We start from the raw sequence: 144179 nt of genomic DNA on the forward strand, positions 1-144179 counted from the left end.
AACTAAGGCCTTGTTTAGTTCACCCCAAAATCCAAAAAATTTTCAAGATTCTTCGTCACATCGAATCTTACGACACATGTATGAAACATTAAATATATACGAAAATAAAAACTAATTACACGGTTTGTTTGTAAATTGCGAGACAAAACTTTTGATCCTAGTTAGTTTATGATTAGATAATACTTTTCAAATAAAAACGAAAGTGCTACAGTATTGAAATCCGAAATTTTTTCACAACTAAACAAGGCCCTAAACAAGGTCGGCTCGGCCGCCGGTGAGGGTCGAGCTCGGCCGCCGGTGAGGGCGCACGTGGCCGCGCGGCCGACGGCGTCCTGCCCGCGCCACTGAGGGCGCAGAGGGCGCGTGCGAGAGAGAAAAAGAGAGAGTGGCGGCGGGGGCGCGGCGTACGATGGAGGGGGCGCTCGGAGCGGCGGCGGCAACGACAGCGTCGTGGACGAAGAGAAGAACGGCGGCGGTTAGGGCTCGGGCGCGGTGGGGAAGGAGAAGAAAGGGCTCTGCCCTTTATAGGGCAGAGCACCTTTAGTCCCGAGCGGTGGCACGGCCCGGGACTAAAGGTTTTTCACCAAATTATGGCGCCAGTTCAGGCGCCATAATTTGGTTTTCCCTTTTTTATTTTCCCTTTACATTGTTAAATGCATTATAAATTAAATAAATCTGATAAAATTTTTAAAAAATACACATTAATTTTATTCTGCTCTACTCTTGAGTATAAAAATTCTTAACACAATTGCTTTTTAAATATTTCATATTACTCAAAATAAATATTATTCATAATGAATATTTTGTTAATGCAAAAATATAATGACCAATTAAATTTTAAAAAATTGTTGGCTTTAGACAGATACTTTGTTTTTGGGTCATTTGGACGTTAAACTTTTGTTTCTTTAGTAATAATTATACAAATGCGCGACATTGATTGTATAAATTTGAAATTTAAATTTTCAAAAGTTGTAAGATGTATTTGGGAACCCTGCATGGCCTCAAATGGAAAACTCATGAATACAAAGTTTGTTCTGCTCATCAAGACCTACATTTTCTCTAGTGGTCACATTTTCATTTGAAAAAGTTTAGACCACTCAATTTTGAAATTTGAATGAATTCATAGCGAAACGCTAATTTTCAGAACCATGGATGGCCTCAAATGGAAAACTCATGAATACCAATATTGCTCCACTCATCAAGATCTACATTTCATATATAGACCATTTTTGCATTTGACAAAGTGTTGGCAAAGTGTAGTTCAAAATCCACACTTCCCACGTATAGTTTCATAAAGTTTGTGTGAGATTCAAGATTTGGTGAGTATTGTCTACATAAACTTTCCCAAATGGAAAAATGGTCTATATAAAAAGTTTGGATATTGATGAGCTCTAACAACTTGGTATTCAAAAGATTTCCATTCCAAGTCATTTTCTCCGTCGTTTGACCAAGTTTGACCAAAGCCCGTCTTCGAATTTGAAAACACGTGCCTCGGACTCGATCAAATTTATCCGGATGAAAATATGATCCATATATGAAATATAGGTCTTGATGAGACCTAACAACTTGGCATTCAAAAGTTTTCCATTTGAAGTACTCAGGTGGGTCATTTGACCAAGTTTGACCAAAGTCAAAATAGTGGGTTTCACAAACACACACTTTGACCGAGCCCTGGATGGCCTCAAATAGAAAACTCATGAATACAAAGTTTGTTCCACTCATCAAGACCTACATTTTCACTAGTGGTCACATTTTCATTTGAAAAAGTTTAGACCACTCAATTTTGAAATTTGAATGAATTCATAGCGAAACGCTAATTTTCAGAAAATGTAGGTCTACATTTCAAGATCCACTCATCAAGATTGCTCCACTCATCAAGATCTACATTTCATATATACATTTCATGAATACCAATATTGACCAAGTTTGACCAAACTCATGAATACCAATAGTTCAAAATCCACATCAAGATGTTACAATTATATTACCCATAATGTTACAATTATATTACACAAGATTTCAAGTACAAATCACTACCATTATCAAGCTAGCACAGTGGTAAACTTTTTCTTAACATAATGCCCTTGGTTATGATCATTCCGTAACCATGGAGTGTCCTCTGCAGCGAGCATGATGCTTGGGTCTTTGGCCACATAGAAGGGTGGGATCTGTTCATCCTTTTCATAATCCTCTGACACGTCTGACTTGTCTTCAATTCCCACGATATTTCTTTTCCCTGTAAGAACGATGTGTCGCTTTGGCTCGTTGGTGTTTTTCTCGTCTTGTTTCCCTCTCTTAGGTTTTGTAGACATGTATTTCACATAGAACACTTGATTCACCTTAGTACCGAGGACGAATGGATCGTCTGTATATCCAATATTGTTGAGGTCCACTGTTGTCATTCCGTACTCCTTATCGACTGATACCCCTCCTTTCATCTTCACCCATTGGCATCGGAATAAAGGGACTTTAAAATTATGTGCATAGTCTAGTTTCCAAATCTCCTCTATACGACCATAATATGTGTGCCTGTCCCCATTCGTGTCCGTGGCATCCACACGGACGACACTGTTTTGGTTGGTACTCTTTTTATCTTGTGATACGGTGTAAAATGTATTTCCATTTATCTCGTACCCTTTGTATGTGAGGACGTGCCACGCTGGTTGCCTAGCCAACAAATAAAGTTCATCTCCAATATCTTTATCACCCTGGCATTTTTTTCGCAACCAGTCACCGAATGTTTCCATGTGATGATGCGTAACCCAAGTCTCATTCTTTCCAGGATTCTCGGATCGTACAAAATCCATGTGTTCCTCAATATAGGGTTCCACCACAATGGAGTTTCGAAGGACTGTGTAGTGCGCTTTATTGAATAAATCATCACCCTGGCTGATATATGTTTTCTTTCCTAGTGTACCCTTTCCACCGAGTCTCCCCTCATACCTTGATTCAGGAAGACCAATCGGGTCAAGATCAGGAATAAAGTCCACACAGAACTCAATGACCTCCTCTGTCCCGTATCCCTTGATGATGCTTCCTTCTGGCCGACCCCGCTGGTGAACATATTTTTTCAGTACACCCATAAATCTCTCTAAAGGAAACATGTTGTGTAGGAAGACAGGACCCAGAATATGAATCTCTTTGACCAGATGAACTAGGAGATGTGTCATGATATCAAAGAAAGATGGAGGAAACACCAACTCAAAGCTGACAAGACATTGAACCACATCGTTCTGTAGAGTAGCTAGATCAAGAGGATTGATTGCCTTCTGAGAAATTGCATTGAGGAATGCACACAACTTCACGGTGGCCAGACGTACATGTGGAGGTAGAATTCCTCTTAAGGCAACCGGAAGCAGTTGTGTCATAATCACGTTGCAGTCGTGCGATTTTAAGTTGACAAATTTTTTCTCTGGCACATTTATTATACGCTTTATGTTGGAGGAGAACCCAGATGGGACCTTGATGCTGCTTAGGCACTCAAACATGATTTCCTTCTCCTCATTGCTAAGAGTGTAGCTAGCAGGTCTTAAATACTAGCGTCCATCATCTGTCTGCTCTGGATGCAGGTTGTCTCATTCTTTCATGCGCTTTAAGTCCTCTCGAGCCTCAAGGGTATCCTTAGGCTTTCCAAACACACCCATAAACCCTAGGAGATTGACACAAAGATTCTTGGTCAGGTGCATCACGTCGATGCAGTGGCGGACCTCAAGGTGTTTCCAATATGGTAGCTCCCAAAATATTGACTTTTTCTTCCACATTGGGGCACGCCCCGAAGCGTCTTTCGGAACAGGTTCGCTGCCTTCTCCCTTTCCAAACACTACTTTCAAATCTTTGACCATCTCGAATACCTCTGCCCCGTCTCGGTTGCCTGGCTTGGACCGGTGTTCTGTCGTACCTTTAAAATGTTTGCCTTTCTTTCTCAACTGGTGGTTCTTAGCAAGAAATCAACGATGGCCAAGGTACACGACCTTTCGGCATTTTTTCAAATAGATAGCTTGAAGGTCACCAAAGCAATGGGTGCAAGCATTATATCCCTTGTTTGTCTGTCCTGAAAGATTGCTTAGAGCTAGCCAATCATTGATTGTCACAAACAACAATGCTCGTAGGTCGAATGCTTCCTGTTTGTACTCATCCCACATACGCAAACCTGGTTTGCTCCATAGAAGCTGGAGTTCCTCAACCAATGGCCTCAGGTAAACATCGATGTCGTTGCCAGGTTGCTTCGGACCTTGGATGAGCACCGGCATCATAATGAACTTCTGCTTCATGCATAACCACGGAGGAAGGTTGTAGATACATAGAGTAACGGGCCAAGTGCTATGACTAGAGCTCTGGTCCCCAAAAGGATTAAATCCATCCGTACTCAATGCGAACCTTAGGTTTCTTGCGTCCTCTGCAAATTCCGGGAATTCTCTATCAATTTCTCTCCACTGAGAACCATCTGCAGGGTGTCTCAACATGTTGTCCACCTTACGGTCTTCTTTGTGCCATCGCAACAACTTTGCATGCTCCTTATTTCTGAACAAACGTTTTAGGCGTCAAATTATTGGAGCATACCACATAACCTTGGCAGGGATTCTCTTTCTCGGACGTTCTTCATCCTCAACATCGCCAGGGTCATCTCGCAAGATCTTGTACCGTGACGCATGGCAAACAGGGCATTCATCTAATTTCTCGTACTCGCCACGGTACAGGATGCAGTCATTAGGGCATGCATGTATCTTCTCGATTTGTAATCCCAAAGGGCAGACAATCTTTTTTGCTTCGTATGTAGTGGTGGGTAACTCATTAGGCTTTGGAAGCATCTTTTTTTGGATCTTCAGTAATTTTCCAAATGCCTTGTCAGAAATACCATTCTCTGCCTTCCACTTTAACAACTCCAGTGTCGTTCCTAGCTTTTTCTGTCCCTCTTTGGCCGACAGGTAGAGTAGCTTCTTGTGATCCTCTAGCATTTGGTCAAATTTAGCCTTCTCCTTTGCACTTTCGCAATCTCTCTGTACGTCGCGAATGACATCACCAAGAGCATCGTCATCATCAACGATACTGTTTCCTGCATCCCCGTCTTCATCACCTTCGTCCTCTACTGTGAAGTTGCAGTATTGAGCAAAAACATCGTCAGGGTACGCTTGCTCTTCTTCACCTTCTTCCATCATAACCCCAGACTCTCCGTGTTTGGTCCAACAAATATAGTTTGGCATGAAACCATTCGTGAACAAGTGCAAGTGAATTTCTCTTGAGTTTGAAAATTCCTTCAAATTCTTACAAACGGCACATGGGCAGCACATAAAACCATCCCGCTTATTTTGCTCCGCCACTCTGCGGAATTCTCGCACGCCCTCAATGAACTCGTTGGAGCGGTGATCAGCATTGTACATCCAATGGCGTGCCATTATCTGCATTATCATGGAATTATAATTTTTCTATTAAAAGCTATAATTTTATCAGTAAAGAAAATTAATTTCAATAATTTTTAAAGTGAAAAACAATTTATTTAACAATTACAACAAAAATTATATTATTAATATTTTAAAATAAGAACATGAACATATTAAAGTAGAAAATATCCTATAATATCTATAATAGAACTTAACATGATTCGTGTATACATAGTAGTAATGATTTGTGTATACTAGTTTTTAGCGGGCACACACTTAGCATCGTTCAAAAAAATTCAAACATGAGAAGACGATGATTGGAGAGATGGCAACATGAAATAATCAAAATAGACATATGTCCAATATGAAATTACATATGGCGGTGAGAAACATAGGAGGATGAAGCTAGCAACCTTTCAAACAAATCGACGACGGCGTAGAAGCGTTGAAATGGATCGATCGTGGAAGATGAGAGCACTAACAAGCAAGAACAATGGAAGAACAAGCAAGAACAAAGCACCTCGAGCTCGGGCAGGGAGAGGAAGAAGGGAGGAGGGAGATTCAATTTATAGCGGGGAGGGTTTAGTCCCGGTTGGTGTTACCACCGGGAGTAAATACCTACCTTTAGCCCTGGTTAGTGCCAACGACCGGGACAAAAGCTTTAGTCCCGGTTAGTGTCACAAACCGGGGCTAAAGGTTTGTATTTACTCCCGGTTGGTAACACCAACCGGGACTAAAGGTCCCTCTCCGACAGCGCCTGACACCAGAGGTTGGGGAGGGACCGTTAGTCCCGGTTGGCTTTACCAACCGGGACTAAAGATTTCTTTTGTCCCGGGTGCTAAAAATACCGGGACTAAAGCTCATTTGGCACATCGACGAAAGGTCTGTTCTCTAGTAGTGTACAATCGGTTCTAGTTTCAGGTCGAGGATGTCTTGTTAAATGGTCTCTTTTGTCTCGTGATCGACGACCCTCATTTGCACAAACAAATCTACATGATGTAATTTTGCCATCAGATGTATACCTTTTCCTCACCTCAAAGCCTTTTTGCCCACCATAGCTAAGCCAAAATGCCCAAGCCTCATCTGAATTTCTAAATTACATGCCAACATATGGTGCCAAACAAGGCATCAAGGTCTCACTGTACAAGAAGAAGAATACTACCAAGTATGAGACTAATGCATAAATATACTAACCCAAAAACTCATTTAATCTTTTACTAAAATTTGTGCCAAAGAGAACATGAGTAGCGATACTTGGGGACAACTAAAACTTACGATAAAACAAGATGGGGTTGTATTACTTACGCATTGGAACATCGGTGTACTGTGTTAGCATCTTCTTTCATCTTCAGTAGCATAGAAGTAAATTTGATTGCAGCCGTAAACTTGAGCTTCAGTCAATCACTTCTTCGCCTTTGTATCTCTCTCTATCTCTCCTTTTTTCCCTTTGGAAGTAAAAGGAAGGCTAAATAATTGGGGATATTTTTCTCGCGCGAAAATCTGCAGCCTTTGGTGCTATTTTCCCTCCCACCATCAGCAACAGGTATGTTGTGGATCTGGTTTCTTCATAACCTGGTCAAATCAATAACGTATAGTTATCATCACACGATGAAAATTACCTAGAGAAAACAAAGCAATCATCAAAGGTAGGGGAAAAAGACATAGTGCTTCACAAATCATGCCGCTGCAAGTTATTCACTGCGCGAGCATCCTCAGGCACCAATAAAATTATACTGATAAACAAAGAAAAAAAATGCAGCAGTTCATGAGTTCTTACGAGGATATCTGCCCATTCTTACCTAAAGGGACAGGTTGCCCTATTCCAAGATCTAATCAACAAACCTAGGGTTTTTAAAATGCCAAGCCACAAACATATAAAAGCAGACCAGCACATTTCAGCCCCAAATACAAATAAACGAATCCTACAAGGCTAACGCCGCCGCCATCAGTAATTTAGTCTAGCCTCATGAAGAAGTTGAACTAAAGAAAACCTAGGATCGAACATGTACCTCGTTCACCCAGTTCATGTTTCAGTCTTCAGCGCATCCCCTCCAGTGATTGCGGCTCGAGGCTACCAGTTCGAGCAGCAGGTCCGGGAGGTCCAGCGAGCGGCGGCCACCGGCTCGAGGCGCGTACAGGGGGAGCGGCGGGGGAGGCGCGACGAGCCCGATGGCGCTCCGTCACTCTGTGTCCACGCAGAAAGGAAGATGAGGCACGCCCAAACGAAGAAACAATAAAGGGAGAATGACATGTGGGATCGATTGATAACAGGTGAGACCTGTTGATAACGGTCGTTAGTAATGTTAAAACCTGTGTCATCCCTTCAGGTTTTGATTGACAATTTGCAATGATATGTGTGTATTTCATTACAACTCTTTTAATATAAAAATTCTTAGCAAGTCGCTATTTTATTTGGCAAGTCAAAAAATCTTTCTCCAACAATAAATCATCATAAGGGTGGTTTTTTTCCTGGAGCTATTTGCAAAGTGAACATAAAACTTTCTCGTAATTAATCGAACCCAAATCAAAAATTTTTTCTCTCTACGCAGTTTTACAAAGTGAACATGGTAAAAAGTTTCTATTTGCATAGATGCCCTTCTCTCCGTCTACGGCGACAGACGGAGCACAACGGCGGTCTCGCGGCTCTGGCACCGGCGTCAGGCGTCGCGCTCGTGGCCGACGGCGCGCCAGGCGGTGGGCGGTGGCCGAGCAGCGGCGGCGGGGTGAGCTGCGGCCGCGCTCGCGGCGGGAGGCGCGCCGGACGGCGGGTGGCGGGCGATGGTCGGGTAGCGCGGTGCGAGGACGGGACGGACAAGCGGACTGGTGCAGCTCCGGATTCATCAATTAGTGCAATATGTTGTAACCCCGAATGTCGTGCACAGTATTAAATTCATGCATCACGTATTTTAATGCAGATAATACTGAAGAGAAACCTGTCATGCCACTAGAGTGCATACTAGCTAGTCTCTAGCAACATCAAAACGTGAGATGGTCAAGTTCAAGACAAATTCTAAATTCACGATAAAAAGGCCAACCATAGCAATACACAACACAAACAGGATGCCCATAACCATTCTAGACACACACACACAAAAAAAAGGCCACAAAACTCGCCTCAGAAAAGGCACCTGAGAAAATCACCTTAGGTGAACCTCTACTGCTCTAGAGACTAGAGCCAGCAGCCGCGCACCCACATCACTAACAGAGACATCATTTGGCCGCACATCTCAGACGCAGCTCGTCACAGACAGCCCGCAGTCCCGCACGATCGCTCACCTCGACCGCAACCAAATTCCCAAGCGCACGCAGCAACACCGAGATCCAAGCCACGGCACCAACAAGACTAAACGGAAACAGGGTCCTGGGTCCCCAAAAAACGCTCGCCCAATTCTACACACGGAAGCGCCGCCCGCAATCCCCACTACAATTCCCCCCTGAATCGTGTGCTTGATATCCAGTGTTCACTTATAGTCTGGTCATCTTATCGTCGATGGAGAAAATGGGCCAACTAGGGCCCAAGCAGGGGGCGCCACCACCGCTGCAGCTGGGCTGCCCTAGGAGGGGCGCACACCCAAGAGGGGAGGGGCGCCATGCCTACCACTGTCGTCGTCTCCGTCTTTGCTATCTGTGGTTACCATATCTAGTCGCAGTTGGTTTTAGAAAGAGTTTATTCAGATAGAAAGTTGAGTTTTTGTTAGATGGAAAAGAGAATCTACGTTCGATAAGAATCTCCTAGTTTGCTTGCAAGTCAAGTCCCCTAGGGACTATAAATACTTAGGGATATGTAACGAGATCAATCAAGTAATAGACGAGTGAAAGCCCTTTCCCTATCTCTCTTCTCTCTCTCTCTCTCTCTCTCTCTCTCTCGCTTGCACACCACCCCCTCTCCCTTCCCTAGCCGCCGCCAACCTTGCCTACACCGTCAGTGACCGCCTCGGTCATGACTATTACACCTAGTATCCAGAGACCATATTGATCGCCATGCTGCTACTATGGCCAAATTAGCTGAGATCCAAAAGCTCAACGCTAATTTCTCCAAAGACATTATTGCCAAGATCGACACTGTCCACTCACAGATTACCGACGTCAACAGCCACCTCAACACCTTCGAGATGAGATGCTTGGACAAGGACATGGTTGACGAGCTTGAGCGTGGGAAGCAGCTACTCTCCATCAAGCTAGATGACACCAGAGATGCAATGGAGAAAGCTAGTTGTGACTTCATCAAGGTGTAGACCGGAACTCGCCGCCAAGCTAGAGGCTAAGCTCTTCTGCAAGGAGCCCAAACCAGAGATCCATCTAGGTAGAGTTGCACCAACCACGTTCTTAGCACTGGAGATCCATCCCCACATGTTGTCCTTCATGACATGCAATGGCAAGGAGGACCCCTGCCACGGATCAACAGTGAGAGCTATTCTTTGGTCAATGGAGCCTAGAGAGAAAAAACATGGCATGCTTCTTACCATCTAACTAGTGCCGCACAATAGTGGTACATGAGACTCTTACAGGATGATGATGTGACAAACTAGGCATAGTTTGCTCAGTGCGTCAATGAGCGCTTTGGACCTCCCATGAAGCGTAATCCTCTAGGTGATCTCACCTCCCTATGCAAGATGAGAACCATCAACGAATACATGGAGCGCTTCCTAGTGCACGTGGCTTAGGCTGGTAACCTTGACAAACGCTAGCAAGTCGACATCTACATCGCTGGCCTCCTAGAACCACTAAATACGGATGTCGAGCTGCTCAACCCGCAGGACATGAAGACGGCCATGTCTCTATCACAGCCATATAAGTGGCATTTAGCGGTCGTCAATGAAGCCAACAAGGCATTGGTTTTTAAGCTAGGGTGACTTCCTCCACCGAAGGTGACTACAACCATGATAACAACGACCACACCTACGACAACTATGATGGGTGCCACGTCACCAACACCCCACCCCTTCAAGCATCTTACCGATAAAGAGATGGCGGTACAATGTAGCGTTGGTCTCTGCTTTAGCTGTGATGAGTTATTGTCATGTGGCCACAAGTGCAAATTGTTGTTCGACAACACCATTGTTAACAACTATGACCTGGAGGAGGCTGATGATAGCCTCATGATGATGATCAGCAGGCTCCACATAGAAGTCCAAGGCGCCTCCCTCATGTACATCGAGTGGATGATGAATTACACAGGCGGTCTTAGTGGATTTGGGATTGACACATAACGTCATCAACATCAACATCGCCCGCTCCTTTGGTCTCTAGGATCAGTGCATCAACATAACCATACTCGTTGGCAACAACAATGAGGTGCCATGCCATGGAGCATCCTTCCAAGTACCACTATGCATCGGTAGCGACTCCTTTGACATCGACACCTTCCTCTTCGACATTAGCAACATCATCCATGTCATTCTCGGCATGCCTTGGCTAGCTAGCTTCGAGCGTATTACTCGGGACTTCATCAGCATGGAGATGCTCTACTTCTACAACAGGCATCCAAACACCTTCCATGGCTCCCTTTTTCATTAGGCGCAAATAATGGTGCTTGCACTCCTGGCACCCCCACTAAAGGTATGTGAAAGATCAGACTTCACCACTAGAACCTCCTTGTAATGTGATGAACAGGTCACAAAGAGCTTGACTCCCCAATGCCCTTGACCTCTTTGAAGACCCCAATGGCATCATGCTCACGCACCTACGCTAGGCCGTCAGAGAGCAGCATGAGCTCTATACAATCACTATGGCCATCATGGAGGGCCAGGTTGTGAATGCTTGGTCTTTAGACAAAGGTCTCATCTTCTTTGATGGGTGATTCTACCTACCTACAACCTTGGTGTCGCTACTGAGCCTTTTATAGGTTTGTTGACATGGTGGTTCCGCTAGCATGGAGCTGCTAGCATTGGGAGCGCATGAACCACCGACACAAAGAAGGATAGTTAACTGGGGTACCCTCCCATATTATCTTGGGTCATCCCTAGTTACTATGACATCCTATAGTGGCAATGATGGTGATCTTCTTCGACACATTGAACCTTGGACCATCCATGTCGACAACATCAACATCGGGCTTCTTCTAGGCTCCATCGACCACCGCATGTCACCAGGCAAATTCAACCGAGGGGCCTTCGTCTTTGGCTCCATGTTGGACCTCATGACATCACCACCAACATGCTCAACAATGACAATTTGGTGCCAAGTACAACTCTCCTCTAGCATCGACATCAACAACCACATCCATGGTTTCATCACCCCTCCACGAGTGATGCTTTTCTTCAGCTTCCAGGCCTCGGTACAATGTCCTCTTCTTGTTGTAGCAAGGGCAGGCACATAAATGGGATCTTCAGGCAACATCTTCTACTATCTCTTTGGCTACATCGGCAACCTCTAGTACTGCTTTGAGTTTGCACCAGTATGGGCATGCGAGAACATTATTCTCACTAATCCCCTTAGTGGCCACGTTATGTGCTACTTGGAGGAGGTCCAGCACGAGGAGATCTGCCACCAAAAGGAGTCAACGAATGGGTCACATGTCAGCACGAGGAGGCGTTGAGCGGAGGAGAGAGTACTGTCGAATGCCCAACATAGGCCATACTTGTTGGCGGAGAAAATGGGCCAACCAGGGCCCTAGCGGGGGGCACCATTGCTGCCACAGCTAGGCTGCCCTAGGAGGGGCGCACGCCCAAGAGCGGAAGAGGCACCATGCCCGCCACCACTATCGTCTCCATAATTGCTACCTATGGTTACCATAGATAGTTGTAGTTGGTTTTATAAAGAGTTTGTGAAGATAGAAAGTTGAGAGTTTATTAGATGTAAAGGAGAATCCATGTTCAATCAGGATCTTGTAGTTTTCTTGCAAATCAAGTCCTCTAGGGACTATAACTACTTAGGGATATGTAACGAGATCAATCAAGTAATGGATGAGCGAAAGCTCTTTCCCTATCTCTCTTCTCTCTCTCTTGTGCGCCGCCCCCCTAGCTACTGTCCTAGCTCTCCATGCCACCGCCCCTGCTTACACTGTTGTTGACCGCCCCGATCACAACTATTACATGTATAGTCTATTTGTATATATGAAAAAAATAATGAAGAACATTTTTGATCATTAAACTATGAGTTTTTATTCTAGTCATGAAACTCCTTTGGCCATCCAACTATCAGAACCGTGCATGCGACATCTCTCTCTCCATGCGCAATCTCTCTTAGCGCCAATCACTCACATTTTAAATTTTATTAGAGTGTATAGCCAATCTGACCCAGCTCGAGTAGGTGCCCCCTTAGGCCTAGGTCCACAAGAGCCCCCAACAAATCAATGCATCGGGCCTAACTCAACACAAAAAAACTAGTCAGATATGTGATGGTTTTCCCTCACTTATATGTTGTACTCTCCCAGCATCAATTTCCCTAGCAATGCCCCAGATCACACATCAGACTCAACTCTTCGAATCACACAATTCTTATGTAACCTCTAGAAGATGTTATCAAGGCCCCGAGTCCAACGCTCCATGTCACATACAACCCGAGTCCAAATCCTTCATGTCACACACAATCCATGTGATCTTCAAGATGTTAACGGGCTTCCTCACCACCACATGGCCCCTAAGATTTGTAGTTAGAGCACTTGGGCAACATCTAGCAAACCTACGTTCGACTCTATGTGGGAACGAATTTAAACAGGTCTAGAATAAAAAAACATAAAAAATAGGTTGGGGTTTTCCTGTAGACTTTGGTAAAGAAAAGATTTTTCAAGCCTTTCGACCATGGACTCTAACATCAATTCTTAGAGTGCATAACAGATCTATTCCAGTTCTCACCTATACCCACAAGTCAGTGCCCCTCTACGCCAGGTCCACTAATAAATCAAAGAAATAAAGCTAACTCAACCTAAACGACTAGTCTATAGATTGGGAGAACCATAAAAAATGGCTAACATAGATGGGTGCGTCCCATGCCTATGTTAATAAATTAAAAATAATAGAGATAGCCTGTCGACGGGGCCTGCTAAGTCAATCCACAAGGCTCGCCAAGCACATTGACTTGGTGCCCCTGCCCAAACACCTATCTCACCATTGCCTGATAGAGCCTGAGGCCTAGATCTTCCTCCTCTAGCTTGTTCCCATCTACATCGCCACTGAGAGCAGCCCCACGCACGCCAAGGGGAGAAGCGCGGCCTGCCCCTGTGCTGCTGGTCAGAGTTGCCCACAAAGTGCACATCACTGAGCGTGCATGTAATTAATGCCACCATGGCCGACCTCGCTCCCTCTCTGTGAGTGCACTCCATGTGCATTGAGTACCATCACGTGACCTTATCAGCATGTCTCTAGCACTATTTCTTCCCTCCATGATGAGCTCAAGTGCAAGGCCACGACCCTCCCAAACTACTCCACGATGAGCTCAAGTGCAAGGCCAGGCCCTCCCCAACTACTTATTTGAGCCAAGGCATTGCTGGAGCCGGGTTGCCCTCACAAGCTATTCACATCCCCAGTGGCGCACCACACTACCACTTGGGTTTTCCATGGGTGACAACTTTCACTACTTATCCATTGAATCTGAGCCTGTTGTGAGCTTACAAACACCTTGGATATCATCCTCCACCCCTCTTTTGAGCTTGGCCATGCCAAATTTGGCCTATATGCCCAATCATGGCAATCCTAGGATCAGCGTTTGGCCACCGTGTGGGAGGGAAGTGCAAGGGAGCACGAGTGCACACTAGCTGCAGTGGCCTCCGCAGCTGGAGCCAAGTTCATGGTGGGTGATGGTGATGGTGTGCACCATGTCCAAGCATGTAGCTAGCACTCTAGTGAGCATTGTGGCCGGGTTAAACCAGTGATGCAATGGAAATTATAGGAGAGAACAGTTGGGAGAGAGGGAGAGGACTGCAGTTTAAGAGGATGTTGTGGGGAAGAGAAAGAAGAGGGAACATGAAATATGACATGTGGGCCCAGCTAACATGTGTGGTTCACTAAGCGAAAATAGCTAGATCTCTAGTTGTTAACAATTTTGATAGTGGAACTGTAAAAAACTTCTGGGTTTGAAGTTTCATGGCACAAATCAATATCTTAATGATAAAAAAAAAGGATTTTCCCGAAATCAGTGCTATTTCAAACCAAGAAAACTGGAGGACATTTTTGTTACCTTTTCACTCAAGAGGCAAAGTGCATCATCTGGCTGAAGAACTTGAAGGTTGCACACAACTCCATGTTTTCCTGAGCAGTGGTAGGCAATATTCTCCTCCCTCGTAGTGATAATGATTCGGCTCGTATTTTCCAATAGAGGTAATAACTTTGGTTTTATCAAGTCCCATTCAGAGGTCTCAAAGAAATCATCTAGAACAATCAAAGAACTTTTCTTCTCTAATAGTCTTTTCAACTCCTTAGTCAAGTTGTCGACGTCCATCAATGCTAATGATTTCTTATTGTTGTTTCCATTTTCTAATAGTTCTTGATTCTTAGAAGATCCTTCATGTAGTTGTCTGGCCAAGCTCCTAAGGAACTCTTCAAGATTGAAAGGACGCATAATTGTGATGAAAACGTACTTCTCAAATATGTCACTCAACTTTGGGCTTTGATAAACACCACCAACTAGGGTGGTTTTCCCAAGGCCACCCATTCCCCACACAAAGATCACCTGAAATTGTTGGATATTATCACTATTTGAAACTAAGTCTATAATTTTAGATATTTCTCTGTTTCGCCCGATAAGTTGCAATTCCTCCAAACCACTCACACGCGTCCTAGTGCGACTAAGACTCTTTTTAGCCACCTTCTTCTCATCAGCATCCATAGATTGATCATCTGTAATCTCACCATGAGGTGCTATTTGATTGTCGGTACTTGTGGTTGCCACATCCAAGATAGACACTGGCTTCACCAAATCCTCTCCATTTTGGGAACCCTAAATAAAAGAGAGAAATATTAAGGAACAACTTTTAGGCTTAAATTTTCATGAACAATGTTTAGTTTGTTTTCAGTCATGAAAGCATATCATTAGTTTGTACCCTACTCCAAACCTTAGCTTGAGATCCAAATTTTCATGACTTATATTAGAATTCTCAATAAGACACATATTATATGAAATTTAAAGAAATAAATTTAATCCAAATGACGAGAGGATACATTTGCTATATCAAACCATCTTACTATAATCTCTATGAGATAGAGGAAAATATATCTAACTGGATATGAAATCAAATACTCCATATCAAAATTATGTGTAAAATAGGAGCTTCAAATTTAATTGTGCAATAGACCTGTGCTCGATTACTTACAGGTACTATCTTGCAGGTCAATATGTTAACCAGTCTACTACATCCTATACATTATTTTTAAGGCAAGACATCTAATATATTTACCTGGTATAATTAAGATCACTGAATATGAAGCATGCCATCATCAATTGTGGCGTCAAACAACGGGGTCAATATGTTTTTAGGTACTTGCCTTTTTTTTTGGATTGTTGTCTTATTTGATGTCTAGACCATCTCCTTTTCTAGCATGCGCTAGCTAAATTCTAAGATATAGATGTATTTGTTTTCAAAAATCCAAATACATATATTTGTGGCTGTAGTATTAACATGTTGAGTGCATGCATTCTCGAAAGGCAAATGAAATTCGTTGAGAAAAAAAAGGCACAAATAAAACAAAGGACTGGAAGGAGCATTCTTTTGTTGCATTAGATCATGTGTTTCTAGTGCAATGCTACTCCATCTCCGATCCAAGAGTATTTTTAAAGCTTACTCTTTAAATCATCATTCGGAGAGTTATTTGAATAAAACTCATTTTCTGTATCTTTTCACTGTCTAATGGTTTTTCTGTATTTTGTTTGCATTCTAAAGAGTCATTCTTATTTTATATCTTTGGCTAGTGAGAAATATTTCTAGACTAGAAAATGGCTATATTTAAATAACCAATTAAAGAAGTTATTGGAGGATAGTTTTTCACCAAAATTTCTATTCCTAACCATTAGGAAGAATATAGTCTCTTAGAGCATGTCCAAGAGTTCCCAATAATTTCGTCCCAAAACTATCTATGATGTTTTCCAACATGCCAAGAAGTATTAGCATAAGATCATTTCCAACCGTTTCTAATAGTTCACTCCTAAAATATAGAAATAAATTCTATCAGGAATCCTATACTATATCTAAATTATGCTAACCATCTTTATATATTATTTGTCTCTAGTGCATTTGCATCATTAAACCTTTTTTTACTCTTTATTCAGTCTCTTCATCTCTGAATAAATATGGTGTTTTTTAAGAAGCAATATGGTGTTCTATATGCTTGGTTTTTGATAAATAAATAAATAAACACCATATTGCTTCTGAAAAAAAACTACAGTTTGCTAAAAATGATTCTTTGGTGAATGTGCAACCATTGCAAGTGCTAAAGTTCCTTTACCCCACAGTAACCCTTATGCTCACTCTCTTAGGCTCAACTCGTCATCATTTCAAACTAAATGACACGTTCAAAATTATAAATAAATAAATAAATAAATAAACACCATATTGCTTCTTAAAAAACAGTTTGCTAAAAATGATTATTTGGTTTTGAAACTTGGTCCTTGCGCAAATTGTAGCTCAAACAGATGGGTGTATCATGCTATATATCTCCCTCATTCCTCCAAAAGTGTGATGTTACTCCTCTGTCTCAAAATATAAAGCATCACTACCGGAGAGCCGGTCTTTGCCGTGTGTCCCTCCGTTTGCCGTGAGCAACACCAGACACACGGTATATCTATCATTTGCCGTGTGTTGCACATGGCAAACACCAGGCACACGGCGAACTCAACTTTTGCCGTGAGCAACACACGGCAAAAACATGGCACACGGCAAAAGCTAACCCACGCTAACGTCCACCTCCAACGGTCAACGTTTGCCGTGTGCGGCCATTAGGCACACGGCAAAGCCTGGGTTTGCCGTGTGCCAGGGGTGCGACACACGGCAAATAATTTATCTTTTTTTCAGTTTTTGTCCTCAAAATTTTTCCTTCTCTACACATTCACCATTTGTAACTCCATACTCAAATTTCATAAAATTTAAAACATGTTTGCTATATTTTTGCAATTAACATTATTTATTTTCATTTTTCTGGTTGCGTTCAAATTTGAACTACGAGTCAATAAAATAGTTGTAAAAAATATCAAAAAAATAATATTCATGTTACCCAATCCTGTTTGAGAACACACATTCGAAATGAAAATGACTTTTGAATGCCGTGGTTAGGAGACACGACGCGGAACGTGCGTCAGTACATTTCAAAAATTCTAATAAATGCTATTTTATTCCGTAAATCCCGAAACTTGTAGATATGTCATGTTATCATACATAGAGGCCATAAAAAAAGTTTGGAAAGATTTCGAACAAGTTGTCATGTATGATGTATAGAAACCACACAGTCTTGTAAGAAGTTGCACAGAGATAAGAGTGAAGAAGAATGAGTTGGAGTAGATTTGACTTTTATATTTGAGTTTGATTTTAAAACTTTTTCTATAGGCACTACACCATATAGGTTGTGTCGTGTCCAAGTTTAGGAATTTTTCGGAATTGTTTACTATTTCTTAATTATTTTCAGCATTTTAATTGAAAATTTTAAAATTTCAATTTTTTAAATAACCTCGGATGGAAAAACTCTCTAAATAAACTTTATAGATCTCAAAAAGTTATGAAACTCTTTAGTTGACAACTTTTTATTTTGGAATCATCTTGTCATGCAAAAACTACGTTTGAATTTCTCAAATTTAAAATTCAAATTTTGTAAACGACCTCGGATGAAGAAACTCCCTAAATGAAAATTGTAGATCCCAAAAATTTATAAAACTTTGTAGTTTACAACTTTTTGATTTGAAATCATTTAGAACCTCAAATTATCAATTTACACATAATTTGATATAATATTTGAGCAACTGAAATGCAATATAATGACAAGTCATAGTGTGGTGCAGTGGCTAAGAGCTAAGTAACACGAGGGAGAGGTCATGGGTTCGAATCCCATGGGCCGCAAAAAAATTCAGGACTTTTGATATTTTTCGTTGGGGTTTGTCGTGTGCCCAACCCTGACACACGGCAAATATTGAGGCCGTCTTCCGCCGTTCGTTATATTTTCTTTATCGTGTGTCAAGATTGACTCACGGCAAAGTTTCGCCGTGTGCCCATAATTTGGTCGTGAGTAAAAATAGGGTTCACCGTGAAAAAGTTTGTCGTGTGTTCTTTGCCGTGAGCAACACACGGCAAAGCCTTCGCCGTGTGTAATTTGGACTTTGCCGTGTGCACCAGGCACACGGCAAACCCCTGCTGTCCGGTAGTGCATGCATGTATTTCAAAAATCAAATTTTGTTATCTTTAACCAACTAGTTGTTTAATCATACAAAAAGTTGATAGTACAAAAGCGGTATCATTAGGTTTGTGTTTATAAATACTTTCTAATAATAATGCTTTTGTTGTCATAATTACATACTATAAGAGAAATTAACCGATTTTTTCTTGAATATGTAAGAACATTGCGTATCATTGTACTAAGAAGATAGAAGTTTTAAAATCAAGAGAGATCATTCCCAGCTAGTAGTTTCCTAGCTGATTTGGGCCTCTAAATTTGTGACCACCTGAGCCGGGTTTAATGTTGTCATCATCCTCTCAAATTCATTGAATCTCTCCGCCAGCGGGGATGCCTCCTCCCCGTCGGCTCCTACCTAGCGCTCAACGACGCTTGTCATAAAAAAAATCCTTTGTTGGGTGAAACAATCACACAAACATTTGAATATAGGTGTAAAATTGTATTCATTTTACGGTTTTACTGTACATGTCAAAGAGGTATTTAAAGAGGTCATAGCCCTCATAAGTCGTATACAAATGACCATTTTACCCCTCTTTATAATCAATACAACCCCTTTAAATTACAGGGGTGTAGGTGTCCTTTCATCTTCCAGAGTTCATTCTTCATTATCTTTTGTCAATCTTAGAAGTCACTTTCTTCAAAGGTGTCTTCGCGCACCTGAACTTGAATGTTTTATCATGAATCTTCTAGACTTAAGTCGAGCGAACTCTTCGATCATTCTTCACATTACCTAGGCAAACGTGTTTGCTTCAAGCAAAGTCCATGGTCTTTTTACTTGTTCTGAGCGAAGTCATTTTTTCCTCATTTGCTTTAAGGTTCTGAAAGCAAACTTTTGTACAGAGGTTAGATGTTCAACTCCAAAGTTTTAGGGCTGCATTTTTTATCGAAGTCAAATCTCAACATCGTCTGCCCCTCCTCTCTCTTTACCAGACTTGAGAAATTAATATTTTAATAGATACAATGTCTTCTGGTAAATGACCATGATTTTGTAATGGTGCCTAGCACATATTAGTGTGTTATTGACTTATTGGTGTGAAATGGTCAATTTCATTGAAGTTGGATGTCCATAGCGATTTGCCAAACAAAAAATAATATTTGGTTTTGAATTGTTCTTGACTATCTCTTTCCTCATGTCTAATAGCTTTAGCTACGCATCTAGATATATATTATATCGATATATAATAAAATTTATGTATCTATAAAAGCCTAACAATTTTGAATTTGGAACGGAGTGAGTAATAGGTAGATAGAGAAAAGAAGAGATAGAAAGTATTAGAGATAGAGACTAGCATGTCTTGACGGCTTTGTGAGGAATCGACTGATTTTAGAACTCTGGTATGGCACTGATAGACAATCCGGCATATTTTCAGTTGATTTATGTTGTAGTATATGTTAATGCCGACAAGTACATTTAAGGCCAGTCTCAATACATGTTTCATGAAAGTGTCATGCATATTAAATAGGGTGCCACATAAGTATAATTGCTGACTTGGTAGGGCCATTAAATGAAGGAGTTTCGTCATCATATGAGAGAGGAGTTTCATCCCCATGAAACTCTTGTGGCTCGGTTACCTAGCTTATAGTCTTAGTAACTGTGTCATAAAACTATGCACTGAGACTAGTCTAAGAGGAAAACTAAGCCGCAGCTTTGTAAGCTTAAACGCATTTTTTATAAGTTTCATAAAACAAGGCATTATATGTACCTTATGCCTTCGATCGAAACATTATTTTAATTTCAATTTTAAAAATATCTTCCCCAATACAAAGTTGGAACTACAACAAGGTCTTGTTTAGTTCCTGCAAAAGGGTTTTTTAGTACTATAACATATTTCTAATTATAGCAATTAGTATTCAATCATTAATTATCACAATATATATAAATTATATAATAAATTATTTTTTATCTATATTTAATACTCCATAGATATATCCAAACATGGGTGAAAAACAAGGCCTTAGTTTTATTCTTTATATGAGCTCTTCCTAAGCCCAGGGAAAGGGACACACAAACAACAAACCGATCCGCTTTATCTGAGGCTGAGCCCAGGGACCGAAGTTCAACTCTACTCAGAGGCCAGGGACCAAGGTTTAATTATTTGAAATTGACAGGGGCCGCACGAGTGCAAAAACCAATCCGCCTTATCTGATCTCAGGGACAGTTCATCCAAAATAAAATACATCTGAGCCCAGGGACCAAACTTTAATTATATTTCTCAGAGCTAGGGATCAAAAGTTTAATTCTTTAAAATTGGCAGGGGCCGCGCGAACGCGTACCCCCTCTACCACAAATTATGACGTCCACTCTCCCTCTTGGGGAGATGGTAAGCTAGCGCACCCGCCAAGTGCAATGCGGGCCACTGACCTAGGCCACGGGCCTTCATGACCAACCGTCGACCCCGTCCAGGTAAGTATGGAGCAACGGTGCAGGGGGCGCTTGTCTTATAGCGGGAGCTCGCAGCGCATCCAGCTTCCGCTGCCGAGGTGGTGCTAAACGAAGCGTTCTGCCGTGTTCTGCCGCTGAGTTTTTAACTTATGGTGGGCTGCCCGAGACATAGAGACGTATATGGGCCTTTAGGATTTGGCCCACTAGGAACAGTAAGACTGCAGGCTGCAATGAATCTGCTAGGCTCCCTAGTTGTTCCTAAAAAAAAAGGGTATGGGAATAGTTTTCTAGGATTATTATAATTTATAAGCTCTGTTGTTTTTTCTAATCTGCAGCTACATGCTCTCGTGGTATAAATGAGAGAATTTTTTTGGAAAAAAAAGGCAAGAAAACTTACACATGCTGCTACTCTGCTTTGAGACTGGGCAAGAGAATGGCTTAAACCACAACCTGAACCTGAAGCGAACAAGTCCAAGATTATTTCTTAATAATAGGTTTATGACTATGCGTTGCAACATTAGAAAAAAAAAAGTAAAAAAAAATTTTTTGACCACAATGAGGAGGGGCACAAAAACACATGTAGTTGGGATAATTCCTGATTTGTTAGGGCACTCCCAATGCAGACTCTATCATAGTTTCTATAGTTATTTATTATCTCTCTATTTATTGACTTTTGCTGATGTGACATTGTATTTATTGAACAAAGAGAGGAGAAATACAAGAAACCGAGTCTCTTGGTGTCCGCGCGTGGCCCGTGTAGCCGCCGGGCATGTGTGACTGCGCCGAGCCGCACAGCATCAGCCTCGCGCAAGTCCACGATGCGCTCGCCGCCCCTGCAGTACACGGTTATTTACTGAGTTTTATTATTCCTCTGTCCGTGATGATCGCAATCGAATCCGGCTCGTGAACCGTACGTGTTTCAGTCAACGTGCCATCCGGATTTATACCCCTCCCTCCCTCCCTCCCGTCGCCGCTCCTTTCTTCTTTGTTTTCAAAATACCTCGCCACATCCGTCTCCATCGTGCAGAAATCTCACCAGCACCGTACCTCTCACCGTCGCCGCGACACCATCTAGCTAGCTAGCTCGCCCGCACCTCACCGACGCCGCGGCTCATCCAATCACCTCACCGCAGCATTCTGTACGTGCGGATGTGGCAGCTCCAATTAATCACCTAGCTTCTTAGCTCTGGAGTCTGGACGGTGGCGGCTGCGGCGTACCATCTGCAATGACCGCGACGTCCGTTTCTCACCAGCGACCTCGGCTACAACCTGCAACGGCGCCCGACGGCTGCGGCTCATCCCACCCCGTTGCCACCGGTGAGTGTGGCATGTGTGCTTGCAGCCCTGTTCACCGTCGCTGAGTGTGGCATCTGCTGCAGGCGGCGATCGACGACCTTCTGACGCTCCTCTTTGTGGTGGTTTCAGCAATGATGACGCGCCGGTGGTGTGGATATATATGGCGATGCCTCCCTTCTACACCCTCCGGCCAGCCATGGGTGAATCCCATGTTATTCTTTTTCGGTTTTCAACTTTCTTTATGGCCTTCGTTGCAGTTTGAAAGGATTCCTTGTGGCGTCAATAATGATCTGGACATCCCGTGCCTGGTGGCACGGATCCGATCGACGGCGGTTCAAGCAGATCGACGACGATTCTTTTTTTTTTTTTTGTGAATGATGATTAATTCATTCTAAATAGGTTTAAGGTTGCAGGAGTTGATTTTCTACACCATGTAATTCTTATAATACAGATACAAGTTTCCGCTATTTTTATTGGCCATTCCTGTTCTTGTACACGAGCAATACTGGTTAATTCATGTCATTGTGTTATAAAGGTTACCAATTCATAATTACTATTATTCACTATGAATAAAAAACTTATTCATGTTAGAAAAAAACTTATTCCTGTTAAAAAGTAGTCTAACCAGAAACCGGACACCTTTTACTTCTCATATCCAAATTTACCACTCACATATCAGTACGGAGAAACTCCAGCCCAAGTCTTTTATTTACAAGCTATGATAAAAAAAAGTAGGGGCTCAAATTAAGACCCAACTCCAATGAAAAAAACAGACCAAGTCCTTATCTCACATATTTTTGTTTTAATTTATGGGTGGGGAGAGAAAAGTGGGTAGGATCCATTGGATAGGAGGGTTCTAGATGGGAGGGGCTGAAACTATAATTTGGAAGGGCATGGAAAATGGGAGCCCAAGTAGAAGGTGGGTTGGAGTTAATTTTTTTGATCAAGTCCTTAGATTTAGAATAGAGACTTGTTTAGGAGGTGGGCTGGAGTTGCTCAACAATGATACAATTAGTAACAAAAGTCTATCCGGAGACTGGATGCCTCATTGATTAGTACAGACAAATTTACCGCACATAGCCAACCTTTTGTTACTAAAAATTGTCATTGTAAATTCTAAAATATATCTTATTCAACATGAAGTTGGCTGTAATATTTACGAATCCAGAGATAATTTTACTCCTAAGCGCCTGGACGAAATTATTTATAAGCTCAAAAGATAATATCAGTAATAAAAAATACTCTGACTGTAGAACGACTATGACAACCAATTTAATTGCCTACTGCTAAGGCTGAAAAAATTTATAGACCAAAATAAAAATCTTAGTAATAAAAACAGGCTGACCACGTTGGTGATTATTACAAGAAATTTTACTAGACACGCCCAAACAGAATTATTTACAAGCATAACTATTAATAATAAAAATTCTCCCATCCAGCCCGCTAGATTAGCGCAACTAAATTTACTGCTCACAAATCCCAACAAAATTATTAATGGGCCAAACGATAATATTAGTAATAAAATAATACTAGTAATAAAAAAATACTTCGCTGATTACCACATACAAATTTACTGCTCATAGGTTTGGATGGAATTCTATACTCAATGAAATAATATTATTAGTAATAAAATTTGTCTAATTGGAGACCAGAGATGTGGGTGATTAACATAGGTAAATTTATCGTTCAAAAACCAGAATACAATTATTTACTTAATAAAATAATACTATCAGTATTAAAAAAAAGTCTTGCTAGAGACCGAACACGCTGGTGCTTATAGCACTGAGAAATTTATTGCTCACATACCAGGATAGAATTATTTATGTAACAAAATAATACTATTATTAGTAGAAAAAGTCTCACCAGAGACTAAACACCCTGTTGATTAGCATAGAGAAATTTACTGCCCATAGGCCAGGATGGAAACATTTAATGTAAGCAATAATACTATAGTAACAAAAGTAGTCTAATTGAAGACTGAACACCGGTTGCTTATCGTACCCAAATTTACCACTCACATGTCAGTATGGAATTATTTTTTAACAAAATGATACAATTTATAATAAAAAGTCTATCCAAAGACCGGATGCGCTAATGCACTAATAGAAGTTGGTGATGTTCAATGGTAGGAGCGTATTATCCGCAACGATTCACCCAAAACGACTGCGAAGGTTTGAGGAAACTAAGCAAAAGGGTTGTATTGAGGGGGGCCTCGTCGGGTCCGGCCGTTCGGACGGAACGCGTCGTCCGGCAGACTCCCGCGCCCCAATTCCCGCCTGGCGCCCACGACGATTCCTCTTTTTCTTTTAGGAGATCAAATAGCACCGTGCACTATATATTTAATGAACCTTATTAACTGTTTGTTGGTCGAATTATTTTGACTGTTTTTCTGAACTGTTTTTTTAGAGCGAGCTATACATTTTCTAAATAACTGTTATTGAATAAATTAGTTGATAATGGTTTTAGTGCCGAAAATTACATTTACCTCTGCAGCGCAGGTCGTTTTCAGACTGTTTCCAAATTAGACCTTTAATAATGTACTTTTTCTATGGCCGGTGCTGGTACGTATTTATTCTCACCCATAATAATTAATTTTGGCTTGTGACTTTATCATGCGCAGCTAGTGCGAGGAGATAGTGGAGCAACATATCCATGTTAGTTACGACGCATGCACATAATGACTTTTAATGAAAAAAGTCATAACTCTTAAACAAAATATCCAAATTAAATTTCGATTACACCATTTGATTTCTTGTAATAAATCCTTCAAAACAAGATCTCACATGGATATATTTAGATAAAATTTTAATAACGAATAATTATCATATAAAGATAGAACATTTTTGTATTGAGCTGAGACGATGTTTAAGGTTTAAAAAATAATGTTCTATCTTCATAATAAAATATTCTAAGAACCGTATTGGTATTATAAACATGGCGACGATGTTCCATCTTCATTAAAAAATAATGTTCCATCTTCATAAGAGACGATGTTCCATCTTCGTTATAGTTAGCAAATCAAGTATCCAAATTAAATTCAGATTGCACTATTGGATTCCTTATACTAAATGCTTCAAAATAAGATCTCAACATGAATATATTCAGATAAAGTTTTATTAACGAATATGTATTTTATAAAGATAGAATATTTTCTTTTATTATTGAATAAAGGTGGTGTTCTAGATTCATAAAACAATATTCCGCCTTCACAGAAAAATGTTTTAAATTTAGAAAAAACAATATTCCATATGAAAACACACTTAAATGATTGGTATTATAATACCGATAAATAAATAAAATAAAAATATAGAATTATATAATAAATAACATTACACAAGTAGAACATCATGTGTATAATATAACAAATGAAACATGGGAAAATACTACATAACATGTTGTATAAATACTACATAACATGTTGTATGAATACTACATAATATGTTGTGAAAATACTTAAAGATAATCATAAAGTATCTCATTCATCATGTGTATACCATATACAATGGAATATGGAAAAAATAAAAGGCAAACATCACATGTATGTTAAGTGAACATAACTAAATACATTACGGAACATCACTAAATATATTATAGAACATCACAAATACATTACATGAACATCACTCAGTACATCATAGAACACCACATGTATACTAAGTGAACATCACTAAATACACCATAGAACATTACTAAATACATTATAGAACATCATATATATATTACCTGAACATCACTAAATATATCAAAAAAACATCACATGTATACTAAATGAACGTCACTAAATTCACTATCGAACATTAACATGAACATCACTAAATACATCATAGAGCATCACTAAATACAATATAGAACACCATTAAATACACTATAGAACATCACATATATATTACGTGAATATCACTATGTACATCATCATATATACTAAGTGAACATCACTAAATGAACCATCGAACATCACCAAATGCAATATAGAACATCGCCAAATACAATATAGAATGTTGCATTATCAGATATATATTACACGAACATCACAAAAAAAATCGTAGAACATCACAAAAATACCACATGAACATCAAAAAAATATCATAGAACATTACATGTATAACACATGAACATCATAGAAAACCATAGAACATTACATATACTACATAAACATCATAAAAAAACATCAAAAAACATGGCATTGTATACCACATAAACGTTGCAAAAAACACCATTTTACATCACATCTCATGAAATATAGAAAAGAAAAAAGTAAATATAAAAAATAATTAAGTAAGATAAAGTAGAAAAATAAAAAATCTATAAAAAACATAAAGACAAAAAAGAAATAAAAAAGAATAAATAAAACTAATTAATGATAGTAAATAAAAAATAAAATAAAAATAATATGGAAAATTGAATGAAACAGAAACAAAAAATAATATCACTCGCTTCCTATGATATTAGTCCACTAAAAAAAATTAAACAACCACCATAGGATCAATATCAAGACGTTTGTAGCGTTTCAATCACATGCATGCATGTATTCCACAAAAATAATCTAATAAACACCTTTGTAACCAGCACTAAATTAATGTGTTGCCAAAAGAAACAAAAAAATAAAAAGATGAATGAAATAAAAAATAAAAAAAAAGAAAGGGAAAAATGAAGCGCAAAAAGGAATAAAAAATAAAGAGGAAAAAATAAAAAAAAGATAAAAATATAAAATAACATAAAAGAAAAATAAAAATAAATTGAATCTATAAACATGAATTAGGGAAAAAGAAAAAGAAAAAAAACAAAATAAAGAAAAGAAAAAATCCCAAGAAAAAACAAATAGGAACAACAACGGGCAGGAAGTATAAATGAAAAGATAAAGAAAAATAAAATAAAATAAGAAAAAAGAAAAAGAAATAAATAAATAAAAAGAAAAAGAAAAAGAAAAAAAAAAGAGAAGAAAACTAACGGGGAGGGAAAAATAAATGAAACATAAAAGGAAAGAAAAGAAGAAGAAAAGAAAAGGAAAGAAAAAACAAAAAAGGAAAAGAAATTAAAAAAAAACATACGTACCTGGCAGCCCCGTGCGCGCAGGAATGATTGAGCGGGAACCGTCGGACGACGTCTCCGGTCCGAACATTCGGACCGGAAGATTTCCGTGTATTGAGGTGGGTGGGGGCATGAAGTGTTTAGCGGCATCCCAACTATGTAAAAAAAGTGCATTATTACGACTGCAATGGTAGGAGCGTCATATATGCTGTTTTTATTACTAAAGTTCCTTTAGACAAAGTTTCCCCAAAACTCGGACTCAGTTTCAAAACTAATCGCCTTATGCTTAGTTTCGGATCATCTTTCTTTAGCAAAAGGGTGGTGCTACGTGGCACTGCTGTCAGCACCCTTTAGTCCTGGCTCGTAATACCATCCGGGACTAAAAGGGGGGTCTTTAGTCCCAGAAGCGTAGTCTCGGCTCGGGATCCGGGGCAAAAGCCCCTTCTCGGCCAGTACTAAAGAGCGATCGTGTAGGAGTGAATGGCTGGTAGTTCTAGACATTATTGTCGATGGGAAAACCACCATGTGCGGATTGTGTGGCTGGCACTAGCACGAGTGCTGTTTCTAGTGTTACGACACTAATTAAGTTGCTGCCTATTGGTTCCTGGTGTGAAACTTTATAGGGCGATGTGTTAACTAGAACTGCTTTGTCAGCTCGTTACTTAGTTTTGAGCCTGTTGGTATGTGTCTTTGCATGCCCTGCCACGATTTGGGGTCTTGTCAGCTCATTTGCATGGTTAGTTTTATCCTTGAAGCCCCTATCTGATTTAATGCATGCTACAGCCATATCTGTGTTAAACTGTATGTAAAGGCCAACGTTAAATGACTGTCCTGGAATGTTCAGTTCTTTTGGGGGATAACAATGGTACATATATTCATGTGGTTAAACCTCTGGTACTCCACCACTTCGGCTACTGAGTTCCACCACTTTGGGGGAGTTGTCGTCAGGACATCGATTCTACCACAGTCTTAATCTGTACCCTATTAGGCCCCCTAGCAATCGAACACGAAAGCCAGCAGATTGTAGCACAGCACCCTCCCTAAGCGCCTCTACACCATTGGCGCTGGTCTCCTGGATGGCTCTCACCAAAGCAACTTGCTATCCCTCAAGCCGGGTGCCTTCAAATTCTGACTAATACTAGTAGCTAGTAGACTACTAGCTAGTTGCTGTGATATCAACAGCACAATTTGTAGGAGACAGATGCATGAGGATGTGAATTAAAACACACAGCACGTTTGATCGAACATTTTGCTATCCGAAGAAACCAGTGATACTGTTGTCTTATTTAGGAAGAAGAAGCGCAAACTACTATTTCTGATGTCACTGGATCATTATCAGTTTCTACACTGCTTGTTCGTTGGAATATTGATCATTCTCTTTCCCAGTGCTCTCTTTCATGCTTGACATCCATTCCTGCAACTGCAAGTACCAATGTATAGGCCGAGTCCAGTCTGATGTTCCACATATCTATCTATTGGCAAACAAACCATGGCTTGCACTCTTTGCTTCCCACTTCAATAAAGCGCATGCATCTTGAATGGTGACAAAAAAACATCCATTGCAGCATAAATGCCACGATCGCAAGGAATTTTTCTACAGCTAGTACTATTATACAAGAAAAACTAAAGAGCAGATACTACAGCAGGATTAATAGAGTTCTCAACTAACACCACTTCTTTTGACTCTAAGCCACTAATAGAAAACCGGTAGTAAGAAAGAAGAAGGGGGCCCCATTAAATACTAAACAAACTAATAAAAGGTTACAAATGGCAAGCCAAAGAACAACAAAACAAACAACTTTAGTACTTAAATGAAGACACTCATCGTGGTTGCAAGCGTTTTTGTTGGAACATTGTATTCTCTCTTTCAAAATATTATTACAGAACAAATATATTATGATTCCATCAAAAAGGTTGATTTTTGCAAATTTATAATTTTTTGAGCGGCATTGGCGCCAATAGCAGTACATGATCCTCCAGTACCAACTGTACTGATGACTGAAAGATGAAATAGATTTAGTATTATGGTTCTGGAATTGGTTCCATTCCACAAAGTATGCAGACCCCGCCAGTCGGTCATCCTTGTTCATTCAAATTACTTGCCATTGAGTAGAAATAATTAATGACAAGTAAAAGTAGTGGCATTATATTTTCATTCTATCCTAGCTTTTTATATTGTGTCGTCAAAGGTGGTCAGATCCGATCCGTTGTACATTCTCCATCTATAGTCCAGCACCAACAACTGTTATCTTCCATTGTGTTATCTTAATGTATTATGGGTGGACGGCGCCTCGGGCATGTCCATCCCTGGACTCCCCACATCGTCAATCCTAGATCCAGATTGCTTCTAGGCCAGCAGCACTGGCTTCTCCCTGATGAGCGATGACTCGTGTGGTTGGACCGTGATGGGCTCGAGTAGCAGCGACACTGCTTTCTCCATGACGACTCCCACGGTTGTGCTGCAATGGGATCGTGCGGCACGACAGCGCTGCCTTCTCATCGATGATTCCCATTGTCTAGACACGATGGCTTCAACTAGAGCCGGGGATGCTGCCTTCCCTCAAACGATGTGAGTAACTCATGCCGTCATGGGATCCACATTAATTGGTGTTCTCCTTGTCAACCATCATGCCTTCTCCTCTCCTGCACCGAGCTACGACAACGAGCAACATGGTGTGCTGGGCACCAGGCAGCAGTGCAATGTCTTGGCTAATAAGTTGGCCAGACGACGTGACATCTAGCTATGGTCCTCTCCCCTCGAGCATAGAATCAACATCAAGCTATGGTCCAGGTGCAGATCATCAACACCCTCCCTGTGAATCCTGACAGTTCTGCAATGGGATCTTACCTTTTGCGCATGGACATGGCTATCGTCGATGTGTTTGCTGGTGCTACATTGCCTGTACGATGATGTGCCCATGTGCAGTTTGTATCTGAAATTCAAGCATTGATGGATTTAGGATGTAGTTCGTAGCTGACATTCATGCAATGGTGCATTTTCTATTTTTGGTAGTAGCTAAAAAATCAACAATTACCACGAGCGAGCTGGTCGAGGAGGGTGGCAATGAGCAGTCAAGTGAGGTGCACCTCCATGGTAGCAAAGCCATGGACAGGGGAGGTGCACCCCAAGCCAGGGGGTGCGACCCTAGCCACATCTCGATGGCCTTGGTGGCGCCCACCAGATTCGCGTAGGCCTCGACAAATAAAGTCGGTGGGGAAGGCACATCCTCCCTCAAACCCTCACACCACCGCATGCAGTGTTCTGAGCCTGCTGTGGGGTGCCACTGCTGCCGCCCTGCGCAAACCTAGCCATGCATAGCTAGGCGCCATAGCTTTCAAACTCTGCTCGCGTTTCGAGCCACACAGTGTGGAGTGCATTAGAAGCCTCGCGTGATGAGATGGAGGGCAAGCGAGGTGCAGCTGTGTTTGAAGACTGACATCAAATTACATCAATCATTGGCCATCATATTTTGTTTGGATGTTTTATTAGCCCTTGATTTTAATGGGGATGAATTCCTATGTACATTTTCCTAGGTGCACAATGATTGGTGACTCTCAGCATGGGATGTTTTTCTGAGGGGATACAGTATAATTTTGATTGGTCCATTATAGTAGAGATCATCATCATTCAAGTCTTTAACAAATGAAAGGTTGTGATGACTAAGGACCTGTTGCACTACTTCAGTGGAAGCGTGGCTTAGCCTATGGAGCCACAAGGATGTGGTCGGCCTAACAATCAGCGGCGGAGCGTGGGGATTAAATAAGCAGGGGCTAGATTGTTTTGTACAAATTAATGTATAGGAAAACATTTGCTACTTTAATTTGTTTTGTTATTATTTTGTCTTACTTAGAATCAGTGGTTGAGTATAGCAAAGAAAAGATTAGCATTCTAACAAGTATCAACCTTTATTTCCACTTTAATTAGCATATCTATATTGTAGAATAACTACTGCATGGTAAAGTGTTGGCAAATAAGGGGGGCAATGGCCCAGTTTCGCCTCTGAGGCGCTCCGCCAGTGCTAACAATGCTGAGACCTTGCTTATTCGAGGATGACTTATTTCTGGATGATCACAGCGGGTAGAGGCCTCCTTCACATCGGCCGTTGAGTAGGGTTCTCCTTGTCTCCACTTCCTTTATAGCGGAGTGGTTTGGAAGAAATTCAAGAAAAAACACCATTATGATTTGTAAGATGATGAACAGAATGGAGGTTTTTGTAGGGTTTAGAAACATGAAGAATATTTCTCAGTTGAATGTTCGTAGTAGCGGAGCACAATAAGCTATGACCAACATTAGTGATCTCCATTCCTGATCCATTGGCAGCGTGAACTATTTTGGCATTGTGGTACTTGTCATGCACCATGAGCCTTTCTAGATCATTGGTAATTTGGTCCGTCGCACTGGTATCCATATACGAGTTTGTATGTATGCCGTATGACGTTGTTGCAGAGGAGACCGACTTATGTGGCAACCCGATGAAAGAGGCATCAAACCTCTTGTATTAGTGGAGAATGGTTTGCCCTTCCTTCTGGCATAGATGACAGATGATGCCAGGTTGTGCTTCTCCTTGTGGATGACCGCCACCATGGCCACCATGCTGTCCATGTCATGAGCTGCCATGGCCGCAACGAGAGTTGTTCTTGCTATGCCTGCCACCGTGACCACCTTTCGTGGCCAGTTTGGCTGATGACTAGAAGCCACCTCTGCCGCCATGGAGTTTCAGGCGCTGCTCGAAGCTGATGGGCTGGGTGAAGAGTTCGCCACCATAATGGGTTTGACTAGTGGTAACAGCAGAAACAATAGGGTTGAACTCGAGGTCCAGCTAGGTTAGGATATAGGAAACTAATTCCTCATCTTCCAGCTTGCGATGACCAGACGCCATCTCATCTGCTAGTCGTGTCATTTTAGCGACAAACTGACTAATAGACAAGGCGCTCTTGGACGCCTTTTCAACTGCCATTCTAGTGCTGTCGAATTCGCGGGATTGAGAGGCAAACATACCCTTGATGGCCATCTGGCAGCTCTGTCCTCTGAAGAGACCTGGCTGTGGATCTCCTTCGACAGACTGGTCAACATGTAGTTGAGTACCAAACCATCCTTGGCCTCCCACGTCTCGTAGTCACGATTAGGAACATGCAGTTCCTTGCGGTCGCTGTCTCCCTTTGGTGGCATAAACCGCTACTAGAAAAAACATCTTTTGAAAAAACATCTTAAGTCAACCATCCCTAATAATAATTTCAATTTAAAAAAAACATTTAGAGATTAGTAAAAACAAGGGAAAAAATTTATATAGACCAAAGGGATGAGAACCAGCCACACCTCACACAATTTATTTTTCATTTGTTTTGAATAAGTGTCAACACCCGGATTCGATCCCACTACCTCTCCCTTGCACGATCCCTCCTTGCTACCACACCATGCAATCACTTGTGTCTAGTTCTATGATACTGTCTATTTGTACTAATATATACTAATATTATAATCAATATTTTTGCTCATAAATAATCTTAAATGAGAACTTTTAACTATAAAGTTTAAAATGTCATCGAGCACTGCAACTTTGATATATAACATTTCTCCATCCAAGGTCATTTGAAAAATTAAAAATTTTGAAATTGAAAACATGAGACTTAATTTATTTATCTAGAACCCTAAATTATCTCAACCAAAAATTTTATCAACTACAATGTTTTAGATCTCATCGAGCTCTACAACTTTGATATAAATTTTGTCTTCATCCAACTTTATTTAAAACAGTTATGAATTTATTTGTGCTGCAACCATTTTTAAGGATGGTTGACTTAGTCAATCGCCTCTAAAAATTGATTTTTAGAGACGGTTCCATTAAGACAACCGTCTCTAGAAATATTTAGTGTCGCACCATGGGAGAGTTCCACGGAGGTAGGCTCTGAATACCATGTGAGTATAGTGGAACGAGATACCCTCCCTTGGGCCTCGGTGTGGCATTTACAACAAGAAGAACCCAACTGAACTCAGGATGAGATCTATCGTCTACAACTTGGATTACAATACACTTGTGTTACAAGATATGGTTGCTAATCTATCCAAACTAACCTGGACGCTACGTGGCACTGTGATATTAGTGCCTTCACATCAAATCAAAAACATAGTTTACCTGTGAAATAACAAACCCGCAATGGAATAGTTCCTATTATGCTTAGTTTCATGCATTATTTACTTCATGATTGGTCATCCTTGATTTGATGTGAAGGCACTAATGCACTAATGCTTCACTATCGAAGTCATCTATTCCATTACTCGCCTTATACTTTGGTGAGTTGCTGCTTTTCCCCTAAATCAACCTCTATCTGCCTTCTTCATCCTCCAAATCGACTCCCGGCGGGCATCTTCAGTTAATCAAGTTCCTGCTTCAGTTCTGCGGGGATTTTTCCTAGTAAGCCCTTTGTGGCTACTGCCGTATCCAATTCCCCCCAATCCGTTCATCTTCTCCTCAATCCTCTCCGATCCATCTTCCTATCTTGCTTCGTTCGTGGTTCTCATCTGACCATCCTTCATGCTTTATCCTCTGGATGAAGCACCTGGTTCCCGTTTCTTCTCTTCGGTTGTTCGTTTCCTTCTGCCGATTCCTACCATAGCTAGCGACAACTCTGAAGTTCTGATCCCCTCTACCATGGAGGATGTGCCCCCTAATCCACCACCACCTATCATTTCACCAGATCCACCTCATCCCACTCTGTAGATCTCCAGTCATGCACGCCCCTACTGCTCTAACTAGCCCGCCTGACCGAGCTAGCGCTTGGCCCAACCGCTCCGATTTGGATCGAACCAACGACTCCACCACCATGCCATGTTGTTATCAACTACCCCATGTCCAGCCGGCTCTGCCTGCTGCTGATGACAATCTTCCTCGACATTTTCATAAAGCTACAGGACAATCTACGGGGCTAGGCGTTTTGACGCACCTAGCTTGGAACTTTAGAGGCTCAGGTGGGAACCTCCGCAGTTCAACCATGAACCATCTCACCCGTCTCCTGATTTCTACCCGAGCACAGTTATGTTTTCTATTAGAAACTAGTAATTGTTCTATCACTTAAACTGCCATTAAAAATTGATTTAATTACTATGAGGCCTTTGTTGTCCCCGCTCAAGGCCAATCAGGTGGCCTCTGGCTTTTATGGAATGATGATGTTGATCTGAAAAAAGGGATTTCTTAGGATTTATCCAGTACTCCTAACGTTTTGGGTTAAGCAGGCGTGTATGATATCAAAGGAGTGTATGATATCAAAGTGTACATAAATGTGAAGGCGATATGCCTTAGAAATCCGTAGCACGTAGAACCACATTTATGTACAGGTAAAAAGCTCAAACTGTAATCTGATTGGTCATCTGCTTCACTTGTGAACATTGAACATCACCAACTTAATTAAGGGGATGTTTAGTCCTGGCTCCATGCAATATGTTAGTTTGGATTTGATGGAGAAGCAATATATGCATGCAGTAAAAACTTTCTTTTTTACTCTTTATTTACTCGCTGCTAACTGGAGAGTATCAGATTGCAGTTTGCTCGTAGTTCAGGAAGTAATTGGTTCGTAGCAGCAAAAAAAAGAACAAAAGATTCGAGGTTGCCATGGACTGAGCTGTGATGGTCAATTTTTTTTTCTAATTTATGAGTGCTATGTAAAAATAATCTCATTTTTCCCTATGGAAATGAGGTAAAAATTTAAGCAAGAATGTGAAAACCCAGTAGCCTGCCACCAGTCTGTCTCAAGAACAGTCATGGATAGTCACCTGGAGCAAGGGATCCATACCATACTTTGGACAACTGGACAGGTTCAGGGCCCTGGACAGGCTACACTATTAGCTCCAAGCAAGTGGTTTTGATATTACTTTCTGGGATAGAACTACAGCAAAACAAAATAACTAACATGGTCCACAGGTGGTCTTCATATACTTGGCAAAATGTGGCTTGCTATCCAATGGACAAAGGCTAAGCGCTAAAGAAATTAAACTATTAATGTGAAGTGCCAGAAAGTTGGAAAGCTACAATATTAAGGATGTGATTGATTTCTAATGTGTTCCTTTATGTCCTAGAAACAGCCTATCTACAAATATATGAAACAAATCTTCAACTTTAGAAATAACAAGGCATAATTTTTTAAAATTAATCAGACAACATAGAAATAAACACCACCCAGCTTGCTGATCTACATGAAAATTAATCAGACAACACATGCAAAAGTAGAAAGCACAACTAAAGTTAAGCAACATATTATAAACATATAGTTACTTTAAGAAAAAGGATTTTTACTCTGGGGCATGATATCCGAAGGTTCCCAAGACACTAGTGAATGCAACCGGGCAGCCATATCTGGTGCTTGATTTGAGAGATTAAAGTCTGCTATCTTTGCCTTAAAGTCTTCAAACAAGAGGATATTACTTGATCTAATATCCCTATGGACAATGGAAGGCTTAACTTTCTCATAAAGATATTCAAGTCCTTTTGCAGCACCAACAGCAATTTGCACTCGCTGAATCCAATCAAGTGCTGGGCCCGGTTGAGCACCTTGAACTCCTTTTCTTCCTTTTGACATGAATTCAAAAACGAAATTGCAAATTATCAGTTGAAGCTACAGTATTCAAGTAAGTGCAGAGTTGTGCAACAAGTAGCAGAGGATATGCAAAAACATACCATGTAGAACATCATGCAGAGAACCCATGGTGGCAAATTCATAGGCTACTATGCGAAGATTACGCTCCATACAGTACCCCAACATATCTACAAAGTTTTCATGTTTCAACCTTGAAACCAATGAAACTTAGCATCAGAGGTAAGCATCATTATTTGACTAGGAACGCATACCACATTAGCACTACGAAATAACCAAAGAGAAATCCCGATGATTAATAATTAATGACAACACCAACCTGGGTCAAGAATTCGGTAGTGGGTTCATTTTCAGTAGAATAAAGTTTTTTTACTGCCATTTTTGTTCCATTATCAAGAACCGCATAGTACACTCTCCCATAAGAACCTTCACCTATCAAAGCTGTTGAACCGAAGTCATCAGTTTTTTCTATCAGTTCATCCAAGGACAGAACAGGGATATCGATAGGGGGAGTAGCATTGTGCGACTCGACTTTTTGAGTAGCAGAATCTTTAAACCCCTTTGTCGCCCCTGAAGAAAAGGATACAATGACATCAAATTCTCTGTAGATGTTAGGAAAGGGAATTTCAAAAAATACAGCAGCATGAAGATGGTTCACATTTTCAGTAACTGGCAGTAAGTTAAGAATGTAGGAATAGATGATCCAAGTACATTAAAACGAACATACCATCAGTGTTGTTAGTTGTGGCCTTGACAAGATCATTTTCACGCTGATCGGATTCATCCACTTGGCAATTGCAGCAACAACGGCGCCACATTGCTACCTTTTAATCTAATTTGCAAAACACAAATATGTCATCAGGGGAACTACCACATTTATCACTGTAAACATTTGAACCTCATGCATCACGTATTTTAATGCAGACAATACTGAAGAGAAACTTGTCATGCCACTAGAGTGCATACTAGCTAGTCTCTAGCAACATCAAAACGTGAGATGGTCAAGTTCAAGACAAATTCTAGATTCACGATAAAAAGGCCAACCATAGCAATACACAACACAAACAGGATGCCCATAACCATTCTAGACACACACACACACACAAAAAAAAAGGCCACAAAATTCACCTCAGAAAAGGCACCTGAGAAAATCACCTCAGGTAAACCTCTACTGCTCTAGAGACTAGAGCCAGCAGCCGCGCACCCACATCACTAACAGAGACATCATTTGGCCGCACATCTCAGACGCAGCTCGTCACAGACAGCCCGCAGTCCCGCACGATCGCTCACCTCGACCGCAACCAAATTCCCAAGCGCACGCAGCAACACCGAGATCCAAGCCACGGCACCAACAAGACTAAACGGAAACAGGGTCCTGGGTCCCCAAAAAATGCTCGCCCAATTCTACACACGGAAGCGCCGCCCGCAATCCCCACTAAAACTGTGATGGGCTTGCTAGTCTTACTTCTCTTGAGCATCTCGAGGTTGGGGAGTGCCCAAAGCTCCCCATAGATGATCTGCTTCCACCACAACTGAAGATTCCTATCGTTGAAGATAATGAACATGGTATGTAATCTGCCCTTGTCAGCTTTGTCTACTTTCTTAATGTAATGGGCTTGCATAGTCATGGTATGTAATCTATTATGCTCGGTTAGTGTCTCACGCACGCCGGAGCTTATGCATGACATGCATGTTCTGTGCTTGACGCATGACTGGTTTGTGCGAGAGCACAACCGCAGCATGGTCTGGACTTTTTCGTGCCATGGCACAAGAAGCATGGATCATTGCATGAGGTTCAGACCTGGTGGCCACAACTTTGTAATCAAGTTTTTCTGTTTATAAGAAAATCAATAGGGTCAACACATGCTGCCACTCTGCTGTTATCATTTCGTCTCCAGACCCAGCAGCTCGCCAGAGTTCATGTACTCCGGCTGTTTTCTGGCATGAACCACATGTACACAGATATTTTTAAACGGAGTCAGACAGTAATATTTTCTGATTGTAGCAGACCAATAAAAAGGAGAATCGTTGTATGGTTGTTGTTTTGTACAGCTTTACTTCTGTTTTCTCCCCCTGCTCCCAAAAAAATAGTGCTTCTATTCTAGTGACAGCACTCATTTCAGGTTGCCTTAAATGATTTTTTTTTCTGCTTTTGAATGGAACCAGATAGTACTACAGTGTGAACCAGATAGGTGCTTGAACTCTATATGTGCAATCAAGGTGGGAATCCCTATTGTGAAAGCGCTAGTGATGATGGGTTGCTCATCTGAACAATCAGTGAAAGGGAAGCTCGTCAGAATTGAATTTCTAATGGTATGTAACTAAAGCTTATCATAATTAAAATTTTGAGAAATCTTATCACAATTAATTTGCTCCCTATGAAATACAGGTTTGCGGCTATACCTTCTTACTGAATTCTGAAAAGTTCTATTTCAGTGATATTTTCTCGTTCTCAATCTTCCACACTATAGTCTGAACGTTGTGTCCCGATGATGCAGGGCCTGCAATCACAGACTACATACTGTCCAAAACCCTATATGACTATATGTACCCACTTTGTCAGCTGCAAATTCTTATTGTATTAGCGATACAGGTTATAGCTAATTGAATCATGACTGCACTAACTGTGTATATAATATTTCATTGCCAGGTCCACCTAATTACTTGTGGTTATTCTTGCTGATCAATTTACCTTCCATTTTTGAACAGGCACAATTTCTACTTTCCCAATTGGAAACTACAAAATTATTTCATCACATTTGTTAGCAGATCCTTTTAACTCAAACTTTGTCGCAAGCAAGTAATTCCTGGCGATACATTATGGGTGTGTTTGGTTTGAGGAATGAGGTGATCCATCTTCTTCTCACTCCTCATTTTTGTATTTGGTTTGTGGAATGGAATGAGTTGATCTATCACCACCTCATTCCTCACAAGCTAATAATTAGTATATGCATGAGGAATGAGTTGATTTTATCAAAATTGATGGAATGATCTTATGATGCATCACCTCATGAAGCATGGGATGACTCCACAAACCAAACACATCATATGTAACCATATTGATACATGCTTAGCTCACTTCATGAACTTGTGCTTTTTTAGATTCAAGGTGAACTTGTATAGTTCCAGACAGGACCTTAACACTTTAACGAAGTAGTTGCTCTGTGCCTTTCCCTGCCAAATGACCCGCAGCAAAACCCTGCCTCATGATCCGCAGCCCAAAAAAAAACTTTGTACTCAATTTAGTTTTAAAATCTCAAGATTCTCTATCGCATCGAATTTTTAGACGCATGTATGGAGCATTAAATAAAGATGAAAAAATAACTAATTGCACAGTTTGTCTATTATTTACAAGGTGAATCTTTTGAGCTTAGTTAGTCTATGATTGGACAATAATTGCTAAATACAAACAAAAAATTCACGAACTAAACAAGGCCAAAGATACTATTTTTCTTTGTCTAACAAAACATGGTGTTACAAATATTCTTGAGGACAACGCTAGGAAAGAACATGCCCAAAACGCCGGCGATGACTTTGTGTTGTGAATAAATAATAATCAAGAAAACACAAACGCAGCAAAGGCTGCAGTCATCGCAATGACCCACACGGCGACAATCCCCGCCGGCGCTTCGCCGGAGAGCGGCTCGTAGTATGACGGCGGCACTGACGGGAGACCGCGGCCACGCGCCACGCTGACCTGAAACCGCATCCCCTTGTGGCAGTGCTCCCCGTTCTAGGCGTTCGAGAAGAAGTAGTTGGCGCCCTCCGCCGTGAGCATCACAGCGAGGAGCGCCCCCTCCGGCTTCCACCCGCTGGCGCCGCTCGCCGCGACGCCGGCGCTTGTAGACCGTGGCGTTCGTCGTGTGCACCACCGTGTTGCCGGTGTCCGTCTTGAAGCCTTGCGACATATTGAGCACGTCACACACATCACACATGTCTGTAACTAATCACTAGTGTCGATGGATCGAGCTCAAAAATCATTCTAGACAATATTTGAGTCAAACATTAAAAATATAAATCATAAATAATTTAAGTTGTTGAGTTTGAAAATATGAAAACCATATGAATAAACTTATCTTAAAAAAATGTTTTTATAAAAATATACATATAATATTTTTTGATAAATATTTTTATAAAAATTAAAGTTAGAGAATATGTTAAACAACTTTTTTACACCTATGGAGGGAGTTGGACTTGGACGGGGGAAGGAGAGAGTGAAAACTCACTGAGGTAGTCGCCGAGGTAGAAGGTGCGGTTCACAGCGCAGGCGGAGTAGTTGGCGACAGAGGCGTTCGCCTTCCAGTCAAAGAACCACCCGGTGCCGTCGCCCACGGCGTGGTTCGTGCCAAACAGCGGCAATGGCGCCGTCGTGTTCTTGGTCGGGCTCGCCGTTGAATTGGCCGCGGAGCTTGGGCTCGCTGTCGTGTTGCCTGCGGCTGCAGTGGTCGTTACGGCAAAAACGGCGACTGCTACTCGGAAAATCACTGTAGGAATGCCCATGGTCACAAGCTGGTGAATTGGTGATGTTGTGCTGCTAATGCTAGATTTCTGTCAGAAAGCTTCTGATGCTAAATAGGCGACTATTCTTGAGTGAGGGTGAGGACTAAATTAATGGCGATGTCAACGGTTTATGCGGCATCCAGGTGGGGGCGGCGCCGGCCTGGAAACCCGCAGCCACCTGGCTAGGCACCATGCTTTGGCCGGTGACAGATCTATGGACTGGGAAAAATAGTTACAGTAACTGACAATGGTAACCTTGTGACCAAATTGCCTAAGGAAATGGTGCTCACTTCATCAGACCTTTATATATGATAATAAGTTTAAAAAATAATTACTGTTCAGCGGACCTTGATAGTTGAATAGTTGATAATAAGTATTACTATTGTTGTCTCGAGTGAAGCTAACAATCTTCAGTGCAGAAATTTTCTTACATGATGCTGATTTGGAGCAACGGCAAGCATTTTGTTTTGATAGTTGTTACTGTATATTTACCTCACAAATGTCATATTCACATACAACAATGGGGGCATTGTTCTCGTACAATCATCATGTTTTCCGAGCTCGTTTCTGGAGCTGGAGGTACTGGTGTAGTCATGTTCCTGTAGTCTGTAGATCATCTTAACATTTGAGTGTCTGATTTCTGAGTACTACAACTCAAGTTTCTGACTTCTAAGTACCACAACACTAGAACCCTTGCTGTGAATTGAACCCTTGCAAAGATACCATGCCTGCGACCTGCTGCGGTGATTGAAGTTTGGACTCAGTTACCATCATGATCTAGCGACGTGGTTCAGTTTTCTGGTTCAGAGACTAGGATTTGCCCTCTGCACATCAGCTAATTGCTTTCAAATCTTGAATATAGAGCTTCTATATGAGACTACCTTCACATCTTGAATATAGAGCTTCTATATGAAACTAGTACGAACCTATTTTTAAAGTCCAGTTAATTGATGTCCCCAGATCCATCTTCACTCTTCGAGTCACTTAGCATAGGCATGAATGCTGCAAGAAGAACAGCAACCTTGTTTGCTAGGAACCCTGCGGTGCCAACAAAGAGCTCCGTCGGTGTGAGTTCAAAGCTATCACCTCCAGCACCATACTTCAGTGCAACTGCGCCTGCAACCAGTACTAGTGATAGTATCAACCATGGCCTCCTTACACCACTGAAACCTGTTACCGAGGGCTGTGCACTGCCAGCTTCTGAAGGTGAAGTGATCACAGGCAAACCATCAACTGATCTTTGGAGCAGCAACAGATAGAGGAACCCACCAATGCCACCTATCAGGAACGAATAGGCGGCGCTATCATTGGAAGCCAAGGTGAAGGCGGAGAAGCCAGTGATCACTATAGATGCATCATAGAGCAGCAGAGATTGTTTGAGGTCAGCATACTCTCTCAACCCATCCTCTCTTAGTTCCTTAACGCTTGAAGCTTTGCTTTCTGAGGATAACAACCCTTCTTGAAGATCGGAAAGGCCGACTCCTGAGAGGTCAGTGACAGCCACAGGCCTTGCTTCAGCTACTGAAGCTCCATCATCTCCAAGAAGCTCATTTATTTTCTCAAAAGTGTACTGCAAACCATTGAACTTATGTTCAGGAGTTCCATTAATTTCTTTAGGTGGATCAACCGGTCCATGTATTACTTTCAAGCTCAAACCATCTAATCTCCATGAACCTGACCTTCAAGGATAAGATTGATAAACAAAGGATAGAAAACACTCATCAGGTGAACATACTGCCATTACATTATATTTGCAAAGAACATGAAATGGGATGTACCTGATTCTAGACCGATCCAGACTTCTTTAATCCTTTTCAGTTTTGAGGCCTTGAAAGTGACAACATCAACTGAACCACTTTGGAAGGGTATCAGTTGCGCTGTCTTAATTCCAAGTGTAGGTTGACCCAAATAGATTGCCGGTACTCTTTGTAGCAAGGAGTCACCATCAACATCAATCAAGCAGATTAAGATTGCAGAATTTTTCTCCAAAGATGAACTAAATTCTCTACTTGTGCTAAGCTCCAGCATATAGAACGAATCAGCGTCATCTAGTATGATTGTGTTAAATATCTCCTCAGGAACAGTATTGGGATATGTCTTTAGTTCCTCTGCTGGAAGAAGGCGTGAAGGCTTTACAGAGGGCACCAGATCTGCAGAGTTGAAGGAACAATGGTCAGTTGGTCACTGAATGGTGTGGATACAATGGTAAATTTTCACAACCAACAAACAGAGCTTTCATGGTGTCAATAGTAAAATAAAATGAGAAATTAAATAGGAGAAAACAAACTACAACTACATTGCAGCCGGTAAGTGAAACATTAATATGATTCCTTGTGGAAGCAGAAACAGTTGCATACAACTACGCAATATGAATGCATACTATATTGATGGGTATATTACAAAGAACAATCACATAGAAATACATTGTTTACCAGGGCAAAGAAATAAGCTTGGAGCGACAACATCAAAAGTCTGATCAGACAGTACCTTGAAAGGAAGACCCCTTGGAGAAGCAAGGCATCCTCTGATGTTTGTTTTGTCCTTTTGGTTTCATTCTGTCTGGAAAGACATGGCAATACATTCTCGAGCTATTGTTCAGCAGCAACCATCTGGGCAGAAAATTACGGTGAACTGATGGACGGTGAACTGATGGAGCAACACACCCTGGAGAGAGGATCACCATTCTCTGTAGAAATGATAGCAAAGCAGACGTATTAGCTGTAGCAAACAGGGGTGCAGATAGCTCTGATACACTCGTTACCAACATATTAATTTAAATATCAATGCATACACAGGATTTAAAGCCCATCCACATTTCGTGACTGAACCTTCGGGAGCTGAAGTACAAAGTACAAACTAATTAAGGACCACAAAAAAAATCAAAGGCACCATTAAAACTGTGAGATCAGCGGGCAGGGGGGCAGAGGATACATGTGAAGGTAGCAAATGGCCACCCGTGCACTAGTATTTAATCATGGGATAGCAAGGAGCAGAATTATGCCTAACAAACAAATCAAAGATAATAACATAACTGAACTGCGATAACAGCATGTCAGCATGGACAGGATTTGTCACTATTAGAATAGCACACCTAAAGTGAAGGCAAAATAACCTACCATAGATCATGTCCTATTCCTGCTGTCCCATATGGCAGTGGTACACAAACGAATAAGCTAGGTTGCAAGAAACAAATTTTTTACGCCAAGCTTGATGCTGATAATACTAGTTACCAATGTATTAAATATCAATTTTTTTCTCGAACATGCAAGAGAGCTGGGTATCATTGTATTAAGAAGAAAAAATGGATAAGAACACATACAAGGCACAACCACTAACACCACTATGTCCAAATTAAACAAACTAGCCCTTGACACACAAAGTAGGTGACCTCAACCCAAAATTAACTCCATATTCAGCCCCTAGGAAATGAGATTATTGATACCTGTGCCCCTGCCAAGCTCCAATAAAGAAGCCCCTCACTAGCGAGCAACAGAGCTGTAGCTAGGTTTGGAGATTCAGCATCAAACACACAACAATTACGAATATTCCACGCTCCTAGAATAATGATGGAGTTGAGTCCCTTTCTTAAGTGAACAACCACTGCATTTTAACTTCCGTCCCACCAATCATCAAACAAAGTCTCATCAGACTAGGGGGTAAGCATTTCTAAGCCACACTTTACACAGGAGGAATAACCAGAATTCACAAGCAAAGACGTATTAAATAGCAATGGCTCAATGCATACAGCATTCAAAGCTGACATTTGGTGACCGAACCTATAGGGGAGCTGAAGTACTAAACTAAGCACCACAAAGAAATCAAAGGCGTCATTTGTTTTTGTTCCATATTAGAGCAAAACTATGAGACGAGCGAGGGCAGAGCATACATGTGAAGGTAGCAAATGGCCACCCGTGCAATAGTATTCGATCATGGGATGGCAAGGAGCTGAAGTATGCCTGGCCAAGAAATCAAAGATACTAACATAACTGAACTACAAACTGTGATACCAGCGTGGACACGGTCACCAACCAACTCTGTAACCCACTATTCGATTAGTAAAACCAAAATCACCTAGTACCATATGTCGAACAAGCAAAGGTCGTAACAAAGAATTAGACTTAAAAATTCGTGGCCATAATAGAGCCTGCCTTACCGGAGGTAGGAGGAATTGGCTGAGGCGCGGATGTGGGAGAGATCTCTACCCGGCGGCGCTCCAGTCCACAGGAGGAGACGAGGAGGGCGAGGCCGTCGGATTCCGTGGAGCTGGTGGCGTGTGCTCCGCTTCTTCGTGGAGGGAGGCAAGAGGCGTGCCGCGTTGGAGTTCGGCGGTGGCGAGGAACACGTGGGAGAGGGGACGGAGTCGCGGTTTCGCGGACAGCTACCATTGCGAGGGTGTTTTCGGGATTTCGTGGCTTGATATTTCGTGCGGACAGCTACCCTGGCGCCCTGACGCAACCGGGCACATACTGCCACAGCGGGCCCTCGGCGCGGCCCGGCACGGCCGCCGGCGCTGGCCCCTGCACGGCTAAGGTCTACATGCTGGACGTTGCTTATCTATACCGTTGAATATGTGTAAAACAATAGGGAGAAGTGTGAACACAGTTAGAAGAAGTGCAGCAGCACGAATCTCAGAGCACATTTGGATGGTCCAGATAAGCAATGTTGAGCATGTACATGCTGCATTATATTACTGAACGCAGGGCACGGGCAAGCCCCGATGCGGCGCGCGGCCCTAGAGCGGCCACAGCCGTCGGCGCAGGCACGGCCATTGGCAAGGGGCGCGGCCTGCCCCCATGGCTACCTCCTCCTCTCTTTATTCCTGCACAACGCCCAGTCCTCAAATTATGCCCCTAAAATTCTATTCGCATGCTGGACTAAAAAAATAAGAACCCAAAATTGCATTCAACTCCAGCCCAACACCCTCGGCAAATTGAGATGCGTCGGTGGGGTGGAGACCGGCACGTGCACGAGCTGCGGCTTTGCTCCCCTTGGCAGCAGAAGGCAGCCGGCGAGGGCGTCGGACGGCGGCCCTCCTGCTCTACACGCTGGCGCGCGGCGGCCCTATAGCGGCGGCGGCCCTCGAGCGCGGCCCAGCGTTGCGGCTGCATGGGCGGCGTGGCGGCACGGGGCCGGGCGGCAACGGCGGCAGCGCGGTTCTGTCGTGCGCTACCGTGTGCGGGGTGGGGTGGGGAGGGGGGAAAGTGGGGTGTTATTGTTATTGTTGTTGTTGTTGTTGTTGCTGCTGCTGCTACTGTTGCTGCTGTATTTAAATTCCACATATTTATTTTATTACAATTCTTAATATTTAATTATAAAGTAATCTTGAAGATTACACCTATATTAAGACGTAATACTAAAAATTACGCATCGACATCTACTAATCCTGGAGTTTAATTGTGCGGGCATGTTGGACATCGCAAAGAGAGATTTTGAGATGCTCGCCGTGAATGGCAGCAACTACCTCACTTGGACGACCGACATCAAGATCAGACTCGATGGCATGCACCTTGTTCATACCATTGTCTAGCCTGAAGCTGGCAAGGATGAGCACACAAAGCAAGACAAGACGAGGGCGTTGCACTACCCGCGACACTACTAACGGTTGATAAGTGTTACTTTTAACCACCAACTAAACATGCATAAATGCTCATAATGAAATATATGTATAGGATAGGGGTTCAATCGATAGAGTTCCACGAGTTTTGGTATATGTGTGTTTTTCAAGGATTAAACAGGAAAATAGGAGAAGATATAGTGGACGTCGGTGTAAAAGTCATATTCCAACGTAATCCTGAGAGAAGAACGTTATAGAGAATACCAAAGGTGAGACTCTGCAAAGAGGTGCCCACCAGGCATAGGGCCAGGTCGGCGGACCTAGGGGCTAGGGCGGCCGACCCAGCCTGGCCCCACCTAGCGTGGCCTTCTCTCACATTCCTCCACCAACCTCAAGGATTGATCTCCACCATTGTTTAAGTCGGTTTGATCCAATGGCCCATGTTCATTCCACAGGGCTATAAATACCAAGCCCTCTAGATGAAAGCATTCTCCTCTAAGTTGAAACCCTGATTCTGCTTCTACGTCAAGAGTTCCTATATAGAGAATCAAGAGAAGCATTGAGAGAAGATTAGTCTTGTAGTGCACAAGTGATTAGGGCTAGTCTTATTTAGAAATAGAGAGATAGAGTGTTGGGAAGAGTTCGGGAAAGCTTCGGCTTGTTGGTGGCTCCTCTTCGGCTTGTACCTACGGGATCAAGTTCCATTAACTCTGGAGCCTCCTTGTGAGAGTCTTTTAGTATTCAACTTCTAATTCAAGTAAGTTCGTTGTTATTATTATTCATTTGGTTTACGACTAGTATGAATTCTAGGAATGGAAGCTTTTAAAGACAGAGGGAGTATGATATTCTAGGAATTGAAGCTTTCAAAGATAGAGGGAGTATGATCTACTCACTATTTTTCTAGGTTGTTTTTATATTTATTTTGGCTAAATCTTTGAAAAAAGTAAATTATAGAAAACATAAAATAGAAAGTCTAATTTTATTGGATTCCACATGAGTAAATCTATATAGTAAACTTTTGATATGATATGATATACTTTAGTATAAAAGTTTTGCTCTAGCTTTAGATCTATGCTTTTCTATGATTATTTCGTAGCTGCAGTTTTTGTAGTCTGATGAAATTTTTATGGTGTACTAGTCATTGTATGCTTGAGATGTTGTAAAAATTTCACGCTCATTGAATCCTGCATGTCCGATAGATTTATTCAAGTTTATGCTTATTAAATAGTTTTTAAAATGGTTAAAAGTGTGTAAAATTAGAAAACATGTGTTCTCTATGTAACATTACTATTTTTATATCTTATTAACACTTAAAATAATCATGTTATCATAGAGAAAATTACACTAAGAACATACATTTTCTATTTTTACACACTTTTAACTATTTTTAAACTATTTAATAAGCATAAACCTGAATAAGTCAAGAGTTCCTATATAGAGAATCAAGAGAAGCATTGAGAGAAGATTAGTCTTGTAGTGCACAAGTGATTAGGGCTACTCTTATTTAGAAATAGAGAGATAGAGTGTTGGGAAGAGTTGGGGAAAGCTTCGGCTTGTTGGTGGCTCCTCTTCGGCTTGTACCTATGGGATCAAGTTTGCTGCTTATATTTCACTACCTCCCCGTGTCAGGATTGGGTTTTGCTCGCCTGTTTGTATGATTTGGGAGCGGAATTAAATCATAAGCAGGAGGATACAGTGTCTGATAAGAATAAGTATTAACCTTATGTTTTATTCCAAACTGGTCTCTCATGACCTCTGCTATCTTATCGGCCCAATAGGCATCGGCATCCTACCGATGTGCGGGTTGAATTTCTGGCACCTGCTGATAAGCTTCCACGTGTCTCTGGGGTACACAGTCTCCAAGAAACATTACATTGGCCATAGCTTGTTGACCACCAACCTGTTGAGCGAGATTCATCGGCTGATTTACTGGTCCTTGATTCTGAAAACCGACTTGCATGTGTCCTTGCTGGAATCCCGCAGCCTGATGATTCTACTATGTCACATGTGGAAAGAACAACTGCTCTGTCCAACCATTATTGGCGTTCATCGGCATATGTCCTACCGATGGTTAATAATTAGTTGTCATTGCTGGATTGGCATAACCTGTTTGAGTCACAAACCTCGGTTGAGTTGGCAACGGATTTGCCGATGAATTTGCATTAGGCATCTGGAATGTCGGCATTTGAAAATTCCCTGTAATAGGTCTTGCAGTAGTAGTTGTTGAATACTGAAGAATTTGAGTCATCGGCGAAACTAGGGGTGCTGATGTCATAGGAGCCTTCCCTGCTAAGTCAGTTACCTGAGATGTTCCAGAACAAAAAACTCTGGAGGCATACCATATCCCCACCAATTGAGAGGAACTTGATAATTCTGAAACACAGACCCTGACATTGCCGATGTCGATAAATCTGTGTTGAGCTGAACCCGTCCCCCTAATGTCATTGGATTAGGTCTCATCGGTGTAGATTGCTCATTAGTCAACCCTATTGTGCTTGGAGGAGAAGTAGCTTGTGTACCTGCAACGGCTGGAAGAGCCGATGGAGCTGTATCCGATGACAAACCTGACTGATGATAGGTCAGGCCAGCATATAGTGGTGGTGTCTGTCCTTCTTTAAAAGTTCTAGCCACAACATTGTAAACAGTATTGGCCAGCACATTGGAGTGATTAATCAAGGCACGATTAATAGCATTATCAACCATGTCTTGCAATTTACCATGATTGGGATCAAAAGTAACCTACCGAGGCATCGGCAGCTCTTGCTTCTGGATAACATCCCCGCTCCTGTTGACGCTAAAGGACTTCAAGCAAAGCTGCTTGTATTCCTCCATAGCCCTCTCCATAGCCTGCTTCTGCTTGTCCCTGAGATCGGCTTCTGTCACAACAATGACATTCTCCGTGTCGAGATCAACAGTAGCCATGTTGATTTTGTTGATAGATTGGTCCCACTAGGCATGCCAAAATATGTGTTGATGCAAAAATAGATCAGCAAACATAAAGGGCTAATACTCAATTCAAACGTTGAGGTGTGCCAGCCGATTTGACCTAGCAATCAACAAAGGTGATAACTTGAATACTTTGGTCCCGACAACAGCGATACGCCCGAATGACATGGCCAAGAGGTACTCACGCGGAACTCGAGAATTCGCCGAGTGTTGCTCGATGAATCCTTAAGAACTCGTAAAGAAAAGAAAATGTGCAGATTGACGAAGTCGTCGAAAAAGTAGATGTAATAGTAGATGTAAAAACTTGTGTATGATATTTATTAATTGTCCTCCTTACATCGCTACTAGGCTTATATTTATACTCTGTCCTAAAGAGTTACAACCGTATATGACTAGGATTTAATTCTAAACTAAACAGGACTCTTACGTAAGGCAAACTCTAACAAATATGGAAAAGAAACACCTATCTATTCTGGTAATCAGCATATCACTGTTGCCTTCCTAGCAACTCCCACATCTCCCTTCATCATCATCGGCATACTCCTTGTATCCTTTCATCATCAACGGCATATTCCCTGTATCCTTACCAACTCCCATACCTTTCCTCATCGGCATCAGCAATCATCAACATCGGCAACCAATCAGTAATGATCAATGGCTACCGCCAAGCTTAGCAACATCTTCCACCCATCATCCAGTCATCAACATCATTAGCTATCGACAATCTTCTCACCAACTAGACACAACATCTCCTTGACTGCCGATTAAGTTTCACTGACTACCCCGACTTGTGCCCAAACAACGGTGTCAACAAAACCGGACTTGGAAGCTTAGGCAAATCAACATAGTTTAAGTCTACAATTAGAAGCTCATGATGCTTAGAGTACAAGAACAAGACAAAAATGCAAATGAATATCTAGACTTAAATGTTTCTTCAAGTGATATCCAACAAATGGTACTCATGATGATAATAGCAAATGTTCAAGATAGCAAACAAGTGGTTCCATACTAGAAGACCTTTAATTGATAGAAGATTTTCATTTGGTATTGGACAAGGTCTTCCAAATAATATCACATCTCTACATGTGGTATCTATCATACAAGAAGGTGGTTCCACAAGTGATCCTCAACTTTAAGTGACCATCAAGAGAAGAAAAGTTCCCTCACCAATAAGATTGTCAAGTGAATGACCCATGCTATGACATAGGGGGAGGTTCCCCACCAAATGGTATCAAGGTCAAAGATCCTATGTGGTATCTCAAGAGCAATACAAATGATGTCATTCCAACACATATGGTTATGTCCATAAAAAATGCAAGATTCAAGCCTCAACCATCTACCTCATATGCAATCATTTGTCACAATGAGATGCACACTTTTTCAATTGGTGTCAAGTGATTTAATTGGTATCACATACTTTTTATAGAAATTGATGACAAAGGGGGAGAAATTTGTGCAAAGATATAAAATATGGGAAGTTGGTTTAAACATGGACATGGACAAAGAGGGAACAACATTAAGGAAAAGAGATGGATCAAAATTCTTGGACAAGAGAAGCACACAAGTAGGAGGAGCAGGCTCATGAACCTTGTTTTTTTGCATTTGATATGTGTATATTCATGTGCTTGCTTACATTGCATAAGTTTTTAAATTCTATATGCATGTTTGTGTGGTGTATGCTAGTTATAGAACTTGATGAATGATATGATAACTAGCATGCATAGGTTGGTAACTAGACTTGTCTTCAAAAGGTAAAAACTAGACCCTTGCTTATAATGTTGATCTCATAGGGTTTCTAGTGTTTTTGTTGTCTAGCTACTAATGGTGCTAAGGATGGTGTACATTGAATACTTCAAATGATATCGAATTTGGTTTCAAGCTACAAAGGTTTATTCTATACACCTTAGCACTTAGTAGGGTTTTATGGTGCTTATCCGAATCTTGATATAGAGCTTAAATGTTGGATAAGTAGCATAAAATCCAAATCAAGTTAGCAATTTACACTTGTGTGAAGTGCTAGCTTGAAAAAGCTTAATTTCCATATCTTTGTAGAGTTGTCATCAATTAACAAAAAGGGGGAGATTGAAAGGTCCTTGTTTGGTTTTGGTAATTGAGTGACAACTTAAGTGGACTAATAGTATTTATGTGAGATACATAGGAGATTAGTCCACAGGTGATTACGTAATGATGAAGGAGCTCATTGCATATGAGACATGACATGGAGTCATGTGACCAAGGTGGAGAAGATCAAGATGAGGCTTGGCTCGATGGACTGGTTGCAAGAGTGAAGGGCAAGTCGGAGGCTTTGAAGTGAGGGACCGCGTGTGACGGTGAAGCTTGAGCAAGACTTGGCGCTGATGGACCAAGGCAACGGTGAAGAGCAAGTGAGGTCAAGATCGATGAACCAATACAGTCATGTGATGATATGAACTGGATCATATAATTTGGTGATTCGTTGCTACATGTGTTGCATCAACATTGTAGGAGATAGAATGGAAAGCGCAAGGCAAAGGTATAACCTAGGGCATTTCCATTTCACTGGTCATAAGTGTGTAGAGAAGATCACAACAGATGGTGTTAGCACATTCGGCGCTTTTGAGAAAATGAAACGCATATTTTCTATTGCATCGGTGGGAATTTTGGAGAAGTTATGGGAGTCACCGGAGAGGCACCAGACGCTACACCGTGTGTCCGGTGCGCTCTCGGTTTCAAGCACTGTTAACGCTAAGCACCGAACGCGGGCTAGATTCTGTTCATGCGTCCGGTGTGGCTTGACTTCAGCAGGTGCTTCTCACTAAGAGCACCAGACGCTCAGGGAGTGTCCGGTGGTGTGAGTCCAGTGACCCTGCGAGTTTGTTTTGCTCTTTGCGTACAGGTCCGATGTGCACAGGACACATCCGGTGTGGACCAGCAGAGCGTCCGGTGTGGCTGGTGCAGGCACATGCATGTGTTAGCCATTGGCGGCAACGGTCGAGTTCAAATGGCTTACGAGAATCCTGCAAACTTGTTAGGAGCAACTGCAAAGAATCACGAGCAAAGCAAGGGTTTACTCAGCCTTTATATTCTCTAAAATCTCTAAAATCATTATTAAAGCCCCATGTGAATCTCGGCTTAGCTACAAGGCCCATGATTAGCAGGGCGTAAAATACAAGAGGAAAACCCCAAATCGGCAGCTCTACTTGGCGTTGCAGGTCGAGTCCGGCAGATAGCAGTAGTAGTAGGTCGGTTCCGTTTAGTACCACATCGCCTATGTTAGCGAACGCACGTCTCCAACGATGTATAAAAGTAGGCTGTGGGCTAATGCTCCAACTCATCTTTGCGCTTGGGGCAATGACGCAGCTCATGAGGTATTACCGAGGCGCGTCAATTGCTGGTTGAAAACTATTTCCAAACCCCCTCAGCGCGGCCCACCAGGGCGCCAGAGAATTTCTGGAAGGGCTCCCTCTAACCAGGGTAAAGCCCACAATTGACTGAAAATTTTAGAGGCCTTACAGTTGCTAAGCAATCAGCAGTTCGTAACTGGAAATAATTGTTTTGGCTGTTTCAGCTGTTTTATCAAAGCAGCTTAGATATGACTTTATCATAGAGTCTAAATAAGATTTGGAGTCTTATTTTTTCTACTTCTTTCTTTAATAAATATGATTTTACATCAGTAAAATACCATAAATTATTTTGTACTCTGTAATAGAGTCTTGTATTGGATGCTCTGGGATGCTCTTAGCCTTCGTTATTGTACAGTTTCCCAGAGTACTCTGACAAAACGGACAGGAAGGTGAGCAAACTTACGTCAGTGAAAAGGATGCCGGCGACACCTGCCATAGCGAACCGGCAGTGCACGAGCTCGGCCTGAACGTACCACTTCAAGCTTGCCGGATCCTCGCCGAGGCCCAAGGGATCGAAGCCGAAGTCACCTGGTAGTCTGCAACAAATCATCAGAGATAACTACTCCACTGTCAGCTGACGAACATCCATCGCCCGCAGAGAAATAAGCACCGCAGATATCAGAGCAGTCAGAAAACCGACGTGCCGTCGAGGTGAGGAGGCGGGTCCAGTCCGGGCAACCAGGTCGGCCGCTGAGTGCCGGCGGCTCGGACGGCGACGACCCGAGCTCTGGACAAATACAGCCGGGAATGGTTGTTGCGTGCTTGATGATCTTGTCTTTTGGCCGGGGGTGTTGGACAAAAAGAAGCTCTCGGTTCTGGATATGGAATTAGAGGCGTTCGTTGCTTCGTTCAAAGGCTGACGGGCTGTGAAGCTGATGCCAGGGCGGAAAAGCGCAAAAATGTGGTGGTTTGCCAGGCTCCGATCTGATAAGGCGAGGAGAACTTTTTGGGCCACACTATCTGTGGTCTGTGGACTGGCACGAGCATTCCAGCTACTGGTTGGTGGTATTTTCTTCTTTTTGCAGGCTGAGACGTGAAGTAACAGATGGGCCTCTGGCGGGCCGTGTTCCTCTGCATTCAATGGTTCGTTAGTTTTTTTTTCTTTTGTTTCGAAAAAAAATTGGGTAAATTTTTTTTTCAAGAAATGTTTGGAAAGTTTAGCTTGAGAGAACAGAGTACATGACAAGAATTTGAGAGTGTATGCCAACCAGGACTTACGGCCCGCAATGGTTCGTGCATAAATGTGGTGATATTAAGTTTTTACAACTATTCCAGTATCTACTTTTCAGCACCACCCTTTTGAGTCCATCACTCCTAACGCGGCGCCGCCTTCCAAGTTCCTGCTGAAGAAAGAGGGTGAAGATGAAAAGGTGCCGGCGATCCTAAACAAGGAGTACTCGGCGTGGATAGCCAAGGACCAACAGGTCCTGAGCTATCTGCTTGTTTCCCTGTCGAAGGAGATCCTTCTCCAAGTCTCCAATGCCACGACGGCGTCCGAGGTGTGGGCAGGCATAGAATCTTTCTTTGCCTCCCAATCACGTGTGAAGATCATCAGCACCGGGATGGCCTTGGGCAATGCATCCAAAGGCTCATCCACCGTCGCAGAGTATTACTCCAAGATGAAAACACTCGCCAACGAGATGGCATCAGCGGGGCGTCGCCAGGAGGATGACGAGTTTGTGCCCTACATCTTGAATGGGCTCGACGAAGACTTTGATGCCGTGGTGACAGCGGTTGCTGCTAGGGTTGAACCCATCACACCTGGTGAGCTTTATACTAAGATGATTAGTCATGAACAAAGATTGGAACTGCGCAGTGGAGGATCTCAGTCCTCTGTCAATCTTGCGTCGTGCTGTGGTCATGGCGGAGGGAATCAGAAGGGTCTGCGCCCTGGATCTGGATCTGGTGGTAACAACCATCAGAATCAGAAGGGCGGGTGGAACAACAACAATGCCAACAAAGATCAAGCTCCTTTTTAGTAGGGTCTGATTTGTCAGGTCTGTGGGAAGGAGGGACACCCTACATATCGTTGCTTCAAGAGGTTTAACCGATCCTTCACCGGGCCACCGCAGAAGTCCGCCTCTGCCGCCACCTCGACATATGGAGTAGATACCAACTGGTATATGGACTCCGAAGCTACTGACCACATCACCAGCGAGTTGGACAAGCTGTCCGTCCGCAACAGGTACGACAGCGGCGACCATGTTCACACCGCCAATGGTTTAGGTATGAAGATTTCACATGTTGGTCATAGTTTTGTGCAATCTCCATCGCATAAAATTCATCTAAATAATATACTTCATGTTCCTGATGCTAGCAAAAGTTTAGTATCTGTTAATCGTCTCACACGAGACAATAATGTTTTTGTTGAGTTCCATCCTGATCATTTTCTTATAAAGGAGGCGGTGAAGAAGAACATACTCCTCAGAGGCAAGGTTGAAGGAGGTCTCTATCCTATCGTGAGTAGGTCATCACTAAATAAGCAAGCACTTGGCGTCATCAAACCGTCTTCCTCCACATGGCACAGTCGGCCAGCTCCTCTAGTGGTTCATCGAGTCCTTAGTCATCATAATCTTCCCTTTGTTCAGGATGAAAACAATAAACATGTGTGTGATGCTTGTCAACAGGGCAAAAGTCATCAATTGCCCTATCCAAAGTCCACTAGTGTGACTACTAGTCCTTTGGATCTTGTTTTTTCTTATGTGTGGGGGCCTGCACCATCATCTGTAGGTCTCTTTAGTTATTATGTGAGCTTTATTGATGACTACTAAAAATTTTCTTGGATTTATTTGATTCGCCACAAATCTGAAGTTTTTCAACGCTTCCAAGATTTCCATAGCTTAGTTGAACGACAGTTTGATAAAAAATCCAAGCTATGCAAACTGATTGGGGGGAGAGTATCAATCCTTGAATTCTTTTTAAAAATGAATTGGCATTCATCATTTTGTTTCATGTCCACATGCACACCAGCAAAATGGAGCCACAGAACGCAAACATAGACATATAGTTGAGATGGGAATCACCCTGCTTGCCCATGCAGCAATGCCACTCAAGTTCTGGGATGAAGCATTCCAGACTGTTGTCTTTCTTATCAATCGATTGCCATCTAAAGTTATTGACAATGATACACCCCTCCATCGCCTCTATAAACAAGAACCAGATTATAGCTTCCTTCGTACTTTTGGCTATGCCGTTTGGCCAAACCTGAGAGCCTATAACACATGCAAGCTTCAATTCCGCTCCAAACGTTGTGTATTTATAGGATATAGAAATTCTCTCAAAGGTTTCAAATGCCTAGACCCAAGTGAAGGCAGAATTTACATTTCACGAGATGTCGTCTTTGATGAAACTGTGTTTCCTTTTTCACAGTTACATGCCAATGCAGGGGCGCAATTGCGTACTGAACTCCAAGTGCTCCCTCAAATCCTTCTAAATCCATCTATGTCTTTTGGAGATGCACATATACATGATCAGCATTTCACTTCTTCTGTGCCTGCTAATGTTTCTTCTAGCTCTATGTTTCAGTCTATAGAAAAAACTTCCACACCAAACAGTGCCTGCAGCAGTGAACATGGTGATGCTGACCAGCCATATCGCATGTGTCCCGTGCCGTCCGGACACACACATGCCAATGGTGATCCACCGGTGGACACCACCAGCATAGGCTCAAGATCACCATCGGGATCCCTGCGGTCACCAGGCGTGGTGCCTTCTACAATGATCGCGCTGATGTCCTCCTCTACACCTGCTGCCTCACCTGATCCAAGCGCGGGGGAGCAGCTACTCGACTTGGCGACCGAATCAGGTTAGCCACACTCGGAATCAGTTGTGCCTGAGTCTGGTACGTCGCCTCCAGTGGCTTCGCACAATCCGCACGATTGGTTGCAAAAGGGTACAAATAGAGGTATGGAATAGGCTACGAAGATACTTTCAGACCTGTTGTAAAGGCAGCTACCATACAATTGATATTATCTGTGGCAGTAACAAAGGGCTGGAGTCTTCGACAACTTGACGTTCAGAATGCTTTTCTACATGGGGTTCTGAATGAGGAGGTATATATGTATCAGCCACCGGGATATGAGAACAAAGAGCATCCATGATATGTGTCTAAATTCGACAAGGCCTTGTATGGTCTAAAGGAGCCTGGTTTGCTCGGCTCAGTGCAAAGCTAGAGTCCTTGGGTTTTGTTTCTTCAAAGGGTGACACATCCTTGTTCTACTATAACAAGGGAAAATTCAGCGTATTCATTCTTGTGTATGTGGACGACATAATAGTTGCAAGTTCATCGCCGGAGGCAACCAAAGCATTACTCAGTAATCTTCAGAAAGATTTTGCTTTAAAGGATTTAGGTGACTTACACTACTTCGTTGGAATTGAAGTGAAAAGAACTCAAGACGGCCTAGTGCTTAGCCAGCAAAGATATGCAACCGACGTCCTCTCTAGATCTAGAATGAGCAAGTGCAAGGCCATTGATACACCGCTTTCAAGTACAGAAAAGTTAAGTGCTGCAGAGGGTACTGCTCTTGGACCTGAGGATAGCACAAAATACAGAAGCATGGTTGGTGCATTGCAGTACTTGACTTTGACAAGACCAGATATAGCATTTGCTATGAACAAAGTGTGTCAATTCCTTCATACACCTACGGTTATTCACTAGAGTGCAGTCAAACGCATACTTCGTTATGTACAGGGAACAGTCAGTTTAGGACTAAAGATTGGGAGATCAAAGTCCATGATAGTGAATGGTTTCTGTGATGTCGATTCGGCTGGTTGTGTGGATGACAGAAGATCAACTGGCGGCTTTGCCATTTATCTTGGTGATAATCTAGTCTCCTGGAGTGAAGCAACCCACAGTTTCAAGATCTAGTACAGAAGCTGAGTATAAATCTTTGGTAAATGCAACAGCAGAAATGATTTGGATTCAGCAGTTACTAACAGAACTCGGTGTGAGTCATTCACCTACTGCACGGCTATGGTGTGATAACATAGGAGGAACTTATTTATTTGCTAATCCAGTATTCCATGCTTGAACAAAACATATTGAAATTGATTTCCATTTTGTCCGAGAAAGAGTTGCACAGAGGTTACTTGACATCAGGTTCATAAGTACTGATGATCAGATAGCAGATGACTTCACTAAGGCGTTACCTCAAGTGTAGTTGAGAGCTTTCAGAAACAATCTCAACCTTGTTAGTGGCTGAGATTGAGAAGGGGTGTTAAGAGATAAATCTCCTCCCTATGTCTAGGTTCTTTGTATCTAATCAGATCCTAGTCATTAGCCTAGATTATAGGAACAGATGTATTCTATGCATGTAATCAGTTGTAATTGATCTCCTGTACATGCCACCGCCGTGGGGGCTATTCCCCGGTCAATAGAAACATGCAACCGAGTATGTCAAGGGCTTCATACTCGTTAACCTAAAACTTTACAATGGAATTCTGCAGAGTAGAGTTCTATGTGATGCATTAGCATAGATCAGAAAAATCCGCAAGCGATGCATTAGCATAGATCAGAAAAATCTATCATTGTTACCAGGGCCCATGTGTCAGCCAGACAAACACGCACATAACATAACACAACATCACAGCCCCGGGCCGGGCCTTCCCCAAACCAGAGCACACCTCTTGCTCTCGAAAAACCTGAAGCAAAATAATAAGAAGTCTACTTCGACTTCCTCAAGTATCACAAAAAAATCAGTTTCTCCACCCTGAATTAGAAAATCGGACATAACTCTTCTTCCATCATTTCAAACCCGACATATGACCTCCCTTGCTGTTTGTCTAGGTGGATTTTCTTTTGTTTCTTTTTATATTTATTTTAGCCAAATCTTTGAAAAAATAATAGTAAATTACAGAAAAATCATGAAACAAAAACTCTATTTTTTTAACTCCACATAAATAGTTCTACACAGTAAACATATGATATGATATGCTTTAGTACTTTTTGCTCTAACTTTAGGTCTATGCTTTTCTATGATTAATTCATAGCTGCACTTTCTTTGGTCCTATTGTGGTGAAGTTTTTCTGGTGCACTAATCATTATATGCTTGAGAGGTAGTAAAAGTTTCATGCTGATTGGATCAAGTATGACTGAGTTATAGACTTATTTAGGTTTATGCTTATTAAATAGTTTAAAATAGTTAAAAGTGTGTAAAAATAGAAAATGTATGTTCTTAGTGTAATTTTCTCTATGATAACATGATTATTTTAAGTGTTAATAAGATATAAAAATAGTAATGTTACATAGAGAACACATGTTTTCTAATTTTACACACTTTTAACCATTTAAAAACTATTTAATAAGCATAAACTTGAATAAATCTATCGGACATGCAGGATTCAATGAGCGTGAAATTTTTACAACATCTCAAGCATACAATGACTAGTACACCATAAAAATTTCATCAGACTACAAAAACTGTAGCTACGAAATAATCATAGAAAAGCATAGATCTAAAGCTAGAGCAAAACTTTTATACTAAAGTATATCATATCAAAAGTTTACTATATAGATTTACTCATGTGGAATCCAATAAAATTAGACTTTCTATTTTATGTTTTCTATAATTTACTTTTTTCAAAGATTTAGCCAAAATAAATATAAAAACAACCTAGAAAAATAGTGAGTAGATCATACTCCCTCTATCTTTGAAAGCTTCAATTCCTAGAATATCATACTCCCTCTGTCTTTAAAAGCTTCAATTCCTAGAATTCGTACTAGTCGTAAACCAAATGAATAATAATAACAACGAACTTACTTGAATTAGAAGTTGAATACTAAAAGACTCTCAGAAGGAGGCTCCAGAGTTAGTGGAACTTGATCCCGTAGGTACAAGCCGAGGAGGAGCCACCAACAAGCCGAAGCTTTCCCCAACTCTTCCCAACACTCTATTTCTCTATTTCTAAATAAGACTAGCCCTAATCACTTGTGCACTACAAGACTAATCTTCTCTCAATGCTTCTCTTGATTCTCTATATAGGAACTCTTGACGTACAAGCAGAATTAGGGTTTCAACTTAGAGGGGAATGCTTTCATCTAGAGGGCTTGGTATTTATAGCCCTGTGGAATGAACATGGGCCATTGGATCAAACCGACTTAAACAATGGTGGAGATCAATCCTTGAGGTTGGTGGAGGAATGTGAGAGAAGGCCACGCTAGGTGGGGCCAGGCTGGGTCGGCCGTCCTAGCCCCTAGGTCAGCCGACCTGGCCCTATGCCAGGTGGGCACCTCTTTGCAGGGTCTCACCTTTGGTATTCTCTATAATGTTCTTCTCTCAAGATTACGTTGGAATATGACTTTTACACCGACGTCCACTATATCTTCTCCTATTTTCCTGTTTAATCCTTGAAAAACACACATATACCAAAACTCGTGGAACTCTATCAATTGAACCCCTATCCTATACATATATTTCATTATGAGCATTTATGCATGTTTAGTTGGTGGTTAAAAGTAACACTTATCAACCGTCAGTAGTGTCGCGGGTAGTGCAACGCCCTCGTCTTGTCTTGCTTTGTGTGCTCATCCTTGCCAGCTTCAGGCTAGACAATGGTATGAACAAGGTGCATGCCATCGAGTCTGATCTTGATGTCGGTCGCCCAAGTGAGGTAGTTGCTGCCATCCACGGCGAGCATCTCAAAATCTCTCTTTGCGATGTCCAACATGCCCGCACAATTAAACTACAGGATTAGTAGATGTCGATGCGTAATTTTTAGTATTACGTCTTAATATAGGTGTAATCTTCAAGATTACTTTATAATTAAATATTAAGAATTGTAATAAAATAAATATGTGGAATTTAAATACAGCAGCAACAGTAGCAGCAGCAGCAACAACAACAATAACAATAACACCCCACTTTCCCCCCTCCCCACCCCGCCCCGCACACGGTAGCGCACGGCAGAACCGCGCCGCCGCCGTTGCCGCCCAGCCCCGTGCCGCCATGCCGCCCATGCAGCCGCAACGCTGGGCCGCGCTCGAGGGCCGCCGCCGCTATAGGGCCGCCGCGCGCCAGCGTGTAGAGCAGGAGGGCCGCCGTCCGACGCCCTCGCCGGCTGCCTTCTGCTGCCGAGGGGAGCAAAGCCGCAGCTTGTGCACGTGCCGGTCTCCACCCCACCGACGCATCTCAATTTGCCGAGGGTGTTGGGCTGGAGTTGAATGCAATTTTGGGTTCTTATTTTTTTTAGTCCAGCATGCGAATAGAATTTTAGGGGCATAATTTGAGGACCGGGCGTTGTGCAGGAATAAAGAGAGGAGGAGGTAGCCATGGGGGCAGGCCGCGCCCCTTGCCAATGGCCGTGCCTGCGCCGACGGCTGTGGCCGCTCTAGGGCCGCGCGCCGCGTCGGGGCTTGCCCGTGCCCTGCGTTCAGTAATATAATGCAGCATGTACATGCTCAATATTGCTTATCTGGACCATCCAAATGTGCTCTGAGATTCGTGCTGCTGCACTTCTTCTAACTGTGTTCACACTTCTCCCTATTGTTTTACACATATTCAACAGTATAGATAAGCAATGTCCAGCATGTAGACCTCATCTGTGCAGGGGCCAGCGCCGGCGGCCGTGCCGGGCCGCGCCGAGGGCCCGCTGTGGCAGTATGTGCCCGGTTGCGTCAGGGCGCCATGGTAGCTGTCCGCACGAAATATCAAGCCACGAAATCCCAAAAACACCCTCGCACGGGTAGCTGTCCGCGAAACCGCGACTCCGTCCCTTCTCCCACGTGTTCCTCGCCGCCGCCGAACTCCAACGCGTCACGCCTCTTGCCTCCCTCCACGAAGAAGCGGAGCACACGCCACCAGCTCCACGGAATCCGACGGCCTCGCCCTCCTCGTCTCCTCCTGTGGACTGGAGCGCCGCCGGGTAGAGATCTCTCCCACATCCGCGCCTCAGCCAATTCCTCCTACCTCCGGTAAGGCGGGCTCTATTATGGCCACGAATTTTTAAGTCTAATTCTTTGTTACGACCTTTGCTTGTTCGACATATGGTACTAGGTGATTTTGGTTTTACTAATCGAATAGTGGGTTACAGAGTTGGTTGGTGACCGTGTCCACGCTGGTATCACAGTTTGCAGTTCAGTTATGTTAGTATCTTTGATTTGTTGGCCAGGCATATTTCAGCTCCTTGCCATCCCATGATCGAATACTATTGCACGGGTGGCCATTTGCTACCTTCACATGTATGCTCTGCCCTCGCTCATCTCATAGTTTTGCTCTAATATGGAACAAAAACAAATGACGCCTTTGATTTCTTTGTGGTGCTTAGTTTGGTACTTCAGCTCCCGTATAGGTTCGGTCACCAAATGTCAGCTTTGAATCCTGTATGCATTGAGCCATTGCTATTTAATACGTCTTTGCTCGCTCGTGAATTCTGGTTATTCCTCCAGTGTAAAGTGTGGCTTAGAAATGCTTACCCCCTAGTCTGATGAGACTTTGTTTGATGATTGGTGGGACGGAAGTTCAAATGCAGTGGCTGTTCACTTAAGAAAGGGACTCAACTCCATCATTATTCTAGGAGCGTGGAATATTCGTAATTGTTGTGTGTTTGATGCTGAATCTCCAAACCTAGCTACAGCTCTGTTGCTCGCTAGTGAGGGGCTTCTTTATTGGAGCTTGGCAGGGGCACAGGTATCAATAATCTCATTTCCTAGGGGCTGAATATGGAGTTAATTTTGGGTTGAGGTCACCTACTTTGTGTGTCAAGGGCTAGTTTGTTTAATTTGGACATAGTGGTGTTAGTGGTTGTGCCTTGTATGTGTTCTTATCCATTTTTTCTTCTTAATACAATGATACCCAGCTCTCTTGCGTGTTCGAGAAAAAAAATTGATATTTAATACATTGGTAACTAGTATTATCAGCATCAGGCTTGGCGTAAAAAATTTGTTTCTTGCAACCTAGCTTATTCGTTTGTGTACCACTGCCATATGGGACAGCAGGAATAGGACATGATCTATGGTAGGTTATTTTGCCTTCACTTTAGGTGTGCTATTCTAATAGTGACCAATCCTGTCCATGCTGACATGTTGTTATCGCAGTTCAGTTATGTTATTATCTTTGATTTGTTTGTTAGGCATAATTCTGCTCCTTGCTATCCCATGATCAAATACTAGTGCACGGGTGGCCATTTGCTACCTTCACATGTATCCTCTGCCCCCCTGCCCGCTGATCTCACAGTTTTAATGGTGCCTTTGATTTTTTTGTGGTCCTTAATTAGTTTGTACTTTGTACTTCAGCTCCCGAAGGTTCAGTCACGAAATGTGGATGGGCTTTAAATCCTGTGTATGCATTGATATTTAAATTAATATGTTGGTAACGAGTGTATCAGAGCTATCTGCACCCCTGTTTGCTACAGCTAATACGTCTGCTTTGCTATCATTTCTACAGAGAATGGTGATCCTCTGTCCAGGGTGTGTTGCTCCATCAGTTCACCGTCCATCAGTCACCGTAATTTTCTGCCCAGATGGTTGCTGCTGAACAATAGCTCGAGAATGTATTGCCATGTATTTCTAGACAGAATGAAACCAAAAGGACAAAACAAACATCAGAGGATGCCTTGCTTCTCCAAGGGGTCTTCCTTTCAAGGTACTGTCTGATCAGACTTTTGATGTTGTCGCTCCAAGCTTATTTCTTTGCCCTGGTAAACAATGTATTTCTATGTGATTGTTCTTTGTAATATACCCATCAATATAGTATGCATTCATATTGCGTAGTTGTATGCAACGGTTTCTGCTTCCACAAGGAATCATATTAATGTTTCACTTACCGGCTGCAATGTAGTTGTAGTTTGTTTTCTCCTATTTAATTTCTCATTTTATTTTACTATTGACACCATGAAAGCTCTGTTTGTTGGTTGTGAAAAGTTACCATTGTATCCACACCATTCAGTGACCAACTGACCATTGTTCCTTCAACTCTGCAGATCTGGTGCCCGCTGTAAAGCCTTCACGCCTTCTTCCAGCAGAGGAACTAAAGACATATCCCAATACTGTTCCTGAGGAGATATTTAACACAATCATACTAGATGACGCTGATTCGTTCTATATGCTGGAGCTTAGCACAAGTAGAGAATTTAGTTCATCTTTGGAGAAAAATTCTGCAATCTTAATCTGCTTGATTGATGTTGATGGTGACTCCTTTCTACAAAGAGTACCGGCAATCTATTTGGGTCAACCTACACTTGGAATTAAGACAGCGCAACTGATACCCATCCAAAGTGGTTCAGTTGATGTTGTCACTTTCAAGGCCTCAAAACTGAAAAGGATTAAAGAAGTCTGGATCGGTCTAGAATCAGGTACATCCCATTTCATGTTCTTTGCAAATATAATGTAATGGCAGTATGTTCACCTGATGAGTGTTTTCTATCCTTTGTTTATCAATCTTATCCTTGAAGGTCAGGTTCATGGAGATTAGATGGTTTGAGCTTGAAAGTAATACATGGACCGGTTGATCCACCTAAAGAAATTAATGGAACTCCTGAACAGAAGTTCAATGGTTTGCAGTACACTTTTGAGAAAATAAATGAGCTTCTTGGAGATGATGGAGCTTCAGTAGCTGAAGCAAGGCCTGTGGCTGTCACTGACCTCTCAGGAGTCGGCCTTTCCAATCTTCAAGAAGGGTTGTTATCCTCAGAAAGCAAAGCTTCAAGCGTTAAGGAACTAAGAGAGGATGGGTTGAGAGAGTATGCTGACCTCAAACAATCTCTGCTGCTCTATGATGCATCTATAGTGATCACTGGCTTCTCCGCCTTCACCTTGGCTTCCAATGATAGCGCCGCCTATTCGTTCCTGATAGGTGGCATTGGTGGGTTCCTCTATCTGTTGCTGCTCCAAAGATCAGTTGATGGTTTGCCTGTGATCACTTCACCTTCAGAAGCTGGCAGTGCACAGCCCTCGGTAACAGGTTTCAGTGGTGTAAGGAGGCCATGGTTGATACTATCACTAGTACTGGTTGCAGGCGCAGTTGCACTGAAGTATTGTGCTGGAGGTGACAGCTTTGAACTCACACCGACGGAGCTCTTTGTTGGCACCGCAGGGTTCCTAGCAAACAAGGTTGTTGTTCTTCTTGCAGCATTCATGCCTATGCTAAGTGACTCGAAGAGTGAAGATGGATCTGGGGACATCAATTAACTGGACTTTAAAAATAGGTTCGTACTAGTTTCATATAGAAGCTCTATATTCAAGATCTGAAGGTAGTCTCATATAGAAGCTCTATATTCAAGATCTGAAAGCAATTAGCTGATGTGCAAAGGGCAAATCCTAGTCTCTGAACCAGAAAACTGAACCACGTCGCTAGATCATGATGGTAACTGAGTCCAAACTTCAATCACCGCAGCAGGTCGCAGGCATGGTATCTTTGCAAGGGTTCAATTCACAGCAAGGGTTCTAGTGTTGTGGTACTTAGAAGTCAGAAACTTGAGTTGTAGTACTCAGAAATCAGACACTCAAATGTTAAGATGATCTACAGACTACAGGAACATGACTACACCAGGACCTCCAGCTCCAGAAACGAGCTCGGAAAACATGATGATTGTACGAGAACAATGCCCCCATTGTTGTATGTGAATATGACATTTGTGAGGTAAATATACAGTAACAACTATCAAAACAAAATGCTTGGCGTTGCTCCAAATCAGCATCATGTAAGAAAATTTCTGCACTGAAGATTGTTAGCTTCACTCAACACAACAATAGTAATACTTATTATCAACTATTCAACTATCAAGGTCCGCTGAACAGTAATTATTTTTTAAACTTATTATCATATATAAAGGTCTGATGAAGTGAGCACCATTTCCTTAGGCAGTTTGGTCACAAGGTTACCATTGCAATCACAAACTACAACGATTCTCCTTTTTATTGGTCTGCTACAATCAGAAAATATTACTGTCTGACTCCGTTTAAAAATATCTGTGTACATGTGGTTCATGCCAGAAAACAGCCGGAGTACATGAACTCTGGCGAGCTGCTGGGTCTGGAGACGAAATGATAACAGCAGAGTGGCAGCATGTGTTGACCCTATTGATTTTCTTATAAACAGAAAAACTTGATTACAAAGTTGTGGCCACCAGGTCTGAACCTCATGCAATGATCCATGCTTCTTGTGCCATGGCACGAAAAAGTCCAGACCATGCTGCGGTTGTGCTCTCGCACAAACCAGTCATGCGTCAAGCACAGAACATGCATGTCATGCATAAGCTCCGGCGTGCGTGAGACACTAACCGAGCATAATAGATTACATACCATGACTATGCAAGCCCATTACATTAAGAAAGTAGACAAAGCTGACAAGGGCAGATTACATACCATGTTCATTATCTTCAACGATAGGAATCTTCAGTTGTGGTGGAAGCAGATCATCTATGGGGAGCTTTGGGCACTCCCCAACCTCGAGATGCTCAAGAGAAGTAAGACTAGCAAGCCCATCACAGTTCTGAAGATTAGGGCACTTGTTTATGCAGAGCCTTGTAATTGAGGGCAGACTTTGTTGTTTAATTGGTAAGCATGTAAACTCTGAATCATCAATATTTAAGCACTGCAACGATGGGAAGTCATTCAATGGGCTGTACATTAACTTATCACTCAGGCCAGACTTGAGATTCAAGGTGGTGAGTGCAGGAACAGAGCCGACTGCACAAAGATTTGGACATTGCTCTAGATTCAAGGTCGTTAGTTTGGGGAAGCAACAGACAGGACTCACAATAGGGCTTGAAAAAGCAGAACCAATGGAAATAAGACTTGGACAATCGAATATGTCCAATTCCAGAAGTGATGGGAGAGTAGGAAGTTCGCGTAGACCAGAACATACCTTAACAATTAGTACCAAAAGGGATGGAAGAGTAGCAATTTCTGTTAGGGCAGGACAATATCCGATCTCTATTTTACGAAGAGAAGGGGATTCAGGTAGCCTAGGCAATCTATCACACCACCTTAGATTCAAAGTTATCAAAGATTGGAATGGCCCCAATGGAAGGGAGATCATTTTCAGACAAAATGATATCGAAAGTGTATTTAGGCACGGAAAACCTCCAGCATCAGTTCCAGGCCATTCTGACCACTCCGTCATATATTTCATACACTGCACACTTGTTAGGGAAGTAATGATGTTCCTTGTCATTGTTTTGATATCAAAGTTTTCGGACACACAAACCCAGGCATGCTTCTCAAAGGACTGTCTCACCCTTGGGCTGTTATACACAAGTTGTGCTAGTGTTGTCTTGCCTACTCCTCCCATGCCAACAATAGGCATGACAGAAACATGATTTCCTGCTTCACTAGACAATAACTTATCAATTATCTTCTCTTTGTCCTGGTCTCGCCCCAAAATGGTCTTCTCAAATACAACAGAGCTAGTATGTCGCACACTACTAATATCCGGTGTATACCGTCTCTCACCATCATTCTCTGATAAACTCAAACGGTCAGAATAATATTTGATATCATCCAACCTTCTGATTAGTTTTCTTGCTTGAAGAACCAAGTCATTAGGAACTTCCACTATACCAGTATCCACCGGATAGGCCTCAGTTTCCTTCATGAAGAAAGAAGAAAAGGCTATGTCAATCATGTATGTTTGATATTCTGCTGTTAAAGAAGTATAACATGGATATGAAACTTTCTTACAGAACTACATAAACAGAGATCACTGAACCAAATTACCTCCCGGTGCTTGCGCTTGCCAGTTCTGTACAAGCCAGTAGATCGATGGAGGACCTCATACTCATATTCGTCTACAACGTCCTCGATGTCATACGCGAGCTCCTTCAGCTCCTTGAGCCGCAGCTTGGCAGACTCCTCACGTATGTTCCAGTGCTCCTCAGCATCGTCCAACATTGCTCGGATCCTGTACATGGTTCTCTCTAGCTTTTTTTAGATAATGGATAAAAATATCCGGCCTCTACATCCAGCAGAGTTTTGGAAAAAAATAAAAGAGAAGCCATAGTCTTATAGATCGACATCAACCAGGACGCTAGTTCAAACAATTGGTTCTCTCCAGCTTCCGCAGCTCCTCCAGATCATTGTCGTAGGTTGCCGTGGATGACGAGGGCACCAGTGAGGATGTTGCAAACACCCGCATGAAGGAGGACAGCTTCTCCCATGCCCTTCCCACAGACAGAGATGCAAACAACCCCAACATATTTTGGTCTACCTCGACTCTGCTCTGGCAAGCTGATGGAGCAACAGATTTTGGGACAAGGGGAGGGATCGGAGGAGCATAGGTGCATGAAAAGCTATATTCTACCATTGTTTATGGTGTGGTGGGCTGGTGGCACGCTGTCCAGTAGTTGGTGGTGTGCTATTGTCACAAATTCACATAGAAAGACAATGATCTTCCACTAAAAAAGTTCAAATGTGCAGTAGTGAGTAGTGACCGGGGGAGGCTTCTCCTCTGCAGCTGGAGCTGTCATTGATTTTTACTTACGTCAAGCATCCAGTCAGCAAAGGACTGGTATTCTTTTAGATGTGTTCACACCTCTCCACCTGGCACCTGCTGACCATTCTTCTTGACTTTAGATACATCTGATCACCAGGCACCAGTCGTTCTATGTCTGGTCTAAACTCTAGTGGTATGGTCCTAGTCGCCTAGACATGTACAGTAGTTGCTACGTATGCTTCTGAGTGAACAGATACAAGATGCCTAGTTAACCCGCGATTAATATAGCAGCTTACCAAGTGGTAAGACTCGTATTCCAAGAGTAGCGGACGAGGCAATTCATCAAACAAGTAACATGCAATGGTGAACAGGAAAAGAAAAAAAGGACCAACAGAACAATGAGCTCGATTGGGAAGGGGAAGGTGAACGGAGACCTACAAAGGAAGCTCCTTGAGTTGATGCAGCTCGGCCGTGCTCTCGCGACCCTGCGCTCCTTGTTAGCGACGCGGGCGGCCTTCCGCTGTCGCTCTGCATCCCGACGCCGACGATAGCAGCCGCCGATATCCCCAGAGAGTAAGCGGCAGAATGTGCCATTGGAGAGCAGGAGAGGTTACCACGAGCGCCATCGCCATGGTCCTAACTCGTAAGCGGCGACGGCAGCGGCGGCGGCGCTTTTCTTTGCGCACGGTCGAGCCGGGCTACGTTACATGGATACGTCACTGGGACCTCGTATCGCGTATCGGATACGTATCCGATACGGATACGCGTCGGATACGCCGCCGATACGTGTCCGCAGAGTATCTTTTTTTTTTCACGAATATTGGATACGTGGTCTGATACTGGTCTGATACGTATCCTCATCACCGATACGGCCCAGCCGAACAAAAGTACCTTGTCCTGTCCCCGACGTCCTAGCCGGCTGGCCTCCCGATTCCCGCACGCCTCGCGCCGCAACCCTGCGCCTCGCCCGCATCCCGCCGCATCGTGTGCGCCAGCCGCCGGCGACTGGCTACGAGCCTCTGCCTCTTCGCTCGCCGTCGACGAGCCTCCGTCCCGGCTCGCGGGCTGCCAGCGACGAGTTTCCGCACCTGCAACGTGCCCCTGCCCCCTCACGCAGCATCCTGTCCACTCGTCCCCAGTCCCCACGCACGGCGCCCTGGGGAGCACCTATTAGTCCGCTACAGACCGCGATGCAGGGGGAGATGCATGGAAGAGGACGATTCGGAACTCAGCAGCGAAGCTAGCTTCCGCCGATCTCCCATGAGTACACTCCCTTTCCATTCTTGATGTACTCTACTTCTCTACTTGTTGCTTCCATCTAGATGGCCTCTGCAAATTTCAGCAGTGCTGGCGCAACACGCAAGTGCTAGTCCTAGTCCGCTAGTCGTAGCATAGGATCCACTAGCCACAATCATAACAGATACAATCCTGTTTCCTGACTTCACTCTCCTCATCTCTTGTGAAATTAAGAAACCTACAAGCTGATCTGGTGATGTATCATATATGATTGTATGTACTATAAACTAAGAATTAGTGATTACTAAAATTCTACACTTCCACAATTTTAGTTTACATTATTATTTATTTTATTTATTAAAAAAAAGTAAAACGTATCCGCGTATCATGTTTTTTGAAAAATTGCCGTATCCGCGTATCCGTATCCTTCCGATACCGATACGCGTATCCGTATCCGTGCTGCATAGGAGCCGGGCCAACAAGGGAAATGACGAGGGAGCCTGGCCGAGTTTACTTGAAATTTTAGGTTACTAGTAGCGTGCCGTGCGTTGCTACGAGATAGCTAACATTTTTTATTAAAAATACACGTATCGCACAATAAGATAATAATATTATAATAAAACTTAAATACCAGCTATAAAGTGATATTTATCTTAAAAAAAGCAAAGTTTCTGAAATCAAACATAGTCACGTTGCTACGGATAGCTAACATTTTTTATTAAAAATACACGTATCGTACAATAAGATAATAATATTATAATAAAACTTAAATACCAGCTATAAAGTGATATTTATCTTAAAGAAGCAAAGTTTCTGAAATCAAACATAGTCACAGAGAGCATGATGTCATAAGTTCACAAATTCTACTTTATAGACCTTTCGGTGATAAGACCAAGATAATGTTTAATATCGGTGATACACAGGTTTGAGAAAAACAAGTTTTACAGAATATGATGATAATCTCCACTTGAAAATAAATGATTATGCAGGAAATCTAATTTGAGCAGTAACATAGTAGCAAAAGGCATACACTGTTGATTTGAGCATATAACACGAAATCTAATTTGAGCACATAACAGGTTGTTTACTTGTTATATAAAGGAATACACTGTTGAATTGAAACGTTAAAAAGAACCTAGGAAAATTCAAACCTGAAGCAAGATTCTCAATCGTTCGAGTCGAGCAACAGCAGCACGTGACCTGTGCAAATCAGAAATGAAGTAATTTAGAGCATATATAATGATAATCTGCACTTGAAAATAAATGATTATGCAGGAAATCTAATTTGAGCAGTAACATAGTAGCAAAAGGCATACACTGTTGATTTGAGCACATAACAGGAAATCTAATTTGAGCACATAACAGGTTGTTTACTTGTTATATAAAGGAATACACTGTTGAATTGAAACGTTAAAAAGAACTTAGGACAATTCAAACCTGAAGCAAGATTTTCAATCGTTGGAGTGGAGCAACAGCAGTACGTGACCTGTGCAAATCACAAATGAAGTAATTTAGAGCATGCAGGGACACTAATAGTCATCCAGATTCCACGACAATAGTAATTTGTTTAATTTCCAAGCCAAAATGAAGCACATCAATGAGCAAAGACCATTTCTCCTGAACAAAAGGCAGTGATGACAGATGACAATAGGAAGAACAATATACTACTCAAAAATGCTAAATGTGTGCGTGGCTCGCGTCCAATGCCAAGCGCTTCTCCCTGTCAAAAGAAAAAAAATACCTTAACCTTAACAATTTAGCTTTCCAACATTTCAGTAAGCTTCAGAGTTCAGTAAGCTACTCCATTTAGTTTTCAAAATTTGTCAAAGAACAAGCAATGGAACTGCAATGGAACTCCATTTAGTATGTCTTTTTCTATGTTGCTAACATACCAAAATGATTAAATGGCACGGTATCACATATAAATATGTTTCTTGATTCATTAGATAAGAATACTTCAGGGAGGTCTATCGGCTTTAGTGCTTTACTGCATTATTTCTGTGTTAATTGAAAACAAAATCATGCTTATAATAGATTATTAAAACAAAGGTTCAGACAAGTGTAACTGAAAAATAGGTAAACAAATAAATCACATTATATCAAAAGTTAAGTTTGTATCCTGCTTCATTAACAGATCCAGATGGTAAGCAATTTTCAGATCAGCTGACCATGTCATGACGGTGATGATTCTGCTTTGAAACTATAAGATGATTTTTATAAACCCTTCCCAAACAAGCGCTGGTCATGGCGGCGGAGAACAGACTGAAAACTACTTAGAACAAGAATATACGCATCAATCAGATCTAGCAATAAAACAACCGTCCTAGCCAGTTCAACATGACGAAGGACTGTTATTATCCCCCAACCAACAAACGCACACAGTATATATGTCACAGAGCCACACAACATCGACGATCTCAGACACCGCTCGAATCCCCTCGAGACGCAGCAAACCAAGCAGTCGCTCAGGAACAGAGCAGAGGCAGACAGACGTACCAGTGGATGCGCCGCTCGGCACGGCACCCCTCGCGTAGCTGCCGTCGCTGAGGCCGATGTCCACCTGCGCGCAGGGCACCAGTTAATCCAGATTCATCATTTCACAGGAAAACAAAAACCGGAGCACATCGGCACAGCGACGCGGCGAATCGGCACAAATCACCGAATTTTGCTCGGCATGGCTGGATGCCCGCCGCGGTGCGGATCTCCTGGAGGAACTGGCGGCAGTGGCCGCAGGGCATGTGGGAGACGGCGACGGCGCGCAGCGCGGACTCCCCCGCGGCAGCGGCGGAGACGCAGCCGCTGGCGCCCAGCCCCACACCGCCCACGCCGCGGCCGCTGGCGCCCAGCCCCACGCCGCCCACGCGAAGACCCGATCCGACCCGGCCGCTGGCGCCCAGCCCCACGGTGCCCACGCCGCCCACCCGATCCGCCGCGGCCGCTGGCGCCCAGCCCCACGGCGCCCACGCCGCCCATGCGAAGACCCGATCCGCCGCGGCCGCTGGCGCCCAGTCCCACGGCGCCCACGCGAAGACCCGAGATCGGGACACGTGCTAGCTTCCAACGACGAAGGGAAGGGGATCAGAAGGAGGGGAGAATGCGAGTGAAGGGAAGGAGACTCACACTCCTCCCGCGACGCCACCGGCGACGAGGGACTTGCAGATTACGGAAGGGGATCGGGAGTCTGGTCTCTGGTGCACGAGGCGGTGATGCGGGAAGGGTGGGATCGGGGTCTCTGGTGGTCACGGTGAACATAGGAAAGGGGAGGTGATCACGGAGGGGATGGGGGGTTTCCAAGTTCCCGCAGCGGACGCACGACCGGCTGACGAAACCAAAACCGCACCAAAAAAAATGTCCCAGTTTTAGTCTTTTTAGTTGTAGGAGAGGAGATAGGAGATTCAAGGGGTGTTTGTTTGGGTAGCATTTTTATTTTATTTAAAAATTAGTGTCCAATCATAGATTAATTAGGCTTAAAAGATTCATCTCGTAAATTATTCTCTAGCTGTATTTTTAGTTTCGTAAATAATTTCATTTGCAAACATGTCCGTGTGTTGCAACAGAAAAAAAGATCATCAAATATTTATGAAAAGCAGTGATCAAAATGATACATATCTATTTATGTTGCATAAAATTTTAAAGGTATAATTTATTTTAAGATGTTGGCAATAATATGATATTGTCCTCATAATCCAATATCAAATTTAAAATATTTTTTGATATATTTTCTCCAATTAGAAATATTTACTTGTAAACATATCAGAATTTTAATTTCTTAATATACATATGTTACAATAATCAGAAAAGAACATGTAGAGAAAACTTCCACGGAACAATGGACGGTTCCATAATAGAGAAAATTGAACGTGAAAATTTTTGGAAATTATAGGCATGGACTATTAATTTGTTGCTAACATTAGACACACCACACGTAATGACACCATATAGACAAAAAATAAGAAATCTTTACTTCTAAGATGAGGTCATGTTTAGTTCAAAAAAATTTACAAAATTTTTCAAATTTTCCGTCACATCGAATCTTGCGGAACATATATAGAACATTGAATTTAAATTAGAAAAAAACTAATTGCACAGTTTGACTTTAATGTGCTAGACAAATTTTTTGGGTCTAATTCGTCTATGATTGGATAATATTTCTCAAATACAAATGAAGTGCTACCGTGTCCATTTTGCAAAAAAATTTAGAACTAAACAAGGTCTCGAAAAATTATGCAAAATTTTTTAGATTTCCGTCACATCACATCTTGTGGCACATGCATAGAGCAGAAAATATAGATTAAAAAATAAATAATTACATAGTTTGTCTGTAATTTACGAGACAAATTTTTTAAGCATAGTTAGTCCATGATAAACAATATTTGTCAAATACAAACAAACTGCTACAGTATCCATTTTACATTTTTTTTACAACTAAACAAGACTCAGAGCTTCATAAGCCGAATCAAAAGGAGATTAATTCAGGAAAATCAAGAGGAAAGAATACGTCCGTGGCACCTACTGCATATATCCAAACACATGCCCTTAGTCCGTCATCCATCCACCCGTCGCCCCTTGCTCCAACGCAAACGGCATCCACTCCGTTTCCTCCCCAACTCCACGCGCTTGGATTCAGAGACCGGCATCCACTCCGCTTCCTCCCCCACTCCATGCGCTTGGATTCAGAGGCAAGTAGGTGACCTCGGCGCCTCCTTCGCTAGTCCACGAGCATGTAGATCCGGAGGTGTGGCTGAGCCATTTGGAGTTGCCGGTGTCCAATGGTGGCGTCAGCAGGCCGGTCAGTGGCACACGAGAGCCCACCACAGGGGAGTTTCCTTGGGTGCACCATCTCACCACCAGTACAGTGAAGGGCTTTAGCCCCGGGTCGTAAGAGCCTTTAGTCCCGGCTACGGAACCGGGGCTAAGGGCGTGTTTGGTTGCCCGCATATGGGCGAACCAGACTCCCTGGATACAGCCTTTCGGTGTTTGGTTCCCTTCTCTTCTCTCTAGCCTGGCTTAGCGCGTGCAAAAGGACCCCCGGAGCCAGGCTCCCAAGCTACGCTCGAATCGGCCGTTTTTCTTCAGCCTGGCTCGCTCCGTGCTCTCGCGTGCTCGCGCTCCGTGCTCTCGCGTGCTCGCGCGCTCGGCGATTCCGTGCGCGGGGAGATGGCGTGAAGTTTCTAGGGTTACCTCCCTCTTTCCCGCCATTCACCGCCTATATATATCTCCTTTCCCGCTTCCTCCCTGTCTTCTCGTCGCTCCGCGTCTGCGCCGCCGGTTCCTAGGGTTCGTGGTCTTCTCCCTCTCCTCCTTTGTTCTTGGTTTGATTCGTTTCATGCTAATGATTTCTTTCTCACTGGATTTGTTGCAGGGCAAGTGGATCTGACGATTTTCGTAGCCGGTGAGTTCTCCCTCATTTTCTCCTCTTTTTGTTACCGATTTGTAAACCCTAACTTTTGTAAATGTTTGTTGTGGATCTGTGCGTGCAGATCCGACGTCCCCTGAACTGCTGCTGTGCTTTGCTGGGTCTTGTGCGCTGACGTGGGTAATTTGTTCATCTCCTCCCCCTACCCCCCCTCCCTCTAATCTGCACCGTGTGATACAGAGTTTTGCCTTCTTTGATTTGGATGCATGTCATACTTTTAATATTAAGAACAATTATATGAAGATCCTTTTTTGCTAAGCTATTGCTCAAGTCAATGATTACATTGTTATGTCTGAGCATATGTTGAAGTCTATGATGATTGCTTATTATGTCTGAGCATTTGTCCAAGTCTATGATGATTTTCAGTTAGTCTGAGCTTATGTCCTAGTCTGAGCATTTATTTCATGTTTTATCTTCTAGATGGATTTGCAAGAGAAAAGGCACATGCTTTTTGCTCGTGCTGCAGCTCTTGTTGCTGCTATGTATGCCCTACTTTTTGCTAGGATTAGAATGATTCAGTCCTCAAGGCCTCAGATCAGTTATGGTCCTTTGAGTAAGTGGGATGAGGAAAGGCAAAAGAACCTAGACTTAATTTACAACTACAATGATGTTGAGTGTGTGAACATGCTTCGCATGAGAAGGGCACCCTTCTTTAGGTTGTGTAACTTGCTTAGGGAGAGAAAATTGCTAGCAGACAGCATTAATTGTTGTGTAGAAGAGCAAGTTGCTATGTTTCTACATATTGTTGGGCATAACCAACGTTTTAGAGTGATTAGGCAAAACTGGAGAAGGTCTATAGAGACTGTCCATCGCCATTTCAAAGAGGTGTTGTATGCAATTGGTGAACTTAGGCAAGACATGATTAGACCTCCATCCAATGAGACACCCCTTAAGGTTAGCAACAGCCCAAGGTGGTATCCATATTTGAAGGTAAATAATTTGTCATTTAGAATTTAGGTTGTTGCTGCATGGGTTCATGTCAATTCACTATGCACTTTTGCATACCATGTAGGACTGTGTTGGGGCAATAGATGGTACACATATCTATGCTAAAGTGCTAGCCAAGATCCAAGCTGCATTTAGGGGTAGGAAGAACCACCCAACACAAAATGTCCTTGCTGCAGTCGACTTTGACTTGAAATTCACCTATGTTTTGGCTGGCTGGGAGGGATCAGCACATGATGCAACCATTCTAGCTGATGCACTAGAGAGACATGATGGGTTAAGGGTTGCACCAAGTAACTAAGGCCCTTAGTAACATTTTTAAAACATATAGTTACATACACATGAACCTAATGTCTGCCCATTGTTCTTTTAGGCAAGTTCTACTTAGTTGATGCTAGGTATGCATGTCGGCTAGGGTTTCTTCCTCCTTATCGAGGGACTAGGTATCATCTCAAAGAATTTGGTCCTAGGAACAACCCAACAAACTATAAGGAATTATTTAATTTGAGACACTCTAGCCTGAGAGTGACTGTTGAACGTGCCTTCGGTGCTTTGAAGAATCGTTTTTGCATGATTGACAACAAACCCTTCCATCCCTATAAGACACAAGTGAAGTTAGTACTTGCATGTTGTATATTACATAATTGGATCCTTGCTCATGGGGTTGATGAAGTAGTTCCTGCTGAGTTCTCCTGGGTGCCAAATAAGAACCCCCCTTTACCCCATGTCCATATGGATGACAATGCTACTTGGGCTCTTAAAAGGGATGAATGGGCAACCCACATGTGGGCTAATAAGGGTTCCTCTCGCATCTAGACATGTATTGTAAGTTTTGCTCATTTATATTGTAAGGACATAAGCTGTGTTAATTCTGTATTTTATATTTATGCTGAGACTATGGACATATGCTGTGATGACTATTTATTTCTTGAGATACTGCACTTGATCTGAGACTATGGAAAAATGTTGTGATGACTCTTTATTTCTTAAGATAATGCACTACATATGAGGCTTTGTACATATGCAATGATGATGATTACTTCATTTTTTTGTTATTACTTCTTATGAACTGAGGCAAGTAGGCATGTGCTATGATGATTTCTGTTATTACTTCTTATGAACTGAGGCAAGTAGGCATGTGCTATGATGATTTCTGTTTCTAAGTGCCATCTGGCTCTACAAATAGGCCATGGCTGAGGGGGGCATGCCTGCTGACCACCTTGTGTTCCCTGGAGTTGAGCTGGGTGAAGATACAATTGTTGCTGGGGATGTTGGTCATGGGGAGATTGGGGCTGGTGATGTTGGTGCTGGTTTCACAACTGCATCACAGGTTCTAGCTCAGCAAAGGACTAATTTGAGGTGGACTGACCCTATGTCTGGGTTTGTGCTACGCCACATGTGCCAGCTCATAACCACTAGAGTTAGGACTGATAAGGGTTTCAAAGAAGTTCACCTTAATCAGGTAGCCAAAGCGCTGCATGAGTTCAGTGGGCAAGAGGTCACTGGTACCCAGGTATACAACCACCTGAGAAAGTGGAGGCAGAGGTGGGTGAGAGTGACCAAATCGAGAGAGCTAAGTGGTGCTTTGTGGGATGAGGATGCATGCATGATTGTGCTAGAGGAGGAGCACTACAATGGCCATACCCAAGTAAGCAATCTGACCAAAGAGTGTCCACTTCTGACTTCAAACTTATTTCAATGCTAACTGCCACTTCTCATTGTTTGTGTAGGCACATCCCAAAGATGCTGAGCTCCTGAACAAACCCATCCAACACTACAAGCAGATGATGATCATCTTTGGAAATGGTTAGGCAACTGGTAAGTATGCCATGGGATCAAATGAACCATTGGGTACTCCATCTGACTTTGCTGAGAGCTCCCTCAAGCCTGACCCAACAGAGCTTCTTAGTGGGAAAACTGACACAGTTGATGCTACAAAAACTGAGGGGGTTGTTGGGAACAAGAGGAAGAGATCTGTGCTTGCTGATGAGGATGTGGTGTTGTTCACTGGAATGGCAAATGCTGTGAGGGATGTTGCAGATGCTATTAGGTCTACTAAGGTGGAGGATTCTCATCTAGAGTTGTATGCAGCTGTGATGTATGTGCCAGGCTTCATTGACGAAGCCCTGATGTGTGCTTATGGTCACTTGTTGGACAACAAGGCCCTGGGCACAGCTTTTGTCAAGATGGTTGACTCCCACCGTGTCTTGTGGCTGAGGACTTTCTTGGCCAAGCACTACTATGTTTGAGGTGCTTGGAAGCTGGTGGTTGATCCTTTTGTGCAGTGCATGCCCCTCTTTAGGTGACTGCTTGATGGTGTGCAGTGGTGGTTTCTTTTGTGCATAGCTTACTGCAGTTGGTGGTTGTGTAGTGGGCTGACCTACACTTTTGTGCAGTTGATCTGATCCTGCATTCTTCCTACTAACACTAACTTATAGTTAGTGTCTTACATATTCTAGTGTAACCCTGCTCTTCCATCCTAGATCAACCAAGTTGTTGGATGTATTTGATGAGAACCAAGATGGTTCTGAACATGATCTGAGCATGTGCCTATGCATCAGATTTCAAACTATTATTATGCTCATGCATTAATCTGAGCAGGATGCATGCATGTTTTTATTATTTGGTCTGAACACATGCCTAATCTTTGCCTGTGATGTTTTCTTATTTGGTCTGAGCACATGCCTAATCTTGCCAGTGATGTTTTCTTATTTGTGATGTAACTTTTCTGTCTATTTTTTGTTTGTTTGCCAATGATGAGTATGAATAAGTTATATTATGTCATGCCTGTCATCAAAGAATGTGATAGTGAGTTGGCCTACACAAGGTTGTTTCTGACTTTGTTGTGTGGCCAGCTCACTTCACATTCTTCCATGCCATGCATGAGTTTCATTACATACTCTGAGGTTTTGTTCCGGCCTATGATGACAAAAAAAGTATGAGGTGGCTATACTGTTTTTCTTGTGTCATTCATCACATCTGAAGGAACCATAAACTTTACTTAGCAACAATTGGGTCCATGACTCAAGGTGATGGCAAGAAGTTTATGGTCCTCCAGATGCCACGGGTGCCACAATTCTTTGGATTTTCGATTAGAGCTACCAATGATTACTACCTTATCTGTACACATGACAATCTGAGGTGGCTTTACATGTTTAGTTGCTGTTGTATTGTATGGCTACCTTTCATTCATGGGTATCATCAGGACATGAGATACATCCATCCCCAATGCAACAGGTTTGGACTTACCACCTGATGGCTGAGGATGGAGTGTCTCATGGCCCCATGGTACACATGAAACAGTTCTTTGGGATCATGAAAGTTGCCACCAGTGATGATTGTCTTAAACAAAATTTGTGCAGAAAAAATTAATATCTGAGGCCCCTATTATTTGACACTGATGTTACTTTTATGATAATATTTATAACTCAGCAGAATCTGCCTATTTTTCTTGCTACTCTTTTCTTGAACAGCTATGGCTTGGTATGTGGTTCATGTTGGCAAGAAACCGGGTGTGTATTCTAGCTAGGAAGAAGCACATGAGCAGGTGAATGGCTTCAAGGGTAACTGCTATAAGAAATACAACACCAGAAACCAAGCTGTGCAGACCTTCTATGGACATTCCCTTGACAATCCTCCTCTTCTACAACCTGTCAATCCACCTCATGTCTACCATGATGGAAACGATGGGAGCCTAGCCTTGTGGCTTGCAGTTTTTAAAATTGTAATACTTCTAGTTGTAGTTTTGCTAATTGGTTTTCTAATTTGGAAGCTGCTGTAACAGCTTGTGTGTGTGTGGGTAGTGGTAACCTTACCGAAGGTGCAAACTGGTGACAACACCACCTTGTATGCAAGCAACCAAACACCACCTTGTATGTCCAGGATTTGAATTCCATGCGGGCTCAGGTAACCAAACAGCGGCTAATGCTAGCCACGCTGAGCTGATGCAGGTAACCAAACAAGTGCCTGTTGCATGTGTTCATCCTGGCCAATCCTAGCCTGGCTGGCTAGTGCGACCTAGGATCCGCTGGGAAGTGAACCAAACACGCCCTAAGGTTTCGGGACTAAATGTCCCACCTTTAGTCCCGGTTCCAAGGACCGGGACTAAAGGTCCACATTTAGTCCCGGTTGGTAACAGCAACCGGGACTAAAAGGTGCGCCAGGGTGTGCCACCTGGCCTCCACTTTTAGTCCCGGTTGTTGCTACCAACCGGGACTAAAGACTTTTTCTTTTTTCTTTTTCTTTTCATTTAGTTTTCCATTTAGGGTTTACAATTATGTTATCATTATTTTCGAATGCGTATTGTTTGCTGGTAGTTTATGGAACGCACACCTGTAATTTATATAATTTAAAGCATTACATAGAAATATACTATAAAACACTATATATATATAAATAATATGTATCTATAGGTCCATAATATAATATTTACACATATGCTTCACGGACAAAGTATTTACAACACAATTTATCTCCGCCACTCAAGCATCGTACAAATGATCATCGTTATTTGGTTTCATTGGCTCCTGATGGTTGAAGTAGCACTTGCCGCCGGGATTCAGGACTTGGTCGTTAAGAAATCCTGCGATTGTCTCCTGAATTCCTTTTAGGCGCACCGCATCCAACACCTGCTCCTTCAGCCACATCTCCTTTAATAGACATTAAAGAAAAAAGTTAGAGGTATGAATAGGATTGATTAAATAGCAACAAATAAATGAAATAAACTTATTATATATACATGTTACATACTTTTAGGTGCTCAAGATTAGTTCTTTTGGCATACACCATCATGAACTGGCACACATAGTAGCCACACAAATTGTTGCCCGGTGTCTGCCATAGAACCCACTGAAGTAAGATGGGCTTTGAAAGTGCTGCATTCAACTCTGGACGGTGTTTCTGCACGAACTCAGCCCAAACCCTAGCAATAAAACAATCATTATTAATTATCCATTACCAAGTTAAAAGAGCAGAATTTAATATATAGAGATCGGAGTTACCCTTGGATAATATCTATCATTTCTTGGTAATCGTCCTGTGGTTTTCTCAATGAGTCATAGATTACCAATTGACTTTGCCAGAGATCAATGACAATTAGTATCCAATAAAAGCTACATTTGTGTGCATATGTAGGCAAAATTAGTATATATCTTCATATTGATCTGATTAATTAGTTAAATAGAATGTACACACGATAACGACACTTACTTAAAGTTGTAGGGAAAGAGTATATATCTTTTATCTTTTTGGTTGATCAAGAACCTCCGTAGATTTCTCTCCGTTTGAGTTCTCCATAAGACATACGGGGTCTTGTGGTCTTTGAATACAACATTTGGATCCACAAATCCAATCTCCTTGTCATTTCTAACTCTGAGGTCCCTCATCATGTTTCTGCATATGTATAGCGGGTTTCTGTAATTAGTTATATATATACATGATAAGTTACAGATACATTATTGAAAGGAAGAATCACTTACAGACAGAAGCAACTCATTAGAGATTTGTCAAGAGCGTCCATGTGGCATAGTTAGTGTAGCTCATTAAATTGAACATAAATAATATCATCACCACGGAAGTAATGATAGTTTCTAATTCGGACACAAAGATAGTCATCTGCTTTTCTGACACACGCTTCCATGTACCATTTGTTTACCAAGTACATTTGCGTTCCAAGCTTGCTGAGGGCCGCAGGGTTGTATAAACTCTTGCCATTTGTATATTCCTTCTGCCAATGATCAATTTGTGGAGCACTTTGAATTGGTGCCCCCGCTATCATTTGGGCTAAGCTAAGACAAGCTTTCGAAAAAAAAATTTCAAGCTCTTCAAATTTTAAATCTGCCGGTATCTACTGGTCTAGCCCGTCAATGTTTGAACCATATTCATTTCCAAGTGATGGTGGTATTGCTTTTGTTTAGAATTTTCTTGATTCTTGATCATCCGTGCCTGACCCTCTTCTGAGTTCTTAAACTCTACGAACTCATCCCAAAAAGGCCTCAACTTGACGTAGGCCTTGTTGGTGAAATCTGGTGTCCGCCCTTGTGCAACAAAAATCTTGTATAATGTCTTCTTCCAAGCCTGAAATTGTTTAGCCATCTTCTACATAGCCCAGATTTTAACCTTCTCCTTCAAAGCTTCATCCTGTGTATCGAGCGTGAAATGTTGAAGGATATCTTGCCAAATCAATTCCTTATCACGATCTGAGACAAAACTAATATTAGGGTTATCTTTCCGTTGCCTCCTTTCACGAGCACTGACCGGGAGCCTGTCCCTTACAAGGTAGCCACAGTGCGCAACAAATTTTTTAGAATTAGCTCCAAGTAATTATCATGTACCCAGGGGCGGACCCACGGGGTATGCTAGGTGGGCCACGGCATACCCTGTGGGTCAGCCCTCTACTTAATTAATAGTGCATTGTTTACATATAGATATTTGCAACAAGTACTATTAGTATGCCTTGCTAGCCCAATGGTATGTCTTTTGGTTCTTAATCAAGAGGTCACCAGCTCAAACCTTTGCAGCTGCAATTTTCGTTTTCATTTTCTGTTTCCCATTTCTTTATTCTCCTTTTTTTTGCCCCTTTAAAAATTACCTATATCTAATATGTTTTTTATATTTATTCCATCTTGCTATGTCCCGTAAAATCTCACATGCGAATAGTTTTAAATTTGTGGTCTTTTATCCCCTCTCAATATTAATAACTAGTATAATATATTTTGTCCTTTACTTTCTAATTTTATTTATCCTAAGTTGTTGTTTCCTACGAGACACCTCATGAAATAAAATAATAAATAAAAATAATATAACCTCGACTTCGTTTTATTATTATATCAATAGCTATATGCCATGAAATTTTAATTCTCTATTTTCTTTTGTAACTTTTAAAATTAAGTATGGATTAGTTTTTATATTATTTTTATCCCATCATGTTGTATCCCATGACACCTATGTTTCTTTATTTTTATTTTTTATCCCCTCTAGATATCATAACTATAAATAATATATTTATCCTTTCTTTTGCTATCTTTTCATCCCATCTTGCTGCATGTCTCTTTTATGGCTACTATTTCGAATTATTTGTATTTCTTTTCTTTATATCATAATTTATTATAATTTTTAGCTAATCTTTAAATTTAAGACTTATCATATTATTTAATGCACATAGTTTTTACCAAATTGGAAGTGGTTTTATCGAATTGCGTAAGATTTTTTTTTGTGCGGCATACCCTGTGATAAAATTCTGGGTCCGCCACTATCTGTACTCTCATCGAATTCCGACAGAATGTACCGACCCTCCAACGGCTTCTTCGGGCCGCGCACTTTTCTACTCTTCTCAGAAGTTGTCGCCGATTTAGAGGGCTCCACAAACAAGTATAAATATATTAGTATAAATGTCATTTATTTAAATTTCATATATATACATATATATATACTAGATTATAGATAGACCTGATCAGGATTGTCTTCCACAAGTTCTTCATAATTAGCAAAGTACTGACTCCCATCATCTTCGCCTTGGGGATCTGGATTGGCACCGCTGTTGCTTAGGTCCATCATTGCATCATCCATGTTGTCATTCGGATTGGCCATTTCTGCAAATTTAATCAAGTGTTAAAAGTTTTTGACGCGATCAACAAAAATTATTTGGATAGGCTAAACTTAGACAATATTCGATACAACAACTAAGATAAATTATAAAATAGAAATTATACATCTCATCTCAATATCTATCCCTACTAACTAATTACAACATAGGATAAATTATATCATATAAATTATATAATACAAAAGATAAATTATAAAATAGAAATTATACATCTAATCTCAATGTCTATCCCTACTAACTAATTACAACACAAGATAAATTATATCATATAAATTATATAATACAAAAGATAAATTATAAAATAGAAATTATACATCTCATCACAATATCTATCCCTACTAACTAATTACAACATAGCATAAATTATATCGTATAAATTATATAATACAAAAGATAAATTATAAAATAGAAATTGTACATCTCATCTCAATGTCTATCCCTACTAACTAATTACAACACAGGATAAATTATATCATATAAATTATATAATACAAAAGATATATTATAAAATAGAAATTATACATCTCATCTCAATATTTATCCCTACTAACTAATTACAACATAGGATAAATTATATCATATAAATTATATAATACAAAAGATAAATTATAAAATAGAAATTGTACATCTCATCTCAATGTCTATCCCTACTAACTAATTACAACACATGATAAATTATATCATATAAATTATATAATACAAAAGATAAATTATAAAATAGAAATTATACATCTCATCTCAATATCTATCCCTACTAACTAATTACAACATAGGATAAATTGTATCATATAAATTATATAATACAAAAGGTAAATTATAAAATAGAAATTATACATCTCATCTCAATATCTATCCCTACTAATTAATAACAACACATGATAAATTATATCATATAAATTATATAATACAAAAGATAAATTATAAAATAGAAATTATACATCTCATCTCAATATCTATCCCTACTAACTAATTACAACACAGGATAAAATTATATCATATAAATTATATAATACAAAAGATAAATTATAAAATAGAAATTATACATCTCATCTCAATATCTATCCCTACTAACTAATTACAACACAGGATAGTAATGGAATAAATTCTAATTTTTATTTTGATTAAAGTAATGGAATAAATTCCAATTTTTATTTAAATTAAAGTAACTTGTGCTTTCTATATTCAAGTTCAACTATACACAACAAGGTTTTTAATTATGTCTCAAGTAAATTTATAGTATAAAAATATAAAAATAATTAATCTAATAATATTTATATCTTTTAGAGAAATGTCATAAAAATTTTAAATTGTTTGATTTTTAAAAAGTGTACGTTTCGTGAGCGCATGTGTTTCGTCGATCGGAGTACAACAAGTGTAGATGTAGGGGTATGTTTTGGCGAGAGATACGTATTTCTCGTGGGCATGTGTTTGGGAACCGATTCATAGTTTTGATTCAAATAAAATTCACTAAAATGATTTTTATCATGCATTTGGGCCACAACAATTTCATGGTTTAAATTATAGTTTTGATTCAAATAAAATTCACTAAAATGATTTCATAGTTTTCATTCAAATAAAATTCACTAAAATCATCTCATTCATACAACATATCATCTCATTCATACAACAAATCAACAATTCATACAACACATCATCAATAATCATTTTTTTTCTCTGTGTACGTGCTCACCCTTGACGACGGCGGCGCGGGCGTTCTCTGGCCGGGGAGGAGACGGCCAGGGGCGCTCTGACGAGGGCGAGGAGGCGGCCACGGGGGCACTCTGACGAGGGCGAGGAGGCGGCCGCGGGGGCGATGAGGGCGAGGAGGCGGCGCCGGAGAAGCTCGAAGGCGGCACGGCGGCGCGACGACGACGTACGGCTCGGGGATGACGAGGAGGCGGCGCGACGATGTCCGGAGGCGAGGAAGCGGCGGCGGCGCTCGTCCTGGAGTGTCTCTACGCCGGAGAAGAAGGAGGCAGCGGCGGCTCGGGCAGGATGTGGAGGCAGCGCGGGGAGCGGCGGCGGTGAAAACGGCTAGGGCAACGTCGATCTGGAGGATGAAGACGACCGTTTTCTTATATACACGCGGGGACCTTTAGTCCCGGTGCGTAGCACCAACCGGGACTAAAGGGTCTTTAGTCCTGGTTGGTGCTAGGTCCACCCTTTAGTCCCGGTTCAACCGGGACTAAAGTCTACCTTTAGTCCCGGTTCTAGCCAGGAACCGGGACTAAATATATTTTCAGTTTCTTATTTATTTATGCATACAATAATTAGATTAATGTTGTTAATTACATAGTAAATAGAATAATAGGTATTAATTTGTTAAAAAATAATAGTTCCATTTCTTTTTGTCTAATTGCTTACATAATCAATTTGGAAACATAAAATCATTTCATCACTTATATTAGCAATCTTAAATATGAAAAATAATTAGTATTTTGTTAATGCAAAAATGTATTATTTAATTTTAATATCTTAAAGCAGATGTTTTTGATAGAAAATTTTGTTTGTGCAATATTTAAACGTAAATTTTGTTTATTTATCATCATTTATCTCCAAAATTATGATATACGTGATATTCACCATTACATCGGATTATTTTTTAAAAAATTTTCTCTATTTCTTATTTATTTATGCTTACAACAATATTCACCATTACATCGGATTATCTCTAACAACTTTGCATTCAAATTTTTTTCATTTCAAGTCATCAAATGGATCATTTGACCAAGTTTGACCAAAGTCAAAGCATTGGTTTTTAGAAACACACACTTTGACCGAACCCTATATGGTCCCAAATGGAAAAGTAATGAATACAAAGTTTGTTGCACTCATCAAGTTCTACATTTTGTCTAATGGTCAACTTTTCTTTTGGAAAAGTTTGAACCACTCAATTTTGAATTTTGATAGAATTCATAGCCACGCATCGGTTTTCGGAACCCTAGATGGTCTGGAACGGAAAAGTCATGAATACCAATATTGTTCCACTCATCAAAATCTATATTTAATATATAGACCATTTTTGCATTTGACAAAGTGTGTGTGAAGGTGTAGTTTAAAATCCACAATTGACACATGTAGTTTCATATAGTTTGTGTGAGATTCAAGAATTGGTGGGTATTGTGAACTTAAACTTTCTCAAATGGAAAATTTGTCTATATAAAAAATTTAGATCTTGATGATATCTAACAACTTGGTATTCAAAATTTTTTCATTTTAAGTAATTTAGTTTGTCATTTGACCAAGTTTGACCAAGTTTGACTATTTTTGCATTTGACAAATAATTGACACATCTCTTATAATAGCAAACTTAAATGTCATTTCATTATTTGAAATGATATAAAATAAGAAAAACTAATATAAACATCTTAAGTTACAATTGTCACATACACATACTATATTGCAATCTATTTATTAGGCGAGCACAATAGTGATCTTCTTTTTGACGTATGTTCCTTGATCATGATCTTGACATAACCATGGAGTGTCCTCAGCATTTATCAGTATGCTCGGATCTTTGGTCACATTGAAAGGCGTGATTCGGTCATCCCTTTCATAATCTTCTGAAATATCTGACTTGTCCTCAATTCCCACAATGTTTCTTTTCCCTGAGAGAACTATATGGCGTTTTGGCTCGTTTGTTGATTTGTTGTCATTTTTCCCTCTCTTCTGTTTTGTAGACATGTCTTTCACATAGAACACCTGATTCACATCAGCAGCAAGGACGAATGGTTCATCTTTATAACCAACATTGTTGAGGTCCACTGTTGTAATTCCATAGTCTTTGTCAACTGTCACCCTGCCTCCGGTAACCTTCACCCATTGGCACCGGAACAAAGGGATTTTAAAATTAGGTGCGTAGTCTAGTTCTCAAATCTCCTCTATACGGCCATAATATGTTTGTCTGTTTCCATTCAGGTCTATGGCGTCTACGCGAACTCCACTATTTTGGTTCATGCTTCTTTTATCTTGGCCTAGGGTGTAAAATATATTTCCATTTATCTCGTACCCTTTGTATGTGAGGATGTGCCATGATGGTTGCCTAGCCAACAAATACAGTTGCTCATCAATCTGGTCATTACCCTGACATTCTTTTCGTAACCAATCACTGAAAGTGTCTATGTGCTGACGCATAAACCAAGCTTCATTCTTCTCTGGGAATTGCGATCGTAGGAAGTCCTTGTGTTTCGTGACATACGACTCCACCACGGATGAGTTTTGAAGAACTGTATAGTGTGCTTTATTGAAAGAATCGTCCCCCGTACCGATGTATGTTTTCTTTCCTAGTATTCCCTTTCCACTCAGTCTCCCCTCATGGCGCGATTCAGGAACACCAATTGGGTCAAGTTCATGAATGAATTCAACACAGAACTCAATGACCTCCTTTGTCCCATAGCCCTCGGCGATGCTTCCTTCTAGCCGAGCACGTTGGTGAACATATTTCTTCAGAACTCCCATAAACCTCTCAAAGGGAAACATATTATGTAGGAACACAGGACCCAGAATATTGATCAACTTGACCAGATGAACTAGGAGGTGTGTCATGATATCAAAGAAGGATGGAGGGAACACTAACTCAAAGCTGACAAGACATTGAACCACATCATTCTGTAGAGCAGCTAGTTCCAGTGGATTGATTGCCTTCTGAGAAATTGCATTGAAGAATGCACATAGCTTTACGGTGGCCAGACATACATGTGGAGGTAGAATTCCTCTTAATGCAACTGGAAGCAATTGCGTCATAAGCACATGGCAGTCATGCGACTTTAAGTTCAGAAATTTCTTCTCAGGCACATTAATTATACCTTTTATATTAGAGGAGAATCCAGATGGGATCTTGATGCTGCTTAAGCATTCAAACATGATTTCTTTCTCTTCATTGCTAAGAGTGTAGCTAGCAGGTCTTAAATATTGGCGTCCATCATCTGTCTTCTCTGGATGCAGGTTGTCTCGTTCTTCCATGCGTTGCAAGTCTTGTCGTGCTTCAAGTGAATCCTTAGGCTTACCATATACACCCATGAATCCTAGAAGGTTCACACAAAGATTCTTTGTTAGGTGCATGACGTCGATTGCATTCCGGACCTCTAGGACTTGCCAACAGGGTAGCTCCCAAAATATTGACTTCTTCTTCCACATGGGTGCATGACCCGCTGCATCTTTTGGAACTGGTTGGCTGCCTTGTCCCTTACCAAAAACTACTTTCACATCCTTAACCATCTCAAATACATCTTCTCCAGTTCTGTTGCGAGGCTTGCATCGGTGGTCTGCCTTACCTTTAAAATGCTTTCCTTTCTTTCTAACTGGGTGATTCATAGAAAGAAATCGACGATACCCAAGGTACACGACCTTTCTGCATTTTTTCAAATATATACTATCAAGGTCATCAAAACAATTCTATCTGTTTTGCTTCGTACGTAGTAGTGGGCAGTTCATTAGGCTTCGGCAGCATTTTTTTGATCTTCAGTAATTGCCCAAATGCCTTATCGGATACACCATTCTGTGCCTTCTATTTTAACAATTCTAGTGTTGTACCCAGTTTTTTTTGCCCATTCTGGGCAGATGGGTATAGTAATGTCTTGTGATCTTCTAATATGTGCTCAAACTTTGTCTTCTCTTTTTCACTTTTGCAATCTTTTTGTGCACCATGAATGACATCACCAAGAGCATCATCTTCAACACGTGCGCCTTCTGCACCTGCCTCATCTTCAGCTTCTCCCATTGCTGTATCACATTTTGAGCAATAATGTCGTCAGGCTCCAACTGTTCTTCTTCACTTTCTTCCATCATTATCCCATTTTCTCCATGCTTGGTCCAACAAATATAGTTTGGCATAAAACCCGACTTCAAAAAATGTGAGTGAATATTTCTAGAGCTAGAATATTCCTTCAAATTCTGACACAAGGCACATGGGCAACATATGAATCCATCCCGCTTGTTTTGCTCGGCCACTCTTAAGAAATAATGCACACCATCAATGAATTCTTTGGAGTGGCGATCGGCATTGTACATCCAATGACGTGTCATTGTCTGCATTGCAACGTAAAGTTTTAAAAGTTTCTAATTTTTATAAAGAAACTAAAGTAACAAATAACCTAAAATTCTCTATTTCTGGTTTTTCTAAACCAACAAAATTAAAAAGACATAAAAGTTCTCTATTTTCTAACTAATCATGAAATGTGGTATACATACTAGTTATAATTAACTAATTAACTATGTCATAAAGTGCAAATTAAAGAAATATAAGTTTCTAATTTTTAATAGAGAAATTAAAGTAACAAAAAACCTAAAATTCTCTATTTCTAATTTTTCTAAACAACCAAAATTAAAAAAGCACAAAAGTTATCTATATTTCTAACTAATCATGAAATGTGGTATGCATATTAGTTATAATTAACTAATTAACATTGTCATAAATTGCAAATTAAAGTATTATAAGTTTCTAATTTTTAATAGAGAAATTAAAGTAACAAAAAACCTAAAATCCTCTATTTTTAAATTTTCTAAACAAGCAAAATTAAAAAAAGCACAAAAATTCTCTATTTTTCTAAATAATCATAAAATGTGGTATGCATACTAGTTATAATTAACTAACTAAATCGGTCAAAAATTGCAAATTAAAGTATTATATGTTTTTAATTTTTTAAACTAATTAAAATAAAAAAAATATTACCACTATTTCTCTAAAAAACGCGTCGCTTTTGAAATGGCCATGAAGCTAATAACCTCTTAAAAAACCATAAAATAAAAAACAATATACATAACACTAGAAAATGACATATGCCGCTTCTAAATGTTGAGAAGATGAAGCTAGTGACCTCTTAACAAGTCGATGACGATGTAGAAATGATGAAATGAATCAATAGCCGGAGATGAGAGCAAGAACAAACAACTCCAAAGAAGAACACAGCAAAAGAGTGAAGATCGATGGGCTCGGCCACGGGAAGAAGAGTTTAAATATGGGGAGGGACATTTAGTCCCGCTTCCTTTTAAAAACCGGGTCTAAATTCCAACACTAGTCCCAGCCGGTGGGACGGACCGGGACAACAGCTTTTAATCCCGGTTGGTGGTACCAACCGGGACTAAAGGCTAGGCTTTAGTCCCGGTTGGTGAGACCAACCGGGACTAAAGGTTCCCTCTGCCGATGTCTGACAAAATAGCCGTTGGGCAGGGGACTTTTAGTCCCGGTTGGTCTCACCAACCGGAATTAAATATGTTTTGTCCCAGACGCGGTTTTGATCGAGATTATTGTTCATTTTGGACGAGTGACCAAAGACTGTTCTGTAGTAGTGCACCCGCATCCTCTGGCACGTCTCCTCTCTCGATCTGGTGTTGGCGCACCACATCCACCCGCATCCTTTAGCGCACCTCCTCCCTCTCGATCTGGTGTTGTTGTGGCATGGTTACAGATTTTTTTCCTTCCTTCTCTTCTTTGAACTCTGTCATTATTCGTTTTCGAGTGGTTATACAGTTTGATTCGATCTATTGCCTAGCATTATTTAATTTATGGTCGATTTTGTTATGAATTTTGGATTCTTGTGCAAGATTTGAGGAATGATGTGTTCTGTGATAGATTTTTAAAGTAGGGCTTGTGTATATTTGCATAGTATGTATTCGATTTAGAGCTCTTTTTGATTCCAGCTAGATTTTTGGTCGAATAAGAGCATCTCTAAAGCAATTGAACTTTTCATTCTTGAAATTTGTCAAAAATCTTAAAAATTGCTCTCATTTTGGCAAACTTGGTATTTTTGCATAGACACAATGACTTAGCAATTTTGATATCCCGAGAATCTTGAACTTCTTGTCGTACCCGTATTCCTCACGTCGCGGTAGTTTCCCACGATATGAGTCTTCGCGTGCGACTATTCTCTTTCCCCCGCGTGCCGCCTCCTTTTTTCTGCGCACCGCCTCCTTTTCTTGCAGCGACGTGAGGCTAGGAGATCCATGAGATGTAGATCGATGAACGTGGTCATACGTGAGACCTCGAGCAGATGTCGCCGGCCTGGATCAAGCAACGACGTCTTTTGGCGACCTCGAAGCCTGTTGCCTCGATCGGATTTCGACGACCTGGACCAAGCGGCGACGTGGACTTGTGGGACGACACGGCCACGTGACACGCGAGACAATTGGCGGCGACGGGCGAAGGAATTGCGCGCGATGATGAAAGATTTCTGGACAAAAATAGTTGGGTCCACTATTTTGAAAAATACCAAGTCAAAAATGTCAAACACTTGGAGATGAACTTATTTGTCCTTTGGCAGAACGTTTAGAGACTTGGCAAACTTCAACAAATGGCAAATTCCAATTGCATAACTGTTGCAGATGCTAACACTATAGATGTACAACGGGCCGGCCGGCACGGCACGGGGCGGGCCATGTCAGGCCACGGGCCGACCGGGCCGGGCCACCACCGTGCTGCGGCCCATGGTCCGGTCCGTGGGCCATTTTCTCGGGCCGTGCCGCCCGTTCAGCCCGGTCGGGCCGGGCCGGCCCACAACCCGACAAGCATATCATGTCTTAATTTACCAGTTTTTTTAACAAAAGTCAATTTTTTTCACAAATCATAGCATATGAAAGAAGTAGCATACAATTTCATTGTTTCAAGCAAAACATATCTCAATTCACAAGTTATATCAAAGAGAAAGAGCACAAAATCACAACATATAAAACAAAATAAGCGGACTGTGTCGAGCCACGGGCCGACCGGGCCGGACCACCACCGTGCTGCGGGCCGAGGGTGTGGCCCATGGCCCGGTCTGGCAACGAGCCAGGCTGCCCGTGGCCCGCAAGCACCGGACCGGGCCGTGCCACGGACCGGGCCAAATTTAACGGGCCAAATTTAACACGTCAACCCGACACACATGCACTCCGGCTCCCATGATTCCAGCTCGGCTTGGGCGCTTGCCTTCGGTAGCCAAAGCCAATTGAGAGACTGATAGATCCTGCCGAAACGGTAAACAGAAAAAAAACGCTGGTGTGGGTGGCGGACAGAATCATGGGGACAGACTGAAAATTTTACAATTTATTGTTGGATATATATGCCCAAACACGGTCGACCCTGAATATACATGTTTACTCTTTTGGGTGAGCCTGGCAACGGGGACGGGAGAAAGCCAGCGTGGACCCTCATTTATGGTCATCCATTTGTCAGAATTTGGCAACGCTTTTTTTGTCTAGCCTATTTGTTCTATAATATGTCTATATTCTATACTATCTAGAATGCTCTCTTGGTTAGCACTCTAGTTTGTGGCTGCCTAAGTGCAACAGATGGTGGTGTGGTTAGGGCTGGCTGATTGGATAGTAAGCCTTCTTTATGGTGCTCTGATTTCTTCTGAAAACTCTGTATCCAAATGATATAAAATAGGAGAAATCACTCGCATTGAAAAGAACAAGAGCAAAATTTCTAAATACAAGATTCTGTCCTAGAGAGCCGAGAGCGCCCATGGTGCTTAATTTCTTGCTCGAAGGTCATGGGGCCAAGTCCTAGCAAGTAGCAACTTGGATGTGCATGGCCGCATGGCTATGGAAACTCCTCGTGGATGAGCTGGATCCCGCCTGCGGCGTGCACTTGCTTCCTACGATCTTGTGGCGGCTGGTAGGAGAAGGAAAAAAGTGGAGTAAGCTACGGTTAGAGGGCTGCTTTTTATCTTATAATGTCCCGCGCGTTGCTGTGGGAATTACCAGTAAAATTATATTATCATAATATATATTAGTAGATGATTTTAAGTATTCTAGCATGGACAACTAAATATATGTTAGAAAATGATGTGGTTTGTTAATGTGAATAACATAAATACAGGATAAATGTGGGGGTATAAACCCCTATACCCTTATGGCTAGACTTTAGCCAGGAAGCTTGGCCCACTACGAGACGAGTTCAAGGCTTGATCCGACAGCTCGGAGTTTCGCACAAGGAAACAAGACGTGGAGATCAAGCAGGATTCTAGTCGGTTAGAATAGGAATTGATATCGAATTATCTATGGCAATTGTAACCGACTAGGATTAGTTTCTAGATCTGTAACCCTGCCCTCCAGACTATATAAGGAGGGGCAAGGGACCCCCCTATCACATCATATTCTCTCAACACAAGTCAATACAACCAGACGCAGGACGTAGGTATTACGCCAACTCGGCGGCCGAACCTGGATAAAAAGCTTGTCCGTGTCTTGCGTCACCATCGAGTTCGTAGTTTGCGCACCGTCTACCGATAAACTACTACCGTGGGTATACCCCAAGGTAGACTGCCGACCAGCTTTCGTCGACAGTGGCGCGCCAGGTAGGGGGTGTGCGTGCAACTTTTCCGGCGAACAAGATGGTCACGATCCCAGCTTCCGCGACCGTGCCCGAAGGCCTCACGTTCACCGTCGGCCAGATCACGTGGACGACGTGCAGCGGCGGCTTCACGACCACGGTTCCGAAAGAGGTCCAGATCCAATCTGAGATCACGCCGTCTCCGACCACACGCATGACGGCACCAAGCTCCCGACCACCGTTCCCACTTTACAAGGGAAAGGAGATCGACTGCTCGGACCTCCTCCAAGCGCTCGATCGCGCTGACTCCAAGCTACTCGAAGTCTCCCAACTAATAGATGGAGTTCTGCGCCAGCCCGACCAAGCTGCTCGAGCGGATTTTTCGAAATCCCGCCGCCCAACTCGTGTCGCCACACACGAACGGCTGGGAACGTCCCTGACGATAACCTCAACCCCTCAGGACGGTCCGTCGAGCTCAAAAAGGAAGACTATCCTCGCGGCCTGAACAACTCGGCCTCTGTTTACTCACAGCATGTCCAATCCGTTTTTAGCAAAGCGGGCTGGTCGCCGACAAGGAACAATCGCCACCGTGTCAACATGGTGACAATCCGAGAGCTACGGGACGGCCAGGTTTCCAGCACCAACTCAAGCACCGGCTCCGTCCCCACCGAGGTTATAAACACCGAAGACGAGGGCTACGACCTGGATTTTCCTTCGCACCCTCCGGGTTTTGACCGATTCCCGATATTCCCCCCCGGCGAGGGGATATCGTGTTCAATGTCAGCGCCGACGAACCGGCCGTTGACGGAGAAACAGATGACCAGAGGCAACTCCGCGAACAGCGTAACGCCGATCGCGCCCGACGGCGTGCGGACGAGCAACAGCAGATGCCACCAAGTAACCTCAACGATGCCTTTGACATGGTCGGGGACCAGCCGGTCTACAAAACGCCAAGCGCCAACGTGGCTGTCGCCATGGCCAACCTGGATCGGCTTCCTGACACCCCCGAATGCCAGGGAGTCCGGACCAGTATCCGAGCACACCTGATCGCCGCAATGGGTCAGACAGCCACTCTGCTCAAGAGAGTCCAGGACGTCTCTTATACGGAAGCCGCCTCCGACCAGACTAATCGTAGCCGGGCCTCACCCAGCAGGCGTCGCCGCAGCCGCTCCCCCGACAACCGGCGAGGGGACTCACGGCGCGACGATGGTGGTCGGGACGCCGATGGCCGCCGCCAGCAGAACTGCGTACGCGGCCAAGAAGAAGAAGATCAACACAGGGATCTCCGCCACAACATCCCTCCCAAAGATGCCCGGGACCGCATCAACAGGCGCGCCGCAGAGAGAGCAGTCCACGAAAACCTGCGCCGCATCGAGTACGACGCGACCCACGGTCCTCCGGGCCTAAGGCAGTTCTCCTCACACCTCCGCCAGGTCGTGTGGCCCCGCAATTTCAAGCTCGAAAAACTTAAAAAATACGACGGCAAGGAAAATCCAGAGAACTGGATCACTCTCTACGAAATCGCCGTCCGATCAGCGGCAGGAGATGAGCACGTCATGGCTAACTACTTCCCCGTAGTCCTCGACCAGGCTGGTCATCAGTGGCTTCTCGGCTTGCCCGAGGACTCCTTCGACTCTTGGGAAGAGCTACGACAGGCTTTCATCGACAACTTCATCGCCACATGCGAGCAGCCCGGAAACAAGTATGACCTTGAAAGGATAAGAGACAGGAAGAATGAACCTCTGCGCGATTACATCCGACGATTCTCGGATATGCGCCTCAAAATCCCGAAGATTTCTCACGACGAGGCCATATCAGCCTTTATCAAGGGCTTGCGTTTCCATGAAGCGCTGAGGAACAAGCTGTTGCGTAAGCGCCCATCAACGGTAGCAGAGCTCCTCGCCACGGCTAAAAATTACGCCGATGCTGATGACGCAGAAAAACTAATCCGAGACGATGCGAGAGGCCCCGACCAGCCCTCCCGGCGAGATGACGGTCGTGGTCGCTACGACAACAGAAGTCACCGCCGCTCCGACAACCGCGACCACCGAGAGGGTTGGGATCGGCGGCGCGACAGCCGCGACGACTTCAGAGGAAAGCGCCCTCGCGAATACGACCACGAAGTAAATACGGTCAAACGTCCCAATGGACGACGGGACTACCAAGACGACTACAACAAAACGTTGAAGGGACCGTGCCAGCTACACCCAAAGTCTAACCATACCATGGAAGAGTGCCGCGTCCTCAAAAGTATCTATACACGGCGGGCCGCCCAAGAGGACACCGCCAAGAAAAATAACAAGCGCGACGGGCATGACCACGAAGATGAGGATGAGGACCAAGACAGGGACCCCCGACACCAATACGTCAGCCCCACCGACGTGGTCCACTCCATTTTCGGGGGCAAGGTCTCCACTGAGTCCAAGCGAGAAAGAAAGCTGTTAAAGAGAGCCTGCCTCAACATAGACAGCACGGACGGGCTGATCGCAGATCCGAAGTTTCCCGCGTGATCCCACAGGGAGATCTCGTTCAGCAGGAAGGACCAATGGGCCGCTATCCCAGAGCCGGGTCGCTTCCCACTGATTCTTGATCCCTGCATCAATAGCATCAGATTCGAGCGCGTGCTCGTGGACGGGGGAAGCTCCATCGACATTCTCTTCCGCAACAGCCTGCCCGCCCTCAAGATATCACCGGCGCAACTAAAACCTTACGACGCCCAATTCTGGGGTGTTTTGCCAGGTCAAAGTTCGGTGCCCCTCGGACAGATAACATTGCCTGTCCAATTCGGCACACCCGATCACTTCCGGACGGAGTTCATCAACTTCGTAGTCGCGGACTTCGACGGGACCTACCACGCCATACTGGGCCGCCCATCGCTGACAAAGTTCATGGCAGTCCCACACTACTCATACCTAGTGCTTAAGATGCCCACGGAGAAGGGCGTCCTAACCGTCAGAGGCAATGTCTACACGGCGTACACCTGCGAAGAAGAAAGCTTCAAGATCACCGAGGCAATTGACCTCTCAATCCGCATGGCGGAAACAGCAAACCAAGCCGCACAGCTGCCCCCCGACCAGCTCCGATTACCTGAGCAGGAGACAGCTAGAAAGAATTCGAAATCCAAGGAGTACAAAGAAGTGCAGCTGGTCGAAGGCAACCCCGAGAAGACAGCCCTCATCGGGGCTAATCTGGATCCAAAATAGGAAGACGCGCTCGTCAGGTTTCTAAGGGACAACGTGAGCGTTTTCGCATGGAAACCCGCAGACATGCCCGGTGTCCCACGAAACCTGATCGAGCACTCCTTAAACGTCTCGAAGACCGCAAGACCAATCAAGCAAAAACAGCGACGGTTCGCTCGTGACAAAAAGGAGGCTATTAGGACAGAAATAACACGGCTTCTAGCAGCCGGATTCATAAAAGAAGTGTATCATCCCGATTGGCTCGCCAATCCGGTTCTTGTACGCAAAAAGAATAATGAATGGAGAATGTGCGTTGATTACACCGATCTCAACAAACACTGTCCTAAAGATCCTTTTGGTCTTCCTCGCATCGACGAGGTGGTCGACTCAACGGCCGGATGCGAACTCCTCTCCTTTCTAGATTGCTACTCTGGTTATCACCAGATCTCGTTAAAGGAAGAAGATCAGATCAAAACATCCTTCATCACACCCTTCGGCGCATACTGTTACACTACCATGTCTTTCGGACTTAAAAACGCCGGGGCCACTTATCAAAGGGCCATCCAGCAATGCCTCCACGACGAGATTCGCGATGACCTCGTCGAGCCCTATGTGGACGACGTGGTCGTAAAAACAAGGGACGCGAGCACCCTAATCGACAACTTAGACCGAACCTTCAAGGCACTCAATAGGTACAAGTGGAAGCTCAACCCCAAGAAATGCATTTTCGGCGTTCCTTCCGGCCTACTGCTCGGCAACGTCGTCAGTTGCGACGGCATACGACCAAACCCTTCAAAAGTCAAAGCCGTACTCGACATGCGACCACCGAAGAACGTCAAGGATATTCAGAAGCTAACAGGATGCATGGCCGCCCTCAGTCGTTTCATCTCAAGGCTGGGAGAAAAAGGCCTCCCTTTCTTCAAACTACTGAAAGCGTCAGAAAAATTCTCTTGGACTGAAGAAGCCGACGCTGCGTTCACTCAGCTTAAGACTTTCCTCACTTCACCGCCTGTCCTCACAGCGCCTCAGCCCAATGAAGACCTACTCCTTTACATTGCCGCAACCGACAGGGTTGTTTCCACGGCAATAGTGGTCGAGCGAGATGAACCAGGTCACGTTTTCAAGGTCCAGAGACCCATTTACTTCATAAGTGAAGTTTTAAACGAATCCAAGGCCAGGTACCCACAAATACAGAAGCTTATATACGCCATCCTGATAACGTCAAGAAAGTTGAAGCACTACTTCGACGGCCATCGAGTCCTGGTGACAACCAGCTTTCCTCTCGGGGACATCCTGCGCAATAAAGACGCCAATGGCAGAATCGTGAAATGGGCAATGGAATTATGTCCATTTTCCCTAGAGTTCCAGAGTCGCACCACTGTCAAGTCTCAAGCCCTGGTCGATTTCATTGCCGAATGGACGGATCTCAACGAGCCTTCCGTTCCAGATGTCTCAGACCACTGGTCAATGTTCTTTGATGGGTCCTTGAACATCAACGGTGCAGGCGCTGGGATATTGTTCGTATCACCAAACAAGGACAAACTCCGCTACGTCCTTCGGATCCTTTTTCCGGCGTCAAACAATGTCGCCGAATACGAAGCATGCTTACATGGCATACGACTAGCCGTTGAACTGGGGGTCAAGCGCCTCTATGTCTACGGCGACTCCGCTTTGGTCATCAACCAGCTCAACAAGGAGTGGGACGCAACCCACGAGAAGATGGATCTATACTGCAAAGAAATTCGCAAATGGGAAACTAACTTCTATGGCATAGAGTACATCCACGTGGTCCGGGATAAGAACCAAGCAGCAGATGCGTTGTCAAAGTTAGGCTCATCTCGGGCCCAAATCCCGCGGGGTATTTTCGTCCAAGACATCCATGAGCCGAGCGTAGGCTCCCCCCTGGTCGACAAACAACCCACCGAGGCAATGCTCATAGATGACGCCACTCCGACAACCGGTGGGCGTGACTGGCGTACCCCGTTCATCAAATACATATCAGACGGGACAGGCTTTCAGGACAAAACTGAGAACGAGCGTCTCATCCGACGATCAAAGAACTACATCCTGGTCGACGGAAAACTCATGCGGAAAAACGCAAGCTCCGAAGTACTGCTCAAGTGCATACCCCAAGATGATGGTATCAAGCTCTTGGAAGACATACACGCCGGATCCTGCGGCAACCACGCCGCATCTAGAACGCTGGTCGGAAAGGCTTTCCGAGCAGGTTTTTATTGGCCAACCGCGGTCGGCGACGCAGAAAAACTGGTTCGGCATTGCGAAGGATGTCAGTTTTTCGCTAAGAGGACCCACGTACCTGCCCATGAAATTCAAACCATCCCGACATCTTGGCCCTTTGCTTGCTGGGGGCTTGACATGATCGGACCATTTAAACCAGCCCCGGGCAATTTCAAGTTTGTCTTCGTGTTAATCGACAAGTTCTCCAAGTGGATTGAATACATGCCCCTGGTCAAGGCAACCTCCGAGAAGGCTGTGGAGTTCCTCAATCAAATCATACACAGATTCGGCATTCCGAACAGCATAATCACCGACCTGGGCACTCAGTTTACTGGCACCACTTTTTGGGATTTCTGCGATGACAGAGGCATAGTCATAAAATATGTGTCAGTGGCACATCCACGTGCCAACGGTCAAGTTGAACGTGCTAACGGAATGATCGTTGACGCCCTAAAGAAAAGGTTGTACACCGAAAACGACAGAGCACCCGGTCGATGGATGAAAGAATTGCCGGCTGTGGTCTGGGGCCTCCGAACTCAGACCAGTCGAAACACAGGGGTGTCTCCCTACTTCATGGTGTACGGTGCAGAGGCGGTCTTGCCGTCTGACATACACTTCGGGTCTCCTAGGATCGAGCATTTCGACCAGGCGACCGCCGACAACGCCAGAGGACTCGAAATCAATTGCATGGAGGAAAAGCGTTTAGTATCGTGTCTCCGAACAACAAAATATCTCGCAGCAGTCAGGCGATACTACAACAGGAATGTCAAGGACCGTTCTTTTGTGGTCGGCGATCTGGTGCTTCGATGGAAAACAAGCCGGGAGGGAATGCACAAGCTATCCACTCCCTGGGAAGGACCCTTCGTGGTGACCGAGGTCACACGACCTACGTCCTACAGATTGGCATACCCAGACGGAACACGAGTGCCTAACTCTTGGCACATCGACAAACTGCGACGTTTCTATCCATAAAGTTTTAATGACTTTCTTTTGTAAGTATCTTATAATTTTTGATAATGAAATTCTCTATTTTTGGCCCATACCTTGTCACACACAGCACTCGGCAAAACTCCTGCAACGGATGCTCTTAGCAACAACCAAGACAAATACGGTGACACGTCACTCAGATATTCTTACAGTGCTCAAAACAACAGTCATGACAAAAAGCAAACTTTATTACAAACTTTACATACAAAGTTTACAATAAATACCCTGACGGGCAAACACTAGTCTATTCCTACAGACTACTTTATTGGCCTGGCTGCTCGGGCTGATCACCCGCCTGGTCCTGCTGCCCGGACGAAGGGGTCGGGGCCACCGGCGCCTGGCTGGTCGAGACCGCAGGCGTCGACCGCCCATCTCCCGCAACGGACGCGCCCGACAACTCCCTGGCCGACCTATCTGAGCTCGGCTGGTCTGGAGGAGTGGCCGTTCCGCACAGATTGATGTCGCCGATCACTGTCGACGACAAGTCCAGCAGATTACCCCGAAGTTCGTCCGCTTCCTGTGGGCCTCCTTCGGGTACCCCTTCTCCAGCCTGCTCAAGTCAACCAGGGGGTAGTGGGCGCGCACCATGCTGAGGACGTGTGCGCCGGCAAACTCCCCGGCGTCCTTCACAAACTGCTGGAGCCAGTCCCACGCCCGTTGCGCCTTCTCGACCGGGGTCAACTGCGGCGCGCGGGGCTGGCTCTCCGGGAGCTCGGGACTGATCAGGTCTAGGACCGGGGACACTCCTTTCCAGATCCTGCAACAGTTGACCTTCCAGGAGTCCCGGTCCTTGATCAGGTCATCCAGGTGCTTTTTGGTGTTCACCTTGAGAACTGCAAACGGAATGAAACGTTACTTTCGGCATACCAGACAAATAAAGGGGCAGGCAGCAACCAACAAGGCGGCACCCATTACCAGATAGCTCCCGGTCTTTTCGACCCAATTCCTCTTCTGCTCGCCGCCCGGACTCCAGCGCACCGGCGAGCTGTTGGCTGAGCTGCTCCTTCTCTTGTTGGAGGCTCGCCACCTCCTCCTCCAAGTCTGCGTGAATCCTAAACTGGTCAGTAAAGCAAACTATACAAGCACGCGAAGCTGCTCGGAGCGTGTGACTAACCTTCCTGCAGCCGGTACTGGTCGGCCAGACGACGAGCGAGGTCGAGACGACGCTCCTTTTCGGCACTCATCTCGACCACCTTCTCCCCGACCTCCGCGCGCAACCGGTCTGCCTCCGCGGCAAGGGCCTTGTTCTCGGCCATGACACCTTCTATCTGGTCAAAGCACCGTTTCCGGTACTTCGCCGTTTTCATTACGTCCTACAAAGCAAGCATATAACGACCATGCAAGACAAGGCAAAAGGATGCGCAGCAGTACAAAGAGCCGCTTACCTTGACCTCGTCGACAAGGCGCTTGGCCGCGCGCTCCACCCTGGCGGCCTCTTCGGTCTCGGCGAGCTCCTCATGACCGATAAAGTGATCCCCGCGTTGGCGCCACACATACACGTGTTGGCGGCCATCACGGGGACGACCCTCGATCTCTTCCACCTCGTCATCGGAGGCCGCCCGGGTTTCCTCCTCCTGTGCTGCGTCACCCCCGGTGGTGGTCCCAGGCATGACTGGCCCTTGGACCAGACCTGGGGAGCCCGCAGCCGAAGAGGCTCCTGCTCGGGGCGGCGGGGGGACTTCACTCCCCCCGGCAGGAGGAGCGGTCGGAGATCTTCCCTTCTCTGAGGAGTCAGTCGGGGGAGCCTCTCCAGCCCTGGTCGGGCTGCTTGTTGTAGTCGGCGCCGCGCTTGGGAGCCCCTCGGTGCTCCCAGGCGCGACTGCAGCTGTTGGCTGCTCTGTGGTCTGGGGGGCCGCATCCCCAGAACCGCGGGCAGGCTCGCCCGTTCCCTGGCTGGCAGTTTGGCCAGGGTCGACATCCGACGCCGCACTACAGGAACAAAAGTTAAAAAAAAAGAGGGGTCCAAAATACGTAAGTCGAACACTTACAGGTCTGACCGACGGTGGGTTGCGGTGAACCTCCTCCTCGCCCGGCCGGTCGGCACCTGTGCCCCCGTCTCGGCAACTTGCGGGGCAGCGGCGCCGCTGGCCACTCGATCAGTGGCAACCGGCGCAGTGTCTGGGCGGCTCCGAGGCCGTCGGACCAACGACGGCGCAGCCTCCTCGTCGTCGTCGTCGTCGACGATCCGCACGAGCCGACGACGCTTTGGTGCTTGGCTGCTCTCCGCCGGTAGATCTGCCGGCAGCCCCGGTGTCGGCAAGGGATCTGCCGGCAATGGCCTTTTCCCCGCTACCCTCTCCTCGGAGGTCGGGACGGGGCGGGCTCGGTCTTCCTCACTGCTGGTGTAATGAGTACACCGAGCAGCGTCCTCCTCTGGCGGGACCTCTCCCACCGGATTTTCCATCCCCGGTGCCAGTGATACATACACTGCGCACCGGTCGACATCACCGACCTGCAAAAGCAACAGAGATGAGTCAACTGCAGACGATATACGAATGATCAAACAGAATCTGCTACATACCTTTGGTGCTTGTCGGCCTAACTTGAAGGCTTGCACCCGATCACTGCCACGGATGAAGCCCCCATCCGCGAAGTTAAACAGCTCGTTCAACAGCTGTTGTACCTCCGCTTTCTCCAAGATCTCCGACCGCATCCTGGTCGGGTCTGCGCTTCCGGCATACTCGTACGCCGAGTGCACCCTCTTCTGGCAGGGCATCACCCGGCGGCAAATGAAGTTGCCGACCACGCCAAGCCCATCTAGGCGCGACCAGTCGATCAGCTTCATGAGATCCGCCACTGGACCGTCGAACTCCGGGCGGTAGGTCCAGCTTGCCCTCTTCTCGGGAACGTATCCCACGTCGCAGAACGTGGAGCTGCCCGGTTCCTCCCTGATGTAGAACCACTTCCTGTACCATTCGGTCAAGGAAGTGTTCCATGGGCAGTGCAGGTAGCGATTCTTCATCCCGTCACGAAGGTTGAGGTATACTCCACCTGCAACCTTGGAGCCTCCAACTGCTCCCTTCTTCCTCAGGCAGAAAAGATACCGGAAAAGATCGAAGTGCGGCTCTATGCCAACATAGGCCTCGCACAGGTGGATGAAGGTGGAAATAAGGAGAATTGAGTTCGGGTGCAGATTGCAAATCCCGATCTCATAGTACAAAAGAAGACCTTGAAGAAAAGGATAAACAGGAACACCAAAGCCTCTCTTAACGAAATCTTCAAAAATGACGATCTCACCGGCGCGAGGGTCGGGGTAGCTCTCCCCCTCCGGTGCCCTCCAGCCGCCGAGCTCTGCGCCGTGCAGAAGCCCCATATCGACGAGGTCACCAAGAGATTTTGTGGTGCTGCGAGACTTCTTCCACTCCTTGGCCATCAGTTCGGCCCTCTTCCTGGAGTCGCTCTTCGCCATTAGAGGTGCGAATGTGGGCTGGAGTTAGGAAGATGCAGGAGATTGGAGAAGATGAGAGCGGAAGGTTTGAAGGCAATGGCAGGAGAAGCGGTACAGGCGGTCCTATTAGGCCCTTATAAACCAGCGACCCCACCTCTCCCACTTCCTGTATTCTCGGGAAGTGGGCAGGCCATGCGGCGGACGCGGCGTTTCGGTTTACAATGATTATAGACAATTAATGCGGCGGAGTTTTCGTACCAATTGATGGTTTCCTTTTCTCAAACCATGCAAAGAGCGGTTGTACAGTTGCCAGGTGCAGCTTTTCATGCATCCGTCTGACATATCGTCAGGAGACCCCGTCACGTCAACTTTAACTGGAAAGATCTTTTCAAAAGTAAGAAGACACACACGCCAGTGAGTCAACAATCCGGGGACTGCACCGACCACCGAGCACTCGACGCTCGGGGACTGGTCGCCCAGTCTATCAGCTCGGAATTTCAAGGACTGCACCGACCACCGAGCACTCGACGCTCGGGGACTGGTCGCCCAGTCTATCAGCTCGGAATTTCAAGGACTGCACCGACCACCGAGCACTCGACGCTCGGGGACTGGTCGCCCAGTCTATCAGCACGGAACTTCAAGGACTGCACCGACCACCGAACACTCGACGCTCGGGGACTGGTCGCTCAGTCTATCAGTTCAAAGCTTTAAAGCATGCACCGACCACTGAGCACTCGACGCTCGGGGACTGGTCGTACAGTATAGCAACATATAATTCCAAGAAGCACACTAAGTGTTTGGGGGCTGGTCGATTGGTCTTTTCGATTGCAGACGAGCATGACATGCTCGGGGACTGGTAAATTCAATTTTTTAGACCTTGCTACAAGGCTCATACTTCGCCTTCCAGCAAGCTCGGGGACTACATCGGTACGATGCATCTAGCGATGCATCTCAGTCTCAAAACTACTTTGGGGAATTTTCTTTTGACCCTGGCACCACGTGCCTACGTCACCTACTACCAGGCTCGGGGACTAAGTGGGCACACTTCACCTAGCGGTGAATTTGCTTGCTTTCTTGATGCTTCTACCTTTCAAAAAGGTAAAGTGGGCACACTTCACCAGGAAAGAAATTTTTTAGAGCACCATGCATTCTTCGAACAACCTGTTTCTTCGACGTCAATGTTGATCAACTGTCTTTCGAGTTGGTCAAGGAACCGTTACAACTGTTTGGGTGATTTTCCCATTTATTGAAGACGACAAGCCTCGCTGATCGAAGAAGCTCAAGACGGCGTGTTGCATCACAATACATGGTGCTCGGGGACTAGCTGTGGGGGTATAAACCCCTATACCCTTATGGCTAGACTTTAGCCAGAAAGCTTGGCCCACTACGAGACGAGTTCAAGGCTTGATCCGACAGCTCGGAGTTTCGCACAAGGAAACAAGACGTGGAGATCAAGCAGGATTCTAGTCGGTTAGAATAGGAATTGATATCGAATTATCTATGGCAATTGTAACCGACTAGGATTAGTTTCTAGATCTGTAACCCTGCCCTCCAGACTATATAATGAGGGGCAAGGGACCCCCCTATCACATCATATTCTCTCAACACAAATCAATACAACCAGACGCAGGACGTAGGTATTACGCCAACTCGGCGGCCGAACCTGGATAAAAAGCTTGTCCGTGTCTTGCGTCACCATCGAGTTCGTAGTTTGCGCACCGTCTACCGATAAACTACTACCGTGGGTATACCCCAAGGTAGACTGCCGACCAGCTTTCGTCGACAATAAATGATATGTGTTAGTTCGATTTATTAGTGGATAATGATATGACACTTTGCATGGCGGGATAATGTATTAGTGGGATGATTTAGTAGATGTTGATGTGGACGCTTTGTATAATAAGATAATTAGTTAGTAGGATGCTCTAGTGGATGATGATGTGGATGCTTTGTATGTCAAGAGAATTAACTAGTGGAGTTTATCTATATAAGAGATATAGATATGGCTGTTATGGGCTTAGGCTAGTTGAGTTGAGAAGCATATGGCTATGCACTACCACGACTCTAAGGACGGAGAGACCGGGGCCGTTACTAGCCCCGCTATACCTGAGGCAGTCTTTCTACATGTAAAGTCCACGTTAGGGAGTAAAATCATTCCATTTTCATTTTCTAATGGATGAAATCCCGTTAGAAATCGGGTATTGTGGGGGTATAAACCTCTATACCAGATTAAAAAAGAAATTTTTTTTGATTAAGAGCAATATGCATTCTTCGAACAACCTGCTTCTTCGATGTAGATGTTGATCAACTGTCTTTTAAATTGATTTAAAATACTATTGCAACTGTTTGGGCGATTTTCATGCTGGTCGAAAAAGCTCAAGACGGCGTGTTACATCATAATACACGGTACTCAGGGACTAGCTGTGGGGGTATAAACCCCTATACCCTTACGGCTAGACTTGGGCCAAGAGACTTGGCCCATCACGAGATAGTTCAAGGCTTGATCCAACTGCTCGAAGTTTCGCGAAAGAAAACAAGACGTGGAGATCAAGCAAGATTCTAGTCGGTTAGAATAGGAATTGATATCGTGTTATCTATGACAATTGTAACCGACTAGGATTAGTTTCCATATCTGTAACCCTGCCCTCTGGACTATATAAAGAGAGGCAAGGGACCCCCCTTAGACAACTCAACTCGACACAATTCGATACACAGCAATACAATCAAACGCAGGACGTAGGTATTACGCTCACACGGCGGCCGAACCTGAATAAAATCCTTATCTGTGTCTTGCGTCATCATCAAGTTCGTAGCTTGTGCACCTCTCTACCGATAAACTACAACCGTGGTATACTCTGCCGACTAGCTGAGCTCGTTGCCATCTTAAGACCCCACCACCGCGTGGGCGAGGACACGAGGTCCTATAGCTGAGGTCATCGCGGCGTACGCGTGGTCCTGCACGGGAGGCATAGGGAGGTCACTGGTGTCGTGCAAGGCACGGGGCTCAGCACCGAGGAGGTGCAGGCAAGATGAGAACAAAAAAATAAGAAAAATGATAAATATACCCCCACATGTCAGTAGTGATTTCATTTTTTATGTCACTGGACTGGACAGGAAATGGGTTGGTCCCATCCTCATCAACTAAATAGAAATTGGAGTTAGTCCTGTCATCGTCCCATGCAGAAACATAGAGACTGGACCATCTCACCCCACATGGACTCCCAACCAAATACATTAGATTCGTTTGTGTAAAAAGACATAATGATGTTAAGTTTTAGTAAAGGGGGAACAAAAAGGGCCATTAGAAGGTAAAGAAAAGGGGGAAATGAAAGCTTGGAAGAAATCAATTAAGAGGGTTTGTTTGGACTGCGTATATAGATGTCGTGCTAAGTTTGTGGTTGTGCCAAAAGTTCAGTGAATAAATTTTTCACGAGAGTTTTGACGAGGTTTGACGTAAAAAATGGCTTGCATAGCATTAGCAAGATGCGAGATCAGCATCTTAACTCTAGCAAAGAACCAAACACCTAGATTAAACACGGCTTTAGAGGTGTGGCAAACTGCGGCGCAGTTTGGCGTGATGAACCAAACAAGCCCTGAAAAAAGAGTGATAGGCTAAAATCACAAACACAGCTAAACAAACAAGGAACTTACGTGTCTTGCATGTTTACTGGACCAAAGCATGTAACTGAAGTGTATTATAGTGATTGAAATATTGTGGCACCATCTAGTTGAAGCAACCTGTCAACAAAAAAAATGTTAGATTGACTGGATGGTTAGGCATCTGCTGGTCGATGGTAATTGAAGAAGATGAACTAGCTGTCTTATTGAGTTGACCAACTGAGAAGGATTCCAAGATGCCAGCTTTTGCTACTTAAAGTACTACAAAGAGAAAAAAAATGAAATCGAGTTGCTCGAGCAAGCTAGTACCACTATTCTCAAAATGAAAGGAGAGTTGAGTTGCTGTAGACTGACACAATGAAAAGCAGATGAAAGGAGAATTAACCTACTGCTAGACTGAAACGCTAAAAAACAAAATAAAGAGATCACAAGTTGCCGCTGGAGACTAAACCAAGAAAACTGCAGTTCGATGTATTTCACTATTTGACAAAATCAACAAAAAAAATCCCGATTCACATGAAATTGGAATCACAACTTCGTTAGATCATGTACAATATATTTGACCAAAAAATTCTAAAATGTTGAACCTTTCTAAAAAGATTGAACCTTTTAACACCAGGTACACAACCAGTGATGCATCACAGGCATTGATCAGAACCAATCAACCAAAATTATTCCATATTAACAATTCCTACAAAATTTCAGAGATGAAGAACCATAATATGCTGAAGGAAAATGTATAGGATTTAACTGAAAATAAAAGAAGAAACAAAATAAAAGAAAATAAAAAATCAACTCACGCACCAGTGCTGTGTTTTTTTTTTCCTTTTTTTGAAAGCATTAGGGATCGAACCTGTGCTGCCGAGCATGAGCGTGGGGGTTGAGTGCGGGCGTTGGTGATGGTAAGGGCTGAGAAGGACGTCAACCGTTGCATTTGAGTGAACAAAGAGAGACATCTGGACAGTTGGTTTAAAAATTGCTTTTTAGTATATTTTTCTGAGGCGGTTTTAACAATATTGTTTTTCTCGTATATTTTTTCGAGGGTACTTAAGAGCATCTTTAGCAGTCCCCTTTTCTAACCTCGAATGAGAAAAGGCTGTTATTTTGGAGATCTTGTAGCTTTAGCAGTTCCCCAAACCTAACCCCAATGAGAAAAAAAATCTTAGTCCCCCAAATCATAGCCTCTCACCCTTTAAATAAAGGGGAGACCTTTCCTCCCTCAACCCACTATTTTTCTCATTGAGGATTAGATTTTCTCGTTGCTGGAGGAAAGACCTTCAAAACCCCAAACATGTTTTGTATCTCCCCCAATAATTATTTGTTGGGGTTGGATTTTTCTCTTATTGCTAGATATGCTCTAAAGGAGGCATCTCAATGGGGGGGGTGTTTTTTAGATAGTTTTAGCAAAGAAAAATGTTGGTGAATTAGTAGGATAGATAGACTCGAACGGGCTTAGAAGGGGCTCAGAAGAGGCAGGCCGGCTTGGTCATGGATGGTGAGAGGGCGGTGGTTAGGGTTCCAACGATATAGGAGATGGTGAGAGGATGGTGGTTAGAGTTCCAACGATATTGAAGATAGTCGAGCTAGGTTGGAGCAGGGACACCCACAGCCATAGCGACGACGGGGAAGGGGCAAGGAGGGCCACGAGTGCGGTGGGCAACAACAGGGGTGGAACCGAGGCGTGTTATGGCATTGGCGAAGATCGCACAAGAAGAAGAAGACCGTGGGGAGGAGCATCGTGGCAGAGACGATGGGTCGTGCTCTCCTGGAACGCAGGTTAGCTCTGTCCATTTAGCAAACATCTTGCCAGTTTTACGTTAAACAACCAAGAGGCCGAAGTGATATTTTGTTGTGAGTCGGTACCAACATCATGTTGTCTAAGTAGGTGATGGAACTCTTGTTGAACATCACATTTCAGAAACTGAAAATCAATGCAGTACTAAATGAAAATGTACATTAAAAAAACAAAATCCCCTCTAGCAGAAAGGAGTTTAAGACTCAACAACTTACACTACTGCAGAAAGAATAACCGTGGCGGGCGTTTTCCCTTTTCCGCAGCGGGCAAACGCCTCCGCCACGGCCATAAGGCCACGGTAAATCGTGGCCACTTCCGTGGCAGGCGCCAGTGACCGCTGCGGTTAATCCATTAACTGTAGCGGTCAACATAAAGCGACCGCTGCGGTTAATGCCCATTTACTGCAGCGGGCCCTTTACATTGCCCGTTGTGGTTAATAGATTATCCGCAGCGGGCGTTTTATGTTGCCCGCTACGAATATTGCTATTAACCGTAGCGGTCCCTTTATGTTGCCCGTCACGGTTAAGTGTTTTTAAATAAAAAACACTTTGGAGAACCATTGCTGCATATGAATTTAAACAATTTACAAATTCCAGAATCTAGATTTCATTTCAGAAACAGAATATATATATATAGACACACACATATGCCTAGAAGTTCAATACATAAGACACAACATAATATATAAATCCACTAAATTGTTCTCATCATCCACATATACACATATGAAACCCACGAATCCGCTACACATCACAATTCTACTGCATGGGTGTAATTCGTTGGCCGTAGCATGGTGTTCTATCTCCTAAGCTTCTCGAACTCTGGTCGAACTGCCAATTCACCTTCATTGTCGAAGAATGGTTCGCCTTCGAGCACACATTTCTCTAGGATGAACTTATAGATGTCCGCCTTGATTTGCTTAAAAGCTTGGCGTTCATTCTTCATCGTCTCTCCATGATTCTTCACTGCTTCTTTGAGCTTCTTCCAGCTATGGGTGAACTCCTTGCTTTCCCTTAGGTTCTCGCAGGTGTACAAGCCACATGCCTTTGATCCCAAGGGTTGTTTGGCGCACTGCACGATCGATACAAAAGCATTAGAAGTTTAGAACACATATGTACCAAAAGCATGATTGAACTACCTTTGAAATATACTTACAGGGAAATCGTGTCGAATTTTGAGGTGGTGCTTATGCCTCTTCTTAAATTTCTCCGTTCTCCGATCCCAGCATTGCGGATCCTTGAGATATGCACTATAAGCATTGTACGAAGTGTATTAGTGTTAGCGTCAATTTGAATACGATAACCTAAAGGATCAAGAAGCTCGGTGGCTTACTTTTTCAAGCAGTCTTTGAAGGCCTTGTATCCCTTTTTGTTTGGTACCTGTAACGAGTCAAATATGACAGCCCGGCCATCTTGAGGATAGACGAGGAAGGCAACTTAGTGGCCGCCGGCTAGGTCATTTCTACACCATTGAAACAAGTATAGGTTATGTCAACGAGAAGGCATGACCCTAGCCACTTTTGCTCTACATAGATGTTTTCGACTTACCCAAAGTGGTAGGCAGCCATAATACAATGCGGCCCATCTAGGTTGAGCTTCTTTATTACTTCAAAGATGTACCTTGACAATTTCTTCTTCTCCTCTTTCATGTTTTCTTCGTACTTCTTTTCCCCTCTGCCGCACGGTCAACTCTGGGTCCGTTATCTGGAAACCCTTGATCACTCTTTCAGCAATATGCATTGGAGAGAGGTATAGGATAGGATGGTGCCTTTTGTTGCTAATAGTGACCGTCAACCTGCACGGACAAGTCATCGTGTCCTAAAAATCATATAGTTCTCCAATACAAATGTACAGATTGGTCTATGAAGGTCGCAATCATCACTTACAGAGAGAATAAGGTGATTTGGACGATGTCAAGGTCTTCTTCCCGCAATAGATTGTACATGTCCTGGAAGTCCACGGGCAGCTGAATATCGCCACCAGGCAAGTGGAACAACTCCGAGGGAATCTTGACGGTGAAACCTGTCATCCCGGCTTTTGCCGCTTCCATATACCACAGGTGGAACTTCCTTGTATCCCACTCTTCATCGTCGATGAGCTAGGCCTTAGGTAGCAAGAACTTTCCAAGCTCATAGTGGCTAGGACAGTCTTCCGCCTTGGGAAATAGATTGATCTGGAGAGTATTTGTAGCCCTGGCAAACATAGATACAAATGTTATTACCATTTCATGTGTTGGAAAGGTTACGAGAATGTTATGCTTGTTTGTCTCATACCTTTCAGACGTAGTAGTGTACGGGAGCAGTGTGGCGGTCATGCCTGCATCCTTGCTCGATGGAGGAGGGGCTTCAAGCGTAGGAGCAGCTATTGGCGGTGGTGTCTTAGTCCTCGTTGCCTCCTCCGTGCCTACTTCTTGTTGTTTGCTTGGGCTCCAAGGCGGACTGTTTGGAGGAGGGGCACAGGTTGCGCCCATGTCTTTGTCCCCCTCATCTACTTATGCCTTCACCTTATCTCCGCCATCGTCCTCGTCTTGTGCCTTCTCCTTGTCCTGGACATGCCCATCGCCATCGCCTTGTCCTTTGCCCTTGTCCTCGCCATCGCCTTCGGCATCATCGCCACTGCCATCAGGATCATCTGGGGGACAAGATCCGGCCACTGATCGCTATGATCCGACAGTTGATGGCTGTGATCCTGGTGTCGGAGTCGGAGTTGGTGTCGATGGAATGATCTCAATGTCTTCCTTGTTCCACAGAACTTCATGACCAACGGCCTGCCCAAGAAATCTGATGTGTTGTATGTTTGGAAGGTCCAATTCATACTCTTCTTGCTCTGGCACATTCCAGAGTGGGGTCACGACTACATAGCCTTCTGGGATTTCCTCTGGGCTGAAATCTATGCTTTTAGGATGTAGCATTCCCTCAGCTATATACATCTTCTTAGATCTTCCGAATGGGATCAGGAGCTGGACATGTGTGTCTTTCCAAACGGGATCAGGCCACATCGTCGTCTTTGTCCACACGACAGTCAACATTCCTCTTGTAGCGACTAGCACCGCAGTGCGGACAGCTCGTCATATTCTCATACTCATTGCCCCGATACAGGATGCAGTGGTTGGGGCAGGCATCAAACTTTCTAAGTTTCATCGCAACTGGACGAATCAACTTCTTCGCACAGTAGGTATTTGCGGGGACCTTGTTACCCGTCGGGTACGTGGTAGCAAGGTAACTTAACAGGTCATTGAAGCTAGTATCAGACCAGTCATGCCAGGCCTTCATCATCAACATGTGGAGGTTGAACCGGAGCACCATGCACTCCTTTGGACAATCGTCGCCGTCCTTATACAGTGGATCAAGTGTAGCCTGCTTCATCTCCCTAAAATTTTCCAACCACTTTGGGGAGCCATACACAACGTCGTCTTCATCGATGTGGCTGACTAAACCCTCGATCACCTCGATATCCTTGGGTTCCTACACGGTATCCGCCTCGCCATTTGCAACACCATCTGCCATCTCCTCGAGTATATCCTCCACCGTAATGTAATCACGAGCACTGTCATTGTTGCCACAGGTTGGCCCTGTAGTCGTTGGAGATGAGATGGGCGCTCTAGGTTCTCGGTTTATGGTCGTCGACGCCGAGCTCAAACCAGATGCATCGCCACTGGGGTCCACTATTTCACCGTGATGAGTCCAGACTGTGTAACCCTCCATGAAACTAAACCGAATCAAGTGAGACTGCACCGTACCGTCGTTCGTGAAGGCTGTCAGGTTCTTGCAGTGAGAACATGGACATATGGTTGTCGTCTGCTTCGATCTCTCACGGTGAGCTTTCGCCGCGGCAATAAACTTCCTCACTTCAACAAGGTACCGCGGGTCAAGCAGCCGATTCATCCCGTACATCCATTCCGACCTATCCATCTCGTGCCTGCAAAGAAGGTTTCATATGCATCCATTAAGAATCTAGACAAAAAAAACACAGCTTTCTCTCTCCTCCATAAAACTAGATCTAGATCTAGCTATATATAGACTTAGAGGAGGCTCAAAACTGAGAGAAAGATAAAAAAGAGGGGAGGGAGCTCCTATGTGCCTCTTATGATGTCCTACTCCACCAAATCAAAGTTCTAAACCATAATTCAATTGTTTGGTCAAATTTTAGGGCAAAACCACTCCCCCCACGATTTGGAAGAGAGCAGCCGTGAGGAAGAAGAAGAGGGTTGGCTAGCTGCTATTTATACAACCAACGAACTACCGAAGCAGTCAACATAAAACGCCCGCTGTGGTTAATGTTGGTTAACCACAACGGGCATCTTAAACTGCCCGCTACGGTAAATGCATTAACCGTAGCGGGCAAGTTACGACGCCCGCTGCGGTTAATAAGGTTAACCGAAGCGGGCTCCTTATATTGCCCTCTACGGTTAATCGTTACGTTCCTGTGGCCGGTAGTGTTGGCGTACGGTTGAATAACCGTGACGGGCGAAAATTGTGTCCGCCACGGAGGTGGAAATGAGCTCGTTGCGGTTAATCAATGTTATCCGATCTATTGGAAGCTTGAAACGTGTTAAAGGAACTCTACATATTCATAACACCTCGTTGACAAAGAAAATATGAGGAAAAAAGTAAAATACTCAATCCATCTAAAATTGTAATGTTTGACTATTTTTTACACCATGTTTGATTATCCGTCTTATTTAAAAATTTGTACAAAATATCAGTTCTTTTGTTATGGCTTGGTTATTAATAAAAATTCTTCAAAAATTGCTTAAATCTGACTATATTTGCATAAATTTTTTGCGTAAGATGAGTGATCAAACTTAAGATAAAAAAATCAAATATTTTATAATTTGTGATGGAGAGAGTAAAACTTAGGCCTTGTTTAGTTCCAAAAATTTTTGGGAATTCGACACTGTAGCACTTTCGTTTGTATTTGACAAATTTTGTCCAATAATGGACTAACTAGGCTCAAAAGATTCGTTTTGTCAATTCCGACCAAACTGTATAATTAGTTTTATTTTTATCTATATTTAATACTCCATGCATGTGTCTAAAGATTTGATATGATGGGGAATCTGAAAAATTTTGTAATTTTTTTTGGAAACTAAACAAAGCCTTAAGGCAAGTACAGATAATACAGTACGAGTAGCAGTTAAAAGGCACAAAGAGCATGAGACGTACGGCCGCACCACGCAACCATACAAAGCTCGGTTGTGTAATAAAAACATAATGATGCTAAGTTTTAGTGAAGCAGGAGAGCAAACAGGGCCAAAGGAAGCAAAAGAAATGGGAAAAAAACGAAAGCTTGGAAGAATTCAATCAACTGAAGAATGAAATATCCTAATAAAATCACAAGCAGCGAGCTTAATTTACTACATTATGTGTGTATTGGGAAACATCTAAATGCTGCAAAGAATTCCTTACAAGAGATAGTCGACGTCTTGCAGGTTCAAACTTTCGGAGCACCAAGTCCTGAATGGCAGTCGGGTCAGCTGGTCAGCGCTCTCCCAATCTCGTGATGCATGTGATGGACAGTACAGGCAGTTTAGATACTCGAGTAGAGTACCTCAACAGCACAGCAGTTGATCGATTGCTACAGCTCCGATATGATTCTGTCGTGCAGAGACCAGAGAAGTGAGGTCGCGGTCCCGCTTCAGCCCTCCACTATACTTCTGTTACTCGTACTTCCCTTTTGCATCATCCTTTGACTAGAACTCGAATCAAGCTGTTCAAAATTTTCTACGAATTCAAAAGTTTGGAGCAGCTTAAACTTTTACTCTACAAACTTTTAAGAAAGGATAAGTTTCTTTCAGGTAGTTTCTTTGACATATATACATCCAAACAAACCCTGAGGTGGATAAGTTTCTCTCGGTAGTTTGCCATGGAAAGACAAACACAAAAATTTATGTTAATAGTACTGAAGAACATTTCTGCAATCATGGAAAACTAACATATTATTGACTTATTGCTTTTGATCCACACACCGACTAAATGACACGTACGTACGTCTGTGTTGTTTAATTACTGGCAACAAGCATGTAGGAATTTCAGACGTAGGTTTCAGTATCATTGCTCTGTCCACTCACTAGTGGTCACTGGTCAGTCAATCCCAGTAGTACATCCATGTGAAAACCACCAGAGAATCACGCTCGAGCTCTGGAGCCTGCACAACGGCTACATGGAGCATGCAGTGCTGTCTAGGAGTACAATCTACAATGTCTCACGATCTCTTTGCTCCTTTTTCTCTTTCGCCTTTGGAGTGAATCTCACACAAGTCATTTAGGTTGTAAACACGCAACAAATTATATGTTTCATTTTCAACATATCGGCATGTATGTTAATTTGATAGTTAATACAAATTTAGCAAGAGCTCCTACCAGTTTTACGTGTTAAAAAGAACAGCATGTCCAAGTGATATTTTATTGCACTGGACATGGCTCTGAGGAATTGGCACCAACATCGTCCACGCAGATGGTGGAACTCTTATACTGAACACTACATTTCATAACTGAAAATTAACAATGTCTGTCATCCTGTTTTTTTTAACTGAACCAGTCGTATTTTTTCTGCCAGCCAGCAGTGTTTTTTTGTCACAATAAATCAGTCAACAGTAATTTCAGTCATGACTTTTCAAACCAGTTACTTGTCCAATCGACAGGAAGCTTTGCCGCCACCTTTATGCAGTCCTAAACGGACTTTACATATTCATAACACATCATTGACATGATTACAGAAAAAAAGTTGATTCAGGAAAAATATGAAAAGGCAAGTACAGTTAGTAGTTCACAGGCACAAAGAGCATGAGACGTGCGCACCACAAACCACCCAAAGCTCCTGCACCGTCGCCTCCAATCCCTCCTGGCCTCCTCGTCGCATATATATATATATATATATATATATATATATATATATATATATATATATATATATATAGAGAGAGAGAGAGAGAGAGAGAGAGAGAGAGAGATAGAGTTATAGAAAGCTCAGACTGCTCAGTCCACACTCCACACTTGAGTTGAAAAACACAGCCAGGTTGAGATCAGGCTACCAATTTACCAAAGAAGCGAGATGGCCCGGCTTCACCACCTGTCTCTCGTCCCCGCCACGTCCCTCCTCCTCCTGCTGCTGCTACCCGTCGTCCTCGCAGCCGCCTCCGCAGCGGCGGAGGAGCCACAGATCAGGATCAGCGTGCAGTACCCTACCGAGGAGGAGGCGCGGTGGCTGGACCGCTGGTCGGAGAAGTACCAGGCGCAGGGCGCCGCCTCCGGCTTCTCCGTCCACCCGGCCACCGACGAGGAGTCGGCGTACCTGAACAGCATCTTCGACAACGGCAAGAAGAGAGCGGCCAGTGGTGACCACTCCCACGGCGGCGGCGGCGGCGGCGGCTTCGACGGCCACATCGAGTTCGACGACGACGACCATCCGTATGCATGTTACTGAATTCGCGTTATATTACTTCTATATTAAGCGCCACTTCACCATACTGAATTTTTGTCTTGCGTGGATTTCGCGCCTGGATCGATCGCGTGCAGGTTTGGTAGGATCGTCGTGGACACCGTCCACTCTCGCGCGAGCTCGTCCGAGACCAACGATGGTGATCTGCAGAACCACCACGAGCCTCACTCTCACGCAGAGGTAGGTCGATTTTTCATCTTCTGTTGTGTTATTAAATCCTTGATGATGCTTATTACTAATCCAACTCTCTCTTGGCAGTATAATGCTGACGACGTCAAGGATCTTTAGGAGCACTGAACTTGTTCAATCGAGCCCGTCGATTGTCATGAAGGGAATAATATGGAGGATTGCTGGGAGGAGTTCGTGTTTCATTAATTAGTCTGTTTTAGTAGCTAGCTAGTATGGCGTCGCAGCCAGCAGGGGTCGTCCTCCTCCGTGAAATTATTGAAGTGATTCTCTAGTCTAGTTGTAGTGTCATGTGTACTAGGTAACTTGTTCTGATGTGTGCGTGGTGGTCTCAGCTTTCATTGCAATAATTGTCTTTGTTTCTTGGCTAATATAAATCGTGTGCAGAGATCTCCTGCAAGTTCCTACAATAACTATTTCATTTGCTAAGTTTACTTTTTCTGGACTTCAGTAAAATAGAGGGGAAATCAAGTAAAGAACGGTAATTAATGAAGCTGCAAGGAAAAAAGAGAGTACTAAATTAATCACATGTAGTATACTGTATACATCAAGGAAAACTGTTGTGCAGGCAAGAAAAAGAAAAAAACTAGTGGAGGTCAATGATAAAAGAATAATGAGGGAGTGTTTAGTTCCACTTCTATTCTAAAAAGAAATTGGGTTTCGTTTCATCATTTTGTCTATAATAAAACTAAACACCATGTAAAATTTTTAGTAAAAAGGTGATTATTCTCCATTTTAGATTTTGGCCTCTAAAGACAAAAAAAAAGTTCAAAAGAGTCTTAAGAGGTCCTCATGATAGCAATAAATTCTATATTTGGATAGAACGAGCATCTCCAACCACCTCTAAACATTTTAGCATTTTGCATTCCATCATTTCAAAATAGTTGACATTTTGCATTTTATGGGGAACTAAACACCTCCTGAGAAAAATATGCAGCGGAGAAGAAAATGTAGGAAATATATCACTGAACACAACCTTTTACGGTGAAAGGTGAAACAAAGAATCCGTTTCCGAATAAACAGAAACCACATTCAATTGTGAATACAAACATCGGCGGATAATCCATGTGCAACAGGACTGCAACAAACCGACTGCAATTGCATTGGGGCATAGCAGCTGTGATCGAAACCGCGTGATCAGGCAGGGTCTGTCACGCCAGGCCAGGGCTACATGCGAGCCTGCATTGCATGTGCCAACTGCCAAGACCAGATGGCCTTGCCATTGTTTGTTTCATTCACTGTGGGCCGGGTTTGTCCCATAATTTTTGTCACTGTCGGCCGGGGTGGTTGAGTCATTGAGGGTTAGGCTCACCCTAAAAACCAAAAAATTTTTAAAATTTCTCATCATATCGAATTTTGCGGCACATATACGGATTATAAAAACCAAAAACTTTTTAAAATTTCTCATCATATCGAATTTTGCGGCACATATACGGATTATTAAATATAGACGGAAACAAAAAATAATTGCACAGTTTATCTGTAAATCGCGAGACGAATCTTTTAAGCCTAGTTACTCAATGATTGGACAATATTTATCAAATAAAAACAAAAGTACTACAATGTCAAAATTTAAAAACTTTTTAGATCTAAACAAGGCATAGTATTCCCTGCTGGCAGTCTGTAGTACCAACGCAAGTACGCAACGTCCTCTTTTGAGCAACAGAGCACTAGTTATTGTTTCTGCTTTGGTTCAATCCACTGGCTCCTGTTTCCCCTAAAACACACAGCCAAGCCATGCTCCTCACGAAGCGATCCAGAGACATGTGGTGATAACTTAAAAATTTTATGAACCCAAAAGTCAGAATTTCAAGATTATGGGCCTAATTGAAACCCTTTGTATAGTTTAATGGACCTCCGGTATATTTAACTCCCCAAAAAAATGGCACAATTGATAGCAAACGTGTTACTGGTATTTTCCAGAGGTCGTTTTGTGTAAAATTCTCCATCTTTAATAGTAGCAATTAAAAGTTCCGTTCCTTGATAAATATATATAGACTCTTTTGAGTGTGTTTCTATTAAATAAATAAAAGATCAGGTTTATATATACGACTAATATAATTGGTGCCTAGGTAATAGGCATGCTTTTTGCTCTAATCTCCATGCCTTCAATGATGAGCCCTTTCTTGGCATAGGTGTCGGTTTTCTCAGACAAGTGCACTTTTACCGTGCTGCTACTATCATCACCCAGGCTGAACTCACCGAGCCTGAGCTCCATCCATCCTTCAGAGCGCGTAACCGGGTAAGCCACGCGATCCACGCGCACAGCGTCTTGGTCCACAAAGGAAACAATGGCACCAAACGTGGGTACACCATCCACTAGGACGCATGACTCCCCCCATCTCAACCCATCGTGCTCATCTGCCAACATGTAAACAAGGTACACATCGTAGCTAGTGTTGGCGGGGAGGGCCCCTTGAGGGACATTGCCCTCAATCTCCAGCCACCACACTTCTAAGAGTTCCATCGATGCTGCAAACCTGTAATGTGCAAACCACACAAAAGCAAAGTCATGAGTTCATGTTTAATAACAGGAACAAGTACAGAAAAACACTTTAAGGAATTGATACTGTTGCTATTGCTATGAAAAATAAAATCAGTTTTAGAGGGGAGTTTTGAATCGTTGTTTCTAAGACTATCGTGTTATATAAAATGAAATGAAATGTGGATAAAACGTTCATTCTCAATGAAGAGTTTCATCTTTTTCTTTTCGTTCCCTGTAACTGCTTTGTAACTTTTGTCCTTTTAATAAATTAACTGTAGGAGCCCCGGCTCCTCCAGATTTTTGAAAAAAAAGTTTCATCCTATCGTTTCATAGACATTTAATTTTATGACTTAAAGAGAGTTGATAATCATGTCAAAAGAGTATCACCATCCCCTTGAAACTCACTTCTTCTCTCTATAATTAAAAATGTTGCCACATCATCAAAAGAGCTTATATGACAAGTAATTAAATACAAAATAAAACTCTGATAGAATTTTCATTGAGATATCTCAATGGATAGTTTCATGACATTGTTTCCAATACTACCATGTCATATAGAACAAAATGAAACTTGGATGAAATACTCACTCTCAATGCAAAGTTTTATTCCATAATTTCATAAGCATTTAATTTTATTGCTCATACAGAGTTGATAATCGTGCCGAGAGAACTTTTCTCTCTCTTCTTAAATACTCTCTCTCTATTCACGAAAGAATGCAATTCTGACATCCCGAGAAGTCAGACCATTCAAACTTTGATTAAAATTATATTAAACAGTACTAGAAACAAAGATTAGTTACAAAATTATTTTCATAATAAATTTTTTTGGAGATATAAAGGCTAATATTATTTGTATAAACTTGGTAAAAGTTGAATTAGTTTGACCAGCACACTTCCTATAATTGTGTTCTTTATTGGACAGAGGGAGTACACTTTCATATTAAAAAATATCTATGTGACAACATATTTAATGTAAATGAAACTTACTCCTACTAAGACCGGCCTAAGAAGATAGCAAGAAGCTCAATAGTGGTGGTTGTAAACACATTTCTACAGGTGTTTTTCGTAACCACCAGCGCTAGGGGCCAGTACAAATAAATCTTTGCACCGGCGGTTAACTAAGAACCGCCTAAAACAACCGCCAGTAGAAAATAGATTTCCACAGACGGTTCTCTTAGCCAACCGCCAGTGGAAACATTTCTCTAGAAAATATGAAATCAGCTTTTAAAAATAGGAAAAAAAGATTTTAGTCATGTATCTTTTCGCGTAAAATCGCATGCTTCGCGGCCGATGGGATTCGAACCCGAGACCTCACCCTCGCGCGTCTCCTCTACCACTCCACCCATCACTCAGTTATATCTATATTAGAGTTTAGTTCCCCACATATTATCCTAAACCGAGCATATATTGATTGTTTAGACCCTAAGCGGATTCAAATGGAAAAAATGTCAACTACAAAGTTTCATAACTTTTCAAGATCTACAAGTTTTATATTGGTAGTTTCTCCATCCGAGGTCATTAACAAAATTTGAATTTCAAATTTAAGAAATTCAAACATATTTTTCGACGACAAGATGATTTCAAATGAAAAAATTATCAACTACAAAGTTTCACAACTTTTAGAGATCTACAACTTTCATTTTGGTAGTTTTTCAAACGAGGTCATTTGAAAGCTAAAAAAATCAATTTCAAATTATTTCTACAGGCGGTTTTGTTAATAAACCGCCTGGAGAAATATGATTTTAAGTGGCGGTTCCTTAGGAGAACCGCCTGTGAAAATCAATTTTCACTGGCGGTTTTGTTAAGAAACCGCCTGTGCAAATACACCATTTCTACTGGTGGTTTTCTTAGGAAAGCTGGAAGTGAAAATTGATTTTCACAGACGGTTTTTGAGTCGGGCAAGCTAATTTCTTTCCACAGGCATTCTTTAATTGAAACCGCCTGTAAAAATTATGCTCCACCACCAGCGTAGAGCTTTTTTATACTAGTGGTATGTGGGGATTGGTGACATTGCATCAATATTTTTATTTATTTTCCATGAGTGGTGAGTTCATCTATATTACTTTGTTTTAACTGTGAAAGCAGGTTATTACTATTGCAAAAAAAAAGGATTTTTGCAATGATGAGCTATTGATACTTCAACTGTCTAAAGCTGCTGTCATAAAATCATTCTTTTTCATTGTGGTTTATATTTGTGTTAGCTCAATTTTTAGCGGTAATAACTTTTTTAAAGAAGCTTTTAGTGGGCGTAATAAACAAGAGCGAAAAGTCTACTTTTTCTCTCCCAATTTTCACGAAAGTCCGTTTTTTCTCCCTCAACTTCAAAACTGGGCAAACCACCTCCCTCAACTTTTCAAACCATACATTTTACGTCTCTGAAGCGGTTTCGAAGGTGGTTTTGCTACAGTGATGGTGGTTTTGTCTTTTTCTTTTTTTAATTATTTCGGCTTAATCTTTGAAAAATCATAGTAAATCAGAGAAAATCATAAAATATAAAAACCTAATTTTGTTGGACTCCACATAAGTAGATCTACACAATGAACATACAATATACTCCCTCCATTCCAAATTGTAAGTCATTCCAAAAATCTTGGAGAGTCAAAATATTTTCACGTTTGACCAAAATTATGGAGAGAAATACTAAGATTTGTAATGTAAAGTGAGTATACTATGAAAATATAATTAAGAAAGAATCTAATGATACTTAGTTGGTATCATAATAATTATTATTTTATCATATAAATTTGGTCAAACTTAGAAAAGTTTGACTCTCCAAGATTCTTGGAATGACTTACAATTTGGGATGGAGGGAGTAGTATGCTTTAGTACAAAGTTTTTGCTACAAAGGTTTTGTCTTTTACTTTATTTATTTATTTGGCTGAATCTTTGAAAATTATAGTAAATCATAAAATAGAAAATCTATTTTTTTTAGACTCCACATGAGTATATATACACAATGAACATATAATATAGGTATGTTTTAGTCTGACAAAATAATTATAGAAGCTGTAGCTATGAATTATTTTAATTAATTACAGAAAAATATAGATCTAAACCTAAAAAAAGTTATACTAAAGTATACCATATTATATATTTACTGTGTAGATATGCTCATATGGAGTCTAACAAAATTATATTTTATATTTTATGATTTTTCTATAATTTACTATGATTTTTCAAATATTTAGCCGAAATAAAAAAAAGACAAAATCTTTATAGCAAAAACTTTGTACTAAAACATACCATATTATATGTTCATTGTATAGATCTACTTATGTAAAGTTCAACAAAATTGAGTTTTCTATTTTATGATTTTCTGTGATTTACTATGATTTTTTCAAAAATTAAACCAAAATAATCAAAAAAGAAAAAGATAAAACCACCGTTACTATAGCAAAACCACTATGCGCTGTATCAAAACTGCCTTAGAAACTACTCGAGAGAGGTAAAATGTACGGTTTGAAAAGTTAAAAAATGATTTACCTAGTTTTAGAGTTGAGAGAGGGAAAACGGACTTTTATAAAAGTTAGAAGGAAAAGTTGACTTTTTCCTAAACATTATATACTGGCCCGTGTTACAGAAAGTGAAAGTTGAAAGGAAGTGCGGCTGGAGGCCCAAAGTTTAAGGACCAGGAACCGTAGCTCCCTGCTTCCGACTATTGGCATCGCGATCCAGATAACTCCCGACACCGCTTCGGCTTCGCCTCCGCGAGATCGGGAGATGCGAGTCCGCATCCGCGGCCGCGGCCGCCGGTCCGCTGGATGCTCGCTGCGCTGCCTCGGTCGTCCGCACTCGGCACTCCACCGGCACCGAGGGGCGTCCGGACAGGCCCCACGCCCGCACGCCACCACTGATCACTCGATCAGACAGGAAGAGGACATCGGGTACTTATCAGTCATCACTGATTTACTAATTCACTGCACTCAATCATGAATTCGTGATTCAGGTTTATAATTTCCCAAATTTATAACTCAAGGCATTTATTTGAACATCTTAGATGTTGCCTAAGAAGCATTTGTCGGTGCTCGTAAAGGAAAAAAAAGAAAACAACAAGATCTCAAAAAGATTTTTTTTCTGTGGGCATGTATTTAGTTAAAAGGGAGTAGAGGAACGTTACAAGCTATCTGTCAATGATAAGCACCAAGCTTACTAAAGAGGAGGAAGACCAAAAACACAAAAAGGAAAAAAAGATAGAGCTACAAGAAGTTGAGGATTACAGCAAACTTAGGCAAAAACATGCCTTATCTAGTCAACGGCTATATGGGCTACGAACTCCCTTACTACCTGACGCCATGCTCAGCCGTAGTGGCCGCATACAATCCAACTTACGACATGAATCCTTAATGCGGTTCGGCCAGAAGCATGTCAACCTTTGTGGTGAAGTCGTCCAAAAGCGTTTTGTCATGGAACAGGACCTTGAAGGCTTCATGCTTGAACTCCGAAAGCGGTTTAGCAAAGATTGTCTCATACTTCTGCATAGCTGCAGAGTTAATGGGTTGTGCTAATTGCGTGAGCCTGAATTTGACCATAAGAACCTGCTACGCCTGAAGAGTTAGGTTGGTTGCCCGAGGTTTAGCAGCTACACGAGTACTCCTACGCGCTTTGACTCTAGGTTGGGACTCTGAGGGTGGGTCTTCTCTGAATCGCAGGAGTTTGGAGAGCGAAGCAAACTCTCTCTTGGATTATGCGTGAAATGTCAGTGACTGATGCATCAATGCCTGAGGAGGCATTCCGCACCAACCATGATGGTGTGACTTGTCCCCTTGCTAAGGTGACACAAGGGGTGAGTCTGTCTACCCACTAAGTGGGGCACAGAGGTGGTGTCTGTAACTTTAGGTCACCATGCTATGGCAGTGTCTGCTACCCACAGGCGCAGACATGGGTGACTACTGACGTTGCCCCATCCTCTAGCTGGGTAGCCATCAAAGTTGAAGCTAGGTCGTCAAGTGGAGGGCATGTGACGATCCAACTAGCGACGAGTGAGGTTACGAACTCCTCAAGCGTCTGGTCATCCAAGGTGTTGCGACCACGGAGCATGGGTCAAGCCTAAGAAGGCACGTCTGGTTGGCTGACTCACCACTATTGGATATAGCATCCCTAGAGGAGACGGTGGTGCCCACCCCGGCCGTCTTCAATGCCTCGATAAGCGCAATAGTAGACGACACAGTCAGGGCTCCACATGACCCTGCCGTGGCGTCCAAGCTCCCAATAGCCAATGTGTGTGGTCGCTTGCATCACGCGCGAGGTGCCAGAAGTGCCGGCAACACATGCAACACGGGGGTAGCTTACAAGTCGCCACCCAATGTGAAGAAGAGAGAAAACACTTGCCGCGCAGTTCCTCCAGAAAGTGCCTAGGTGGTCCTCGTCGCTTCGATGCATTGGAGCAGTACTTTGAGTGGGACAAGCTTCCGAAGGCACATGCGTTAGCACCTTCTACTAACCGTCAGCATCGGGTGAAGAGAAGCTATGCCACGAGTCGGTGGGGCACCCAAGGAATGAGCCTCTCGTGGACCAATAAGCGCCAAACACCATCACCCACGATGCGGTTACCATGATGGTTGTACTATTGCGGATGGGTATCCCATGAGTAAGCGGTGGGCGCCGCTGATGGTGCTTGCTCCTGCTGGTCGGCTTGCCGCCTCTACCTTGGCCATGCGTCCCGCGGCGGTGTCAACAGTGTTCTGGACCTCAACGGAGCACATACATGCCCATACAAGCGGCGGTGATGCCGAACGGTGCTGTCAGCGAATGGCGTTGAGGTAGGAGGGAGCCCTTGGTGAACTCTCCTTGTCGGTGTAGTCTTTGTCGGAGCAATTGATGGATTCTTTAGCCCACTGACGGAACTTGGAGCGGCCCTTCGAGCCACAACTTGGAAGGAACAGGGTCCAAAGGGGGCGAGGGTAGAGGAGGGGCCCCACTCTCCTGTGCCACTACAGCCACCAACTTGCTAGTGTGGCTAGTCACGTGCATGCGGCGGGGGACGCTCTCCCCAAAAGAGGCGACCTCCATCTCCAGATCTAGGGGAGTGGGGCCACCCTAGGCGCTAGAGCAGCCAGATCTGGCAGGCGCCATTGAATGGACAACATCAAACACCGGCAGTGGCTGAGCACCAGGCCCCCTAGGTCTGCGTGCCCCCTAGGCCCAAGCTTGCTGTGGGGAAGGGCAGTCATGAGGTGGATGGAGGTGGGGAGGTCAACATGATGACCACTGTCGGTGGCGGCGCTAGAGGCTGTTGGATGCTATAGTTGCCTCCAGCAGACGCGGTGCTATGGGAGGTAGTGGCGTCCGGGCCGCGAGGTGGTCATCGATGACCTGCCGAGTTCGTGAGGCGAGCGGGGAGAAAGAGAAGGGGGTGGGGAGTAGGTGGCGGACGTTGGCAAGGTGGCTGCCGCTGGTGCCGACTCTGAAGCGGATGTGGCCACCAGGGAGGAGCCCTAGCGAGCGAGGCTGGGCGCTTGGACCGTCATACTAGCCATTTGCTTTGCACCCCTAGATAAAAGATTTGGCAATCCTAGTTCATAGAATCACAAAAGGGTGCTATACATAAATTTTTTCCAGCTCTAAATAATGCTGAAGACACTTAAGATGGGGGGGGGGGGCACGAACATGATCATACTTTAATTGAACATGTTGATGTTGATGCCAACGAAGGTGTTATAGGAGAACAAAATTTAGATGCAGAAGCTGATGGTAATGACGGTGCTACAAGGGAGCAAAATTTAGATGCAGAAGCTGATGCCAACGAGGACACTCCTTGAGGTGAAAATTTTTACCGTTATTTCAGTTTCTTTGTTGTACTATCGTTATCTTTAGCGAGCTAAGATATGCTGCAAGTTAACTCTTCTTAGTATCATATACTTTAATCGTCATGTTAAAAATTATATTGCTGTTTTGTTTGCCCAAAACTTATGCTTACAATTTTGAAGAGAGTTTGCAAGCAATAACCTAATTTTAAAATTACTCATGCCATTAATTTCTCAATATCGAACCTGGACAGAGGATGAGAATGCATTCTCCAGTATCTGTCATCGTGTCCCCAAAGGATGTACAACGATCTTGCTGGTAAGATGTAGCTGTTACTGCAACCACGAGTCTCCAGCCAGAAACCCTGCACAAAAGCATGTATTGTTTGTTTGAACACAAAGTAGAGCAATATGACGAATGAATAATACCCATGCATTGCCTTGGTTAGAAAATAAGAATAATGTGACCTAAAAGTCATCATAAACTTGTTTGTCATCGGGAACATTAAATTCGAGGAGATACAATGCAATGCACGGAACATACCTGTCGTTTGATTCCTGCAAATTTAGCTTTGTTGACCCCTGATTCGCACCACCGATGTAGTTCATCATTACAGTCAATGAGTAGATCCTGCAGACTATAAAGCTGTGGCAAGGATTTAAGGCTCTTGCATCCTTCAATTGTGATCTTCACGAGTGATTTGAGATCACCCATCCACCCTGGCAATGCTGCCAGTCTATCACAGCAGCTCAAAGTGAGGAACCGAAGGAAAGAGAGGCGCCTCATTCCCCCCGGTAAGAACTCCAGGGGACAGCTCACAATCATCAAGCTGTGAAGAGATGTCAGGTCCCCCAACCATTCAGGTAGGTGTTTCAGGCCATGGCATTTACTTACCGTCAAGGACTGGAGGGAGGAAAGGCTCTGAATGCTCTCTGGTAAAGCTTGGATCCCATGGCAGCTAACGATGGCCAAGTTCTGTATCCCAGGGAGATGGTGAAGCAATTTCCAGTTATTTGGAGCAACTTTGCATGACAACACTTGTAGCACTGTCGCAAGCTCACCGCCTCCACTGTTTATGTCATAGGATGATGTTATTACCCTATCACTGTTATTTATGTCCCACTCCTCTGCTCTTGGGAGGCCAGGCTTGAGATTCAACTCGGGGCAGTTCCAAATCGTCAGCTTGACCAGTTTAGGGAACATGAACTCCTCCCTGTCCCGGCCACAATGATCACTACTTGTACTACCTGACACCGTAATGACCCACTCCTCAAGGTTCCGCATATCATTCAGAACAAACTTTTTCAACCTTGGGAAGAACAATACAGATGATGATGAACGGTCACTCCCGCCACACAAGTCCCTGTTATCGATCCTTGTGATTTTAGGCATCCCTTTTAACCGAAGCTCCTGCAGTGCTGGCAGCTGACCTAGTGGTGGCAGGTGGTCGCACATAGGCAGGTCCTCCATGTTGATCCGTATGAGGTTGCCAAGAAAGGAGGTCACTTTGTCAATCCAGCCATTAAGTGCACAGCTTGCAAAACCTGATACAAGAAAATGGGGTGATGCTCCACTGTTTACAATAGGTTGCTGTAGGAACAAATCTGGCCATGATTTGGCAAGGCTAGACCGTGTGTAATATGCAACTGTCTCAACCTGTTCCAGCAAGCTTCTTGTATCTTCAATGCCTGAAATCTCTAGATTAATTAAACACTGCATGTTATTGCCTTTGGCTAGCAATGTATCAATCAAACCGCAGCAATCACTTGTCCCCAGATCACTGAGAGTGATGAGGGAAGCATTAAACTTCCATCCATCACTAGGAAGATGTGGAGAACTGCTGCTGGAGCCATTGACATGCAATTCCGTAGTGTAGCTAAAGGGGCACTGCAAGCCCATGTACTCTGCCAATGACTGCATAGCCTCATCCTTCCCAAGAAGCTGTTGCGATGCTCTACTACTTGCTCTTACTTCCCAGTCTATGCTTCTTGGAGGACATGGAATCATTGTTAACCTAGGGCAGTGGTATATGTTGAGCTCCTGAAGCGAAGGGAACATGAACCCTTCGGGCCTGAGCTGGTGCTGGTGCTGGCTACTAGCTGATGCGGTAGTGCACCATTTGTCTAGGTTCTCCATGTATTCCAAAGTGAAACTTTGCAAGTTCTTGAGTGCTCCGGTGTCATCACCTAATTCTCTGCCCAGTCTCCTGATTTTAGGCATCCGGCATAGATGCAGCTTCTTGAGATTTGCAAGCTGACCAAGCTGTGGCAAACTGGTGCACATTGGAAAATGCATCAACCCGAGTTCGTGGAGCTGACCCCGGCAGAAGGAACCGATTTCTACGTTCCATTTAGGGAACCTTTCACCCATGTAACCCTGTACCCTAAACTTTTGAAGATTTTCAGGTGGTTCAAGCGCCTGAAGTAGTGCCTCGTCCTCAACGAATCGGCCAACATTCAATGTCCACATCAGTCCCAAACTATGTAATCCTGATCTGGCCGGCATCTTTAGTGCTTCAGCCTCATCAACTTCTCGCACATTCTCGAGGCGATACAGTTCCAGCTCAGAGAACTTCTCCTGCTCCAGCTGGGTAATGTTGCTTCGGATGCTGCCAACCTGCGCTTCAATGACAAATGCAGGTAATGACTGCAGACCAGCACCTAGCCTATGTTGCAGAATGGGTTTCCTCACCGATTCTGCACAACCATCCAGCAAAATGAACCTGACGCTTTTCATTTGGCCCAGCCTCTGTGGTAAATTTCCCAATTGACTACAGTCAGAAAGATTCAGTGTATGGAGATGTTCGAGGTCACAAAATTCTTCAGGCAGACCTACAAGTTTCGGACAAGATGACATATCTAAGTAGTTCAAACCCAGAAGCTTGTTAAGACCATCAACAGGTATGTTTAATTCAGAACAGCTTGAGATGTCGAGGTATTGGAGACCAGCAAGTCTAACGAAAGAATCTGGTAGCTTGGTGAGTTTCAGACAGCCTGATAGATCCAACTTTTTTAACTTCTTCAGCACACCAAGAGATTCTGGTAACATGCAAAGACAGGAGCAGCCCGACAAATTAAGGTTCTCCAAATTCTGGAGTCCGGCAAGATCGTCAGGTAATGAACAAAGTTGATAGCAGTTCTTTAGGCAGAAAAAACACAGGCAGTTGAGTTGGCAAAATGAGCTGGGCAGTGCCTGCAGATTCTTACAGTCTGATATGTCAAGATGCATCAACTGACCCAATTTGGTGACTGAGTCTGGTAGTTTGGAAATGGTACTGCCATGTAGATTGAGATACTGCAGTTTGGACAAAGTGCCGATGGCTTTAGGGAGCTCTTTGCATTGTATTCCTGAAGCGTTAAGGTACCTCAGCTGCATCAGATTTCCAATCAAGGAGGGAAGCTTCTCAATATGAAGCCCACTAATATCCAGGACCTGCAGGCGTTTGGCAAATGAGGAATTGTACCATTTTAACTTCAATGTAGGACAATCTTTAATATGCAGAGCCCTTAACCCAGCAAGCTGATTAATCTTATGCAAGTTCTCCTTCTCACAAGCAAAAACCATGGCATAACGAGGTGAATCATGTGTACATAACATATTCTCCTCATTGAAAATTACTAATTCATCATCACAAACTAACGTAGCAAGGTCGTGTACCAAGTCATGCATCTTAAGTTTGGCTGGAGCTCCAGAACTCCTCATCGTCACCTGAAAAAAGTAACTCAAGAGATCAATGGAATCACTGGCTAGTATTTTTTTTACAAAGAATGTTTTTATTGTACATAAGATAATTACATCGAGTTGATACAAATATCTTCAGTTCGCTCCCGAGCTCGACATATTGAGATGCACAAAGCCTAGAATAATGCATCATGCAATACAATAGAACAGATGAGGTAATATTTTATACTAAATCGTAAGATAACCTGTTGCTGTTCTTGTTTATTTTGCTGCAGCAGAGAGTTGGCAAGTCAATCAACCTTGTTGTCCTTTCTATCTACTGTAGAAGCATGGCAACAGTGCCAAGTAGTGGCTGATATAATCCAAATAGTAGGCCTTGATTAAATCTAGGGTATAAAGTTTTTGGATGTCACATGGAAGTGTTCGGATAGTAATAATAAAACAAGTTACAGAAGTCCTAAGTACTCCGCGAGACGAATTTACTAAGCCTAATTAAAGCATGTTCACTTGTCTAAAAAGCCATGGCTGAAGGTACTGTTCGTTGATTTGTTGTGAGAAAAAAAACACTGCTGAATGACTAGCATATTCGGCAGATAAGCACAAGCGAACAAGGCTTCATTAGGACATGTTTTCTGTAGCTTTACTATAGCATCATATTGTCAAATCATGGACTAATTAGGCTTAAAAGATTCGTCTCGCAAAATATTCGTACTATGCAATTAGTTATTTTTTAATCTATATTTAATACTTTATGCATATACCCAAACATCCGATGGTATAGAGAGTACAATTTAGGCTGTACCAAGTAGTGGCTAGTGGTACTGGTGTACCTTTCAGTTGGTAGCTAGAGATGTATATGTATCAGTTAGCATGGCAATGAAAACAAAGTTCAGCTAAACCACATTTCAGAGCAGAAGAGCTGCTGTTCGTGCTGTGTGTGTTGTGTTCAACCCCTTCTTCTACCTGTAGCCGTGTGAGGTTGTGAGTATTTTGGTGAGCTAGTTGCTCACCTGTGCAGGGAGATCAAGGGGCATAAATCAATATTCTCTCCTACAATTGGGAACCGGAGGCTGAAGGCTCAGGCTATCCACGATAGTAAAAAATATTTCCATCGTTTGATCCTGATTTCACCGTCCTGATTTACTTCAGTGATTGGTAACTGTTGTTGAACACGTGCCAATCTTCCTGTGGCCCGGACCAAAATAGTTCATTCGCGAACCGTCTCGGCATCTCTCCATCCATCACAGCCAAAACAAAAAAAAATTACCTCCCTCTATCTCTCTCGAGGCATTGGCACGCGAGAGGTGCCAGCGCTGAACACCAGCGCCCACGCTGCTCCCCTGCCCCTGCACTCGCCTTCACTCCCCCTGCTCTCTCTCTCTATCTCTGTGGCGGTGCCACGGGAGCCCCTAGCACGGCGGCGGCATGTACGATGTCACTGCTGCTATCTGCCCCTTCCTCTTCTTTGTCCTAGACCCTAGATCCAGACGCGGCTCTTTCGCTCCCTCTTAACTGCCTGGATGGATCCCTAAAGAGCACATGATGTTGGGCTGTATATATGTAAAAACATATGTCATGTATGTTAAAATATATATACGAGTCTCGAGAAGAAATGAAGATGTTCCTTCAAAAAAAAAGGAGAAACGAAGATAAGGCTATATGGCAGTAAATGCACACTATATTGATGAGGATTGAAAGCTAAAAGGCTTTCTTTTGAGGTAACATATTAATGAAAAACTTCCTTTTTTGTTGCCTGTTTGTTTCTTTTGAGGTAACAGATTAACTAATCTTGCATGTGTTGTCATTCGATTTTGTAGGTTCTTGTATGTACCACAACCCAATACTTCTGAAAGTCATAAGTGTTGTCCTTCATGACATACTCAAGGGATTGCGGCATTGCATTAAGAAGAAGGTGTCGACCATGACTCTCGACAACTGCAGCACAACAGTATTGCAAAAAACTCGACCTGAGCACAACACTATTCGTAACTCCAGCTTGCTTACCTTCCCTCAATTTAAATATGCAAGAGGTGTTGATATGTGTGCTTTGCTGTGGCAGGGGCATCACCCACGAATCCTCGCCCTTCCTGAGGTAGTTAGTCAGACGGAGCTCGAAGCGGTGGCGGCGCATGGAGGTGTGTTTCCTGTCCCCATCCCCGCATGACATCCTTGGAGGTGCAAGTTTCGCGGAGGCAAACCACCCCATCTCATAGCGCTACTGCGACTCCTTGGCGGCCGACATGAACGCTGCCATAGCCAACATTGATGCGGCGGTGGGAGAAGTGGGAAAACGCATTGCGAAACAGAGGAGAGGAGGCTTTGGCAAAAGCCGGAGCTTATCTATTGGTTTATCCATACCCATTGACCGGTTTTGATAATTAGGATATTTGAGTTTCCAAACTAACCCTTAGGGGTCTAGCGTTCTATCTCATACATTTTGTATTATGTTTGATATTTATTGATCTTAAAACAAGATAAGGATGACGTTGAATATTCATTCTCATAAACATATCAGAAATCTGATTTTGAGTATTCGGATTTGGATATAGTATTGATATTTAATATCCGGATTCAAATACGAACTATCCATATAGGGTTTCAACTATTTGAGGCCAGACAGATCATAACATACGCATCCTGTTTCATCCCTACATATGGGTATAAATGAATGCATTACTTCCCCCTTGGCATCACTACTTCTGTGCCATGATTAGTGAAATCTACTATGGTCCTAGATAGATTTGGTGAAGGAATATCAAAGTTTTAGTGTGGACTTTGGTGCAAGGTGTTAGAGCTCGTACGAAGGTGATGGAACTATCTTTCATATATTTGACAAATACTTGTCTTTTGAACCTCTACTTCCCCACCTAATTATGTGAGGATAGAGTTGGATGTGTAACTGGAGGAGGAAACAACAAAATTGGACATCATTAATTGGTGGAATATGTTGCAGGGATGAAGTATCCTACTTTGAGAAGTGTTGCTTGAGAAATTATGGCAATTCCTAACCCTATTAGCATCCAAGTATGTCTTACCCACAAGGATTCATGGGTGTGGGTCCGAGTTAGAGTTTAGGATACAGTCATGGGCAGGTAAATGCTTTACCTACACCTTGAATGCATATAGGACCCAATTTTGTGACTTGGGGTTCTAGTGTTTATTAACCAATGTGTTGTGACCAACGTGTGTTTCATAGCAGTATTCACATTTAAGTAAGCCAAAAGTTGAATGGCGACAAGTTTCTTGCCCCCGAAGATTGAAGACATGGTTTGGTGTTTGGAGTATGGTACAAAGAATATTTGTGAAGACTAAGAACATAATATAGTGAATGTAAGCTTAGTGCTTACAGATGTACGCTGCAGTGTGTACATGGCCTCAAAGATATTCATGACTTGGTTCAAGGCACCAAATTAATAGCCTTGAAGAAGTGCATAAGGGATTGTAGGTTGTTCTGTCAGCCTCATGGTCTAACTGGCCACGTGACATTTGGACTGCGAGCCAGAGATAGGAGCACTTGCTCTAGCGTTGGGCTTGGCCAGTGCACCAAAATTGAAGCGTGCACTATTTTAGAGCCATGGCCCACTTGGTGACTCCTAGCGGTCGGACCGCCGATGTTGACGGTTGGAATTGTGTTGGACTGAAGAGCACAGGAAAAGCCACTATTCAAAAGGAGGAAAAGCACATGTTCTGTTGGTGGACCACTAGACCAATTTGGTGGTGGGACGAACCTTACTAGTGCGTGGTTTCTGTCTTGCAATGTGGCCATGGTATGGGCTGTTTGGAGCATGGGTCTTGGGCCGAGCTGCAGGTGGTCATTGGCATGCGTGGCAACAAGTTGTTGGGCCTCACAGTCAATCATAAGAGCCGGTTGGACCAATGGTTGGGCTGGTCCAACTTTATGGCTCCCCCTTTATATATAGAGGGGTGGCAGACCATTTTAATGGTTGAACACCTTGGGGACTTTGTGCCCTCTTTTTGTGCAGTGTTCTAGCCCTCCAACTCACTTGTACTTAGCGGAGATTGTGTTCGAAAGTGAGAGAGCAAATCCTAATGCATTGCATTGCGAGGTTTGCTTTGAGTGGCAATAGATGTTTCTCTTGCAAGCAAGTGGTGCTTATTATTCTTGGAGGTTGCCACCTCCTAGATGGCTTGGGAGCCTATGGACTCCATGTAGCACACATGGAGATTGTGCAGTGCTCTAGAGGAGATCGTATTGTGAGGGCTATTGTGCTCACCCCGTCGAAGATCACAAAGAGCAACTCTAGTAGAAGTAAGGTGTGAAAAGTGCCAAGTGGTTCATCCAGATCAAGTGCTAGAGCTCACGTTGGTGAGTGTGAGTTTGCAGGCTTGCTACTAGCAAGAGGATCAGTGACAACCTTAGACTTGCCTTAATGGGGATTATGTAATTGGAAAGCCATCAAACCTCAGAATAAAAACCATCATGCCAACATAGTCTTCTTGTTGGTTTGCAATACCCTGCTATATTTTCCATGGATAATAGTACCAATGCTCTGTGCATGCCTAGGCAACTCACCATTGAATCGGTTGATAGGCGACAGCTCTCTTCATCCCGACAAGTCAGGGAAGAAATTGGCCTGTTCCATGATCATTGTCTCCTCTGGTCCTCTCCTTCAGTCTTCTTTGTGGTCAGTCTCAGTGTCACCGTGCATGACACCCAACTGCCCTCTCGTCCTGTCGTCCAGTAGTTCGTCCAGTAGTTTTGTTCATCATGTTGTTCTGTGTTGTGGTAGTGTCGCCAACTCACCATGCTTTAGCAAAGTTTGTGGACATACCTTCATTAGGGCCTCCCCAGCGCACCACGCTGGAATACTGCCTCAATCTCCACGTATGCATGAATCGGCCATGTCATAGCAAGTAGTGCTTCCACAGGGTGTCAGAGGCCCTGTAGAAAACCATTTGTCTCGGCCGAGAAAAAGCAAAGGCAGCTGTTGAAGAGTGTGTTGTGGTGAAGAGGCACTCAAACATGACGTTGCTTCCTCTCAAAAGTAGAGCATGAGAACAAAAAACGAGAAACAAGAAAGGTGTGCTCTGGGACCATAAAAGTGATAGGAGAGCAGTGGGAGCAGCTACCTGCACTGAGAGACTACCATTTTCAATTTATCTAACTCCTACATGGACTGTAACTTTTTGTTGAGGCACACAGCTAGTGCTGCCCGCGTTGTGCTGCCCTTAGGGAAACACTATGGACGAATTTTTGTTTGAGTGCTGATACTTTGTCTAGCATCAGTTAGTATGAATGACTTTACTAGCACTTCCCTATAACCTTATGAAATTATGTCTTTTAAGTGTATCAATACCACCTATTACTTTGATCAAGTGATGCTTTGATCTAATTTTGTCATATGCCATCTGGCTATGGCCTTACCATGTTGTGCACTAAAATAATTCCTTGTGCTGTGGGTGTGGTTTTATTAAGTTGTTAAACACCACTTATTTACTGGTATTCTGTATCATTTATATTTATTATTATTACAAAATATTCTAGATGTGTCATTGTTTTTTAGAGAATTGTGTATCCGCGTATCCAAATCTAGAAGCAATGAAGATAGGGTTAGATTTTTCCAAACACCACATGATAATTCATCCCTGACAACCATGAGTTTCCTTTATTTTATTCTTTGTGTTGATCCATATATAATTGGGTTCTTGGATTATGGTTGATAAAAAGCTCATTAAATCTCTTTAATCAAAAAATGGAAAATTATGATTACCGGAACATATGGAAGTATTCACAAGTACTTTAAAGGGTGGGAGGTAAAACCAGTCCTAGCGGTTTCCTAAAAACATATATGCAAGTATTCAGATGTACTGATTTTGGCGGTTTTAACAAAACATGGACGATTGGGGACTTATTGCACACTTTGGAGATGCTACAATGGAAGTCTTTGGTAGCCTTGGATGTATGTTTAGCAATGGTTTATGCTAATGACTTTACGTCTCTAGTGACATGTTATTATGCGTAAAGCATCATATAAAAGGTAGAGCTTGGGTTGTTTCGATTCCATCATCTAAAAGTGTATATTGGCAGTGGACAATATTTTCATACAATTGAATTGGTCAAAAACTCAAACCAATTTCATGAATTTTTTGTTGCGCAAATAATTAAACTAGAGATGGTTCATATTCAGAATAACATAAAAACTCAAATCAGAATACTAAAGAGCCCTCATCTTGATATCAACCCACAAAGCAATTCACAATGAATACAAGAAAACACCATTTTCTGCACTGACAAAAGACGCTAATTTTAACTGTCCATTCATAATAAATACAAAGGAGAGCCAACCAAATGGAGAAGCAATGTCTGTTTTTAATTCATAGTCTGAATAGTATACTGGCTCTGATGATAATGAAGTGATAGTGAGGGGTAGTTCGTATATGGGTCAGTCCCTCTTTTTATAGAAGTACATGAAAAAATTGAAGTAAAGTACTAGGTTCCATTAACTTACGGTTATGTCAACTCTATGGAAGCAAGCATGAAGCTTTTACAGAGAGCTATATAATTGAGTAAGTGAAAGACAATAACTCACCGAAGATGGCCCTGAATCTTGAAGAAATGACATGTCCAATAATTCGCGAATGTTTTCCTCTGCAAGCCTTTTAGTTTTCCCCGGGTTTTCAATTATACCCTGATTTTTCCAGGGGTTTACAATTAGCCCAAGAGCAATCCATTGGTGGCATAATTCTTCACGATCAATCTCACAGCCTTTAGCAAAACTTGCACAGTAGGCAAAGCATAACTTTAGTCTTGGAGTCATTAAGTGGTATGTCAGCCTGAGTGATCCAAGAACAGTTTTCTCAATAGCATCTCGTCCATAATCTGATGTGGGCGGAGAGATACCTTTTATTAAACTCAATAGTTCTTCACCGGTTCCTGGTTTCAATAGGGATGCAATAGTCTTCAGAGCCAAAGGTACACCTCTGCACTTTGCTACAATTTCATCCAGTGCAACTTCTGGAATATCACCTTCACGGAAATATGAGGATGCAACATGCTTAACTAAATCAAAGCTGAGTTTGTCTGATAAAGGTTCCAAGGGGAATATTATTGCTTTTGGCGTATTCAACTGAATAGCTTTGCGTGAAGTAACTAAGATCGAGACATTGCTGCCTAGTATACCCTGCAATCTCTCCAAGGGAAATGAATTCCAAAGATTATCCAATACAATGAGACATCTACCCGTGAGGACCTTTTCGAGATGCTGGTATATGGATTCAAGAATCTCAAGGTTGCAATGTGTAGGTTCAATTATTGAGATTATTTTTTTGCAAATCTCTTTCTCATCACAATTTTGGGGCAAGGAAACCCAGGCCCTCTGTGGAAATGCCTCCTTGATTCTTTCATCATTGAACACCAATTTTGCTAGTTCAGTCTTGCCAACACCAGCAAGCCCTTGAATAATGGTACAGTTATTAGTTTCTTGAGCATATGTATTGGAGCTAAGCAGTATATTAATGACACATTCTTTCTCAACTCTACGACCAACAATCACATCTGATGGCCTTGATATTGTTTCTAGTTCCTCATAAGTAACTGGTTTGTGTTCACGTCTCCACTCAGTCCCAAATTGTTTTTGCTTCCTTATTTCATCTAACTTTTTATTCATCCGCTTCATGCGTTTGGCCATGTCACCACTAAACATTATCTGTTGAAACAATTAATTCATCAAATCCAGATGTCTATTTTGGAGTGAAAACATTAGTCAAAACCAATGGTAAAAAATGTATAGACACCATACAATATATTTTTGTCAAATATTAATGCCTCAGTGAATACCTAGATTTAACACCAAAATTGGTCAAAAACAAAGATCACTTTGCCCGTGGATATTTGAATATAAAACAAACTATATACTGAAAAATGCATGATGAAACATGATTTTCAGTGTATTATATGCCATACCATTCTAGGGTCCATGTGTGTGTTGTGGAAGAAGGTGCGGATGATGGTGATCCCACAAGGACCAGCGCCCTTCAGTTTTCCATTAATATAGTTTTTTTATTTGAAAGCCTAAAGAGATTCGGTATAATGTGTGAGATATTTGTATAATATTTAGAGAGAGTATAGAGACTTGGGTGACAACACCACGTCTCCCTAGAGACAAATACAATATCCTAATTACTAGATATACTCTAACACCTAGAGACAAATACAATATCCTAATTACTAGATATACTCTAACATGCTCCGCAATCGTAAATAGGAGTATCACAAATAGTCGGAACTATAGATGAAGTTGGGATTAAAACGTCCCCTGTAGTCATATTGGGAGCATTGTAGATGGTCAGACTAGATAAAGTCTAAGGCTATCCCCATAGTCATAGCAATGTTATAACACTCCAAAATTTTTAATTTTGGATTGTTATTAGAAAAACATTAAATTAAATAAGGATTTAAAATTTTTCTAAAATATTACAAGATTTTTATTAATTATTGTTTTTATGAAATGAGGAAAATGTGAAATTTTAAAACTTTTATAAAGATAAGTGATAAGCGAAGGGTGTTTGGTTTTGATGTGTGCTTTGTGCTCTAGTTTTGTTTGTCTGAGAAAAGTAAATTTTCAAAATTTCTAGCGAGCCACGTTTAGGTCCTTTTGTTTTTCGGAGAAATAAAATTTCAAAAGTTCTATTTGAAAACTAATTTATAATTGAGTTGAAAAATAATTTAAAAATGAGTTTTTAACAAGATATGCTTTGTTTCTAAAAGTAGTAAAGAAAACATGCTCCTAAATAATCTCAAATTAGGAATTAAAAGGGTTTTGAAATTGGTTTGGCAAAATAGTTTAGAAATCTTGGTTTACAAAAAGGTTTTTCTTTCCTTTTCGTTTTCAGCCCAGCCTAGCTTCGGCCTGCTTAGCCCCTGGCTACCCCCACCCCGCGCCCCCTCTCAGCCTTGGGCTGAAGCCCTTCTCCCGCGCGCAGCTGCCGGCCCAGCACCGCGGCCCATCTCGTGCCCCAGCCGCTTGAGCCGCTGCCTGGCGGGCCCCGCCTGCCAGCCCGCTTCTGAGCCGCTGGTGCCTCGACCCCACGCGTCAGCGGGGAGGGGTCATCCCCTACCTCCGAATCGCGCGGAGGAGCCCCGCCACCGCCCGATTTCGCGCTCGAGCGCGCGGAACGAGGTTCCCCGGCCTATAAAGGCCCGTAACCCTGTGCACCGCCCGCCCGCCGAACCCTAGCGAAGCCCCGCCGCCATCTCCTAAACCCTGGCCGCGTCGCGCCGTCGCCATAGCCATGGAGCCGAAGTGCCGCCGCCGTCGATCTCCGTATCCTCTCCGTCTCCATCGACAAGAACACCTGCCCGAGCTCCTCCATCGCGCAAGGAACTCAGTGGTGCCCCTAGTTCGCCTCCTCCCCCTTCTCTTTGCCCCGCGCGCGCTCACCGGAGCAAGCCACCGCCGCCGAATCGCTCTGCCGCGTGCGCAGTCGCCTCCGGCCTGCATCGGTGGACGTGGACCCCTGCATCGGGTTCGCGACGTCGAGCCGCACCCGCCCATGTCCTCGCTTCGACCATCCGTGCGCCGTAGGCCCTGCACCGCCCAACTCCGGCGAGCCTCCGCCGCGCGCCACCGCTAGGAGCGCTGCTCCGGCGAACACGCCCTGCGCGGAGATCCCCTGGCCATCCGATCCGAAGCGAACGGCTCAGATCTACCGGTCAACCGAGTCAGCGCCCGCGTCAGCAGCTGACGTGGCGCCACGTCATCGCCACGTGGGCAGCGACCTGGTCAATAGGTCAACACCGTGGTCAGCACCTTCAGTTTTGCGGTAAGGCCCCTGAGTTTTTTAGAAAATAACCCGCAGTCCACTAAAGTTCAAAACTAATTAGATCTAGGTCCTGTTTCTTTCAGTTTAACCCCTGACGCCACTGGTATTTGTATATTTAATCCAAATTGCATTTTTAATTCTGTTTTAATTATTTAAAATACGAAAATTAGTTCTGCGTAATCACGGTTTTGCCACTGACCTAGTTTTAGCCATAGAATCCGCGTATTAATTCCGATTGAGCCCACTCTTGTCGCGTTAGTTTCATATCGCCGCGCTCTACGCAGTAGTATAAATATTTATCATGTAACTTATTTCTGAATTTATTGATTTAAATATAATTTGATTAATAGCTTTTAAATTAGAAATAATCTAGGGTTGTAATTCGGTTCTCGTTGCGTTGTGACTATATCGGTGTAATCTAAATATTAGCAATGCTATTTTTCTTTATCTCATGTTTATGAGTATAATTAATCCGATTAATGTTTCGAATGCATTCCTATTTAATTAATTTAAAAACACATTAGGATTACACTTTGGTATCTTTATAATCAAATGTGAACTCAAATACTTCTTAATTATAATTTGGTTATTTAAACATGAAGCACATAAATAATTTAAGTAATACTTATCTAAGTCTTTTTGAACTAAAAGTAAATTATGTTTATAATTTTGATCTTTTATAAATAAATAATTAAATGCTCACGTTATTAATATTAACTATAATGTTTCTTTATTAATTATACCTTGATTAGTTTTAACCTGATATATAATCACTTGATTAGTTTCTTTCATATAATCCATATTTCAAAACTATAAATGCTTAATTGGCTTCAGTGGTATATAATTACTTATAATAATTATGACTAAAGTTTAACTCCAGCTTTATAGTTTGGTCGACTCAACTTTTAGACAAAGTCTATCACCTCTTTTAATAAAATACGACCAGCGTATAGTCGCCTTCTCCGTTACTCTTCGAACCTCGAAAGTCGTGTCCGTTTAACGATAGCCCCGTTCTCAATCGTTCTTGCGTTGCCTCGATCGTAGCAACAAGTCGTGTCGTTTAGTGCGCTCTTTCTAAGCTTTTCTTTTGATTGTCGTTTGTTCTTAGTCATGATTGTTGTTTGTCTGTTTGTGTTGCTTGGTTGCTACGAGTAGAAGCGTGGTTCATCAACAGTGAAGATCAGGAGCTGAGGACCGACAGTCGAAGCAGAAGTTGGAGATCAGAAGAAAGAAGTCAAAGAATTCTGAGCAGTTATACACTGGGAATAAAGGCAAGTGCAGACACCCTTTGATCATATTGTACCTATGAACTTTAAATACATTTACTTTCCATTGCATGTGTCTTAATACTGCAAACCCTAAGGACATGACTAGTCTTCTACTATATTCCTTGTATACCTGGGTTTATACATGGGTAGTATAGTGAACAGTAGATATGCTTAGTTGCTCTACTCATCTAATCTATATAATAATAAAAAATAATGATCTTGCTTAATAAATTCTTCAATGATGATAAATGATTAAATGATGAACAATGGTCACTTCGGTGATGGAGATGTTGCGGTGCTTGCGAGCATCGTGGTTTGGTCGCGGACAGGGGGAGCGGGTACTGTTGGTGGTCCGGTTTGCCGGGCGTACCCGTCTCTGCTCTCCGTAAGGACTTAGTCAGGGAGCGCCCCCCTGGGACTTACAGTGCAGCTCCAAGCTATATGGGCTCTGGCTTGACTAATTAGCAGGACCTCCACTAGTAGGGTGTTACTTTCCGGGTAGGCGTAAGGAATGTAGCTTGGGTATTCATATTAAGAGGTCGGTCAGTTCGGGGTCCCATTGCTATGGGCACGGCTGCCGCGCGCCCCGGCAAAAACTTACGAGTGGCATCCTATTAGTTGGACCCTGTGAAAGGTCTCGTAGTGAAACCCTGCCTGCTCACCTTGGTAGTGTTTTGGGGAGTCGCGACCCCGGGCGAATGGGAATCACGACTTGGAGTGAACGTGCACACCTCTGCAGAGTGTAAAACTGATATATCAGCCGTGCTCACGGTCACGAGCGGCCCAGACCCTCACTTGATGAGCAAATTGGATTCACTGGATACTTGGAGGCGAAATTTGGTTGAGGTTGCTACCTCGTGCTTTGGCGGAATGGCTATTCCGTGTTGGTAGGATTGCTATCCTATGTTCTTAATTGGGATTGTTATCCCATGATATTAATGGGGTTGCTACCCCGAGTTACTATCCGAGGTTGCTACCTCGGTGATCTTAATAATAATAGTAATTATAATGATGACTAATAATATTGCTAATTAACCTTCATCTAAATAAGGGTTGGGATGCTTTACTCATGTTTAGTAATAGGTTGTTTTAATAAAAGAATTGTAATAAAAGTGTACCAACTAAAAAGCTCACCTGCAGTTAAACAGTGTCAGCTTTTCCTTTGATTAAGCCTTGCATGTCATTATACTTTCCGTCTGTACTCGCTGAGTTCGACATGAACTCACCCTTGCTATTTCCCCCCCCCACACCTCAGTGTGTAGTAAAGTGCTCCTCAGAAGAGGGATAAAGATGCTATGGAGTTTTTCTAGAAGCTTATCAGAAGTGCTTGGCGTACGGAGCCCCCAGTCAACCGTCCCTGAGAAGAATGGAGCCTAAGAAGTTCTAGCTACTGTTTCCGCGTACTCTGATGTTTGTAAGTGTTAATTTAAATATGTTTTCCGCTATATATAACATTGTTTTCTGATATTTCTATTCTTTGTTGTATGTGTGGACTTCCTGGGCACACATATGACGACTCTGGTCTTATTTTTAAAGCCAGGGTGTGACAAGGAATGGTATCAGAGCAATGTTGACTGTAGGACGTATGCCTAGATAGCACTGGTCGATTTCTAAAGCTTATTTTGCTATAAAACTATTTTCTCAACCCTTGTCTCTCTGACTCTGACTATTTTCTCAACCTTGTCATGTTGTATCCACTCCTTGAATAGCTTTCTTTGAGCTATTTCTATTAATCTCCTTGGCTTTTGTTTAGTTGTTTTACTTAAGTTTTCAAAAACTTATTCTATTCCAAAATTCGATGGCCCTTCATCATCTCAGACTTGCCTTTTAGGATGACACCCACTGTTGAAGAAGCACGTGTAGTATCGTTGATGTGATGTGTGCTTGTTTTGCTTGGTTTGTTGTTTGTGTGTTGTCTTTGTTCTAGTGTTTTGAAGGAGTTCTGGAAGAAGACGTTTAGAGATTAGCTCAATCTTTGTTAAGTGGGGTAGTGATCTCTCTTATCCTATCCATACCTATTGTCAATCTTGATCCTCTCCACCTATTTTCTCTCACTTCACATCCTGCTCTTTGTCCATATTACTCTAGCTCATTCTACCATTGCCTTATGTCAGATGATTGATCCAAGAGGTGTCATCAATGGAAAGAATACCAGTGATCAGAGTCAACAAATGCCTTTTGTAACACGACTAAGCAGTGAACAGATGATAGTCTGGCAAGCTCAGATCCTAGAGATGGCAGCTGATCAGATGGCTAGACTCCAGAATCTTTTGACAGTACAATCTCTACTTCTCCAAGGTGACATTAAAGGAGCTTTCGTCAAATATCAGGAGGACCCAGCTATGCCACCCATGTTCCCAATAAACAAGGAGAAGCCCTCGTTTACACAAGATCAAGTACTAAGTGGAGTGGGACCACAAAAAGATTCTCAGTTACATTTAGAAATGAACATGACTGAAACTCAGGAAGAAGCAATGAAGCGACAAGTCGTAGAAGCCTGGAAGAACATGAAAGCTAAGAAAGATGGTATTAATGAGGCACTTGGGATTCAAGAGCCGTGTAATTGCTGCAGATATTATGGTTTACCGTGCCTTCAGAAAAAGTCAAGCGAAGGAAAGGTAGAAGTACCCCAGGATCAACAAACTGAAGGTAACAAGAAAAGGAAGCCAATCTCCCTAGAGCCACTGTTAAGTGTCGAGCCAAATCTGAGATCTACATCACAGTTACCTGTAGCTCCAAACTCTCATCAGACACATTCATTTCTTGAAGAAATAGATACCCCATCAGCTACACTTGCTATGCCAGAGTTATGTCTAGATGGATGGACCATCACCTACACCGAACTTCATCCTCGAAAAAGTAATCAAGCTAAGAAGCGAATAAGTGAAGAGACTCCATTGAAGGAGAACCCTCAGAACCAACAAATTAGTAGCACTCTGGTTACTCCTCATACATTAACTCAAGGAACTCAACATCAGGATAGCACCTACGTTAAAACGGTTAGCAATGCTTGTTACCAGTGTCACGAAGAGGGACATCACAAGAAGCATTGTCCAAAGAAGTACCCAGTTCGTGACTATGTTAATGGTAGATTGAACCATGTGGATCTGTGTGCTGCTCGCGAAGCACAAAATGTGGTGTTTGGATCGATTTTAGTCAACTCAAATCCTGCCACTGTTTTGTTTGACTCAAGTTCTTCACATTCTTTCATCTCAAATAAATGTGTTGCTAATCATAAGATGCTTATGTTGGAAATGAAGAAACCCATACTGGTCAAATCACCAAGAGGGAAGATAAAAGCAACACACATGTGCCCAAAAGTCAGTCTCGGTATAAAAGGTGTAAATTTTGAGGTGAATCTTGTAGTTTTGGAATCAATGGAGATTGATGTCGTTCTTGGAAGAGGATGGTTAACCGCTTGTCATGGAAAGATTGACTGTACCCAACACTCAGTATCTCTAACCACCCCATCAGGAGATAGGTTTATGTATGAAGGTATTCAACTTCACCCCAAGGATTAAAGGACTAATGGAATGATTGTATCGACAACGAGGCAGTTCAAAAGAAATATGGACGTTATACAGAGGCGATATATTCTCAACATCTGATGTGAAGCAAGTTATATTGAGGGACCCAGATAGATTTGAGCTAGTCAATAATGGTCTATGAAATCTGAAGTCAGTTATGTCTATTAGCTTATAAAGATTTTGTATTCAAGTCACTTGTAATTTTCTTTGTAAAAAGAGATGTCTTGTTCATTGGACCTTATCATTCTTAATCTCCTGATATGAGCTATGAGTTGTTTGACCAGATGTTCAGTCTATTTATGGTAATTGATGGAACCTTGGGCGAAGCACATCATGCTATCCCAACATCAAGTTGTAGTGCTTACCTATGAAGTGATCTTAAGTATTTCATACAGAATGACTCAAGATCCTTTGTGTAGTTTTTCCTCACAACTTTTCCCAAACACTTCAAGTAGTAGAGAAATCTGCTTAGAATTCATCTATGGAGACCACAAAGAAGCACTGAGTGATCTAGAAAATGTCATGCCTGTTGACCTATCAAAGCAAGGCAATAGAAAACCGAGGTCCTAAGGTAAGACTTCTTTTTCACCGTGGAATATATGCTGGACTATCACGTGACAAAACGCAGAACCTGAAAGTCAGATGTAAAACCATACCGATATATGGTCAATATCACCGACCCCT

The 144179-nt window shown here is 43.0% G+C and overlaps 9 protein-coding genes, 1 long non-coding RNA gene and 1 pseudogene across 18 annotated transcripts in view; 5 read left to right on the plus strand and 6 right to left on the minus strand.

The window, feature by feature from the left end:
- LOC8068726 (PTI1-like tyrosine-protein kinase 3) lies at positions 35541-36837 on the minus strand. Its single transcript, XM_021462062.1, has 5 exons — positions 36709-36837; positions 36300-36551; positions 36065-36190; positions 35718-35956; positions 35541-35579 (listed from the first exon to the last, which is right to left on the minus strand). The coding sequence occupies exons 1-5, from the start codon at positions 36797-36799 to the stop codon at positions 35541-35543; spliced, it is 747 nt and encodes a 248-aa protein (XP_021317737.1). The 5' UTR covers positions 36800-36837.
- LOC8068727 lies at positions 39382-40493 on the minus strand. Its single transcript, XM_002450707.2, has 2 exons — positions 40208-40493; positions 39382-39879 (listed from the first exon to the last, which is right to left on the minus strand). Exons 1-2 carry the CDS (start codon positions 40479-40481, stop codon positions 39440-39442), a joined length of 714 nt encoding a protein of 237 aa, XP_002450752.2. The 5' UTR covers positions 40482-40493; the 3' UTR covers positions 39382-39439.
- LOC8068728 lies at positions 40923-53271 on the minus strand. 4 transcript variants are annotated; one of them, XM_021461436.1, is made up of 5 exons: positions 53005-53271; positions 52768-52900; positions 42969-43167; positions 42260-42631; positions 40923-42155 (listed from the first exon to the last, which is right to left on the minus strand). In XM_021461436.1, the coding sequence occupies exons 2-5, from the start codon at positions 52798-52800 to the stop codon at positions 41425-41427; spliced, it is 1335 nt and encodes a 444-aa protein (XP_021317111.1). In that variant the 5' UTR covers positions 52801-52900; positions 53005-53271; the 3' UTR covers positions 40923-41424. The 4 variants fall into 4 exon arrangements, with proteins under 4 accessions (XP_021317111.1, XP_021317113.1, XP_021317112.1 ...); XM_021461438.1 differs by lacking the exon at positions 53005-53271 and adding an exon at positions 48779-48984; XM_021461437.1 differs by lacking the exons at positions 52768-52900; positions 53005-53271 and adding an exon at positions 47756-48450.
- On the plus strand, positions 53264-54343 carry LOC110435949. Its single transcript, XM_021462063.1, has 3 exons — positions 53264-53271; positions 53390-53447; positions 53654-54343. Exons 1-3 carry the CDS (start codon positions 53264-53266, stop codon positions 54341-54343), a joined length of 756 nt encoding a protein of 251 aa, XP_021317738.1.
- On the minus strand, positions 63788-73602 carry LOC110435950. Its single transcript, XM_021462064.1, has 6 exons — positions 73597-73602; positions 71625-72015; positions 71462-71525; positions 70403-70451; positions 70117-70165; positions 63788-64468 (listed from the first exon to the last, which is right to left on the minus strand). Exons 1-6 carry the CDS (start codon positions 73600-73602, stop codon positions 64170-64172), a joined length of 858 nt encoding a protein of 285 aa, XP_021317739.1. The 3' UTR covers positions 63788-64169.
- LOC110435951 (protein ALP1-like) lies at positions 73627-76142 on the plus strand. Its single transcript, XM_021462065.1, has 5 exons — positions 73627-73648; positions 74328-74357; positions 74446-74501; positions 75394-75619; positions 75700-76142. The coding sequence occupies exons 1-5, from the start codon at positions 73627-73629 to the stop codon at positions 76140-76142; spliced, it is 777 nt and encodes a 258-aa protein (XP_021317740.1).
- On the plus strand, positions 76516-77948 carry LOC8068732 (annotated as a pseudogene).
- Positions 115320-116417, plus strand: LOC8068733. Its single transcript, XM_002449474.2, has 3 exons — positions 115320-115790; positions 115899-116001; positions 116080-116417. The coding sequence occupies exons 1-3, from the start codon at positions 115435-115437 to the stop codon at positions 116107-116109; spliced, it is 489 nt and encodes a 162-aa protein (XP_002449519.1). The 5' UTR covers positions 115320-115434; the 3' UTR covers positions 116110-116417.
- LOC8075814 lies at positions 117903-128119 on the minus strand. The gene is made up of 3 exons (XM_002450713.2): positions 125780-128119; positions 125482-125600; positions 117903-118487 (listed from the first exon to the last, which is right to left on the minus strand). The coding sequence occupies exons 1-3, from the start codon at positions 128090-128092 to the stop codon at positions 118076-118078; spliced, it is 2844 nt and encodes a 947-aa protein (XP_002450758.2). The 5' UTR covers positions 128093-128119; the 3' UTR covers positions 117903-118075.
- LOC110435712 lies at positions 122048-131465 on the plus strand. Of its 3 annotated transcripts, none has more exons than XR_002453558.1 (4): positions 122051-125251; positions 129936-130635; positions 130735-130902; positions 130977-131465. It is a non-coding gene; the product is annotated as an uncharacterized LOC110435712 (long non-coding RNA). The 3 variants fall into 3 exon arrangements; XR_002453557.1 differs by having other exon boundaries at positions 122063-125251; positions 130735-130865; XR_002453556.1 differs by having other exon boundaries at positions 122048-125251; positions 130735-131465.
- LOC8068735 (putative disease resistance protein RGA3) overlaps positions 130031-144179 on the minus strand; it is a 24155-nt gene continuing 10006 nt past the window's right edge. The window contains exons 2-3 of one of the 4 annotated variants that reach the window (XM_002450715.2): positions 135469-136584; positions 130031-130467 (exon numbers count right to left, since the gene is read on the minus strand). In XM_002450715.2, coding sequence (XP_002450760.2) covers positions 130426-130467; positions 135469-136584 — 1158 coding nt within the window. In that variant the 3' untranslated portion in view covers positions 130031-130425. Of the gene's footprint in view, positions 130468-135180; positions 136585-144179 lie in introns of those variants that run through there. The other 3 variants (XM_021461659.1, XM_021461658.1, XM_021461660.1) reach the window with 3 other exon arrangements.

Source organism: Sorghum bicolor, chromosome 5 (assembly GCF_000003195.3).
Source record: "Sorghum bicolor cultivar BTx623 chromosome 5, Sorghum_bicolor_NCBIv3, whole genome shotgun sequence".
Lineage (NCBI taxonomy): Eukaryota > Viridiplantae > Streptophyta > Magnoliopsida > Poales > Poaceae > Sorghum > Sorghum bicolor.

Bases quoted from the DNA above. Each gene is read 5' to 3' on its own strand.
- LOC8068726 (XM_021462062.1), bottom strand. From the start codon at position 36,799: ATGTGGCGCCGTTGTTGCTGCAATTGCCAAGTGGATGAATCCGATCAG. The intron at 36,191-36,299 runs TTGGTGTTGTCA...TCTGATGCTAAG, and splicing joins TACCGAATTCTTGACCCAGG to TTTCATTGGTTTCAAGGTTG. The intron at 35,957-36,064 runs GTATGTTTTTGC...TCATGTCAAAAG, and splicing joins TCTGCATGATGTTCTACATG to GAAGAAAAGGAGTTCAAGGT.
- LOC8068727 (XM_002450707.2), bottom strand. From the start codon at position 40,481: ATGGGCATTCCTACAGTGATTTTCCGAGTAGCAGTCGCCGTTTTTGCC. The intron at 39,880-40,207 runs GTGAGTTTTCAC...ATATGTCGCAAG, and splicing joins CTACCTCGGCGACTACCTCA to GCTTCAAGACGGACACCGGC.
- LOC8068728 (XM_021461436.1), bottom strand. From the start codon at position 52,800: ATGGCAGGTGTCGCCGGCATCCTTTTCACTGAC. The intron at 42,632-42,968 runs GTACTGTCTGAT...TCAACTCTGCAG, and splicing joins CAAGGGGTCTTCCTTTCAAG to ATCTGGTGCCCTCTGTAAAG. The intron at 42,156-42,259 runs GTACATCCCATT...CTTGAAGGTCAG, and splicing joins CTGGATCGGTCTAGAATCAG to GTTCATGGAGATTAGATGGT.
- LOC110435949 (XM_021462063.1), top strand. The intron at 53,448-53,653 runs GTTCGTTAGTTT...TCTACTTTTCAG, and splicing joins GTGTTCCTCTGCATTCAATG to CACCACCCTTTTGAGTCCAT.
- LOC110435950 (XM_021462064.1), bottom strand. The intron at 70,452-71,461 runs GTACGTCTGTCT...TGATTTGCACAG, and splicing joins GCCGAGCGGCGCATCCACTG to GTCACGTACTGCTGTTGCTC. The intron at 64,469-70,116 runs GTTTGAATTTTC...TGATGTCCCCAG, and splicing joins GATTGAGAATCTTGCTTCAG to ATCCATCTTCACTCTTCGAG.
- LOC110435951 (XM_021462065.1), top strand. From the start codon at position 73,627: ATGCGCTTGGATTCAGAGGCAA. The intron at 73,649-74,327 runs GTAGGTGACCTC...GATTTGTTGCAG, and splicing joins GCGCTTGGATTCAGAGGCAA to GGCAAGTGGATCTGACGATT. The intron at 74,358-74,445 runs GTGAGTTCTCCC...CTGTGCGTGCAG, and splicing joins TCTGACGATTTTCGTAGCCG to ATCCGACGTCCCCTGAACTG.
- LOC8068733 (XM_002449474.2), top strand. From the start codon at position 115,435: ATGGCCCGGCTTCACCACCTGTCTCTCGTCCCCGCCACGTCCCTCCTC. The intron at 115,791-115,898 runs GTATGCATGTTA...GATCGCGTGCAG, and splicing joins TTCGACGACGACGACCATCC to GTTTGGTAGGATCGTCGTGG. The intron at 116,002-116,079 runs GTAGGTCGATTT...CTCTCTTGGCAG, and splicing joins AGCCTCACTCTCACGCAGAG to TATAATGCTGACGACGTCAA.
- LOC8075814 (XM_002450713.2), bottom strand. From the start codon at position 128,092: ATGTCATCTTGTCCGAAACTTGTAGGTCTGCCTGAAGAATTTTGTGAC. The intron at 125,601-125,779 runs GTATGTTCCGTG...GCTTTTGTGCAG, and splicing joins TTGCAGGAATCAAACGACAG to GGTTTCTGGCTGGAGACTCG. The intron at 118,488-125,481 runs GTTCGATATTGA...TGCACATTACAG, and splicing joins CATTCTCATCCTCTGTCCAG to GTTTGCAGCATCGATGGAAC.